The 144,179-nt window shown below is 36.9% G+C and overlaps 2 protein-coding genes across 5 annotated transcripts; both read left to right on the top strand.

The window, feature by feature from the left end:
* Positions 1-1,328: 1,328 nt before the first annotated feature.
* On the top strand, positions 1,329-1,856 carry LOC100590524 (60S ribosome subunit biogenesis protein NIP7 homolog). 2 transcript variants are annotated; one of them, XM_030816439.1, is made up of 2 exons: positions 1,329-1,594; positions 1,736-1,856. In XM_030816439.1, exons 1-2 carry the CDS (start codon positions 1,329-1,331, stop codon positions 1,854-1,856), a joined length of 387 nt encoding a protein of 128 aa, XP_030672299.1. The 2 variants fall into 2 exon arrangements, with proteins under 2 accessions (XP_030672299.1, XP_012363825.2); XM_012508371.2 differs by having other exon boundaries at positions 1,329-1,856.
* A 22,121-nt stretch (positions 1,857-23,977) lies between these two features.
* On the top strand, positions 23,978-143,395 carry DNAJC13 (DnaJ heat shock protein family (Hsp40) member C13). Of its 3 annotated transcripts, XR_004031282.1 has the most exons (58): positions 24,003-24,236; positions 40,972-41,052; positions 52,701-52,776; positions 53,538-53,687; positions 54,111-54,152; positions 56,848-57,048; positions 59,806-60,012; positions 60,107-60,202; positions 60,571-60,662; positions 62,741-62,907; positions 63,010-63,089; positions 63,172-63,341; positions 63,779-63,878; positions 66,741-66,848; positions 67,545-67,700; positions 68,952-69,008; positions 70,182-70,303; positions 72,486-72,561; positions 72,792-72,887; positions 73,658-73,801; positions 76,702-76,716; positions 77,294-77,376; positions 79,092-79,245; positions 81,905-82,008; positions 82,099-82,258; positions 83,329-83,391; positions 84,475-84,576; positions 86,336-86,440; positions 87,505-87,707; positions 88,719-88,803; positions 92,384-92,538; positions 93,059-93,104; positions 95,335-95,489; positions 96,858-97,059; positions 98,584-98,699; positions 99,535-99,613; positions 100,967-101,102; positions 104,009-104,193; positions 104,613-104,687; positions 105,674-105,793; positions 107,195-107,374; positions 108,103-108,270; positions 110,198-110,311; positions 112,448-112,564; positions 116,291-116,468; positions 118,226-118,317; positions 119,792-119,891; positions 121,643-121,717; positions 121,925-122,037; positions 127,320-127,489; positions 127,650-127,692; positions 128,035-128,208; positions 130,091-130,270; positions 130,621-130,761; positions 132,667-132,810; positions 135,421-135,520; positions 141,522-141,630; positions 142,541-142,626. XR_004031282.1 is itself a non-coding variant. In XM_030816826.1 (57 exons), exons 2-57 carry the CDS (start codon positions 40,985-40,987, stop codon positions 142,645-142,647), a joined length of 6,747 nt encoding a protein of 2,248 aa, XP_030672686.1. In that variant the 5' UTR covers positions 23,978-24,236; positions 40,972-40,984; the 3' UTR covers positions 142,648-143,395. The 3 variants fall into 3 exon arrangements, 2 of the variants coding, with proteins under 2 accessions (XP_030672686.1, XP_003265273.1); XM_030816826.1 differs by lacking the exon at positions 141,522-141,630 and having other exon boundaries at positions 23,978-24,236; positions 142,541-143,395; XM_003265225.2 differs by lacking the exons at positions 76,702-76,716; positions 141,522-141,630 and having other exon boundaries at positions 23,978-24,236; positions 142,541-143,395.
* The last annotated feature ends 784 nt before the right edge of the window (positions 143,396-144,179 follow it).

The following is a 144,179-nucleotide window of genomic DNA, read 5'->3' as shown; positions in this document are numbered from 1 at the left end:
AAAAGTAGATCAAGTCTTTGCAATTTTATTTCTCTTTTCCTGAAACCTTCTGCCACCCATTTGTTCACCAGATTCTTTTATTATCAAGATTCAGGCCTCAACTCAAATGTCACCTTCTAGAGAGGCTTTCTCTGACCAATTGGGTAAAGCGGCTACTCTGTCCTTCTCATCCCCATTACTTTCTAGCCCATTACCCTGATTTAATTTCTTCATATCACTTAGCACTAAACTGTCTGATTCAGTCATATTTCTATATATTTATTGTCTTTATTTCTTCCCCCTCACCCACTAGAGCAAGGGCCTTTTCTTGTTCACTACTACTACATCCCCAATACTTAGAACAGAGCCTGACCCATAATAAGTGCTTTAAAAACATTGGTTGAAAAAAAATTAATAGATACAATTATTTGGTGACACTAGCCATCTGGAGATTTGGTTTGGTCTGGTTAGAAAAGTCTACAACATCATGAATGCTCACCTCAAGCAAGTCCAAACTATGGGGAACTCCTAAAACCACAGCAGTGTACTGGGAAGAGTTTTCTGAGCAGCTCATCCTGGGAGTTTTGGAGAGCACTGTTTTAATTGCTGGAGGAAAATAGCTTTTAAAAGCAAATTTGAGATTGTGATCTGATTAAAAAAAATGTTTATGTAAGATTCAAAAACTTGGACTCTGATCCCTAGATTTAAGGGGAGCTCTAACAATAATTATCCCCAGAGTTCCAGTTTCACGTAAGAAGGAGTAAGCATGCTTGACACCTTTTCTCACACTGAATATAATTACAAACCCTGGACAGAAGGCAAGAACAAGTATTTGAAGACTCTGAAAAGTAAACAACAGCAGCCAAATTTTGTAGTACCATTAATCTAAATCCACACATATCAATCATAACATGAATGTAAATGATCCGAACATACTGATTTAAAAATAGGAATTTTCCCTAAGCTCATCAGGCAGTATACATTTTATATATACAAGTTATATGTAAAAACTTATTTTATATGTCACACCTCAAAAAAGTGAGATTTTTTTTTTTAAAAAGAAATTGTCAAAATGGATTTTTAAAAACTGTGACTCAACTCTATGCTATTTACAAGAAACACAACTCAAATATAATACACATTGATTAAAAGTATGGGTGTGTGCCTGTAGTCCCAGCTACTCGAGAGGCTGAGGCAGGAGGATCACTTGAGCCCAGGAGTTCGAGGGTGCAGTAGGCTATGATCACACTACTATACTCCAGCTTGGACAACAAGGAGAAATTCCATCTCTTAAAAATAAATAAATAAGACTGAGGCACGAGGATCTGGTGTTCCAACCCAGCAGGAAAATGCGGCCTTTGACTGAAGAGGAGACCCGTGTCATGTTTGAGAAGATTGTGAAATACATCAGGGAGAATCTTCAGCTGCTGCTGGACCGGCCCGACCGCACCTACTGTTTCTGGCTGCACGACGACCGGGTGTACTATGTGAGTGAGAAGATTGTGAAGCTGGATGCCAATATCTCTGGGGACAAGCTGGTGTCACTGGGGACCTGCTTCGGAAAAGTCACTAAGACCAACGTCCCAGCCCTGAATTACCTTGCACCTTATGCCAAGTATAAAGTGTGGATAAAGCATGGTGCAGAGCAGTCCTTCCTCTATGGGAACCATGTGTTGAAATATGGTCTGGGTCAAATCACCGAAAATACTTCTCAGTACCAGGGAGTGGTGGTGTACTCCATGGCAGACATCCCTTTGGGTTTTGGGGTGGCAGCAAAATCTACACAAGACTGCAGAAAAGTAGACCCCATGGCGATTGTGGTACTTCATCAAGCAGACATTGGGGAATATGCGTGGCATGAAGAGACATTGACTTAAAACGAAGTCATTGGCCGTGCGCGGTGGCTCACACCTATAATCCCAGCACTTTGGGAGGCTGAGGCGGGCGGATCACGAGGTCAGGAGATCGAGACCATCCTGGCTAACACAGTGAAACCCCGTCACTACTAAAAATACAAAAAATTAGCCGGGTGTGGTGGTGGGCGCCTGTAGTCCCAGCTACTCGGGAGGCTGAGGCAGGAGAATGGCGTGAACCCGGGAGGCGGAGCTTGCAGTGAGCCGAGATTGCGCCACTGCACTCCAGCCTGGGCGACAGAGCAAGACTCTGTCTCAAAAAAAAAAAAAAAAAAAAAAAAAAAAAAAAAAAAAAAACGAAGTCATTGCAAGGACAGCTGTGTGGAAGGGCCGAGTTTTGTTTCCTGTGTTCGTGTAGACTCCACCATCATGCTGAACTTTGTCAACACTATGGCCTCTTCAGGGACATCTTAGTTTACTGTACTCTCTATCACTGACAGATGCAGGCTGGATTCTTATTATATACAGAGATGGCTCAAAAATGGGGTTTCTGATCTTTGTGTTTGTGATAAATAGAATACTCCGTTTCAAAAAAAATTAAAATAAATAAATAAAGGATGGGAAAATATACATATTCTCAGTAGGAAAGCAAACATGTCTTCTATATGAAGCAAGTATTATACCATTCATTTGTGTATTCATTCATCAAATATTTATTGAAATATACTAGGTTCAAGACATGATGCTGAACATTTTTATATAACTCATAATCTTAAAAGCCATATTTAAGAGTGAATTATGTCAGTCAGGAGACCAGACGATAGTACCTGAATCAGAGTAGATAGGTAGAAATTGTAAAAATAAATAAATAAAATAAACAAAAAAACCTACAGTCCAATACTTGAGACAGCTTTTGATCTATAAAGGCAAAATTTCCACATGTGCATCAAGATTGTCAGGCAAATTCATCAAGTGGAAATAAAACTGAGAGAGCAAAATCAGTTGAATAAAAGAAATAATTATATTCTTTATTGAGTTATACATCTTTCTTTTAAATAAGCATGTTTAACAAAATTGAGGTAGCAAATACAGTAATCAGTCCACCACTGTCACATGGAAAATAGTATTACAATTAGAAGAGAAGTTAAGATAAGGTTAGGAATACTCATTGATGGGGAGTATTATGTGTATCTTCTATTCCGTTTTTGGTTAAATAGATAAACTTTTCTTTAAAGTAGGGGGTTTTTTTGTTTGTTAGCTTTTTTTTTTTTTTTCCATTTCTAACCCTCCCAGTCTGATCCAGTTACCATCATCTGGGCTTCTGACTAATGCACTCTTAAATATGTCTTTTAAGATTATGAGTTACTATCTAAAAATGTGAAGAACATAACATTGTACCTTAAACTTAGTAGATTTTCAATAAATATTTGATGAACAAATGCATAAATGACATGATACTTGTTTGATATGAGATACATGTTTGCTTTCCTATTGGGACTTAGAGATTCCAGAAACATTAAGTTGGATATTCCTACAGTCCTAAGAGAATAATGGGAAACTTTCAAAGCACTTAGCATGTGTCAGAGACTATTCTAAGTGCTTCATAAATATTTACTGCTCTAGTCTTAACAAACATTTAAAAGCTATTATTCCTAGCCCCATTTTTAGATGAGGAAACTGAGACACAAAGGGTTTTAATAACTTGCTTAAATTTTGCTTTCTTGAAGAACTACTACTAAATGATAGACATGGGATTCAATGTCATGTAGTCTGGTTCCAAAGTTCCCACTCTAAACTGCTACTGAATTTGTATTCTAGTAGGTCTGTAAGTTGAATGTGCATCAGAATCACATCCAACTTGTTAAAATAGATTTATGGGCCCTATCCACAGAGACTCTGATTCAGTTGGTCTAGGGTAAATTCTGAGAATTTGCTGATCTAACAAGTTTCCAGGTGATGCTGATTCTTTTGGTCCTAGGTGCAGAAGTATACTTGAGAAGAAATCAAATTGCCACTGTGGACATTTCTTCTGTCTAATCCACTCTGGCTGAAGATAGAGGTTTCTGATCTTGACTGGACATTACTCAAACTTCATATGCACACTGAGATGTGAGAGCCTACTATATTTGGGTAAACTAAAGTATGATTCCGTATTTTTTCTCCCTACTATTTGATCTTACAAGGTATTTTCTTCCTTGTGATAACAAAGTCATGCCTAGATTCTGATCCTTACCCCCAAATAAAATAAGACTATTGATATGGTTTGGCTGCGTCCCCACCCAAACTCTCATGTTGAATTGTAATACCCATAATCTCCATAATCCCCACATGTCAAGGGAGTGACCAGGTAGAGGTAATTGAATTATGGGGACGATTTCCTCCATGTTGTTCTCATGATAGTGAGTGAGCTGTCATGAGATCTGATGGTTTTATACGCATTTGGTAGCTCCTTCTGTGTTCATTCTCCTTCCTGCTGCCTTGTGAAGAAGGTGCCTTGCTTCCCCTTCGCCTTCTGCCATGACTGTAAGTTTCCTGAGGCCAGCCATGCTAAACTGTGAATCAATTAAACCACTTTCCTTTTTAAATTACCCAGTTTTGGGCAGTTCTTTATAGCAGTGTGAAAATGGACTAATACAACTATGAAATGACCACTGAGACTTTCTGTTGATTTATTACTCACCCATTCAATTTTACCTAAGCTATGCAGCAATTAGAAAATGGTAAGATTCTGAAAAATATTTCTTACTGTTTTATTTTGTTCGAGATAAAAAATTTGGGTACTATAGAAAAGCACAGTGAAATTAAGAAACAGTTTTTTGTAATGCCACCACAAAATGTTAATTGTGGTAGATTCCAATATAGTGCTTCTCATCAGTTTTTGATTTATGCTTTTTTGTAAAAAAAAACTGGACAAGTTATATTAAAGGACCTCAGCAAATAGTGTTTGAAAAGACTCACTGGAGATAAGGGTGAGCTTGCCTGAAGCTTCCCTGTGTTAGACTAAGACCCCTTTACAAATTGCGTCATTCAGGATATGACTGCTCCAAGAGGCCTGTTTCCAGAAGACACTGATCAACAAAAGCCCAAGCTTCCTTAATGTGACATTATTAATTTGCTGCTTGTTAAGGAGGTAAGAATTATGCTGATTGTAACGAGTTATGCTTTCAGCCATGAAAAATTTCTCCTCTTCTCAGTGCTCAGATTATCATTAGTCTGATCAAAAATTTTGGAGATATGCAGGTTCATACTAAGATGTGTCTAATGCCTGGATTGTTTTATTAATATAAGCACCCGAAGTGGGCTCTTGCTTTACCTAATTTAGGATCTATAGTGATTAACTTTATCATCAAAATTCCATTTTGTGCAATGACAAGTAGAAAGTACTGTACAAATTCTTCTGACATGCTGGTCAATATCAGCTTTGAACTATAAACCAGGACACTGCTCATGGCAGCATGAAGGTTACAAACCAGTGAATATTTTCCTTTCTAAATAGCCTGCTTTATAAAGAGAATAATTGTACTGAGCAGATAGCAATGTAGAACAGAGTAGGAAGAGAAGAGGGTCATCAGTGTAGGAAGTGAAGGGCTGGGAGAAAGACAATTATCTACTTTACTTATTTATGTATTTTTATGAATTTTGGTTTTAAACCTTTACTATCAGAGAATTAATCAATTCTCATTCTGGCTACTTAAGACTTTCTGATGCCAGAAAGGTGTGGAATAGGGAGAAACCCCCTCCTTCTTTTGTTTAGAAATAGAAATGTCTTATTGGTTTGTTTTCTTTGTTCTTTTTATCAGCAGAGCCAGTGTGCTGCTATTGTTTGCTGGCCTAACAAAAATGAAATCAAGGCTTTCACGGAACAGTCTGCCAAATGTTGAATCAACAGCCCAGCTTCTGCAACAGCTTGCTTTAATGACCCTAGACAGCTTCTATTTGAATCATATACTGGGTCACAAGGAGGAAATAGGGATAACAGAAAGCAGGATGGGACAGAAACTAAATTAGCGCTTTGAAGGCTATTTGGGCTGCTGTCAAATCAGTTCCTCAGGGAAGCAGAATTATTTATTAGCTTCCTACTACATGCGTTTTGTAGCTATTTCATGTGCTATGGTAAAAATTGATGTTTTGTAAAAACTCCATCCTTCTAATTAAACAGAGTATATTCAACTAGTCTAAACAAATCCTTTTATGATCTTCATAATTTATCTGGGAATTTTGATTTATTGATTCTTAAAACTATGATGACCCTGTCTGACTAGTGCAGTCAAAGTTTTTATGCAAATCAGATAAGCAGCTTCTCTTCAGAGGCTTGTTTGAGTCTCGGGAATTACATGGTTCACTCCGGCCCCTCAACAGACAGAACTGAAATTTACCACTCACAGTCTGAGTTGCTAGAGACCTGAGTGAGATCTCAGGACTATGAGTTAACGGGAATGATCTGTAATAATGATTGTGGTATTTCTAGCTGGCCACTGGTGAACCAAGCAGAGGCAGTCAGACTTTCTTTTGGACAGCCAACTCACTACTCCATTCCACCTGCTTTGCCGTACTGGATTCACCATTTCCAGCAAACCTTCAGTGGAAGAAATATTCAAGAGCATATCCTGAAGGGAGGGCAACAAGGAATGTTTGGTTCCCCTTCTCAATGAGAACCACTCTAATAACCTAAAATTGTGTAATCGAAATGCCACTGAAGTCAGCAGACTCTTAAGAATGACATTAATTGGGTTGTTGTTGTAATAAATGTTGGCTGAGAGATGGCCTGACTACGTAGAAGGCCTCTTTAGCTGTTGATGGCTGAATGCCTTTGGTCATTTTCTGTACAAAAGTCCGTTTTAGTAAAGTTGGGTAGGGTGATAAAAGTGAGGCAAAACAACAAAAAAAAACTAAAGCTGAAGACAAAAAATAAAGACAAGTATATTAAACATTTTTGGAGATAAAACTAGAAATCCCTGCCCATATTTTGTGTAGGTCACCACCACTGCTAACTGCCCAGGTAGTAATAAATCCACCTGCTCCCTTCTTAAAATATTGAGAGAGTGTTCCCATTGTTGAGCTAGGTTTTTCCTTTTCTTAAGACATCTTTTACCAAATGGAAGAGGAAGTACGTGAGTTAAGGCGTAAAGCTAAGGGAAACAAAGGAAAGAGCCAATGGCTTCTAGGACCTGATTTCTTAATCTACCTGCTGTCATGTAGACTTGGACCTTGTGTTCATGTCAACTGGTTATGTAATAAGTTAACTCAAACACTAAGATACAGCCATTTTACTTAAAAAAAAAAACTATGAAAATCCCCTCTTTAATCCACCAACTTCAATGCTACACAGTTTAATTTCAGTTGATTTTAGATTATTTTGCAGTTTTACTTCCCCTTTGTCATTTATTTGCTTTCACTGGAAATAGACTATTTTATTTCCATTTCTTTTACTCCTAATTTAGCCTACAGATGGGCTAGAACTGAGGAAAGCTACAGATGTGGGCAAGTCGTATTTTATGTTATTTAAAATTTTGTGCTCCTAGACATGATGTTTTTGAGGAGATAGTTTATCTGTAGGACAGATTTTAATAAAAAGATAATATAGTACTATAAAATTATATTTATAAGAATAAAACACAAGTTGTAAGCCATGTTATTCTGAGAAAATGCTCTATGAACCAAGTGTGAAAGAGTTGCACTGTCTTTCCTTCATTTGAAAATCTCTAACATAAGTTTTTAGTAGAATGATAACCAGAAGTGACTCCTGGGGGGTGGAGCCAAGATGGCCGAATAGGAACAGCTCCGGTCTCCAGCTCCCAGCCCCAGCGACACAGAAGATGGGTGATTTCTGCATTTCTGCTTGAGGTACCGGTTTCATCTCACTAGGGAGTGCCTAACAGTGGGTGCAGGACAGTCGGTGAAGCGCACTGTGCCCGAGCCGAAGCAGGGCGAGGCATTGCCTCACTCGGGAAGCGCAAGGGGTCAGGGAGTTCCCTTTCCTAGTCAAAGAAAGGGGAAGCAGACAGCACCTGGAATATCGGGTCAGTCCCATCCTAATACTGCGCTTTTCCAACAGGCCTGGAAAACGGCACACTAGGAGATTGTGTCCCGCACCTGGCTCGGAGGGTCCTATGCCCATGGAGTCTCGCTAATTGCTAGCACAGCAGTCTGAGATCAAGCTGCGAGGCGGCAGCGAGGCTGGGGGAGGGGCGCCCGCCATTGCCCAGGCTTGCTTAGGTAAACAAAGCAGCCAGGAAGCTCGAACTGGGTGGAGCCCACCACAGCTCAAGGAGGCCTGCCTGCCTCTGTAGGCTCCACCTCTGGGGGCAGGGCACAGACAAACAAAAACTCTGCAAGAACTTCCACAGACTTAAATGTCCCTGTCTGACTGACAGCTTTGAAGAGAGTAGTGGTTCTCCCAGCACACAGCTGGAGATCTGAGAACGGTCAGACTGCCTCCTAAAGTGGGTCCCTCACCCCTGAGCAGCCTAACTGGGAGGCACCCCCCCAGTAGGGACAGACTGACACCTCATTCAACCCGGTACTTCTCTGAGACAAAACTTTCAGAGGAACTATCAGACAGCTGAATTTGTGGTCTCACGAAAATCCGCTGTTCTGCAGCCACCGCTGCTGACACCCAGCCAAACAGGGTCTGGAGTGCACCTCTAGTAAACTCCAACAGACCTGCAGCTGAGGGTCCTGTCTGGTAGAAGGAAAACTAACAAACAGAAAGGACATCCACACCAAAAACCCAACTGTACATCACCATCATCAAAGACAAAAAGTAGATAAAACCACAAAGATGGGGAAAAAACAGACCAAAAAAACTGGAAACTCTAAAAAACAGAGCACCTCTCCTCCTCCAAAGGAACGCAGTTCCTCACCAGCAACGGAACAAAGCTGGATGGAGGATGACTTTGATGAGTTGAGAGAAGAAGGCTTCAGACGATCAAACTACTCTGAGCTACGAGAGGAAATTCAAAACAACAGCAAAGAAGTTAAAAACTTTGAAAAAAAATTAGAAGAATGGATAACTAGAATAACCAATGGAGAGAAGGGCTTCAAGGAGCTGATGGAGCTGAAAGCCAAGTTTCGAGAACTACGCGAAGATTGCAGAAGCCTCAGTAGCAGATGCGATCAACTGGAAGAAAGGGTATCGCTGATGGAAGATGAAATGAATGAAATGAAGAGAGAAGGGAAGTTTAGAGAAAAAAGGATAAAAAGAAATGAACAAAGCCTCCAAGAAATTTGGGACTATGTGAAAAGACCAAACCTACGTCTGATTGGTGTACCTGAAAATGATGGGGAGAATGGAACCAAGTTGGAAAACACTCCGCAAGATATTATCCAGGAGAACTTCCCCAATCTAGCAAGGCAGGCCAGCATTCAGATTCAGGAAATACAGAGAACGCCACAAAGATACTCCTCGAGAAGGGCAACTCCAAGACACATTATTGTCAGATTCACCAAAGTTGAAATGAAAGAAAAAATGTTAAGGGCAGCCAGAGAGAAAGGTCGGGTTACCCACAAAGGGAAGCCCATCAGACTAACAGCTGATCTCTCAGCAGAAACTCTACAAGCCAGAAGAGAGTGGGGGCCGATATTCAACATTCTTAAAGAAAAGAATTTTCAACCCAGAATCTCCTATCCCGCCAAACTAAGCTTCATAAGTGAAGGAGAAATAAAACACTTTACAGACAAGCAAACGCTGAGTGATTTTGTCACCACCAGGCCTGCCCTAAAAGAGCTCCTGAAGGAAGCACTAAACATGGAAAGGAACAACCGGTACCAGCCACTGCAAAAACATGCCAAATTGTAAAGACCATCGAGACTAGGAAGAAACTATAGCAACTAACGAGCAAAATAACCAACTAACATCATAATGACAGGATCAGATTCACACATAACAATATTAACGTTAAATGTAAATGGGCTAAATGCTCCAATCAAAAGACACAGACTGGCAAACTGGATAAGGAGTCAGGACCCATCAGTGTGCTGTATTCAGGAAACCCATCTCACGTGCAGAGACACACATAGACTCAAAATAAAGGGATGGAGGAAGATCTATCAAGCAACTGGAAAACAAAAAAAGGCAGGGGTTGCAATCCTAGTCTCTGATAAAATAGACTTTAAACCAACAAAGATCAAAAGAGACAAAGAAGGCCATTACATAATGGTAAAGGGATCAATTCAACAAGAAGAGCTAACTATCCTAAATATATATGCACCCAACACAGGAGCACCCAGATTCATAAAGCAAGTCCTGAGTGACCTACAAAGGGACTTAAACTCCCACATAATAATAATGGGAGATTTTAACACCCCACTGTCAGCATTAGACAGATCAACGAGACAGAAAGTTAACAAGGATATCCAGGAATTGAACTCAGCTCTACATAAAGTGGACCTAATAGACATCTACAGAACTCTCCACCCCAAGTCAACAGAATATACATTTTTTCAGCACCACACCACACCTATTCCAAAATTGACCACATAGTTGGAAGTAAAGCTCTCCTCAGCAAATGTAAAAGAACAGAAATTATAACAAACTGTCTCTCAGACCACAGTGCAATCAAACTAGAACTCAGGATTAAGAAACTCACTCAAAACCGCTCTACTACATGGAAACTGAACAACCTGCTCCTGAATGACTATTGGGTACATAATGAAATGAAGGCAGAAATAAAGATGTTCTTTGAAACCAACGAGAACAAAGACACAACATACCAGAATCTCTGGGACACATTCAAAGCAGTGTGTAGAGGGAAATTTATAGCACTAAATGCCCACAAGAGAAAGCAGGAAAGATCCAAAATTGACTCCCTGACATCACAATTAAAAGAACTAGAAAAGCAAGAGCAAACACATTCAAAAGCTAGCAGAAGGCTAGAAATAACTAAAATCAGAGCAGAACTGAAGGAAATAGAGACACAAAAAACCCTTCAAAAAATTAATGAATCCAGGAGCTGGTTTTTTGAAAAGATCAACAAAATTGATGGACCGCTAGCAAGACTAATAAAGAAGAAAAGAGAGAAGAATCAAATAGATGCAATAAAAAACGAAAAAGGGGATATCACCACCGATCCCACAGAAATACAATCTACCATCAGAGAATACTACAAACACCTCTATGCAAATAAACTAGAAAATCTAGAAGAAATGGATAAATTCCTCGACAAATACACCCTCCCAAGACTAAACCAGGAAGAAGTTGAATCTCTGAATAGACCAATAACAGGTTCTGAAATTGTGGCAATAATCAATAGCTTACCAACCAAAAAGAGTCCAGGACCTGATGGATTCACAGTCGAATTCTACCAGAGGTACAAGGAGGAACTGGTACCATTCCTTCTGAAACTATTCCAATCGATAGAAAAAGAGGGAATCCTCCCTAACACATTTTATGAAGCCAGCATCGCCCTGATACCAAAACCTGGCAGAGACATAACCAAAAAAGAGAATTTCAGACCAATATCCTTGATGAACATTGATGCAAAAATCCTCAATAAAATACTGGCAAACCGAATCCAGCAGCACATCAAAAAGCTTATCCACCATGATCAAGTGGGCTTCATCCCTGGATGCAAGGCTGGTTCAACATATGCAAATCAATAAATGTAATCCAGCATATAAACAGAACCAAAGACAAAAACCACATGATTATCTCAATAGATGCAGAAAAGGCCTTTGACAAAATTCAACAACCCTTCATGCTAAAAACTCTCAATAAATTAGGTATTGATGGGACGTATCTCAAAATAATAAGAGCTATCTACGACAAACCCACAGCCAATATCATACTGAATGGGCAAAAACTGGAAGCATTCCCTCTGAAAACTGGCACAAGACAGGGATGCCCTCTCTCACCCTCCTATTCAACATAGTGCTGGAAGTTCTGGCCAGAGCAATCAGGCAGGAGAAGGAAATAAAAGGTATTCAATTAGGAAAAGAGGAAGTCAAATTGTCCCTGTTTGCAGATGACATGATTGTATATCTAGAAAACCCCATTGTCTCAGCCCAAAATCTCCTTAAGCTGATTAGCAACTTCAGCAAAGTCTCAGGATACAAAATTAATGTACAAAAATCACAAGCATTCTTGTACACCAATAACAGACAAACAGAGAGCCAAATCATGAGTGAACTCCCATTCACAATTGCTTCAAAGAGAATAAAATACCTAGGAATCCAACTTACAAGGGATGTGAAGGACCTCTTCAAGGAGAACTACAAACCACTGCTCAATGAAATAAAAGAGGATACAAACAAATGGAAGAACATTCCATGCTCATGGGTTGGAAGAATCAATATCGTGAAAATGGCCATACTGCCCAAGGTAATTTATAGATTCAATGCCATCCCCATCAAGCTACCAATGACTTTCTTCACAGAATTGGAAAAAACTACTTTAAAGTTCATATGGAACCAAAAAAGAGCCCGCATCGCCAAGTCAATCCTAAGCCAAAAGAACAAAGCTGGAGGCATCACGCTACCTGACTTTAAACTATACTACAAGGCTACAGTAACCAAAACAGCATGGTACTGGTACCACAACAGAGACATAGATCAATGGAACAGAACAGAGCCCTCAGAAATGATGCCGCATAGCTACAACTATCTGATCTTTGACAAACCTGACAAAAACAAGAAATGGGGAAAGGATTCCCTATTTAATAAATGGTGCTGGGAAAACTGGCTAGCCATATGTAGAAAGCTGCAACTGGATCCCTTCCTTACACCTTATACAAAAATTAATTCAAGATGGATTAAAGACTTATATGTTAGACCTAAAACCATTAAAATCCTACAAGAAAACCTAGGCAATACCATTCAGGACATAGGCGTGGGCAAGGACTTCATGTCTAAAACACCAAAAGCAATGGCAACAAAAGCCAAAATCGACAAATGGGATCTCATTAAACTAAAGAGCTTCTGCACAGCAAAAGAAACTATCATCAGAATGAACAGGCAACCTACAGAATGGGAGAAAATTTTTGCAACCTACTCATCTGACAAAGGGCTAATATCCAGAATCTACAATGAACTGAAACAAATTTACAAGAAAAAAACAAACAACCCCATCAAAAAGTGGGCAGAGGACATGAACAGACACTTCTCAAAAGAAGACATTTATGCAGCCAGAAAACACATGAAGAAATGCTCATCATCACTGGCCATCAGAGAAATGCAAATCAAAACCACAGTGAGATACCATCTCACACCAGTTAGAATGGCCATCATTAAAAAATCAGGAAACAACAGGTGCTGGAGAGGATGTGGAGAAATAGGAACACTTTTACACTGTTGGTGGGACTGTAAACTAGTTCAACCATTGTGGAAGTCAGTGTGGCGATTCCTCAAGGATCTCGAACTAGAAATACCATTTGACCCAGCCATCCCATTACTGGGTATATACCCAAAGGACTATAAATCATGCTGCTATAAAGACACATGCACACGTATGTTTATTGCGGCACTATTCACAATAGCAAAGAGTTGGAACCAACCCAAATGTCCAACAACGATAGACTGGATTAAGAAAATGTGGCACATATACACCATGGAATACTATGCAGCCATAAAAAATGATGAGTTCGTGTCCTTTGTAGGGACATGGATGAAACTGGAAAACATCATTCTCAGTAAACTATCGCAAGGACAAAAAACCAAACACCGCATGTTCTCTCTCATAGGTGGGAATTGAACAATGAGAACTCATGGACACAGGAAGGGGAACATCACACTCCGGGGACTGTTGTGGGGTGGGGGGAGGGGGGAGGGACAGCATTAGGAGATACACCTAATGCTAAATGACGAGTTAATGGGTGCAGGAAATCAACATGGCACATGGATACATATGTAACAAACCTGCACATTGTGCACATGTACCCTAAAACCCTAAAGTATAATAAAAAAAAAAAAAAAAAAAGAAGTGACTCCTGAATGACTAAGGAAAGAGGAAGTCATGGCTACTAGAGCGTATGTACTAAATGAAATGTAGTGATTTGCAGCATGGACTTTGAAATCCAACAGACCTGGTTTGAAAAGCACTACTGCTTTCTAGTGATATGACGTGGGAAAACTCAACAACCTCTCTAAAGTATTGGGTTCATCATCTGTAAAATGGGGATAATAACAGTGTCTTCCTGTGTGTTATGAAAATAAAATGAGGTGATGCATTAAAGTCCTTAGTAGAGTGCCCAGCACAAAGTAGCTGTTCAATAAATGATATATATGAGATAGGATGATATGTGACATATGACATTTCTTAAAAAATTGGCCCCAAATTAACCAGAACTTTGGATTAACTAGGATATCTTTTCCTTAATTATATGAGATAGTATGAAAACCTTAATAAGAAATAGTGTATTTTCTTGGAAAGTGTTCAATAAAAAGAATTTTCCAGTTTCACTTGTTTCACAGCTAAGGCACCGTGAAACCATTGTCTATTTGAATTTCTCACTGTGTCAAGGACATTTTTGCTAAACCTGGGTTTATGTTTTAGAATCAATTTGGTTGCTGACAGAGATTTAAATTCAAAAATAAATGCTATTTCATGTTCATATTTGGAAACAATCTTAAATTATATGTTTAACATATATAAATACAGAAATATCTTATGGCAAACATAGTTTTCTAATAGTTACATATTGCTATAGCCTGAGTGTTTGCAACCCCCCAAAATTTGTATGTTGAAATCCTACCCTGCAAGGTGATGGTATTAGGAGGTTGGGCCTTTGGGAAGATTAATGCCTTTGTAAAAGAGGCCTGAGAGAAATCCCTTACCCCTTCCATGATATGAGGACACTGCTATACACCGTCTACAGAAAGAGAGTTCACACCAAACACCAAATCTGCTAGCACCTTGGACTTCCCAGGCTCCAGAACTGGGAGAAATACATTCTGGGCTTTATTATTATTATTGTTATTATTATTGAGACAGGGTCTCACTCTGTCACTCAGACTGGAGTGCAGTGGCACAGTCACAGCCCACTGCAGTGTCAATACCCCAGGCTCAAGTGATCCTCCTATCTCAGCTTCCTGAGTAGCTGGAACCACAGGTTTTTGTTTTTTTTTTCCATGCCCACTTTTTTTTTTTTTTTTGGTAGAGACAGAGTCTCACTATGTTGCCCAGGCTGGTCTCAAACTCCTTGACTCAAGTGATCTACTTGCCTCAGCCTCCCAAAGTGTTGGGATTATAGGCATGAGCCACCACACCCAATCGCCCAGCAAATTCTGTTGTTTATAAGTTGTAAGTTTATGGTATTTTGTTACAGCAGCCCAAGTGAACTAACACATGGTTTTCCAGTAATCAATATTTACACACCAACACATAGGTTAAAGAAATCCATATTAAAGAATGTATATGTCTTCTCCGATTATACAGAAAAAAAAAGGATAAGAAGGCAATTACATTTAATGATCTGGTATATTTTAAAAGAGTTCCTTAATCCAATCTATTCATATAATTTTTGAAAGACTGCTTTCAGATCATAAAGGGGAAGCTGATACAACTAAGCCTATAAATAAGACTACATGTTGGAAAATCCTTAGAGTGGAAATGATAATGAATCTCAGGAAAAATATAACTACAACATTTCTAAATAACTATTAACATACATTTTTTCTGCAGTGGAAATTCTATTTATCACCTTTGTAATCCCCCTAAGACTATCTGTGACCTCCATATGTACATATCTTTTCCCCCACCTACTGACAGTAATAATAACCACTACACAGTTTATGTTCTAGTCATGACATAAAATCTTAAAATTCCCAGAGGAAGGACCAAAAGAAGATCTCAGTCAGTTTATTCCATTTACTCACAGTGTACCATTTGACTTATAAATAAAAACAGCAGTCAGTGATTGCTCTTAGAGAATGCTGGGCCATGGAACCAAGTGGATTTGGGTTCAAATTCTAACTCTGGCACTTACTTGACTATGAGGCTTTGGACAAATCCTATTAGCTCTCTGAACTTTAGGGAGCATCTTCAACTGTACAGATGGGGTTAGCAACAGGTAACAACAGGCTGTTCTAACAGAGCAGGGTGCGTGGTAAACTTTCAATGTCCAGCAAAGCCTTCTCTTATAGCTCTCCTTTGATCTCTCAGGCCTATCTTCATTTCCTGTTTTCATCATAGTTATATAAAGCCTCTTGTTCCATATTTTCACAGATTTTTTTTTTAAATCTCTCGAATTCAGAGCTGGTTTTATATCGCTAGAGGTCCTCAATTCTATACTCATGAAATTAGTGAAGGAAACACAACAAAGTTCTAATTTCTCCACTGTGATTATAATTTTGATGCTTTTTATAAAACATTAATTAGCAAATCCTTTTCAAGTTTATTTCATCTTGATGGTCCTTGCTTTCCTGGTGCCCTAAATACTTACTTAATACAGTACTGCTCCAAATATTGCATTATCTGCTTCAAGAATTACACAGGAAGAAAACAAAAGGCATATAAGGAAGGGAGAAAGTTAACACTTATGGAGAATGAGTGGTGCTTACTAAATGATCCATAAACGTTATTTTCCTTCTGCCCTTCATTCTTGGTTTTTAAAATCTGGGGAAGTATTAATTCACTCCCTGTTATTAAATAAAGAATTGGCACATTTAGACTATCTCCCTCTCCCTTATCCCATTTTTTAGAGTTTATGAGTTTTATTTTTCTATTATATACACTTATAATATTAAATAATATTGGTTCATCAATATTAGATAGCATAGCATATCTTGATCCTTATATAATATCAAAACAACTGTTGTTGACATGCATTATTACCTTCATCTCATTGATAAAGAAATTGAGGCTCAAAAGTTAAGTGTCTAATAATGTAGAACTGGGATTTGAACACTTGTAAGGTAGAGCAAAGAGAGAAAAAAATATGTCCCCTAGTAAGTAAATACATTGTCAGAAGACAGTTATAAACAAGAAAAAAAGTAATACCTTACTTGCTGTAACTAAACCTCTGTTTCTTTCTAGTATAGTACACTATTTTCTTTTTGCTCTACTTTACTTATTATTTAGGTAGTATTTAGAGATTCCAGTTGTGCTGTACTCTGGTGAAGAGTTTCAAAGGAATACCAAACAAAATTGCACTTTGTTCTGTGAAGCCCATTAATGTGGCTATTTTTACTGGTAGCCTCTTACTATATTGTGCTGAAATAGTAATACTCTATTAATTTCTTTTTATTTGCATGACACTCAATAGCCCAGCCCTTAGAAAATATAACATCATCGAGTAATGAATTCAGAAATGAAGCAGATGCCCAGAGACACGCAGCTCTAGCCATCACAACTATGCTCTGGGCACAAAAAAACATAAAGGGTGGGGAAAAAAGGACACCTACTAGCTGAATCTGGTAGCCCACACCAACAATGTCTGCTTATGTTTCATCGGCCAGACTTATGTCATCTCTGATATGGTCAGCCCATCTGACAGGAGGTTGACAATGTAGTACTTGTAGGTGGCACATTGCCACCTTCAACTTGTAGGGAAGAAGAGGAAAATGATATTGGGTAGGCAATAGTATTTACTCTGGAAATATACAGGGTTTCTAAAACTTAACATGTTCAAACCATACTTTTTTTAAAATTTTACTTTAAGTTCTGGGATACATGCGCTGATGGTTATAGAGACTTTTTTTAAAAAAGCCTTTTTTAAACAAAATTTTAGTTTAAGTTCTGGGATACATGTGCTGAACATTCAGGTTTGTTGCATAGGTATACATGTGCCATGGTGATTTGCTGCACCTATCAACCTGTCATCTAGGTTTTAAGCTCCGCATGCATTAGGTATTTGTCTTAATGCTCTCCCTCTCCTTTCTCCCCACCCCCCAATAGGCCCCAGTGGGTGATGTTCCCCTCCCTGTGTCTATGTGTTCTCACTTTTCAACTCATGAATGAGAACATGCGGTGTTTGGTTTTCTGTTCCTGTGTTAGTTTTCTGAGGATGATGGTTTCCAGCTTCATCCATGTCCCTGCAAAGGACACGAACTCATTCTTTGTTATGGCTGCATAGTATTCCATGGTATATATGTGCCACATTTTCTTTATCCAGTCTATCATTGATGGGCATTTGGGTTGGTTCCAGGTCTTTGCTATTGTAAATAGTGCTGCAATAAACATATGTGTGCAAGTGTCTCTATAGTAGTATGATGTATAATCCTTCAAATCTCAAAGTTTGTCTGACAGGCAGATTAGGAATAGACCCAAAGTAACTTTAACATTTGCAGTGACTAGTATATGTGAGTTTCTTTGATATTAGTAAGACTTTTTTTCAAATTGGCTGTTAGTATGTACTTTTTATTTTGGTTTACATTGATTTACTCTTTTTTTTTTTTCTCAGAATTCACAGTATAGATTTGAGAACCAGTAACTTTAAAAGGTAATTAGTTGAGCTCGAAATACTACTTCTTTTACGTTTTATTTTCCTTTACACTAAGTAGGTGGCTGCCACCTCATTTACTGTTGCTCACAAGAAGAAAAAAAATCATCTTTTCATTGACAAAATTTTTACATGGAAATAACAGTCATATCATCTTTATATGCTCAAAGCCAGCAATAATTTGGGTAATGAAGTTTTATGTTCTCAGATAAGCATAATATGAATAAATTATCCAAGATTAATGAATAGATATCCTTTCTTTCTATGTGGTTGCAATGATCTTTAACGAAATTAGTGGGAAAAAAAGCTTTTGTTGCACCTGATTAACTCACCTTGATTTAGGTATGAATGAGTCATTGTCATTCTAAGAACTTCCTCATGGTCAAGTTTTGGATGACCATTTTTAAAATATATTGTGACTGTCGAAATTCCATGCATCTAAGTCTTTTTTGCATTGTTAACATTCACAGATGAATTGAACAAGTCAACTCTGTTCTCTATAATAAATAAAATGAACTATTTAATGATTTTTCATGATAGGAGTATTCAAATATGGTTGTCAAGAATGAACACTTGAACTTTCCCCGTTCTGCTAATAATACAGAATATCTGCTTAACTGACATTCTATATTATTAGCATCTAGTTAGTCCTCTGGTGATAAGAACTACAGCAAACCTGTTTCATTTAAAAACGCAAGGACAAGGATTACATAAAGAAGCTGGAGACCCTGATATTAACTATAGTGTGTGCTCAGTAATGAACTGCTCTATATAAGTTATTATCTGTATTATCTGCATCTGGTTAGTCCTCTGATGATAAGAACTACAGCAAACCTGTTTCATTTAAAAACGCAAGGACAAGTATTACATAAACAAGCTGGAGACCCTGATATTAACTATAGTGTGTGCTCAGTAATGAAGTGCTCTACATAAGTTATTTAACTCCTGCAAATGTCTCTCAAGGTAGGTATCAATATCCAAAGTTTACAGAAGACAGAACTAAGACTCAAAGAGGATAATGAACTTGCCTGTGAGTTTTTTAAACTACATTATATTTCCTTCAAGTGCTGATGACTGAAAATGTCTGAATATAATAATTTCATAGCAGATTGGAAATCTTGTTCACTTCAAAACCCTTTATGGAAAAAACCACATAAGGTTCTTGAGTTTTCTCAAATCTGATAATACAAGAAGTATTTGAATTAATTAGTAAGAACACCTGAATTAGAAAACCCTCAGCAGTGTATATATTGTAAAAGAGCAGCTGTGGTTAAATTTAATAAGGAAAAAGAACACAGGCCTTTTTCTTAACCAGTTAAAATTTCAATAATAGTTTAAAATTGTTAGACCACAGAATAAGTATTTTCTTTTCCCTCCTCATCCATCTTTGAAAATATAATCAAATTAGATAATTTCCTGTAATTAAATGAAAGCATGTTTTTGTTAATAAAATATTATAAATTCAAAATCCTTTATATATGAACTTCATTATACTATTTAAAAAGATATTCTCATTCACATTAATAATAAAACTAGAGTTTCTGGGGTAGGATTAAGTGAGCTGGGGAAGCCAGGCTATCATTTACAAAAAAAAATTGTGGAACCTATATATATATATGCAGATACATAAGTATATATGTCAAGAAATTCTCATGTCATAATTTGTCATATGTTGTAAATAATTTCAAGTCTATACAATTACAGTAAAGTATAGAGAAACACAGAAAATTAAATACGTGTGGCCAGGTAAATCTTGAGAAAAACCACTAAAGACAAACAACCAACCAATCACATAACAAATTAAAATGAAGTCCAGTAGAAGATTCTGTGGAGGCTTCAAGCTCACCAGCTCGACGTAGTTGTTTTCTGACACTTACTGTTCGCTTGCACAAGATTTTCTAATAGCAGTATTGTCCAAGAGAAATACAATGGGAGCCATAGAATTAATTTTACATTTACTAGTAGCTACATTTCTTAAAAGAAACAAGTGAAATTAATTTTAATAACATTTTATTTAACTGGATATACAGCCATAATATTATCATTTCCACATGTGACAAAGAGTCTTTGCTCAGCCAAATTTTAATCAGGCTTCTGAACCTTTCCTTAGGCCCCTCTGTGTGCTTCCTTGAAAAGTCTAGTCTGCAAAAGAACCTGGCTAAGTCAGTTGAGCAACATTCCCTTGATATGTGATCAAATTCCTCATCCTTCACCTTCCCCCAGAAGATGTCTAATCACTCTGGCCTGTCTTTAGCAAGAATCCTGTTACATAGGTTTAGCCAGGATCCCTGCTCACCCCTGATGTTTTCTCTTAGTAATTTTCCATCCACTGACCCCCACACACTGTTCCTTGGAGATAAATGCATACTTGCCCGTGTTGTTTTCTGACTTGAGCCCAGTCTCTCTCCCTTACTGCAAGCCCCCTGTTGCAGTGGCTCCTGTACCTATTGTGATGGTCATAAATAAACTGAATAAAATCCTTTTTGTGGGGAGCAGGGGGTACAGGGTCTTGCTCTGTTGCCCAGGCAGGAGTGCAGTGGCACAATTATAGATCGCTGTAACCTTGAACTCCTGGGCTCAAGAGATCCTCTCACCTCAGCCTCCTGAGTAACTAGCACTACAGGGGCATGCCCCCATGCCCAGATAATTCTTTTATTTTTATTATTTTGTAGCAATGGGGTCCCACTACATTGCATAGGCTGGTCTCAAACTCCTGGCCTCAAGTGATCCTTCTGACTTGGCCTCCCAAAGCCTTGGGATTACAGGTGTCAGCCATCATGCTCAGCCTATTACCAATGATTACAAGTATCATTAAATAATACTTTTTTTTTTTTTTTTGAGATGGAGTTTCACTCTTGTTGCCCAGGCTGGAGTGCAGTGGCACCATCTTGGCTCACTGCAACCTCTGCCTCCCAGGTTCAAGTGATTCTCCTGCCTCAGCATCCCGAGTAGCTGGGATTACAGGCATGCACCATCAGGCCCGCCTAATTTTTGTATATTTAGTAGAGACGGGGTTTCATCATGTTGGCCAGGCTGGTCTCGAACTCCTGACCTCAGGTGATCCACCCGCCTCAGCCTCCCAAAGTGCTGGGATTACAGGCGTGAGCCACCATGCCCGGCCTAAATATTTTTTTTCTTTAACACGTGTAATCAATATAAAAATTGCTAATGCAACATTTTACATTTTTTCGTAACAATTTTAATTTTTATTCTGTGTTCAGTAGCCACATGGGGCTAGTGGCTACTGTATTGAAAACATAGTTCAAGCATTGTTGAGTGGTATGAGTTCTTGTTCTTAAGGATTTATTTTGGATCTGGGCATTGATATAATTCAGAAGGTCAATTTAGCAGCAATGGGAATTAGATAAGCAAGTGTTTGACATTCTTGTGGGCTCTCTAAAGTCTTAGATCACTCCAACCTTGTATGCTAACTTTGGAGACTGATAAAGGCTATTATTGCCTAAAAGGCTGTGAAATGTATTTTTTAAAAAGCTGTGAAATATTTTAAGTGTACATCACATAATTTAGATTGTAAATTTGATACATCTGCACTATGAAAGTGTCAGAAACGCTAGTGCAAACTTCAATTTTGAATAAAAAGACAAATCCAGAAAAATAAGTGTGCATTTGTCACTCTTTTAAAAAAGAGTTGGGTGAGGAAAGGATCAAACTGATTTAACGTAATAGGGAAAGAAGAGACAGGTCCTACTCTCTCTGACTCTTGTATTTTGTTGTGGCATTTTAAGAAAGATCCAATTGTATGGATCCAATTAATAGCAACCAGTGGTTGTGAAAAGGCTTGAAACTACATCTTGTGAACAATGGTTGAAAGTACTTTGAATATGGTTTCTTAAAATGAGTATCTGTAGCACGGGTAGTTAGAAGGATATGCACGGGAGAGGGAGTGGGAAAGGGTGATAAGCTGTACTGGTAAGTCGTTAAATGAATGTCACATACAAGAAGAAAAGAGCAAGAAACAAAGACAAAATAACTACTCATAGAAGAGAGTGCAAGTTGGCTGAATACAAGGAAAATGGCTTATAAAAATGCAATGGAAAAAGATGTCTTGTGAGGCAATTTTCCACTACAGAGGATGGGGACAGTTCGTGATGCCTAAGGCTCCTCTCAACACTGAGAATTGATTTTATTGGTCTCAAATATTGAACAGAGAGGCAGTGTGGAGGTTTAATAGTTCACTGACCTTGATGTTACAGGCAGGCCCTGTGTCTTAATCTTGGCTCAACCTTTAGGAGTTAGGTCACCTGTAGCAAGTCTCCTGGACTCTCTGGGTCTGCTGCTTCTATAAAATCGAAATAGTATACCCCACATTTACTTTTGGGATTATTAGAAGGCTTTGTAACCACATAAACACGTTTCTGTTTCAATGGGACAAGCCAATAAGGCCCCTTAACAGAGCCCTCCTGTTTCTTTTTCCTCCTCCTCCCTTCCTACTCTATTTCGGGTTCTGTCTTCCCACACCCAGCTATTCCTGGTACCTTCCCTTACATGCACCTTATCTTACTGCTGCATTACAGAAAAGTCTAAGGATAAATACAAATAGTCTTTTTCCGCCCTAAGGTAGGGCAAAGGGTTAATAGAGTCAAGAGGTAGTCTGTAAAAACCATTTTTCCACATTTTTTCATCCTGCAATCGCTGTCTATAAAATGAGCCAACTGCTGAAGGGGACGCCAAGAAATCACAATTTCAGGACTACCATGAAGAATGAGTATTCAACTCCTTATCAGAGACCTTTAACCCTTATACAATAATGTATCCATGCAGGTCACCCTACACTTCCTCTACTTTGAAGTCTGCAGCAGAATCACTTTTTTTTTAATCACTAATTTTTAAACTGTGGTCTTTACGGCTCAGATCTGGGAGTGGACATTGACCTTTCTTATTTAAACCATTGCCCACAGATAACACATAATTTCTAGCTGAATCCTTTAGTCCCAATATCCCCTCTTTTCACTACCCTGACTCCCCCTCTCAGGTGAGGTTCAGGAAGATGGTTATCTAGAGGGCACAGGTTCTAGGTTCAAATTACTTGGGTGCAAACATCAAATCCACTACTCTGAGGCTGGGCCTCAACTTATCTGCAAAACGAGGATGATTCCTATCTCAAAGAGTTGAAGATTAAGTAGCTTTAAGTAAGCTTCTAAATACTTGACCCGGACACAATAAATGGGGCTACCAGAACTATCTTTCCAGCATTCCCACCTGCAAATGCCTTAGGCGTCTCTGAGAATTTGGTCTCCGAGACCTTCCAGAGCATTTATAACTTAAACCCCGCTCTGCTGTCGTTCAGGGCGTCTCAATAGTAAATGAACCTGCTGGCTCCCAATCAAGCCAAACCAGGAGAGGCTGAGGCTTCAGACTGCCTCGCAGATGCTCCATGGCACTTGACGGCAAGAGCTAAAAACAGGTGATTTAAAACAAGATTTCCTAGGGCTTAAAGCTTAAGTACCGGGTTGCGACCCTACTCTTCGCAGGACACAAGCGGAGGGGCGCGGCCCTAAGGCACACGCCGGCGGGGCGTGTCCTTTTCAGCACCCACCGAGGCGCCGGCCCCCTCACGCGCTGCGTGGAATCCAAATCCCACGGCCGGCGTCGTTACTCTGCGCATGTGTAGCTGCTAGGGGGCTGGCCGGGGGAACGCAGAATTTCAGGGAAAGAGCGATATGGACGGGGAGGGCGGGGCAGAAGACGCAAGAGTTGAAATCAGCTGACTGGGTCTCGTGACAGCCTGGGCGGCGGCGACGCAGGCGTATTAGAGCGCGGTCGCTGAAAGCCTGAGCGAAGATGGCGGCCTCCAGAGTGAAACTCTGAGAGGCAGAGGGAGGAGGCGGAGGGGGCGGGGAGGCAGCGCCGCGGCGGCACCAGGAACCCGCGGCAGCGGAGCTGCAGGGCCCCGGCGGGGGAAAGGGGAAGTGGTGAGGGTGAGGAGGCCGGAGGGCGCCTCATCCCACTCTGGAAGCTGAGCCGGCGGCGGGAGGAGCTAGGGCTGGAGCCTCTCCAGCCTCCCGCGAAGGTAAAGCCGACTCCGGGCACTGGACTCTGGGGCTCTGCCTTACTCCCTTCCCACGCCGTGGGGACTTTCTGGGGCTCAGGGCAGGGAAAACGGGGTGGTCTTGGCTGCTGCAGCCTGCAGCTGCTAAGGAAACAGATTACCCTTCCCCCAGGCTGCTGGTCTGGTTCCTTCCGTTGGACCCCCCCCCCCCGCCCCGGCTTTGAGTGACATTAGCTCAGGGCGCTGCCCTGTCCAGCCCCACCCCTCTTTTTGCCTGTTTTATACCTAGTACGCTCCTCCACTCGCCTTAACATATCCTTACCCCACAGGCTGTTCATTCCCTTGTGGGCTCCGCCCTCGGGATTCCCTTCCAGTCTCCTAGTCTGAGCACCCTTCCTGCTGGATGCCGGCAACTATCCTTGGGTCAGCGACCCTCCTTCCGCACAAGTCCTGCAGACTGACTTTCTTTGCTTTGTTTCGTTTTGTTAGGAAATGAGCATCCGCGTCGTCTGTTCTCCAGTACTTTTTCTAAAATCATTTTCTCCCCCAAGGCTTTTCCTTCCTGCAAGGCAGCTTATTCACGTGGCCTTTCCTCCGCTGCTGTGATTTTACCTTTGAATGTGGCCTATGGAGTGGGTGAAGTAGGACTTAGACGCTTAGTCAAGTGTCTGTTAATCGCTTATTTGATACTTAACTATACTTAAGAGTGCCTTCCCTTAAATTTTCTCCTTTTGTAGAGTGTTCCGTTAACCACTTTTGTCTTGAGATTATTTCCTGTGTCCGTTGCTTAGAGGGGGGAAAAATAAAGATTTCACCCTAATGTGGCGGTGGTCTCCCAAAGTAATTATTTCTCATTTTCCCTTTGCTTTTCCCTTTTACGTTATTCTGATTTCCCTCAAAAAGGACGTTCTCAACCTGATGCTGTTGCGTCCTCTATGAAGGGCTTTATAGTGTACAGTTATGTTGAACCTTTTGTAATATAGTGTCTTGAGAAAAAAGTAGAAGTTCAGGACCTGCCCCCAGTAATTCTTTCTTACTATATTTTCTTTCTCGGTTTATGGACTTGATAGGTTTCTAGGTTTGAAACTACTGCCTGCAGGGAAAATTACAGTGATCAGGTTTTGTAATATATTACCACTACTTTGAGTTTATGGGAGTATGAAACAGAATTTGCCTTAAAAAAATAAACTTATAGAAACCACTTGTCAGAAATTCGGTATCCAGAACACAATTCTTTGATTTTTGGAAAGTACTTTAGTGACTTATCTATCATATAACATAAAACCTTGTTCACATTTTGTGTAATGTGAAACGCTTTTTAAGCTACTATATCTCAAACTTGGCTTGTGCTATTAATATCACAATGCATTCAGGCAACAAACGTCCTTGTGTAGAAATTATTACATTATACTCCTTGTTTGAAAACAGGAAGTAGAACATATTAAGGGAGGAAAAGAGGAGTCAGAGGATCATTAAGAAATAAGAATGTAAATAACCTTAAGGCTAGAGTTCAGTTCATGGAAAATATCAGCATTTGTATTCCACTGAGAGGCAATGAATATTCCTCTTTTTCTAAAGTGGTAGTAATAAATAGTCTGAAATATATTAATGATATATATTGTTAACAAGCTTAGTTGTAAACAAAATACTTAAGCTAAAAAATAAAATATTATCAATAAATTAATGAATTATTTGGAATAATTTAACTTTATCCACAAATAAATAGAAGATGGTTGCCTTGCCCAGGTGGACTGTAACGATACTGGCTTTATTAAATTTGTTAAAAGGTTGATAGTGGAGTCTGGTTCTCAATAGGTCCTAAATTAGGGTTGAAATTGAAAAGATGTGTTTTAACTAATTTGGCTTCATTCCTCAACCAGTTCTGTTGACACAGGTGAATTTGAGGTTTCTGCTACACATACCTTTCCCCTGCTTCTGATTAAGGTACTTTAAATTAGTAATTGAAACAAGGCTGTGCAGATAAACTGCAGCATAAATTTGGTTGCTACAAATAGGTTTTGGCCTAAATGTTCACTGTAATGTTTGGCAGTAGTTAAAGGGGAGTTATTAATATTTTGAAAGAGTTCCTTGTCTCAACTTTATTAGACCCAATAAAGGCTCCCTTTTTATAAAAAATAATTAGTAACACCTTCTTTGCTATCTTTAGTTTATAAATAATGTAACTACCTCTGGCTTTGGCCCTAAGACTAAAAAGAAGCTTTGCTCTCACTTCTGCAACAAAAAAAGACCTACACTACAAATTCATGACTTTTTTGAAATCTATTAAAGAGCTGAGTCCACAGAGCAAAACCACTGGTTGAAAATTTGAGAGACAGTGCTTACAAAGAGTAGATGTCAATTTCTATACCGTTTTCAGACACAACTGGACAAAAAGCATGATGAAAGCTGAATGCACAGTCTTGCAAACTCTTATCCACAAACCTCCCTGGTTCTGCTAGAAAAGATTGGAAAGAACCCTGGGTGAGTCTGTTGCGCAGGTTGAGAGGGAGAGGAACAGCAACAGAACTTCTAAGAGGGTCAAGAAACTGCTGTGATTCTTCCCCTCTGCCTCTTCACTGGAAAAAAGCTTTAATCTCTGGGGAGAAGGGCATCTCTGTTGGCCCCATTGGTGAACATTCAGGGAGTAGATGAGAAGTGGGAGAGAATCTTATGCCTGGAGGAGGGGCCCTGAGCCCAAAACTGCAGCCGGGAGTGGTCAACAGAACCAAGAATGCTGCCTTCCTGAGATTCAGGAACACAGGGTCTGACTTAGACTTAATCAGAACACCAGACTGTATCCCCCACCCCCCACCCCTGCCACCAAGCTAAGAAGCTTTCAGTAACAAGTAACCCACAAAATACTACTAGGAAAGGAACAAGATTATGCAGAGAGGCACAACACAAAGAATCAAACAGGCATTGCTCTAGTAAACCATCGCCCACCAGAGAGACAAACTGTTCTGCATATTCATGAAGGCTGTAATATACTGAGGATAACTATGGCAAAAACAAATCACAAACTAAGTCCAACTCCTAACCAGATTAACACAAACCCTTCACCAAAGGCCTCACAAAAAACAGGCATGCTCATTTCCAGTCATAAAAATTACCTCAATCTCTACTCCTACACAACATGTCCAGCTTTTAACCAAAAATTATGAGGCCCGCGAAAAAGCAAAAACTCCCAAGAGAAAGAGCAGTCATTATACATTTTTGAAAAAGATAGCTTAAAAACTGTTTTGTACATGTTAAATACTATAATAATTATGACATTTTGCCTTGAAAAAGTTTGAGCAAACAATGCAGTGAGCATTGGATGGAGTTACAGTTTCTGAATTACTGTGAAGTAGTAGAAGGAAAAAAAGTTATAAGATGGAGTGGAAAATTAGTAACATATATGTGAATGTGTGTGGTTCATTGACCACCTGAAGAGTGTGTGTGTGTGTATTTTGTGAATTCCTGCATGGCTCAGTTGAGTTGGGTACAATTTTCTGCGTTCACTTAGTGTTGGGACAGAATCACTATAAGCAAATGTGACATTTGCATCATGCTCAAATTGTTCAGTAATACACCAATCCTATTAAAATTCACATGATCAAAAAAGCACTATAGCAGAATTGACTGTATGCATTTCAATATGTAAATAGTTATTATGATTATACCAAAATACACAAAGGACGTGTCAGAGGCTTGTACCTTTACATGGAATCATTTGAGATTTTTTTTTTTTTGTGAGACAATCTCGTTCTGTCACCCAGGCTGGAGTGCAGTGGTGCAATCTCGGCTCACTGCAACCTCTCCCTCAGCCTCCTGAGTAGCTGGGACTACAGGCGCTTGCCACCACGCCGGGCTGATTTTTTTTTTTTTTTTTTTTTTTCTGTATTTTTAGTAGAGACAGGGTTTCACTATGTTGCCCAGGCTGGTCTCGAACTCCTGACCTCAAGTGATCCGCCCTCCCAGGCCTCCCGAAGTGCTGGGATTACAGGTGTGAGCCACCATGCCTGGCCCATTTTGATTTTTGACAGAAATGTTGATGGCTACAGATTTGTCACATTGGTGACTCAAATACCACAACTGGGATTATTAGCAGTGTCAGAAAAGAACAGGGTTAATAAAGTATAATCTCTTAATTTACATTGTAGCCACATTCCTGGAAAAACCTCTGTATATTAAACCCTGCAAAATGTACTTGGTGAGTTATATATAAAACAATTAGATTCTGGGATTCATTCATTATAAATAGGTTTTTGCCTACATGACTAACCATTTGGACTTTTGGACTTTCTTTTTTTTTTTTTTTTTTTTTTTTTTTTGAGACCTCACTCTGTTGCCCAGGCTGCAGTGCAGTGACCTGATCATAGCTCACTGTAGCCCCGATCTCCTGGGCTCAAGCAATCCTCCCACCTTAGCCTCCTTAGTATCTCGAGCCATAGGCACGCCATGCCCAGCTAACTTTTTATTATTATTTTTAGTAGAGACGAGGTCTCACTGTGTTGCCCAGGCTAGTCTCGAACTCCTGAGCTCAAGCAATCCTCCCACCTCAGCCTCTCAGAATGCTGGGATTACAGGTGTGAGCCACCACACTTGGCTCAGTTGGACACTTGAAAGTCGTATGGTATGGACTGTACTTATCTTTGGGACTGTAATATATGTTGAATATCTAGTCTCATCCACTAAATGCTAGTAGTGCTCCCAGTCATAGTGCCTCAGATGGGATGGCATCCTAGAAATTTTAATCAGTGGTTTTCAACATATTTTTTTCTGTTTCAGCAGTGTTCACATACTCAGCACATGCCAATTTGTAACACTTCTTGTTATGTGGAGTGATTCTTAATCATAGGAACTTCTTTGAGAGTAACTGAGTTAGATTTCTTTGTAACAAATAGTTTAAGCCAACATGGTTATGATCATCTTTGCTAATTTAAGATAGTTACCTGTGCAAAGGTACATTTAGGTGTGGTTCAGTCAATAAAACCATATAACTTCCTAGTAATTCTTTTCAGATGGTCTTTATTCAATAGTCGATATATAGGAGTTTTACTTGTACTTTTATGGACTACTTGTGAAAAAGAGTGAGCTTTAAAGTCAGTGGAATTTTTCAGTTTAAGCACTCAGGTTGTCCTTAGAAGAACACTGCCTAGTCACATATTTAGCACATGCCCAGTGGTAATATCTCATTGCAATAGATTAATAAGAGTTTGATATTTTGATTATCAGAAAACGAAACCCCTAAAGCAATGCAGAATTATTTTAGCTGGGTGCACAATAATCACACGTGTAATCCCAGCACTTGGAAGGCTGAGGCGGGAGGATCACTTGAGGCCAGGAGTTCCAACCTAGCTTGAGCAATCCTGTCTCACCAAAAAATGAAATAACTAGCTGGCTGTGGTGACATGTGCTTGGGAGGCTGAGGCAGGAGGATTGCTTGAACCCAGGAGACCGAGATTACAGTGAGCTGTGATTGTGCTGCTGCGCTTCAGCCTGGGTGACAAAGGAAGACCCTGTCTCTTAAAATTATTTTGATGCTTTGATTTTTGCCAGCTCTAGTTGCGACAACTTAATGGAAGGATTGGTACGGTTATGAATGGAGGAGGCGTTCTCCAATATTTCATGTATTCTATAATACATTTAAACGCTTATACATGGGGTTCTCACTTTTATTGTATTCCTTAGTCATCTAAGGCTATGGGGTTTCTCTCCTCAAACTTCTAGTCAAGCTACAGAATGTATTTTGAATGTTTATCAAATCTTAGAACAGAGAAGCCATTTTCCCCCCCAAACCTTAGAGCTAATGGGCTTAATTTTAAAAGTGAAACTTTGCTTTTTTAAGATAATTTGTTTACAGTTCTATAAACTGTAAAGCACTACAGAAGGGGTAGGAATAATAGGGATATTTCAGAACTAAACTAGAAATGTATGTTATTGCTATTTTGTATTGAGTGAGGGGGAAATTGTAGCAACTTTTGGCTTTTATTAGTATAAAAAGAACAGTGTTTGGGTTTTCGGGATGCTTTCTGTAAAACTGTCTTCAAGTTGTATTTGTTAAAAGCTTAGGAAATTTAGTCCCACATTATGCATTTACTGTAATGATAGGAAAAACAGCAACAAGTTAAAATATGGCTGCTAAAAATTTCTTTTGCCTATTTCAGGGCCTGTTTACCATAGTAGAGCATGATTATTAAGTGCCTTAATAAGCTGATAAGCTTAATAAGTTGATAAGCTGAAGAGCTTACAGAAATAGTATACTTTGTTCTTGCATAAGCCAGGTTATGCTTCAAAGATACAATGAAATAGAAATTTGGTCTATAAAGTTACAATAATGTGTATTAACTAAAAATATGTAAATGATCAATAGCAATGATTTCAAAGCATTGCTTAAGTGAACATGTTTCTGGAAAAAAGCTTTCAGGTGAGTATTTTAAGGCATTTTTAAGCTTTGGAAAGGGAAGGGTCATAGTAATACATCTTTCACAGAAAATTTGAATTTTTTTACAACAGATAAACTTCTGTTTTGTCAGAAGTACAAATTATTCCCCTCAGATGAAATGAGCATATGTGTGATAGAAATAGAAGAGACAGATCTCTTTTCAATACTTGATTTATACTGTTGAATAGAAGAGGTCAAAAAAATTAACTGCTACGGTAGGTATGCTTGTCCCCTCCTCTCATCAAGTGTTTCTTCGGATTTAGGGATTGCTTTTGAATTTTTCTTGCCCTGTATTTCATTAATATATACTCAGTTTGTAATTAAAAGGAATCAAGTTTTTAAAAACAATGGGGGAGATCTCATATTATTTCAGCTACCCTATGGTAGTTAAACTAGTTAAAAGTTGATTATGATGTGACAGTACAATCACTTCACTTTAAAATATCTGGGCAATTATTTGAAGATACGATTATCAGATGAAATTTAATATTACCACTGGCTTTTTTATTCTTTAACAACATCTATCTCTGGAGGTATCAGGTTCTTCAATAAGTTAAGGAAGGCTAAGATGGTAGGTACTAAAATCTTACTTTGTGATTTATTTATGGTTTGTTTTAAGATTCCTGTTGGTATCATACATATTACACATACTGATTTGTTGTTCATTAGAAGAAAATGCTTTTACCTGTACTTGAGTTATATATTAAAATGAAGCTAAAATTTAAAAATAGGGTTAAAGTTCATATGGCAGTTTCCCCCATACACAGCACATTCTATCTAAACAGTTTAGTTGTAGCTATCTAATCTGGGTAAAAATTAACATTCTGTTAGCCATTTATATTTTTTACCATTTGTTTGAAACCAAACTAATCTAGTGCTACGATTTACTCAGATTTTGAATCCAGTTACAAACAAAACTAGATCCTCAAGAAGCCAATATAAGACATTCTCTCTATTACTCTCATTATTTTTTCAAAGGGTTAGTCTTTCCATGATTCTCCTTACTACCCCTCCCTTTTTGGTAAGATATAGCTGTAGGAAGTATTATGTTCATAAATTAGTTCCTATGGTGTGAATGTCTACTACATTTTAAGTGTGGTTTTGGAATGTAGCATTGTTTCTGTTGTAGGAGAGTTTGATCAGAGAAGGCAAACTCCATAATTTTCATCTAACATATTGTAAACATTTTCACCTACAGCCAGGTTGAAAGAACTTTACATTAGATACCCACATGCCCACCTAAAGGTTTTTACATTAACATTTTACTGTACCTGCTTTATCACAGATCTGTCCATCTTTCCATCAATCCATCTTATTTTTTATGCATTTCAAAACAAATTCACATTTTTAATTAATTACTTGAGGGCAGAGCTAATGATGAAAGTAAGTTCTGTTCTTGCATTTTACAGACTCAAAATGGGAAAATTAGTAGCTTACCTGTTCTCTGCAAGTTGTCATGTTTGTGTAAAAATTACTTCCAGTTGATCATGCTAAATACATGCTTTAAACAGGTGACTAGCCTGATTAATGCCAATCTTTCTTTCACTAGTGTATTTTTTTCTAAGTGTCTTCATTCATCCCTAGTTAAGTGAGTGTTCTGTTTGCGTTTTTGCTTAACACAAGCCATATGTATATACTTAATTTTGCTGTGTGTGTAAATTCTTTTGCTTATAGCTTGACCGTAATTGGCTTGAGTATCTGTGATGTTGAGTCCCTTCATCCTGCTTTTGTTCTTAGTGTCAACTTGATGTAGGCTTCTTCTCACTGGACTCCCAAATCCTGTGGTTTTCTGTCAAAATTATGTATCTTCTAAAAGATCATTCTCATTTTAACCATAAATGATCTTAAATGGTTTGCCAGTATTACTGCCAGTAATAAATTAGAGAATGCAAGAATATTGTGTTGTTTGAAAGCATGATGCAGTAGTATTCATTGAGAGAGGTGAATCTAGCCAAAATGCCTGTGTTGCCCTGAATTTGACTTTTTAACCCATAGGACAGTTCTATAAAAAGAACAAACAGAAGTTTCTTTGGTGGTGTAATTTAGGATATAGCATGAAAACAAGTGAAGCTGACTTGCAAAAATTGGAGATGCTTTCAATGCAATTTAATTACAAAAGGCATGTAAATTTGATTTTTCCTCATCAGAAAGAATTATGGGCCTTTGAGAATTTGAAATACGGAACACAATTGCAGGAATGAAGGAGATGAAATTTAAGTGACGTTAGTTTGAGCAGATAAATTCTTGCTATTTTGAATAGTCTCTAAACTGGCAGAATGGCAAATGCTAGTGATAGAGCTGCTACCAAGATCTCATTCAAGATCCCATTTAACTGTTTACATTTTTTAGATGGACAGTTTATGGTTGTTTATAGCATGTGCTTATACATGACTGTTACTGATATTACCTGCTTGATACTTGAGCTTCTGATACTAGAAATTTTACAGATTTTTTTCATCATAAATAGTGGAAATCAATGGTTGCTTAAGAGTTTTTGCCTGTAAGTGATGATTTTTTCGAATCACTTTTAGAGCTTATTAATGTACAGAGGAAATATTGACTGGAGATTAAATTTATTTTGTGAAGTTTTTTTTTTCTTGAAAGTTTCTCAAGCCATAGTTAATTTGTAGCCATCAAACATAAATTTAAAAATATTAGGTTGGATACATGTAAGGAAACAATTCTAACAATTGAAATTTCAAATACCTAAGTGGGGAATATTAAAAATGTAGTAAATAAGATTGACTTGTAATAGTATTTTGTACGAATAAAGTTGAAATAAAGACAAGCTTAAGTGTTGGGTTATAGTTGACAAGATGATTTTTAAAAATTTCATCTATCCTGATTATCTTGGTGTTTATACATATATATGTATGTGTGTGTATGTATGTGTGTGTGTGTGTGTGTGTGTGTGTGTATATATATTTTTTTTTTTTTTTTTTTGAGACAAGGTCTGACTCTTGTCACCCAGGCTGGAGTGCAGTGGCAAGATGAGGGCTCGCTCACTGCAGCCTCAGCCTCCCAGGCTCAAGCGGTCCTCCCACCTCAGCCCCCCAGGTAGCTGGGACTGTAGGCGTGTGCCATGACACCCAGCTAATTTTTTGTATTTTAGTAGAGACAGGGTTTTGCCACGTTGCCTGGGCTGGTCTTGAACTCCTGGACTCAAGCGATCTGCCTGCATTGGCCTCCCAAAGTGCTGGGACTACAGGCATGAGCCACTGCACCCAGCAATATTTTTTTCTTTTTAAAAACGTTTTATGGGAAACATAAATTGTAACAATAAAATAATAATGACAGTAACAATAATAAATGGCACCCTCATGTACATCATTCAGTTTAAGAAATATATATTGTTATAGTTATTTTTGAATGGTTAAGTAAAACTGAATGCTGATTAAATCAATAGAACACTGTACTTTTGAAGGTGAACATTCTAGGTTATACCTATTGCGTACTAGAAGGATTGAAATTAATAAAAGATTTAGAGAAAATCAAGTAATTTAATAGAATTTCCCCCCAAAATGTTGTATTAGGTACAAGAGCTGGTAAGTTCTTGAAAATAAGATATAATAGAAATACTCAAAATAACTTCTTTTTTTGGGTTATCTCATTTAGTCCTCACCATAGCCCTTCAGGACAGTTATTCCGATTTTATAGACGTACTGTAATTCAGATAAATTCAGAAACTTTTGTTCAAAGTTACGCAGCCAGTAAATGGCACTTATAAAAATTCTCCAGCCTTGGTAATATATAGATTATTAACATCACTTTAATGGAATGTTAATGTAGCTTGTTGTGCTAGTCTCTAGTTAACGTATAGCATGTGGAATGGGAGCTCTGTGATCAGTGCCTTAGTGAGGTATTCCAGGGTCTTCCCAGATTGAATGATACCTGACTACTGTACTTGGAGGACCTCTAGACTTGTCTTCACTCATTTGCCAATTATTATCTTGAAATTATTCTACCTTTCACTTTGAATGATACATAGTTGGTACATTTTCTGATCTTTGTGCATTGCCATTACCTTCATTAGTGAATTAACCTGCGTGTCTAAAAGTATCTTTATGGTCTAAAAGAGTTAATGCAGTTTCCAGACCACTTGCCATTCATTGGATGAAATGACTTTATCAAAGAGTAGTTAAGATTTTACTGAGAATGTAAAATAGATTTACCTGAAAATGTGGGTGGGCTAATATTACACTGCCAGGAAGTAGATCTCAGCCTCAGGTCTCATTTATCTGGTTAGCTTTTTTTTTCACCTAAAATTTATATTTAAATAGAGATGGGGGTCTTGCCATGTTGCCCAGGCTGGTCTCAAACTCCTGGACTCAAGTGATCCTCCCACGGTAGCCTCTCAAAGTGCTAGGATTACAGGCATGAGACACAGTGCCTAGCCAGTCTGGTTATTTTAAAAGCTCGATGTTGGTTAGAGTAATTGAACTCTCTTTAAAGAGTATCCTGAGATCATATATTGGTAACAAATTTTTGTCATTGTATGTTTGTTTTGAACACTTCGTTAAAAAATGTCCTACCCCCCCCCGCCCCCTCCCCAAGACGGAATCCTGCTCTGTCAGCCTGGATGGAGTGCAGTGGCGCCATCTCGGCTCACTGCAACCTCTGCCTCCTGGATTCAAACAATTCTCCTGGCTCAGCCTCCCAAGTAGCTGGGATTACAGGCATTCTCCACCACGCCTGGCTAATTTTTGTATTTTTAGTAGAGACAGGGTTTCACCATGTTAGCCAGGCTGGTCTCGAACTCCTGACCTTGTAATCTGTCCACCTCGGCCTCCCAAAGTGCCAGGATTACAGGCGTGAGCTACAGCACCCAGCCAAAAAATGTTTTTTAAGCTTATATAAAGGAAATATTTTGAAAGTTTATTTATAGATGATAGAATATTTCAGCTTTGGGGATTTTTTTCTTTTGACCTATGTTGCATATGGTAATTTATTTTACTGCTTAAAATTGTAGATTTCAAAGTTATTTCTAACAAGTGTCATCTATCCAGATGAAGATAATAACTGAAACTAGTTCTGAATTATTCCAAGAATTTAGAGTCAAATGATACATCTGTAATTACATGGTCAGGGTGAAGTTTTTTTTTTTTTTCCTTAAAGTTGAGGGAAGGTATTAAAAGTTTAGGTTAAGAACCTAGGGTGTGGAAGTTAAGGAGGCTGGTCCAAAGTCTGGCCCAATCACTTACCAGCTGTGTTACCTTAGAAAAGTGATCTATTTATCAGTTTTCTTGTCAATAAAATGAGAGTCATACCTGTACTGCTGTGTTGTTATGGGGACAAAATGAAATAAATGCATGGTAAATGCATAGGCTGATCACTAATATGTGATGAGTATTCAATATAAGTTGTTTAATCATTTCAGGACATGTCATCGATTTTCAGATTAGAGTCACCTTGCTTCCCCAACTTTATTAAAGGCAGTCTTCAATGGAGTTTTAAAATGGAAAAGCATTATCCTGATTTCCATTTTGAGGTTAGGCAGACGGTAATATAGCGTTGAATTATTCCATTATTTCTGGGGTTGACTTGGCTAGTTAGTGGGGTGTCTCTTCCCTCCCTTACCTCTCAGATATACCCTTACATAAATATAGTTGACGGCAAGCTTTTCAAATAGAGGAGCAATTTTCTTCCATAAAAAGCCCATTTTACTAGCCTTTTATTGGATGCAGAGTAAAACATCACTTCTTGCTTTCTTAAATATTAGAGACAGAAAATTATCAGGTTTGCAAATATTGGACATAGGAACTTGTACTGATGATACATATGAACTTCCAGAGAATTGAAGTACTACATCTTTCCTCCTACACTAGTTTTCTGTCAGCATTCTAATCTGCATCAGGAATACAATATTTATTCTAATAGGACAGGTCGTTGGTAGTTTACTTTTATCTTAATGTGTTATATCTTCTCATGCTCCTTTTATCTATCCCAATCTAAGGACTCTCTGGAGTCTGGTGCTTTCATCATCTCCAGGTTTATAGACCTTCAAAACCTTCTTGATGTAAAGTTATTTAATTCACGTGCCAAAAGGTCTGTTGGAGTTCTATAACCCCGAATCAGTGATACCTATGAGGTCATTCTTTAGGTGTTTATTTTTTAAATTATTTTAAAAAATTATTTAATAATTCTTATATTTCTTTTGTTATTGTGAGATTATTTTGTTCTTATTCCCCCCTATAGGTTTATTAGGGATCTTTATTCCTTCTGGGTCATGCCCTGTGTTTTTTATGGTTGTCATTTTAAAATCTTTATTTTTCTCTGCCTTTCATTTTAATTTTTAGATCCTTAATTTTATCAACCAATCTCCACTCAACACATTTTCTTGTTTCTCAGTTTTCCCAAGATAGGCCCTTGGTACAGAGTCAGTTATTCCAATATCTTAAGTTATAGACTAGGAATACAAACCCCATTCTTCAGTATCAGCCATTCACCTTTTCTATCTGCCTTTCTCTTCCATTGTTCCACTCTTCAGTTATATAGGGGAAAAATATCTGTACACCTATATATATCTCTCTCTCCCTTTTTTGGTGAGTCTTCAGAGATACTGCCCAGGTTTCTTTTCAGCAATATCATTTACTGCAAAAGATTCAGAAGGCAGGGATAATGCTTACTGGGTTTAATAAATCTTAGTTGGGTGCCTTTGTCATCCCAGGTATGAAATCCAGAAACAGACAAACAAAACACCACACCAACTGTCAGGACTATATTTAGCTGTCCCTATACTTACTAGTAGGAAGATGTTAGTTGACTGTAAGAAATTTCTTCTTTCTGGTAACAATAAAAGCTTCTTTAAACTTGGTGTTACTTGTGGTTCCTTTTGTTATTTTTCAAAGCATGAATTGCTGATGCCTTTCCAGAAGGTGTGACAAAACCCTATTTGGGAGTCCCTGTTAGAGCATCATGTTTGAAGTAGATACCAGAATTGCCCATGTATTTGCTGAATTTTATTCCTTCACTCAAATACTTATTTTTGAGCACCTGTTTTGTATCGGGCACTCTTGTGGCCTCTGTAGAAACAATAGTGAGCTGAACAGACAAAACTGCCTCTCTCTGGATATTCCAGTAGAATTAGGTGAATAATAAATTGCACATTAGAATGTGAAAAGTGCTATGGGGGAAAAACAGGAGTAAGAGGGAATAGGGTAGAATGAGGAGGAGGGTGGTTACAATTTAAGTAGAATGAGGAGGAGGGTGGTTACAATTTAAAACAAGATGTTTAGTGTCGGTATCCTTGGAAAAGTGACATTTGAACACAGATTTGAAGGAGATAGAGGTATAAGCCATATAAATATCCAGGGGGCGAGCGTTCTATGTAGAGTACAAAGGCTCTCGATAATTGGTAATACAAAAACAAGTAGGACGAATGAAGACAGCAATTTCAAAATAAGCGTATCTTTAAAAAAATGTTTTTACCACTCAGGTATATATCTAAGAGAAATGAATATGTATGTTCACACAAAAACTCGTATATGCTTGTTCATAGTTATATTATTCATAATAGCCAAAAGGTAGAAACAACACCCGTGTCCATCAGTTGATGAATGGATAAAATAGGTATATCCATATACCAGAATATTATTTGGCAGTATGGACCAGCATAAGCAAACCCATAGTGACAAAGTAGATTAGTGGCTGCTAGGTGCTGAGGCTGAGGTATAATGGGGGGTGACCGCTAACAGAGTTTCTTATTGGGGTGATGAAAGTGTTCCGAAAATAGTGGTGATGGTTGCAGAACTCTACATTTACTAAAAATCACCAAATTGTACACTTTTTAAAAGAGTGAATTTGTGGTATGTGAATTATGTCTCAAGCCGTTATAAAAATGTTTTTTTCTGAAAAGTTTTTTCTAATCATGTAAAAAATACTTGCTGACTTAGTATGCACAGTATAAAAAGGTATAAAGCAAGCTTAAATAAAGAATCCCAACTATTCAGTTTGTATTATTAGCACTTTGGTGTATTTTCTACAATTTTTTTGTTTTTGTTTTTGTTTTTTTTTGGTTGGGGGGGACAGAGTCTTGCTCTGTCACCCAGGCTGGAGCGCGGTGGTGCGATCTCGGCTCACTGCAACCTCCACCTCCCAGGTTCAAGAGATTCCCCTGCCTCAGCCCCCCAGGTAGCTGGGATTACAGGCGTCTGCCACCACGCCTGGCTGATTTTTGAGTATTTTTAGTAGAAATGGGGTTTCACCATGTTGGCCAGGCTGGTCTCTAACTCCTGACCTCAGGTGATACACCCGCCTCAGCTTCCCAAAATGCTAGGATTACAGGCATGAGCCGCCGCTCCCGGCCTCTACAATATTTTTTAGAGTGCGTTTCGAACTATTAAGGCAAGGGAGAAATAGCTAAGTCACAAAAGAAATAACCATATTTAACTTTTATTCAAGATGAAGTAAGTGATACAGTATTTTCAAAACCTATCAGTCTTTCATTAGCAGCCAGTTCCAACAATTTATCCTGTAAAATTAGCTAAGTTTACCTTTTTTAAATGAAATAAATGGATTCTGGATTTTATATACTGGGTTACAGTCAATGAATATTGTACATAATGTGGTTTCATTGCATGTGACTGTTAGGAGGCTGATTCCACGTGTGAGTCATCACATAGATTCAACAATCTTGATCTGTTCTATATCCTGTTCAACCAGAGGAGTCCATTAATCAAACCGCCATAGAAGTTTCTAAACACTTAATCTCAATTTCTTTACTTTCCTTGATGTGGCTTGGAAACAAACCATTTGCAACTATGCTTTGAGTAGCACTGTTCTGGAATATTCATAAAGTGGAATACCATATAGCCTTAAAAATAATTTTCTTATAGAATAATTACATGGGGAAAGGTTAACATTCTTTGAAAACAGGTTAAGCAGTACAAATGGCAATCTTGTTTAAAAAAGGATTTTTCTAAATATAAAAAGGAAGGCTAAAATGATTATCTTCAGATGCAAGGACGAATGATGATTTGCTTTCTGAACATTTTAGATTTCTTACTATGGACCTATATCACTTTTATAATGAGAAAATTGTTTTATTTTTAGAAATAGAATCTCACTCTGTCACTCAGGCTGGAGTACAGTGGCACAATCGTAGCTCAGTGTAGCCTCACACTCCTGGGTTCAAGTGATCCTCCCACCTCAGCCTCAGAATAATACCACACTACTCAATAGTGCTATTCAGCCCTTCTCTTCTGGAAAGTGTAGGAGTGTAGGCATATGCTACCATGCCCTGTTAACTTTTATTTTTTGAGAGATAACGTCTCACTATGTTGTCTAGGCTGGTCTCAAACTCCTGGTCTCAAGTGATCCTCCCACCTCAGCCTCAGAATGGCTGGGGTTATAGGAATGAGCCACTCTGCCAGTGAGAAAATTATTTTTAAATTGCCTTATTTGTAGTAGGTCCCCTTTGAAGTGGTAGTGTCAGCAAAATGGCCAGCACTTAGTAGCTCACCAAAAACCTTTTGGCATTGGTTTGAGTCTTGGAAAATGTGTTTAGGTATCCATTGTGTGCCATGGCATTATTTGGCAATGTCAGATTTAAAGCTTTATTTATTTGACATTTTAAAAATTCTATACACTGGGGATGTTGATAGAGGTCATTTCTGGTCCTCAAGAAACACAGTCCAGTGTGGGAGAGAGTTGGACAATCACAATATGATGCTAAAGGTTATGATAAAGAGTTGAATAGACCAGTCCCTGTCTTTAAAAACCTTATGGTCTTGACCAGGCGCTGTGGCTCATGCCTGTAATCCCAGCACTTTGGGAGGCCACGGCGGGAGGATCATGAGGTCAGGAGATCGAGACCATCCTCGCTATGGTGAGACCCCGTCTCTACTAAAAATACAAACAATTAGCTGGGCGTGGTGGCGGGCGTCTGTAGTCCCAGCTACTCTGGAGGTTGAGGAAGGAGAATGGCGTGAACCCGGGAGGCGGAGCTTGCAGTGAGCCGAGATCGCGCCACTGCACTCCAGCCTGGGCAACAGTGCAAGACTCCATCTCAAAAAAAAAAAAAAAAAAAAAATTAGCTGGGGGTGGTGGTGGGTGCCTGTAGTCCCAGCTACTTGGGAGGCTGAGGCAGGAGAATGGCGTGAACCCAGGAGGCGGAGCTTGCAGTGAGCAGAGCTCATGCCACTGCACTCCAGCCTGGGCGACAGAGCGAGACTCCATCTCAAAAAAAAAAAAAAAAACCCTTATGGTCTTGTAAAGGATATACGGCAGGCTGTGAAAGTGAGAGAGATCATACTACCTTTCTTAGGGGAATCTTGGGAAGGTTAAAGATATATAACATGCACTAAGTGCCCTCATATTTTTATCTTCCAGGTTTGAGCACAAAATGAACATAATTAGGGAAAATAAGGATCTGGCATGTTTCTACACAACAAAACATTCATGGAGGGGGAAGTAAGTATTCCTGTTGGTTTTTTTTTTTCTGTGCTTCTATAAAACATTTTAAACATTACTCTGTTTCATAATCTTGAATAATACTGCACAACTCAGGCTATACAGCCCTTCTCTTCTGAAAAACATGCATATTATAAATGTAAACGCTACATTTATTTTTTTTTCTTTTGACATTTCCAGTTTTCAGTATCTTTCTTGGGAGGGAGTTTGGTAAGAATTAAAAGTGACAGTCGAAAGGAAAGTAAACCAGTTAATCCACCCTCTTGTATGCTATCAATTAATGATGAGGTTATATAGTAGGAGCAGAGTGTTAACCCTACATCTTTGTTACCCAGAGACTAACCTGTCTGTAGCCAACATTTTCATATCCGTTTGACTCTCAGAGAAAATATGCCATTCTAGTGAAGTCTAACCTTTTTTTAGGCCTGTAATGAAATTTAAAAATTGGGTTTAATATATTTTCTTTGGGAGGGAGTGATGGCATTTTTTAGTAGCTTCCTAGTCAGACTAAAATGTAAGTGCTTCTGTTTCCTGTCTGTAAGATGGATGGTAATTCCTACCCTTCAGATTTTTGTAAGGATTAAATGAGGTGATACACTTTAACAAATCAGTGACCACATTATTCTGAGTCGTGCCACAAGGTAAAATGTGACACATGCACAAAGCCAGTTAAGTGTTTCTTCTCTCAACTTTTCGGTTTTTAGTTACTGGAGTGGTAACTTCTTAGGATGTGGTATACATCTGAGCTGTCTAGTATTTCTGGTTTGCATTAGCAAACTGACTATAATTTTGGAAGATTTGAGTATTTGATTTTGTTGTCTAATAGCTCAATTGTATGAACTCCTAAATTAGAACAATTGTTACCCTTTAGAATACTTGTCTCTCTTTTTTTTTTACCCCCTAGTTAGTTTCAATGAGTGAAGTCAGGGAGAAAAGTGGCATATCCAGGGTAGTATGAGTCATTTTAGTTCTTTGAATCAGCCTTAGAAAAGTATATCTTTAAATAATCCTTATTTTTTCCTCAAGTGGTAGATTACTTTGGTCATCATAATATAACTTCCGTTTTTAATATGGTTATAACATACTGATACATTCAGAACAAACTTAACTGCAATGCTTTTTGCTTTGTGAGCTTGTAAGTAACTGTGATCATCAAAAGTTTTGTTAATGTTCTTAGAGTAGTGACTAAGATTTAACAATCCTCTTTTTTCCTCCTTGTAATAATTCGGAGTACGACTGTTTGTGTGCTCTTAGCGTAATTCTTTTAGGCCTTGAGACTTGGTTTTGTTTTTATAACAGCTTTAAGGCATAACTTACATACCATAAAATTCACCCTTTTAAAGTATACAATTCAGCGGATTTTAGTGTATTCATAAAGTTGTAAACCATCACCACTGTTTTGAGAACAATTTTCATCACCTCAACTTCCCTGGAAAAAACTTCCTCTAAACACTGCGTTAGAAATCAGCAGTTAACTCCCTTTTTCCCCCTCTTTTGGCAGATGTTAATCTACTTCCTGTCTCTGGATTTGTCTATTTGGAACATCTTATATAAATAGAATGATACAAAATGCTGTATTTTCTGACTGACTTCTTCCATTAAGCATAATGTTTTCAAGGTCGTCTATATTATAGCATGTCACTACTTCATTTCATTAATGTCATATAATCTGTTGTATGGATATACTACATTTTGTTCATTCATCAACTGATGGACATTTGTGTTGTTCTTACTTTTACTATTATGAGTAATGCCACTGTGAATGTTTCCATATTTCCAGTTCTTTTGTGTATATACCTAAGAGTGGAATTGGTGGGTTATGTGGTAACTCTGTTTAACTTTTTGATGAACAGCCAAACTGTTTTCCAAAGTAGCTGCAGCATTTTACATTTCCACCTTTAATGTCTGAGTACCAAATGCTCCACATCCTTATCAACACTTACCGTCTTTTTTATTTTAGCCATCCTAGTGCAGGTACGAAGTAGCTTCTCATTGTAGTTTTGATTTCATTTCCCCAGTGATTCATGATGTTGGGTATCTTCTTGTATTTGTAGGTCATTTGTGTATCTTCTTTGATGAAATAATCTATTGAAATCATTTATTCACTGTAACTAAAAAAATTTTTATTTTACTTTTTTTTTTTTTTTTCTTTTTGAGACAGAGTCTCACCCTTAACCAGGCTGGAGTGCTGATCTCGGCTCACTGCAACCTCTGCCTCATGGGTTCAAGCAATTCTCCTGCCTCAGTCTTCCGAGTAGCTGGGATTACAGGCACATGCCACCACGCCTAGCTAATTTTTGTATTTTTAGTAGAGACAGGGTTTCACCGTGTTGGCCAGGCTGGTCTCAAACTCCTGACCTCAAGTAATCCGCCTGCCTCAGCCTCCCAAAGTGCTGTGATTGCAGGTGTGAGCCACTGCGCCCAGCCAAGTCATTTATTCACTTTTAAATTAGGTTGTCTTATTACTGAATTGTGAGAGTTCTTTATATATTCTGAATAAAAGTTCCGTGTATATGATTTGCAAATATTTTCTCCAATTCTTCAGATTTTTTTACTTTCTTGATGGTATTGTTTGGAGCACAAAGCTTTTAATTTGATGAAATCCAATTTATCAATTGTTTCTTCTGCCATTTTTGCTTTTGGTAATCTAAAAAGCCATTACCTAACCCAAACTAACAAAGATTTACTTCTTTGTTTTCTTCTAAGAGCTGTATAGCTTTAATTGCGTTAATTTTTGTATTTGGTGTGAAGTAGGGTTCTAAATTCATTCCTTTGCATGTGAATATCCAGTTGTGCCAGCATCATTTGTTGAAAAAACCATTCTTTCCACTTGAATTGTTTCGACACCCTTGTCAAAAATCAATTTACCATGACTGTTTAGTTTATTCCTGGACTCATAATTCTGTTCCGTTGATCCTGTATGCCTAACCTTATCCCAGTACCATATTGTCTTGATTATTATAGCTTCGTGCTGTTTTGAAACTTAGAAATACGAGTCTCTGAATTTTATTTTTCAGTATTATTTTGGGTATTCCTGGTCTCTTGCATTTCTATATGAATTTTAGAGTCAGTTGTTAATTTTTTTAAAAAGACAGCTGCCCGGCCTGACCAACATGATGAAATCCTGTCTCTACCAAAAAGTACGAAAATTAGCTGGGCATGGCAGCGCTCCCCTTTAGTCCTACCTACTTGGGAAGCTGCGGTGGGAGAATTGCTTGAAACCTGGAGGCAGAGACTGCAGTGAACAGAGATCATGCCACTGTACTCCAGCCTGGGTGACAGAGTGAGACCCTCTCTCAAAAAAAAAAAAAAAAAGGCAGTTGACAGTTTGGTAGGCATTACATTGAATCTGTAGATCCATTAGTGGAGTATTGCCATCTTAACAGCATTGTCTTCTGATTCATGAACATGTGGTGTTTTCATTTATTTACATCTTTTAAAATTTCTTTCAACAGTGTTCTGTTGATTTCAGTGTATACACCTTGAATCTTAACTTCTCCCTGAAAGAGTTTACATTTTCCAGATGGTGATAGTTATCATTTCATTGGGTTATATACATTATTAAATGGCACTGAGACTTTTTATTATACTTACCTATTTTATATGGCCAGTTCTAATCTAGGTTTAAAGTACTCCTCAGCAGTGTTAATGTAAAAAATAAATGGCCAACATTAAAATTTTCTGTTGTTTCAGAATAGTTAATTGAACCTTGTCTCTAGAAACATGTCTACGTACAACAAATTTTTTGTGATTTTTGGGATTTAGGGCCTCAGTTTTAAGAGACTCCATGCCTATTTCCGTGTTGCTAACCTAGCCCCAGCATTTCAGAAAGATGTTATTGATTGTGGAAGTAAAGATGAATAAATATTTTTTCTTCTCTTCATATGCCAAAATTAAAGATAACCTGTCCAGGTATTCCCCTTGAAGATATTTGTGTGACCCATTTCTGTTACCTTTGTAGTAGTTTTCATTATACCTCACTTTATAGCTGCTGAATGCCTTCATTTAGGGTCTGTGCATCATCGCTATGGATGCCTTAGCTAGCAAAGTAGCTTCTGTGCTTTTCATTTTTCCAACTTGTATAGACATAATTTAATTATATGTTTATTCTGGGAGGAGCAAGAAAAGGAGAGTAGATTCAGGGGGGAAAAGGCACTTTTCTTTCATGAAGGAGAAAAATTTCTGTTTTGGCCTAAGTAAGCCATTTCAGAGAGGAAGGAAAGTTCAGATGTTTCAGTTAAAGCAGAAGTGCAGATTCACTATGGAAAAACTTCAGAGTGATATTCAAGGTACAGGTTCTCAATTTTTTCTGGATAAAAATTTATAAGTAAAATCTACCTGTGGATCACCTTAATATTGCATACATTAATTGTAGCAAATGCTCTGAATTTAGAGTATCATTTTGATATCTAAACAGGATTTTCACCTCAATGCATTAGGATATATAATGATCAGTCTATGAAATTCAATAACAGAAGCTCACTACATTCATAGTCTCTGTAATAACTGGATACAAGAAATTGAGAGAAGTGCTGAGACAAAGGGAAGCTAGTGAATTTCTAATACCTTTCTTCTATGTAGGAATGGAGTTCTACAAGAGAAAAGATATCTTTTGCTGCCTGGCATTTACACACCTCACCAATCTTCATAACCTCCAGGAATCCTGAGGGGTTTTTTGTTTTTTTTTTTTTTTCCCTTTGCTCTTGACCCTGCCAGTCTTTAAAACTCAGATGAGCTGTCCTTAATTCTTTTGTGTTTTCTTTGTCTAATTTTTTGTGACTATCAGGCAACCTGGGACTTGAACGTCTCTTACCTAGAATTGCAAATTGGATCATATCTCCTTCATCAGAATCTTATGTTTTACACATAATGTTGTGTTCAAAGCTAGCTCCATCTGAGCTGGAAAAGATATGGACATTGCATCATGGAATTTAAGGCCTTAAAATACTACATTTCATGGAATGCCCTTTTATTTCTTCTAAAGCTCTTACTGAGCTTTTAGGACAGAAATTTGTGGAGTATGTCCTATCCATTTCTTCTTTTTCTTTTCTGAGGAGTACAACTTTGTATCTGAATGAGCCCTCCTTGGTGAAACTGATGTTTCAACTGAACTTTTCACTACAGAGTATCCTGGCAATACAACCAGATGAATGATCAGTTTGCCCATTAATTTTGTTCTTTGTTTTGAATATGAATACACTAAAGCAGTCATGGGCCGGGCGCAGTGGCTCACGACTGTTCCCAGCACTTTGGGAGGCCAAGGCTGGAGGATCACTTGAGGTCAGGAGTTCAAAATCAGCCTGGCCAACATTGTGAAATCCCATCTCTACTAAAAACACAAAAATTATCTGGTGTGGTGGCACACGCCTGTAGTCCCAGCTACTCAGGAGGCTGAGATGGGAGAATCGCTTGAACCCAGGAGGCGGAGGTTGCAGTGAGCTGAGATTACGCCACTACATTCCATCCTGGGCAACGGAGCTAGATTCCATCTCAAAAAAAGCAGTTATGGCTACTTTAAAACATAAATATACTAATTATAATTTGTTCAGTTATTCTACTGGAGTTTTGGGATTCCCCACTCTCTTAGTCAACTAGTGGAATAATAACAATAGGAATAGCTAACATATATTGGCTGTTACACTCATTAGCCAGGCACATAAGTGCCAAGTACTTTACATGGATTATTTCTTTTCTCACATTATGAAGTAGATATATAGTCATGTACTACATAACATTTCCGTCAATGATGGACTGCATATATGATGATCCCATATGTTTAGATACACAGATATTTACCATTGTGTTACAGCTGCTTACAGCATTAAGTACAGTAATGTTGTATACTAGGAGCGATAAGCTATACCATGTAGCCTAGGAGTTTAGTAGGCTATACTATCTAGGTTTGTGTAAGTACAAAACTAGTAATTTACATACAGAATTTTGGGAAGAAATCTGTGATAGTCACATAATGGTGAAGTCACCTAATGACGCATTATCAGAATCTATTCCCATTGTTAAGCAACGCATGACTGTATGTATTATCCATATCTTTCAGTCGGGGAAACCAAAGCTTAGAAAAGTTAAGGAAGTTATCAGATAAAATACAGCTAGTGAGGAGTCCAGGCAATGTGGCTGGCGTGCTTAACCATTAAGCTATAGTGCCTCCTTTACCAATGCTGACCATTAATCTCCTAAGAAATGTTGTAGGTCAGTTATCCTTAATTTCATTATTAGATGGACTCAAATTTTAGTTCAAGTTACTGGATTCTCAAGCTTTTAATGATAAAAGGAAAAATCCTGGGTTCCATGAGTATCCTAAAGGCTTCAAGAAATTGGTGGCCAAAACTTGTTTTAAAATGGCCAAGGGAACTAGGATATTCAGCCTAGGAAAAAGAATTCAGATGGAAGGTCTGACTGGCAGAAGAATTAGGTATGCTCCGTGTGCACCTGAAAGACAGAACTTGGGCCAGCAGGTGAAATTTGTGGGGAAGTAGATGTTGGCTTACTTCTAGGGAACAGTTGTCAATATCTACAATACTGGGACATGAATAGAATTGCTTTCAGTTAAGATATGTTAGTTCCCTTGCATCAGCCAGTGAACAATTATAACTAGCCAGCCTTGCCTACAGTATTATAAAGGTTTATGCTGTGTGTTATGAGATCTAGAGTGTGTAACATAAAAGCTGTCTTCTAACTTTGATTAGCTCTGTTTGGCTTCTTTGAAGCCTGTTGGCGTAGATTCTCCACTGAAGGGATTGAGGATCTTGAACTTTAAAAGTAATACATGTACACAAAAATTTTCCGATGTCAAGAATTTGAGAACCATTATTTTATAGTAAACATAAACTTTCTCAGTTTACAAAAATGTTGAATTTTCTCTATTATGATAATACTGAATTACATGGATTTTCTGTGCAGAAGAATATAATAGATGTTATGATGGTGACCAGTATTTTTGTAGTATCTCTGTTGACACTATTTTACATGCCTGATTGATACAAGCTAGTTAAATACTCGAGTCAGAAATTAACTTTGAGACAATGACAAGAATCTTAGCTCTTATTACTCTGAAGTTTATTTCAGATGTCTGAATTAGGTAACTAATAAAATGTTGGGAGGAAACTGAGTCTTTAAAGGACTCTTATTCACTGTCATATTATTGAACCCAGCACAGTGTCAGATACTCATTTAATACATTATAGTACCTAATACAGTATCTGACCTAACACATTGTTTTTTTTTTTATTTTGCCTAAAGAAAATATGTAAAAAAATCATGTTATAAAATACCTTATGTAAAAAAAAAAAAAATCATGCTATAAAATACCATAAAAAAAAAAAATGTTATAAAAATTTCTTGGTTTTTTTTTGTGTGTGTCTTTTTCAAGATGGGGTCTACCATCTTGCCCAGGCTGGTCTCGGGGCTAAAGGGGTCCTCCCGCCTCAGCCTCTCAATATGCTGAGATTACAGGCGTGAGCCACTGCACCCGGCCAAAAAAATTGTTTAAAAGAGGAAAGCAGTATTCATAAGAACTAGAAAACTTAAGAATGCTGTAACATTTTTATTTTCAGGAATTAAAATAATTTAGAAGTGTTTTAATATAAATTAATATAAGTTTAATCTGTCTGTTAAAAAAATATAAGCATCACCTTATCAAATCCAAAACTTGATTACATCCCCAGCTTTTGCCTGAGTGGTTTTCCTGTTCAGATGATCTTATCTCCACCAATACTATCATTAGCACTACATTTTTTTTTTCTTATTCTTTATCACCAATTTCAGGGGGAGTAAAATGCCCCATAGATAAAGCAGTTGCCTCAAACACTTGTATTTCTTTAAGCAGCATTTGTTTCCTGATTCTAAATAACATACCTAATGGTAACATAAATTATGTTTCTTAATAAGCTGTTGTATTACAATAAACTTGTGAGTTGTGATAACTTAAGAAATACCTACTTCTTGTAGGCATTTAATGATGTAAGTTTAGTGCCTGAATAAAAAGAAAACAGGTACAGTAGGTAAAGTCAATATGAATATTAATTTTTCAGTTAGGGGGCAAGGTCTTTTTTCTGATGTTATACTATGAATTTAAAAATTGGTGTAAAATTACTTGCTGTCTGACATTCTGCTTTAAAGGCAAGAGCAGGCTAATAGGTCATAGATTTGTATGTTGACATATTTTTGGATAGATTGTTTTATTTAGCTATTAAGCATTTATTGGAGTATCTACTGTAGTCAATGCTGGGTACTATGGTAGGAGTTAGCCTCAAAGATGAAGATTTGTGCCTCCCTGAATCCGTGGAGTCTTTGTCTCTTCTTTAACTTGGGACACTGTTGACTTAGTAAAAGATAAAAATCTTTTATTTATTTTTTTTGAGACGCAGTCTCATCTAGGCTGGAATACAGTGGTATGATCTTGGCTCACTGCAGCCTCCACCTCCCGGGTTCGAGTGATTCTCCTGCCTCAGCCTCCTGAGTAGCTGGGATTACAGGCACCCACCATCATGCCTGGCTAATTTTTGTATTTTTAGTAGAGATAGGTTTTCACTATGTTGGCCAGGCTGGTCTCAAATTCCTGACCTCAAGTGATTCTCCTGCCTCGGCCTCCCAAAGTACTGGGATTACAGGTGTGAGTCATTGTGCTTTGCTGATAAAAATCTTTTAGCTGTAAATGTTGACTAATATTCTACACATGCGAGACATTTTAGAGATTTTCATCTCTAAATCTGTTATCTAAGGGGGCTTTTTAGAAAATCATTGAAAGTTTAGTTTTGTTATCCAGGGAGGCTTTTTTGGTAATCTTTGGAAGTTCAAGCTTGCTTATAAAGATGTCTTAAATGACATAGAAATATTTGCCCCATCCTTAAGCGAAGTTCAACAGCCACTCTAAAAAGAGGAGCAGCATGGGGAGTACTTAAGGGAATGTGGAGGGGAAGGGAATTCTCTTAGGAATTTTTTTTATTAATAGCTTTCTTAGGATGGCTTTAGAGCTCAATATTTATCTGAAAGATAGCTCCGTGTTTACTAGTTGTGACAGTACTGTGCTGGGTCTAGCGTGCATACAACTCCAGGATCCTTTTGCTGAAGGATCCAGAATGTGATCTCTCCAATATGGTAGCCGCTAACTACATGTGGCTATTTATTTAACTTTAAATAAAATGTAAAATTCAGTTGCCTTAGCCACATTTCAAGTGCTCAATAGGTACACTTGGCTCATTGCTACCTTATTGCAGGGGCCCCCAAGCCCAGGTTTTTGGCCTCTTTAACAACTGGGCCCCACAGCAGGAGGTAGGCGGTGGGCAAGCGAGCAAGCATTACTGCCTGAGCTGCATCCACCTCCTGCACATGAGAGGGATCTAAGTTGTGTGCTCCTTATGAGAATCTAACTCATGGCTGACGATCTGAGGTGGAACAGTTTTATCCTGAAACCATCCCCCTGCCTTGTCCATGGAAAAGTTGTCTTCCACAAAGCCAGTCCCTGGTGCTAAAAAGGTTGGGGACTACTTCCTTATTGGACCGTGGAAATTTGCCATATCAGAAAGTCTTTCTTATTGGACAATGTAGGTCTAAAATATTGTCATCTCAAAGTTCTTTTGACAGTATGCTCTAGATGACAGAATTATATGAGAAAGATATTAGAAGAGGCTTAGGTGTGGTGGAGAAGATTGGTGTAGGATTGAAAAGGATGTTTTCTTAGCCAGTCCTCTAAGACTGTACATGACACCAGCAGTTACATTTGGAACATTTCAGGCATTCTTTCACTTTTTGCTCACAGAATAAAATAAACAAATTCTGTAGTTTTATTTCAGGATTATAAGGATTTTCATGTTTGACTTTCAAGGTGATTCTGAAAAATAGTTTGTGAATTCACATCTCTTATTGCACATTTGATTTCACTGTGCAGCTTTTAAGTCAAAGACTGAGCAAAATCTTATTTCTTTGTTCCTATTAATTGATTAAGCCTTTGAAGTTTTGAGCCTTTTAAGCTCTTGAGATAGCTTGTTTACTTCACCAGTCCCCTAACCCTCACTCCACTTTAAAAAGAAGCAAATGACTGCTTTTTTGTTAGAGGGAAGTGCTATAATTCTTTAGTTTCTCACTCCACTTTAGACATGTAGAGTTAGGAAAAAAAGCACTTACAATGTAGCAATACTTTTCTATATGGATATGTGGTAAAGATTAATAAAATCTATCATTTCCTTTTTACCTAAATGGAAATACCTTCTCATGTTTATAATATACTGATTTTAAAAAATAAGAGAAAAATGAAAATGTGAAAGATCTCTCTTGATCTTAATGGGAATACTTTTATTGTATTACCTTTGAGTCTGATCATGGCTGTTCGTTTAAGTTATTTATGTCTTTTTAGCATATTAATAGTTCAAAGGAAGAAAACATGATTCTCTCCGTAGATGTCAAAAAGGCATTTGATTTAACAAGCATTTTTGAAAATTAAAAAGATCTCGTATTAAAATACAAATAGATATTTCAATAAATATAACAAATGATGTTAATAGATTTTTCTAATATTGAAGTTTTACCTAATTGGTCACGGCGTATTACTATTTTAAAATGCAACTTGATTGTTACTGCTAATATTAGCTTTGAAAATAGATTGGTGGTTTTTTTTCTTATTGTATTGTCTTTTCAGATTTTAGTAGTAGTAAAAAAATTGAGAAGCTGTTTTTACTCAGTTTTCGGCAACAATTTAAGGAGCATGGGAATTACTTGGTCCTCTTAGGTTTCTTCTGTCTTGAAATCATTTAAGCCTGGTGCTTTTGGAGGATGTAATTCTTTGCAGCTTTCTTAAATTCTTCCATATAAGGGTTGATTTATTCTTAATTTTCAAATTTGTCAGCATAGAGTTATATACAGCATTTTAAAAAACTTTTGGTTGTGTGAATTCTTTGTTTTCCTTAATTTTGTTTTATATATACTAATGTTTTATCCATTTTAATATTTTATTTCCAAAGAACTAATTATTTTGCTTTAAATAAGTTTTTCTAATTCAATTTCCTTTTATGATTATGAATTCCTCTCTCTTCTGAAGGATTACTGATACCCAAATGTTTTTTCTCCTTCAGATATGTTACTTGAAAGGAAATGAAGTGAGAAGTGAAAACTGCTTGTTTGTGGTGTAGGCTTCCTACTTCTATAAAATTGCAACACTGAGATGTAATAGGTAGTTGCTTAAGTAGAAACTATTAAGATTCCAGGATATGGCTGTGACTGACCAGTTGCCCCAGGCCATAGCTTTTCCTTCCTTTCCATATGGCCTTGTTGTAAGGGTATTTTGAAAGGATTGGTATGCAGTGTTTTTTGTTTTTTGTTTTTTAATAAAACTTTCCCATTTAGGATCTTTCAGCATCCTCAGCTGATGCTTTGCCAGCTTGATTGCATATAAGTCATACTTTTCTACTTAGATATCTTAATAGTTCACAGTAAAATGAGTGGGTGGGTTTTAATAAAAATAACACTTTCGAACATTTAAAAAGGTGAGAATATATAACTAAGCTATATTTAGTCACCATTAATCAACTAACACATTTCTATGTATTGAAATGTTTGTTTTGTGTTATATATATTTTCTTATAAAATATCTTTTTGTTTGTTTAAAACTAAATTTAAGTACTTGTTTTCCTTTGTAGGTATAAGCGTGTCTTTTCAGTTGGAACTCATGCGATTACTACATATAATCCCAATACCTTAGAAGTAACAAATCAGGTAATCCTGTTAGGTGTTTGTATGAACTCCCTTTGAATTTTAAAAGCCAGGCTGTGACCATTACCCTCCCTTAAATCAGTACTTGAAGATAGAAATGTCAAATCTGAAAGAGATTGATGTGCTTACGTAATACTCTGATTTGGGGACCAAAAATAAATAATAAATAAAGGGGAGGGGGAGAATACGCTTATTTCTAGGCTCTCAAGGGTATAACTTGATGTTACTATTAGTTGTGGCCACCTCCTTTATGTAAAATTAGTAATTTAGTTCTCTATAATTTATAAAGGCTTACACTTTTTACTGTAATAAAAGCATATATAAGTCATGAGTCCAGTTAGTATAAAATACTTGTCATGGGAGTAGGATTATGTGTTTATAAAGGCAAGAGTAACCTGAACATTTATAAGTAAACATATTCAAAGATATTCTGGCCTATTTTAATTCCAAATTAGGCGTGTTTCACAAACTTTTTAACAAATTTTTAAGTAATCATAAAATTTCACTTCCCAGTTCTTGTCACTTTTTAATTTTAATTTCTTTGGATTAATGTCATCATTAAAATAGGAATACATATTGGATTTTTCTGACTTAAAAGCCTTTTAAAGAATTTCTTTTACAGAATTACTGTAAGACACAATTTCTAGACTCTATTTTGTAAAATTTTGCTGATTTAATCAGTGATTATGAAATTAAAGTGACAAAAATAAGCATTACATTTTAGTGTATTATAGTAGCACTAGTCAAAAATTTTTTTTTTTAAGTGGCCTTATGGAGACATTTGCAGCATCAGCCCTGTTGGAAAAGGACAAGGAATGGAGTTCAACCTCACATTTCGTAAAGGCAGTGGAAAAAAGTCAGAAACTTTAAAATTTTCTACAGAGCACAGAACAGAACTTCTTACAGAAGCATTGGTAAGAAGATTTCATGTTCATAAACGAAATTTCTTTCTTCTCTTTTTAAAACGAAGTAGTTACATAGAAGTAGAGAAATTAATGTTCTCTGCCCCTGTACCCACTATGATTATTTTTTCTTACCTTTAACTTGACACTGTGAAACGTTCACTTTTCTCTAACAGGCTGGAAAATCTTTTATATTTGAAAGTTGATTAGTTTTTTTTTTATTGCATATGCAGGAGAAAGCATTATATGTTTATCTTGTTCTTCAATAAGATTTCATACTCTTTTTATTGAATATTCTTAAACTGTAACTTGAATAACAGTTTTTAGTGTCCAGGTTACCAAGTCAGGATTTTACTTGCTTTGAGTAGAAGGGACTGAGCCAAGTTTTCCTTACCAGTCTGTTGTCATAAACTGTGGTTATGTTTTCTCTTTCAGAGATTTAGAACTGATTTTTCAGAGGGAAAAATCACAGGAAGGGTAAATATTTAACATTTATTATGTATTTTGTTCAAATGTTGCCCTTCATTGTAGAAATCATTTCATAATCTGTGTGTTCCATTTGTAGCAAAGCTAAAGGGAAAAGAAACAAAATTGTAATGTCTTCTGATATCATATGATGTAGTTTAACAGGAAACTCAAATATGAACAGTTAGATTTAAGAATGTTGATACTGGTAGATGGGGGAAAAAAGGCAAAAAATCCTTTGGAGCATTAAAAGCAACACTGTAAGCATTCAGGTAGTCCTTATACAGTATTCCAAACAGTAATACCAGAGAACGTCATACTGCTGATAGTGCTTGTTGGAACATTCATTCGTTGTTTGGTGTAGGAGTTTCTTATTTCAGAAGTATTCAAGTTTTAAGATTTGGGCATATTGAAACTGTCTTCTTACATGTTCTTGGACTGGATCTGGCCTGTACTGAAGCTTGGCATGGTGCACTGACAGCTTTGGAGGAAGCTGTGGTAGCATATCAGAGTCGTCTTAACTTTCCCAGGCCTTTTCCAGTAACGTAACAGCAGCATTTAAACTAAATCAGAGACTTCTGGGAAAGAGGAACAAGAGTGTAACCTTTTTTCACTCTCTTGAAATATTAAATTTCTTCCCATTAGCAGGTATTACTTTTATAATGGAGAAAAATAATGCTTAAATTTATAGAACTGTCCAGAACCCTAGCTTCTGGCAAAAGGCAGGAACTAAATTCTGATATGCGGGCAGCACCATTCTCCTGTCTGTCTTAAGCCCTCATCCTTTCTATGAATATTCTGCTGCTTGTTTTAGCATCCCAGAAACCTCACTAATTTCAACTCTAGCAATTGGCTGGTTGCCCAGCAGCCTTTTAAAATAGTTTAATGGCAACTGGCGAGCTGCTTATTTCTTGTTCCTGATGAGCCATGGTCAAATTTTTATAAATCATAACTTGATGTGCTTATTTTAATTATTCTATATTGGCAGGTGACGTACCTCATCTGTTTGGGAAACAACTGCTTTCAAAAGCATTCTTAGAGTTTTTATATAAGCTGTCTTTTGTACCAGTTAACTTCAGCCACTTAATACTTTTCAAAATCTTGTGGTAGAAACAGTACCTCTAGAAGATTGCCCAAAGGATAGTTTACCTGATTTTACATCAGGAGTAAGGGGCTCAAAGTGACACCTGTATCGTCCTAAAAACAAGTTTACATTCCACTCCAAATGCTGTGCTGGCTAAAAGGCACTCTTCTTACCTAAGCTGAATTTGGCTCTTAAGACCTCCATTTGCCCTAGATATACTTCTGAGTCAGGGTTTCTCAAAGTCCTTCTTGGTTGGCCCCTGCAATCCTGAGGGATAATGATGTTTCCATCAGCACATCTCATTAATGGCAGTTGTTTATGAGCTGGGGGGAATGGAGAATATCCTGTATAGTGGTCTTGAGACATATAAACAAGTATAGTTTGGAAAGCTCCACGATTTTTGTGCCCTGCCTTCTACTCCCATTCCTGCAGGAGAGGTGTGGCATTGATTGATCTTTTAGTTCAGAATCAAGGTTCTGTATTCTTGGATTAGTGCAGGCCCTTTGTCTGTCTGCATAATTACTTTTATGGAACTATGTGTGTGTTTGATGCATAGTTCAGTAATATTGAGGAGACTCGATGTCCTGTGAAGGTCATTGCTGACTTCAGTGTTGGGATATTAGTGGAGGTGTTCATTACTTAGTGCTTAACTCTCTTTTCTGAAAACCTAGAAGATAATTTCTTATTTCAGTATCAGAAATAGTTGTACTCTAGAGCAACCAATTGATTTTTACGTTAAAAATTGTAATTGACCATGTATCCCACTTTATATTGATGGGTAGAAAACTTTACGGTGTTTGGGTGGGGGAGAGGATACTCATTTCACATCTGAAACTTTGTTATCCTTATTTTCTCTCTGCTTCAATTTTCTTTTATTTTAAATTTATTTTCTTCTTCTGTATCGCATCATTTTGCTTAGCAGCCTTGATTAAACCTTTTTTCTTTTTAAAGACTAAAACTGGATAGTAAATGGATATTGATTATTCCAATAATTTCTGACACTCAGCTACTTTAATTTGTGAAGGAATATTATCTAAATGGAATTTTACTTGCTAATATGATCAAACATCTTGAAGATAACTTTCCAATTGTGTGATTACAAAAGCCTAAGGTCAAATGTAGGCCTCAGCTTTTTTTTTTTGTATGTGGAAATAAAATATACATTAATATACTGAGCTGGTTCAGGTTGTTTAAATTGAATATTGCAACTTCCCTGAAATGTGACTTAGCTCTTTTCGGTATTGAACTTGGATTAAAAGAATCCATCAAAGAAAGTAGATCTTTTTTTCCAGTAAAACTCTTTCAGAATACATTTCTATGTAGGATGTCCTCTTTTTTCTTTTTATAAATTTACATAGAGTGGCTTAAAATAGCTTCACAAAATATTGTAACCCAAACCTGTTGCTAATTAAAAAAGAATGTACTGTCTTCAGTTAATGTGAACATTCTTAAACACCTCCAAATAGCTAAAATTAATCATATTTTTAACACTTTGGATAGTAGCTCTAAATATTTATGATGACAATTAGATTTTTGGTTGTTTCAATAGTGACTGATACATTAAATTTTATTTTATATAATTTTATTTTATGAACCTAAAAGTAATACTGATTCTGTCTCTAGAGATACAACTGCTATAAGCATCACTGGAGTGACTCAAGAAAACCTGTAATTTTGGAAGTAACTCCAGGAGGCTTTGACCAAATTAATCCTGCAACCAACAGAGTACTCTGTTCCTATGACTATAGAAATATTGAAGGATTTGTAGATCTCTCAGATTATCAAGGAGGATTTTGTATACTTTATGGAGGATTTAGTAGATTGGTAAGTACTATTTAAAAAAGAAAAAACACTTTAAAAGGGACACGACCATTTGAAGGAAAGCAAAGCTTTTTATACTTCATTTTGAAATTTCACGTGAGTCCTCAGGAAGGAAGTATAAGAGTGCAGGTTTTAGTATCAAAGATACCTGAGCTTGAATCCCAATTTGCTGCTTTCCAAAATGAGGAGAGTGAGGATCTGGTGAGATAATTTATGTAAAATGCTTTACACACAATGGATGGCTTAGTACGGTAAACAGTGACTACAGTTGTTATTTTCATTGGTATTACTGTCATACCAAAAAGTTTCTAAGCTTTCTTTGAAAAAGTAATTTAGGCCGGGCGCGGTGGCTCATGCTTGTAATCCCAGCACTTTGGGAGGCCGAGGCGGGCAGATCACGAGGTCAGGAGATCGAGACCACGGTGAAACCCCGTCTCTACTAAAAATACAAAAAATTAGCCTGGCGTGGTGGCGGGCGCCTGTAGTCCCAGCTACTCGGAGAGGCTGAGGCAGGAGAATGGCATGAACCCGGGAGGCGGAGCTTGCAGTGAGCCGAGATTGCACCACTGCACTCCAGCCTGGGTGACAGAGCGAGACTCCCTCTCAAAAAAGTAAAAATAAAAATAAAATAAAAAAAGAAAAAGTTATTTAAGCCTGGCATGGCAGCTCACACCTGTAATCCCAGCACTTAGGGAGGCAGAGTTAGGAGGATAGCTTGAGCCCAGGAGTTTGAGACCTGCCTGGGCAACATAGTGAGACCTTGTTCTGCACAAAAAGGAAAAAAGAAATGGAAAAAGTAATTTAAAATCACTTACTTTTTGAGAGTCTTTCACCCTTTGCCTAGCTGTTTATAATCTGAAATCTGAGCATGCATTGAAACTTCAATTTGGAATTCATTGCATGTTTTCGTTCTGAAATTCAGAATTATATATAAGTAAATTATGGGGTATAACAGAAGCTACTTAAGATGCTGAGACCCTGTTAATCAATAATGGAAGCTGAAGTATAGATAACTTTTTTTTTTAAGATATATCCTGCCTTTCTGTCTCAAAGATGTGCAGTAGAGAAAGTCTCCAAATGGAGAGACTCATTTGAACTTAATTGCAAAATTCCTTTCTCTTGAAAATTTTAATTCTTGTAGCTACCTTAGTGTTCCGGGAATGCTGCTTCAATTTTTAGTGTTTTGTAGATAAAATATCCTTCTGTTGGTAGCAGAGCCAAAGCAAGCATTGAACTTTTACATATATAAGATAGTAGATGTTAGCAAAAGGGAAATAAACAATGATGGGGGCTAGATAATCTGATGTAGAAATATAGTTTGTTCTTCATAGTTACAGGCCCGTTTTCCATCTTAGATTTTACTCTTTCCCCACTTGATGGGTACCATCCTAGTTTCCCTCATCTAGGAACATATACAGGTAAACCTCTGTGGGTTACCTCTGAGCAAAAGATGAAGGCCCTTCTCCCAGCCCAAAGCGTGCTGTCTTAGTGCTATCCATAGACTGTCTCTTCCCTGGTCAGTGGTAATTTGGAATGCTTAACATCTTGTTGGTAAACACCTGATTACAAGAATATGGCCTGTCAGGCCTTAATAGGATAACTGTATCACAGTAATTCAACCAAGCGATAAAATGGAATAATAAGGTAAACATTAAGGATGAAAATTTTTTAATACTCTTCTTATTGCCAACATTTTGTATTACTTGGTGGCAGCAAGAAGTTTTCATTTGAATTAATCCACTTTCTCACTGTAAGACACTAGCTAAAATGAATCAATTCACTATAAATATGGTACTATACCAGATTTATTCAACAAACCTTTATCTAATACCTTTTGCATCTATGGTGACTATAAAAAGCTGCTAGGAATAAAACCAGGTTCTTAAACACGATGTGATCCAGTGTTTCTCAGCAGGGGAGCTGTTGGCATTCTGAGGAGGACAATTCTTTCTTGTGTGGGACACTCCTACTCTGCCCTTTACAGGACATTTAGCATTTCTGGCCTCTAGGCACCAAATGCATGTTCAGGTTGAGCATACCAAATCTGGAAGTTCAAAATGTTCCAAAATCGGAAATTTTTTGAGTGCCAACATGATGCTTAAAGGAAATGCTTATTGGGGCATTTCAGATTTGGGATTTTCAGATTTGGGATGCTCAACTGGTAAGTGTAATGAAAATATTCCAAATGCTGAAAAACTCTGAAGTCTGAAATACTTCTGATCCCAAGCATTTCAAATAACAGATACTCATCCTGTAGCCTGTTTCCTTACCTTTGTAAATAGAGCCCAGGAAGTTGGTTTGTAACATCAGTAGGCCAATGACTTGTAAACATTTAAACATTCTTCAGCATCATCTTGCAAAGAAGCCTACTGTGTAAAACAGACTAAATCAGAGCTGCGTTGTTTGAAACTGGGAATCCTGCCCACACAGTACCCATCACCCCCAGTGGCTTGGCTGGGGTTCCTTGAAGGCCCTTCTCGGAAGACCCAGCATGCTGTTTTGCACAAGGTGATGAGAACCAGAACCTGAGAAATTTTGAGATAATTGCCATTCAGTGAGTTAGTTGCAAAGCTCTGTATCCAAGACTTTATTATTTTAATTTAGTAATAGTCTTTTCATTGAAACAACTGCTTATTTGCCTCTGATACCTACCTCTTTTTTCTCTAGAATTGCTACTTTAATACCTTTCCTATGAGTTGATTAGCTATAGACACATTTCAGTTGTTTCAACTCTGACTTTAAATTTCTAAATTTGTGCAGCATTTATTTGCATCAGAGCAAAGAGAAGAGATTATTAAAAGTGCAATAGACCATGCTGGTAACTACATAGGTATTTCATTGCGGATCAGGAAAGAGCCTTTAGAATTCGAGCAATATTTGAATCTTCGTTTTGGAAAATACAGCACTGATGAATCCATCACATCTTTAGCAGAGTTTGTAGTCCAAAAAATATCACCTAGACATTCGGTAAGACCCATATGTTAAAAATGAAAATTTGTTTATCTGATTTTGACATTTTAAAAAATAACTTTTTAATATGTCTCAATTTTATTTTTTGAAGGAGCCTGTTAAAAGAGTTCTAGCACTTACAGAAACATGTTTAGTAGAACGTGATCCAGCAACCTATAATATTGCAACATTGAAGCCTTTAGGAGAAGTAAGTTTCAGCATTGTTAGCTTAAATGAGATTTCTTTCTATTGATAAATTAGGATAATTTTCTTTCTATTTTAATGTTTACTCATGGCTAAAGAATATGAAATGGACAGAATCTGTATTTAACTCAACATTTATATTAATTGATCATAGAACAATGATTATTACAAAAGTTATTTTCCAAGTATATAAAGAATGGAACTTATTAATAACTGAAAATTTGAGATTTTAAACAGTTTTAAACTCTTAAATTGTAAACAAGTCACATCTTAAAATACTGACTTTTGTAGGCTAAGCGATGCATTTTATAATGAAATACTATAAAACTATAAACTTTTTTTTGTTGAAGCTATTTTTTGTTTTTTCATTAGGTGTTTGCATTGGTCTGTGACTCAGAAAATCCACAACTTTTTACCATTGAATTTATAAAAGGGCAAGTACGGAAATATTCTTCAACAGAAAGGTATTTTTTTTTAAGTTTTTGAAATCCTAGTATGTGCAAGGCAAAGTGCTTGGTCAACAAGGAAAACCAAAGATTTGTAGTCTAGAAATTTAAAATTATTTAACTTGGGAAAAGACATTTTCTTGCATATTTAAAATGACCATCCCATTTTCAAATTTTTTTTTTTTTTTTTTTTTTTTTGAGACAGAGTCTCACTCTGTCACTCAGGCTGGAGTGCTATGGCGTGATCTTGGCTCACTGCAACCTCCATCTACCGGGTTCAAGCGATTCTCCTGCCACAGCCTCACAAGTAGCTGGGATTACAGGTGTGCGCCACCATGCCCAGCTAATTTTTTTTTTTCTTTTTTTTTTTGTATTTTTAGTAGAGATGGGGTTTCGCCGTCTTGGCCAGGCTGGTCTCAAACTCCTGACCTCAAGTGATCCACCTGCCTTGACCTCCCAAAATGCTGGGATTATAGGCATGAGCCACCACACCCGGCCTGTAACTAGTGTTTTGGTAGTATTTCCAGTAGTATAGTATGACCAATAGTGGTTTCTTGCCTTACAAAGCTTTCAATCTAAGGTCAACAAGACTGAAATGTTAAGCAATGGTTATGTTTTTTTCCTGTCCTGAATTCAAGGAAAAAGAACACCTTAAAAAAAAAAATAGTATGGATGTTCTAATCAGAGGAAGGATCTTAACACTGTGTTTGTCAGATGCTTTATGTACATTATCTTGCTTAGTCCTGACAGTAGCTGTAGGAAGAAGGTCCTCTTATTCCCAGTAACACTTATATGCAGAAAGTAAAGCAACTTCTTTGTGACTTGGGGTTAGGAAAAGATTTCTCAGATGTAATACCAAAAACGCAATCTAGAAAAGAAGAAAAAATGTTGTTAGTTAGACTTCATTAAAATTTAGAACTTTGACACCATTTAGAAAAAGAAAAGACAGATCACAGGGAGAAAATCTTTGCAAAGCATATAGCTAATAAAGGATTTCTATCCAGAATATATAAAGAACTCTTACAACTCAATACTGAAGAAAACCAAGTGACCCAATAGTAAATGGGCAAAAGATTCAAATAGACACCTCACAGGAGAATTATGAATGTTAATACATGAAAAGATCATGAATCTTTAGGAAATGAAAATGCAAACTACTGTATATTCACTAACATGACTAACATCAAAAAGACTGCCAGTGCCAGGTGTTGGCGAGGATATGGAGAAAAGAACTCTCATACATTGCTGGTAAGAAGGTAAAATGATAAAACCAGTTTGAGAAACAGTTTGTTAATTCCTTAAAAGATTAAACACTTACTTATATGGTCCAGCAGTTCCGCTTTTAGGTATCTATCCAAGAGAGATGAAAAGATGCCCACAGAGAGACTTGCACATGGCTGTTCATAATACCATTACTCATAGCCAAAAAACAGAAGCAATCCATATCGAGATCAGCCAGTGAATGAACAGACAAAATGTTGTCTGTTCACACAATGGAATACTACTCAGCAATAAAAAAAGGACTGACCTAATACATGCAACAACTTGGATAAATCTCAAAAGCCTATGTATGATAAGTAAGATAAGCCAGACACCTAAGACTACATATTTTGTAATTCTGTTTTTATGAAGTTTCTTTAAAAAGCAAAACTATAGAGATAGATCGGTGGTTTCCTGGGGCTGGGGAGTGTTCTTTTGCAAATCAGCACAAGGAAATTTTTTGGAGTGATGAAAATATATCAGAACTGGATGATGATGATTATGCAATTGTATAAATTAAAAATTATCAAACTATGTTTTAATTGGATAACTTGTGATTTGTCAGTCAGAACTGAGTAAAGCTGTTAAAAATAATTTTAAAGGGAGAGAAAGAGATGTTAAAGTTAGTGTTTAAGTAACCTGTACAAGGTCATGTAGCAGCATGGTGAAGAGCTAGTATTAGAGCTCTTCCTAAAGGCCCACTGTTTGTGTTTCCCATTGTAACTGTAGTGTGTCCCTGAGCAGATTACCTGCTAAAGGGCCTATGCTTCATGCTAGATCAAAATTCCCCTAAATCATCAATGCTAAAACCTTTTTTTACTTTTAATTTTACTTAGAGATTCCTTATTAGCAAGTTTGCTGGATGGAGTAAGAGCCTCTGGTAATAGAGATGTTTGTGTAAAAATGACACCAACCCATAAAGGTCAGCGATGGGGGTTACTCAGCATGCCTGTTGATGAGGAAGTAGAGAGCCTTCACCTCAGGTTCTTAGCTACGCCTCCAAGTAAGTATTGATTTAAATGTAATTACATTTCCACTCATCTACTTAATAATTTAAGAATTAGGAATTCGTATCTTCTTTTTGAACCTCTTAATCTCTTTACAGATGGCAACTTTGCAGATTCTGTATTCAGGTTCAATGCTAATATTTCATACAGTGGAGTCTTGCATGCAGTAACACAAGATGTAAGCTAAGTTTTATCATAATTGTTCATTGTTACTAACTTTTGGTATGGAAACTTTTTTGAAATACTCTTTCTTCACCTAGGGTCTCTTCTCAGAAAACAAAGAAAAACTGATCAATAATGCCATAACAGCATTATTGTCCCAAGAAGGGGATGTCGTTGCTTCAAATGCGGAACTTGAGAGTCAGTTCCAGGCCGTGAGGAGGCTTGTGGCATCCAAAGCTGGTTTCCTAGCTTTCACTCAGCTTCCAAAGTGAGTTGTCTTCTGAAACTTAACTTCTCTTAGAGAATTTGAACTACTCAAAATGGCAAATAATGAACGATTCACCTCCTTTTCCTTAACTAAACCAGTATACCTTGTCTAGGGTGATATGGTACTTTATTCATGAGAAATGAAAAAGGAAGGTGAGGGCAGCAGAAGCGGAATATTGGTCTCATACTCACCAGTAATATTACTGACTCTTGAATTTGAATGGGAAATTACATGCCTTTTAGTTTTAGTTAACCCTAAAAAATATTTTCCCTCTCAAAGAAAAAACTATTATGAAGACTGATAAATTTCAGAGGTGGAATTTAAAATACATCATTGTTCCAGTAATGCAATGGAAAGTTAATATGACCTATTTCAATAATATAACAATTTAAAATGTTCTGGTATTGCTAGTAGATGCTTGTTTTTTGTTCCAAAAGGTTTCGCGAACGTCTAGGGGTGAAGGTAGTAAAAGCACTCAAAAGGAGCAACAACGGAGTAATCCATGCAGCAGTTGATATGCTTTGTGCCCTTATGTGTGTAAGTAGTAGTTTTCTTAAGGAAACTGGTTTTTCTTAAGTTGACTGGTGGTTTTGATTTCCACAATCCCAGATTTTCATTGTACCAATAAGTTCTTGTTTCTGTTTCTTAAATTGTTCTCATAGTTACTCAAACCTTTGTTTAGCATATCCTAAATACCAGGCAATGTGCTGTGTGCCAGAAATTCAAAGATCTTAAGACAGAAGTTCTTTTCTTCCTTCACTTTGTTGACAGTCTGGTAAGGTAGGCATATCTGTACAAGGTAAGGTCGTAGGGGCCATAGGACCTTGAAAAACAGCACTTTATTTTTGTTTGGCGATGAGGGGAAGATGAAAGATTCTCACCCAGTGTTTCTGGAAGATGTTACATTTGATCTGAATCTTGAAGGACAGGCAGGAATTTTCTAGCTCTGGAAAGGCCTTCCTGGGTGGGGAATAGCATATAAAAAGGCATGTTTGGAAAGCAACAAATAATTAAATATGGTTGGGTTATAAAGTATGGATGGGGGTTTATTAGGAGTTGCAGCTAGAGATGTATGCAGACAGTAATAAAAAACCTTCTGTATCAGGAGGGAGGAGCTAGATTTGTATCTTTTTGTAAGGAACACCTGAAGGATTTTTTTTAGCGAGAGAGCAGTAATGTGATCAGGTTTGAGTTTTTAAAAACCCACACTGGTAGTATGTGGAGAATAGAAGTAAAATTAGAGGCAGGTAGACCAAATTGTCATGTAAGAGATAAGTTGCTGAGCTAGGGTAGTCACAGGGCTAAAGAAGAAGCACACCTGAAAGCTGTTTGCGCAGTAAAGATCTAACTTAGTGGCAGCTTGTACAGAGGGAGAAACAATTGTTTAGTATAGTTTTGAAGTTTCTGATTATCTCAATTTTGTGTGTAGTACCTGGGACTTTTCCTTATATAAAGTGTTTTAGGCAAGCTTAGTCGTACATAAACATAAGTAAACACTTCTATAAAACCTTGCATTCCCAAAAGTGAATTAATTTTATTTACTGTTCCAAACAAGTAGTGAGATAACTAGAACTTAGCAATGATACGGAGAGTTGCTATATTAGAACAAAAGACGTTCCTATCACCCAGGAAATTCTAAGGGTAGAGAGCTTTGTGTCAGGCTCCCCTATCAGGAAATTGCAAAGGCCTTAGGAGCTTTGTGTCAGGAACTGGGGTAAAAGACTGTTGCAACAAAAGATTCTGCTAGTGTCCCTGTCTGCAAGGGTTTTAGATGCTCTATGTCAGGAGCCAAGGATGGAGACCAATATATATATTTTTTAATATTTCATATATTCTCTCTGCTCAGAATTCTTTCCCTGCTTATTCATTAAGAGCTCAAGTCAGCTTTTAAATGAAGCTTACCAAATATACACACCGCAGTTAAAATAAAATTTTAAAAATAAATGGAGCTTTCCTATTCCTGAAGGTGGTAGTGATTTATCCCTCCCTGAAGTGAGATTACCCTTCATAAATATTACACTTACCTTTCTTAGCAATTTCTTCTTTGAATTATTGCTATTTCTAAACATGACGTATTTTTCTCAATCTGTCAGCTTCCTGAGGATAATATTCATGTTTAATTTTAATTTTTATCCTTAACAGGCCTCGTCAAGCTGTTTAATAAACAATAATTAATTTTTTCTGTGTTTCAGGTACTATTCTATGAATTTTTCATATATTATTCAGTCTTCCAATGAACTTTAGAAGTTACTACTGTTATATCTATTTTGTAGAGAAGGACTTAAGGCCCAATTTGTTCAAGGTCATGTAGCTAGTAAATGGCAGAGGCTTCAAGCCCACTTTCTGGCTCCAAAGTTTATACAATTAACCATAGTAACATACAGTATTCGCTAAATGAGCAGAAACCAAAAGGAAGGAAATTCTGACACGTGTTGCAACATGGATGAACGTAGAGAACGTGATGCTAGTGAAAGAAGTCAGTCACAAAAGGATAAATACTGTATGATTTTGTTTATATGAGGTCAAATTCACAGACAGAAAGTAGAATGGTGGTTGCCAGGGGCTGGGAGGAAGGCAGAATGGGGAATTATTGTTTAATGATTACAGAGTTTCAGTTTGGGAAAATGAAAAAAGTTCTAGCAATGGGTGGTGGTGATGGTTGCCCAACAATGTGAATGCTTAATGCCACTGAACAGTGTAATTTAAAATGGTTAAGATGGTAACTTTTGTTATATGTAGTTTACCACAATAAAGTAAAAAACAATGCTATGAAACAAACATTGGGCCCTCATTACATATTAGGTGTTGGCTTTGTATCTTACATGAATTATCTCATCTAAGCATCATACTAATGTTACATAAATACTATTACTCCTACTTTACAGCTGAGGAAAATGAAACTTGGAGAGTTATGTAAAGTAACTTACCTTGTGTAATGTCTCCCAGTTATTGTCAGTAATAAAATTAGGATTGGAGCTCTACTCCTAACCATCATGCTGGAATGTTTTATACACTCAAAAGAAAAGCACCCTGAGACCAGTATTTGTTGTTAATTTTAGTACATACTTTTAAATGCTAAATTTTATTTCAAATTTTAGTTACAAAATTCTGGGTGGGCAAATGTTTGCCTTTTAATAAGATCTGTGACTTTTGAGAGAGTACCTTGTGTATATGTTGAGTTAGTTGTTGGGCAAATTATCTGTGAAGTCTGATCAAAATCATGGTAAATCATCACTTCTGCCTGCTTATCACGAGTTTCCTTTTTGCCTTACACTTTAAAGGCAATGGTTTTTAATTCTTTCAATGTGTAACGAATACTGTTTATAAATGACTTTTGCGTGATGCTAGCATGTTGGACTGCTTATGAATTATCACTGTTTTTTTTTTTTTCATCAATAGCCCATGCATGATGACTATGACTTAAGACAAGAACAGTTGAACAAAGCTTCTCTTCTCTCGTCAAAGAAGTTTCTGGAAAACTTACTGGATAAATTTAATTCCCATGTGGTAAGTTATAATTAAATTTGTCTTCATGGTAGATACCATACCATTATTGAAAGATATTCTAGAAGTGCCACGTGGATGGTTTTGTTTATTTTTATTGTAGCCCCCAGCTTTGGTCAGTACTGGTCACAGTTCAGCTTGGTCACTGATAATAAAATATTTTGTCTTAGGACTGTATCCATTCATCTGGGAAGGATAGATGTCAAAGCCTTTAGATTTTCACAGTGATACTCCAAATTTTTATTTTTTCTTTCTTTAAAAATGTCATTATGAAATAAACTGCTCTAAAAAAAAAATTAAACCAAATCTTTGTTCCTCAGTCCCTGATAACAATTTTGGAGATGGGCATTCTATAGCATCTTGAAGGAACATAAGCAGCTTGCCAGAGTTTTGCAAATATTGTCAAAGATTCTTTTTTGCAAATAAACATTAACCCTTGTTACACACATTTGAGAAGTCTTGGTTATACTCTTGAAATTTGAATTTTAATTGTTCCTTTTGAGGTATGATGGATAATGGTTTCACTATATGAGCAAAGCAAGTACTAAAGAATCATCCAACTTCGAACCTCATGTTGAGAAATTAAAGTCGATGTTTATGTCTGACATACAGAATAACAGAAAGGAACACATTATTATTACTATTTAACTGAAGGTCCCCATCTCTAAGTCTTTAAGAGAATCTGTTGCTTTGTTTCAGGATCATGGGACTGGTGCCCTAGTTATTAGTTCACTCTTGGACTTCCTTACCTTTGCCCTCTGTGCTCCATATAGTGAGACAACTGAAGGGCAGCAGTTTGATATGCTCTTAGAGATGGTAGCATCCAATGGAAGAACCCTTTTTAAACTTTTTCAGGTGAGAGCTTTTATTTTTCTTGTCAGATAACAGTGAATTTAAGGGAACCACTTTTAGGGTCACTGTTTCAAAACATACTTCTATAGCAGAGGTGTCCAGTCTTTTGGCTTTCCTGGGCCACACTGGAAGAAGAAGAGTTGTCTTGGGCCACACATAAAATACACTAACACTAACAATACCTGATGACCTAAAAGAAAAAAAAAATCGCAAAAATGTTTTAAGAAAGTTTAAGATTTGTGTTGGGCTACACTCAAAGCCATCCTGGATTAGCTTTGAATAAATATAAGCATCCATGTAGGCTGCGGGTTGGACAAGCTTGATCTATAATATTGACAAATAAATGCACCTAGTACATTATCATATTGGTACATTTTGAGCGTACAGATTTCTTGGTGTTTCATGTAGAGTCCCGTTGATGGGTGTTGACTGCTGTTTTGACGCTCTGCCCATTTTCTATATCTTGCTTTTTTATTTTATTTTACTTATTTTTCGAGGTGAAGGTCTTGTTCTGTTGCTCAGACTGGAGTGCGGTGATGGAATCACAGCTCACTGCAGCCTCAGCCTCCCAGGCTCAAGTGATCTTCCCACCTCAGTTGCTGAGTAGCTGGGACCACAGGCACATGCTGCCAAACCCGGCTAATTTATTTATTTATTTATTTGTTTTGTAGAGACGGGGTCTCCCTTTGTTGCCCAGGCTGTTCTCATGCCCCTGAGCTTAAGCGATCCTCCTGCCTCAGCCTCCCAAAATGCTGGGATTACAAACATGACCCACCACACCTGGCCTCCACTTTAGTAGTGAAAAGCTCATTTTTCTCTGGTGGGCCCAAAGTTCCCTTTTCTTTACAAATTCCCAAATAATAAAATGAGCTTTAGCAGGGCTCTTCATAAACACTGGAAAACATTTGTTATTTTATACAGTACTATAGTACTTGTTAGATACATGTATGTATATATGATATTTATATTTTATTAGTATCATTGATACGTATCATTCAAATAATTATAATTATTCAAATAAATGTCTTCTGTTTCCTACTAATGTAAATTCTTTGTTTATGTGTCTATCTCTAAGGCTATGTTGTGAAAATACCTAAAATATTTAACCAAACTGACTTTGAGATGTATCCTTTACTAATTTTATGGCTCATACCTTGTGTAAAAATGTATATCCTTCTTAAGAGTTGAACAGCTAAATGTGTTGGAATAAAATTCTTTTTTATTTTTTGACACTTTTTTCCCCTCACTTTAAAGCATCCTTCCATGGCAATAATAAAAGGAGCTGGGTTGGTTATGAAGGCAATAATAGAGGTGAGAGAACAATTTTGAAATTTTAACCTTACTTGAATGTTGATAGGCTGTTTTAATTGAAGTTGACAATATTGCCTTTCAGTCTTTTTGGGAAATAAACATTTCTCTGGGTAAGAAAAGTAATTTTAAATCTTTATTATAAATTAGTTTTAAACTTGTTACAGAAACAATCCTCAATAATAAAAGTTTTAATTTCATAGTAAGTGAAGTTGTAGAGCAGATAAATCTGTTACTGCATTATTTGTTCATTTTACTTAATTAAAAGCTAGCATTCTATCAGTTGCTCTTTTTTGGAAGGATAATGTTGACAGTGTTGAAGTCTTGAGATACTGAGATTGTATAGAAATCTACTGATGGAGTTAGTTCATAGCAAAATGATATCAAGTAAGAAAGGCAACAAAAAGTTCTTGCTAAAGCATATTTGTAATTGAGCTCTAGAGATTGGAGCATGATCTTGTCGAAGATACTGCTTCTTTAAGATAGTTGCTTTATGCTTCTATATTTTTTAAAAGATTGTGGCTATGAATGTCTGTTGCATACTATGATGTTTACAATGACATCAGTCTAAATGGCTTTTGAATTCTTGTATTCTTTTGTTGTCATAGAAGCAATTTGAATACAATTGAAGGAGTCTCCTTTTACCAAAAAATTCATTTATTGTGCATAAGTATAGCACACAATCACAGAATTAGTATGCCCTTAAGTAGCTGTAAATATATATAGGCGTTGAACTGAATGGAACATCAAAGTTTATTTGCATTTTTAGTGTGCATATACAGCCAAAGGCTAATTTTCTCCCTTTAGCTAATGCGTTCTTTGCCCAATACTAGCTTCCAAAGTACCCATCTTTTACAGAGCTTGCGGTAGCCAAGCCTTTCCTTTTTGTTAGCAGCTATACACAGAGGGAGTGAACCTAGTTTTAATATTCAGTTTAGCAAAGCATAGTTTATGAGGTAAATTTGTCTGGAAACATCTCAACCTTATTCCAAAGGTTTAAAAATTACCTGTGCGACTACTCACCTGTGTTTTTTTTGGGTGATTAGAAGATGCATTTTAAACTTTTATTACATACTGAATGGTTTTTTCATTTAAAGATGTAAAATTAGTTTTTTAAAGTTTGGATAGCTTGTCCTGGATTGCCACCTTAGGGATCATCTTACCCTTTTTCCAAAGGAAGGTGATAAAGAAATTGCTACAAAAATGCAGGAGCTTGCCCTAAGTGAAGGTGCCTTACCTCGACACTTGCATACTGCGATGTTTACAATAAGCTCAGATCAAAGGATGCTTACAAATAGGTAGGTGATTTAATTCAATCTGCTGTAAATTAACTTCCTGTCTAGAGAATTGATTCAGATGTTACATAAAACTAAATGTGTTTGTATTACACAAATATTACATTTTCTTTTGATCCACCTAGTTCTTTTCCTTTCCTTACAGAAGGATTTTGCCCAAATGATCACTGTCCCTGCCTGTGGAAAACCTGGAGGGAAACACTGTTTACTTTTTTCCCCCACTAACCTATTATCAGGCTTTGACACCATAGTCATGGGGCCAATATGGAAAAGGGTACTTAAAAGCTTATGGAACTAGAACCACATGCTCAGGCCTTTTCTCCTTATATTCCTGTGACCATCTTTCATGCACATGACCCCATGGGAAAACCTCACATAGTTGATTTTTAAATATCTTTGGTCAAATACTCTACTTTAAAAACCACAGAAAACCTTACATATCCAGCCTAAGCTAGACTTAACCTAAATCTTTTATAATTAAATGATTCCCTTTTTCCTAATAGTCATTCAAATATAAACACATGAATTTATTCATTTATTCCACACTACATGAATTCCAGCCCTTTTAACCCTCTGTGGTTTCTAACATGTGACCCTTTCAGCTATGTTAAGCATACTATAGTATGACTCATATTAGTAAAAACAGTGAGTATCATAAATATTTTTATTTTTTGACTTTTTAAATAATAGCATAAGTTGCTGAGTTAAACGTTTAGTTTGTTACAATACTGTACATTTTCTTTGTCATCTATGTGCAGTTGTTATACATCATGGTATATGCTGCCTTGCCAGGGATTTTTTTTTTTTACTGTTTATACTATTAGAAGAAACTACCTCCCTCACGTGTGTTAAGAACAAAAGTAGTCTTAGAGGATACAGATAAGAAGGATGTTTTCCTAGTATTGTCTTGTTAGCAGCGCTAGACACCATCTTTCATTAAAGTAGAGACTATTGATAGCTTATTCCATTAACCACCCCCCCACCATGTTAAATGCTTGCTTGTTGTGTTTCTCTTCAGTATAGTTAACCAGTTAAATTCCTTACTATGATCAATTAGTGTATTAGGGAAGCATTTTAATTTGGAGAAAATTCCAAAAGGTTAGTAATATTTGAATTACACTGTTAAAGATCTGTCAACGTATAATAGAAATATCACTCTATTTGCATTGCTTTATCTTTTACATATTGCTGTTATAAAATGTTATCTCTTTTGTCCCTAACTAAAGCCTTTTTAGGAGTCACTGATATGATAACGTACCAAATGCCAGTGAAGGAAATTACAAGTTTAATTACTTCAATATGTTAGCTTTCAAATTGACACAGGAATGAACAGTTTTAGTGGCGTTCACTTCCTGGTGACAAAGTATATTTTGGGTTTTGCAGTTAAATTTTGTTCTTCGGTAATGTAACATATATAAAACATATGTTTGTAGGTGGTTATTTGGTTATTTCCCTCATAGGTTTCATGACCATTCTTATAGCTATGGTAATTGAATCCCCACCAAAGCACAGAAGGGTCACTGGTAGGTAAAATAGGGTTTCTACTTATGAGGAGCTTTCAGTTAAGGAGACAGGTGTTGAATGGGGATTAAAGTTAGTAAATGACTAAACCATAGATTGAACTTGGATCTTAGATTTTTACTTTGAATTAAAATATACTTGTATAGCTTTTAAGTGAGATGAGTCAAATAATTTGCTATAAGTGGTTAGGTCTTTGCCCAAACTCTAGAAGTGAAAATAATTTTCTCTCTGATCTTGCCAAAACGGTTATATTAGAACATAGTTGTTGACTTCTGCTTGTTCAGAATTCCAAAAAATGCCAGGATGCCATTGTCACTATATTAGTAGGACTCGTTATGCAAATTAATTGTGTCATCAAGTCTAATTGTTTTTGTTATTTTTTTCTTCCTTTAAGTGGGATAAAAACCTACTTTTTTCATGTTCAGGTTTATTGAAAATGAGTGTATATTAGGAAAACATTTTAATTTTTAGAAAATTCCAAAATATTAGTAATATTTGAATTATAACCCCACATTAAATTTTTTAATAACTATTTTTAACATCAGAATGATTTTTTTACTGTAGCCATATTTTTTATAATTATGTGATATTTTGTTTTTAAAAATTCCTTTCTGTTCTAGCTGAGATAAAGCAGCAAACCTTTCTCAACGTCTGCTTTTTTCAGACAGCTAAGTAGACATTTAGTGGGACTCTGGACAGCTGATAATGCAACTGCAACAAACTTGTTGAAACGCATTTTGGTAAGTCAGTTGAGAAATTAGGTTTATATACTGCCTAATAAAATTTAATTGAACAAGTTATCTGTACTGTTAAAAGGGGATGGTTTTTTATTGAAAAGGTATTTATCATAGGAGTTACTGTAAAGTTTTACCCTCAGTAGCTAAGCCACAGTATTAATTTATTTGGGTTTTTAAGGCTAAATTTTCTTTTTCACGTTGTTTTGAAAATGGATTTTGTGTTTTGTTTTTAGCCGCCAGGCTTGCTGGCATACTTGGACAGCTCAGATCTCGTACCTGAGAAGGATGCTGATCGGATGCATGTTAGAGACAATGTGAAAATAGCAATGGTAAATATGATTATCCCAAGTGTGTCTTCTTTAGGAGTAAGTGTACTTATATATATATGTCTTTTTTGAAACATGCTAAAAATTTTAGAAACAAAGAATTCATTGCATTGAATAGTAATACTTAACTATTGATATCTTTCTTGAGGTAAAATTTACATCCCATAATATTCATCTTTTTAAGGTATACAATTAAATAATTTATGGTATATTTACAGAGTTTTGCAACTATCACCACAAATTAATGTTATGAATAGTGGTCATTTTATTCTATGTTTTGTTTCTCTAATTCAACTTATTGGTACGTTCTGGAGTACCAGTAAGTGTGGTATTTTGCACATATGAGATTGATAAATGTTGTTGGTAAAAACGGCCAACCATGAAAAAAGTTATAGGTAGGGTTTTTTTCCTTACAAGATCTTTGTTAATTATAAGGGTTGGGCCATCCATGGAAAAATTAAACATCTTTATGATACACTACTATAATAATTTCTTACGTGTATTCTTTTTCTGTCATCACTCCTTCTCTGTCTGCACCCAGCTCCCACTTGCATCTTGCCACCCCTCATAAAAGAATCATCTTGAAACCTAAGTAGAAAAGTTAAAGTTTCTTGGATAAAAAGTATAATTGTAGAAGTTTTCAGTTTGTTTCTTCACTGAACCATAACATCCAGCATTTACCTTATAAAATAGATAGAATAACTCAGCTTTACATAGAGTTTTAAAATAAATTTGCAAACAGGCATGTAATGGATTTCAACATTATTTTACAGGATCAGTATGGAAAATTTAATAAAGTTCCAGAGTGGCAAAGACTAGCTGGAAAAGCCGCTAAAGAAGTTGAAAAATTTGCCAAAGAAAAAGTGGATCTTGTATTGATGCACTGGAGGGATAGGATGGGCATTGCTCAAAAAGAGGTAAAAATAAAATTTGCTTCCAAATTCCTAGCACTTCTGTGTGTCCTAGTCTACTTTAGTTCCTGCTGTTCACAGAGATGGTATTGATGTTTCTTGCTGAATACCTGAAGCTTAAAAATGAATGGTACCTAATTTCTTCCTTTTTTTTTTTTTTTTTTTGAGACGGAGTCTTGCTCTGTCCCCCAGGCTGGAGTGCAGTGGCGCAATCTCGGCTCACTGCAAGCTCCGCCTCCCGGGTTCACGCCATTCTCCTGCCTCAGCCTCCTGAGGCGCCCGCCACCATGCCCGGCTAATTTCTTGTATTTTTAGTAGAGATGGGGTTTCACCGTGTTAGCCAGGATGGTCTCGATCTCCTGACCTCGTGATCTGCCCGCCTCAGCCTCCCAAAGTGCTGGGATTACAGGCGTGAGCAACCGCACCTGGCTGAATGGTACCTAATTTCTAATTCATATTTTTATATACATTTTCCTTAGTTCATAGTTTTATGAGTTGATGATTAGGTTTTTATTTTGGTATTTAATATTAGAATTCCACTCTTAATTTTTCTTCCAGTTTTTGTTCTTCTTTATTCACATGTATTTATTTTCTTCCCTTCTTCTCTGGACTTTGTTCTGTACCTATAAAAATAAAGATGCTCTTCCTGTTAGCCTTTTTATTCAGAACTAGCCAGACAAGTGTTTTGGAGATTAAGATTCCCATTTTAAATTAAATGTATTGTGTGTACTTAAATTTTGTAATATTTGTTTCTCAAATCAAGGTTAGATCTAAAACAGTTTTAGTCGCATTCTTCAGCATGTAGTATGTTCTACAGAACCTGATACAGGAATGCATTCTTCTATCTATAATAGGTTTGGCAGTGGTTGAGTATGAATTAAGATGTCCTGTAGAAGCAGTCTTGATCTCAGTTTTTGTTGATCACACATACATTCTTTCTCTTTAACCTTCTTATTTATGGTAGCTATTGCCTTATTCAAGGAAAATAATTTTAATATCTTTCTAAAACAAGTGGGTTTCTTATGGATTACCAGAACACGTAAGCATAGCAGAACAAATATTATAGTCTTGTGTATCTATCTGAAATTGGGATCAATGTTAAATTCTTTAGAGCTCCAGAATAATAGATTACTGCTAATTTATATAAGTGATGTATTCAGTATAAAGAGTCATTAGACAGGCTTTCAAGTGACTCTGTAGTAAAGAGAATGCTGAGCTTTGAGTTGGTTAACTTCTGAGCCTGGTTTCATCACTTGTTAATCCAAGTTACGGTTTTTAGAACCTTACTTTCCTCTTTCATAAATCAGAATAACAATACCTCCCTTCTCTATCTTACAGGGTTTTTTTTTTTATATATACAAGCAAGATAATAGTAAAGGCACTATATACATATCTGGTCAGGATAATATTGGTATAGCATTTGAACAGTTGAAAAATCTACAGATATGAATGATTTTCACAGTTACTAAAAATTACAAGCTCCTGGCTTCAGGTAGTTAAACCGATTTCTAAAATAGCAGTTGTTTCAAGTTGTTGAATATAATTATCATACTGTAGGTAAGTTTTTGGCATCAGACTTCATATGTAACATTTATCCAGCATAAGCATGAACACAAAGCTCTAGTCTTAGCTAAAACTATGGATAATAATCTGCTATTTTAAAACAATTGAGAGGGAAAAGAATATTTTTAATATAAAAAATGTTTTACTGGTTTGTTGGTATCATTTACATGGGGTATTACTAAAGTTTTGAGCAAATAATGATGCCAGATAAATGTTGCTCAAGAAGATCTTTTGGTTAGCGTCAACGGCTTATCCCCTTTCTGCGTGGGTACTATTTTTAACATTAATTTCTTTAGGGAACAGCAAATAATCTTTATGACTATTTTATTGATAGAAACACTAACATCAAAGTTTGGAATGATCTTATGCTATAGTTAGAGTCTGAAAACTAATCATTGTCAAGATTAACTGGCGATTCTTGAAACAATCTGCATTTCTTATATAATCAATGTTTATGAAGTCAGTTCCATTTGCAGCTGATGCTCTGTGCTGGATTAGTAGTAACCTTTGGCTAATGTATAAGGTTGCTTTTTCTTTGTTATTTTCAGTTTAGGGATTTGTTTAGCTAGTTAGAGCTGTTAGCCTGAGTCTCCAATTCAGTCACTTAGTTTATGGAGAGTTTTTTGTCCTTTTTCTGTATAGCATTTACATTTTTATTACTCTAGACTGCCAGCCTTTTGTCCTGGCGGGGAGGAGGGATTGAAGAAAGTACTTCTTAATTAGAAAGTTGAAGAAAAGATTTGTCATTAAACCAAATTTTGAATTATTTATATACTTTATTCAAGCCACTTTGCATTAGTTTTCATGATAGTGCACAGAATTAAAATTTGTAGGAAACATTTTCTTATATAACTTATAGGGTTTATATTTCAAATAATATTTTTTAAAATTTATTTTACCTTTTTTCTTCCTATGTCATCTAGTCTGTGGGTTTTTTGCACTTTAATGAAATTACAGACTTCCATGTTTTAATCTATACCACTTTCTACTTTTTGTTTCTATCACAATGAGGATTAGAGTTTTCATATCTGATACATATATATATGGGTTTCATTCGGAGCAGAGATTCTTAACCTCTGGTCCATGTACAGATCTTCTCTTCCAGTTGCAACCTTAAGTATATGCCTATCTCTGAAAGAGGGACCATAGTTTTCTTTGAATTCTCAAAGGGTTTATGACTGCCTAAAATTTGAGTCATAGGCTTAGAGAGGCAGGTGCACCTGTTTTAGTCTTAAAGTGAAGATAATTTTATATTGATGTGTAATAGATACAATTTAGCAGATCTAGGCTCATTCTCTTTTTATTTTCTTTAATTTTTTTTTCCTTTTTACGATTAAATTCAGGACAAAAACAATATGGTGAGTGTAAGTTCCTGCTACGTGTGTGAAATGCATTAAGCTGCCTGGCATGTGGAGTCATCTTCGATATTCTCTGTTTAATAAATTCAAGTCTTACTTCACATGTGTTTGAATGTGTAGACACATTTCCTCTCCATTAGCTATTTCAATTTGTACTTGCTCCTCTTGGCTTTGGTTGGTAGCACTTTAACAACCTGTAATCTTTTGCATTTATTGTTGTCCCAAGGCTTTTGTGTTAACTGCATGTAAATGTTTGAAACAAGTCACTGTTTTTGACTAGTATAAATTTTATTAATCACTGTAAACTTTAACAAAATTTGGTGTTGAAACAGCTTTAGACTACATGGAAAATACTTGAGTAACACTATACAAATATATGCTGTCAAATTATATGTGCTATAATTTAATATCCTATATTTATATTCATGTTTTAGAGATTTTATTTATTCCGTTAACTTTTGTTTCTGTCACAATTTGATGAAAGAAATGTTTCTCATCACTTATAAATTGATGATCTTCTGACTAAGCCTATTTGGTAGCCCCAGATTGAGCACTATGAAGTTTTTTTCTATTCCAGAATATAAATCAGAAGCCGGTAGTTCTTCGGAAGAGAAGACAAAGAATAAAAATAGAAGCAAATTGGGATCTCTTCTATTATAGGTAAACTTTAGGTCTCTTTTCCAATAAAGATTAAATTTAATATTGCCATGAGAGGCATCATGACACGTTTTTCTTCCCTGAAACTGTTGCTTTATGCCACATGTATTTTTATGCCATCAAGTTCAGGAACTATAACTGTTAAGATTGGGATGACTAGAGATGCTTCTAAAATTAAGGCTTTTCATAGAGTGATAGTCTGAGGAACTAAAATTACATTAAAGACTTTATTAAGGCTTAGAGATGATTACTTTAAAAATACTGTATTACACGCTTAGAAATAATTGCATACGTCCTAGTTGGAAATGGAGTCTTAAAAGAGGCAGATGATAACATAAGACTTGTGAGAAATGAGTGTCCAAGTTAGCTGTTAGGAGGAGCTTCCCTCCTGTCAAATGTGGTAACCTCTTCCCTCTTCTTATCTACTAATCTCACCTTTACCCTGCACCCCCTTCCCGATCACACGCACGCACGCACACACACACACACACACACACGACAGGGAAACTCATTTTGGGGCGTTTGCAAAGCTTGTGTAAGATAACTCACAGTACTCACTCTGGAAACTGACATATCAATTATACCTTGGCCAATAAAGAAAAATATGTCCTTTGAAAACTCCCCCACACTGCTTTTAAAGTATACAGTATGTATATAGTATATCCTTAAGTATATGCCTTGGATTTCTCTCTCAGTTGTGTTGCGCCCCATAGAACTTCCTTGGAACTCTGAAATGAGACTTTCTAGGAGGATTGCAGACTTCAAAGTAAGCATATGTGAAGCCCATTCATCCCCAGTTAGACTTGTGCCCAAATGTTTTACAACAGTTACTCCAAGCATATGAGGAAGATACTTTGAAAATGCTCAGTCATAGCTTGGCAGTTTGCAGTATTCTTTCTTGGGTAGTCTGTAAAGTCCTAACATATATAGATTGTTGCTGATTCCACCTTACTCTTTACCCAGATTCCACCTGACTCTTTACCCAGAAGTCCAGCAATTCTTATCTCCCCAACCTAAAGTTTTGTATCTGACAAGAGAATTTTTTTTTTTTTTGAGATGGAGTGTCACCCTGTCGCCCAGGCTGGAGTGCAATGGCGCGATCTTGGCTCACTGCAACCTCTGCCTCCCGAGTTCAAGCGACTCTGCAGCCTCAGCCTCACAAGTAGCTGGGATTACAGGCGTGTGCCACCACACCCAGCTAATTTTTTGTATTTTTAGTAGAGACAGGGTTTCACCATTTTGGCCAGGGTGATCTCGAACTCCTAACCTCGTGATCCGCCTGCCTCAGTCTCCCAAAGTGCTGAGATTACAGGTGGGAGCCACCGTGCCTGGCCAATAGAATTGTTTTCTAACTGGAATTTGTATTAGCAATAAACATTGAAGTTGAAATATCAGGTTTTTTTTTTTTTTTAATTCACACAGATTTGTTTCATAGCTTAGGTTCCTTTTTTTCTCAACTTTTTATTACGAAAACTTTCAAACATACAAAAGGTAAAAGAATTTTGCAGTGAGTATCTGTATACGTACCACCAAGATTCTGTCATTAATGTTTTACTCTACTTCCTTTACACAGATTTTATTTTCTTTACTTACATTTGCTAAAGTCTATTCCCTTTTTTTTTTTTTTTTTTGCTTATTATAAGGTCAGTAAGGGATATTTATAGATTTTTTAAAATGCTTAGTGCATCCTGCTATTTCCTGATTATATGTATGTCTAGGTTTGGTCAAGACCATGCCAGGTCAAACCTTATTTGGAATTTCAAAACACGAGAAGAACTGAAAGATACTCTTGAATCTGAAATGAGAGCGTTTAATATTGACAGAGAACTTGGAAGTGCTAATGTGATCTCCTGGAACCACCATGAGTTTGAGGTAAAGTTTGATTTTTCCAGTATGTTAATCTTAAAAAATAAAGCATGTACTATTTGGGGAGTGATTTTTTTAAAAAAAATTTGTACTTACATATCTTGTCTTTACCTTTCCCCCTTTAATGTTATGTAGGCAATACTAGAAAACTTTAATCTTTGTATCAGACAAAAATAATTAGCTTTGTACCTGAGAATCATGTAAGAATTTTAATAAATTTGATTCTATGCATTCCAAATCTATTCTTTCCTTTTTTCTTTTTTTTCCATTTCTGGGACCTTCGAGTTCTTTTTTCATTGAAACATACCCTGTTTGCCTTGTTCCTTGTAACTTGTTTGATTTTTTTTGTGTTAATTGATTCTGAATGTGACCATATTTTGCTGTTCTATTAAAATACCGATGTGACGAGCAGGAAAAACAAGAAAGATGGTGGTAGTAGGTAATTTTATATGTGTGGGTGTATATATAATTGAAGTATATTATAAACATATACAATTTAAACTATTATAGCTTTAAATTTGAACATGTGAGTGATCCTGCGGGCTTTGATCTTTAACCCAGTTGCGTTTCCATATTCCATTTGGATATGCTCATTCTTTTCTTAGCAAAATGAAAAACTCATCTTTACTTTGTTTTGGGAGTCTGTATTCTGCTAGATTTTCTCCTTTTTCACTGTCTACTTCTCAAGTCTTCTTTACTCATTTTGCTTCATCTTGCTGACCACTAAATGTTGGCTGGCTCCCAAAGTTTCAGTTCTTTGACCTCGTTCATTTTTATTCGTTGCCTCACTGAAATCATTAAGTTTCATGACTTTAAATGTTTTTATTTTATTTTATTTTTTATTTTTCTGAGATATGACCTTGCTTTATTGCGTAGGCTAGACTGCAGTGGTGCCATCTTGGCTCACTGCAGCCTCTGCCTCATTGGCTCAAACAATCCTTCCACCTTAGCCTCCCTAGTAGGTGGGACCAGAGGCTTGCACCACCATGCCTAGCTAATTTTTGTATTTTTTATAGAGACGAGGTTTCACCATGTTGCCCAGTCCGGCTTTTTATTTGCTGATGGCTTCCAGATTCTTATCTCTTGCTTAGACTTTTAGCCCTAGACTTCATACTTCTGTCTCATAATTGGATATCTGATAAGTATCTAGAACTTTTCTCCAAAATTATACTCTTGTTCTTCCTCTGAGCCTACTTCTCTTACAGTCTTTATGATCTTAGATAATGACTACTCCGTATTTTCTAGTGAAAACCCTTGACATTATCTTTTATATCAAGTTTTTTAGCAAATTCCATACAGTGCACCTTCAAAATTTATTCAGACCTAGATTGCAACAATATCACTGCTTCTACTTTTGCCTCCCTGGAATCTGTTATCAACATAGCAGAGTTACCTTGTTAAATAGCAAGCACATCATTTCTGTGCTCAAACCCTTGGTGTTCTTGTGGTTTCCCATCTCAGTTAAAATCTGAGTCCTTAAAATGACTTACAAGCCAGCATCTGTGTAACAATGCTAAGCACTGTTTCTTTTATCTCATCTCATGCTCCTCTCCTTCTCTCACACTCTGTTCAGCCAAACAGGCTCCTTAGAAAATACCAAATTCACGTTCTTGCCTCAAGGTCATCTTATTTGGTGTTTCCTCTGCTTAGAATAAGGGTTTTCCCTGGATAGCCTCATAACCTGTTTTCTCATCTTCAGATCTTTTGAATGTCGTTATCTGAGTGGGTCTTCCCTGGATACCTTGTTTAAAAATGCAGCCCCTTTTATACATACACACAGATTTACATATACCTTCTCTCTCCCTATCTCTGTTTCCTGCTTTATTTTACTCTGTAGTACTTACTGTCACCCAACTATCAAATATATTTCACTTTTTTATGGGCTTCACCTGTGAGCGCAGAAACCTTTGTTCAACTGCTGCGTCTCCAGTGCCTAGAATAGTACATGGCACACAGTATATGCTTAATAGAAATTGAATGAATTGAATGCTTAGACTTTATATAGAAAGTGAAATGAAGATATATATTTGATTTTATATAATTTATATTTTTAGAAATCTAGACTTCAGAAAAAGAATTTTGATCTGGGAATTCCTTTTTATAATTGCCTGAAATCTTTCCTTGAGACACACAGCCTGAGTGCAAGCATAGTGGTGCTGCCACAACTCCTGGTCTTTGACTTTGCCTTCATTTATCACCTCAATTTAGTAGCATGGGGTGATTTGACATAGAAGGAATTCTTTACGAAAATGTAAAAGGTAGTTGATGTGTTGGTTTTAAGTCTTGGCACATCGCCAGGGATAGAGATGCGGGATAGAGGGAAGACCTGAAGTAGTGTATGTGTGTTGAGCAAATTATGTGTGATGCAGGACCATCTACTCCTTGCTTTTTTATAGCAAACCCAGTAGGGAATAAAGCAGATTTTGTTCCTCGTTTTTTAATTGACACCACATAGTGCTGTGATAGTTTTTATCAGCAAGTCTTACATTTATAAAATTGGTATGTAATTCTCAGCATTTAGCTAAAATAGTCATGTTAACAATATTGAATTAACAGGTATTTTAAGAAATAAGTTCTGAACAGAAAGAATTATAAGAAACGATTATTAGAAATTGCCAGAATCTATTGTAAACTAAAATAGTGTAATTTGCTTTTGTTTATGAAGGTTAAATATGAGTGCCTGGCAGAGGAAATTAAAATAGGAGACTATTACCTGAGATTACTATTGGAGGAAGATGAGAATGAAGAAAGTGGATCAATTAAGAGATCGTGAGCTACTCTGTATATCCTGTTGCATTTGTTTTCACTGTTGGTTTCATGGTTATTTCTATTGTGAACTTTTTTTTTTTTTAAATCTAGGTATGAATTTTTCAATGAGCTTTATCATCGCTTCTTGCTCACCCCAAAAGTAAACATGAAGTGTTTATGTTTACAAGCCCTTGCTATTGTTTATGGCAGATGTCACGAAGAAATAGGACCTTTTACAGATACCAGATATATCATTGGAATGTTAGAGAGGGTAAGGTTATCATTTAAGGAAATTACTATTTGGTAGTGTCACTAGGTAATGTGTTAAATTTTAAAAACTAAATTTAAATTCTGTTTGATCACATTATTACTGTAACTTTCTGCATTCATTTTTCTGTAATTTATACTTATTTAAATCTGAGTTAGATGAATAGGAAAATGAATAATGGGTTAGAATTTGTCCATGTCACTTTCAGTTACTGTTTTCAAATGACTTTAGTTGACCTACTTGTCAGTCTTCAAGTATGGATGAGTTGGACAGGTGTATAAAAGAAATGGTGACTTGTAGAGTTGAATGTACCTTTGATTTTCCATTTTGGAAAAATCTTAATTGATGGTAGCATACTAAATTTAGAAGTGTGAAGATAGTAAAAACCTTTTAAAAGTACAATGCTACCCCTCCAAAAAAGAAACCTTGAGTTAGCACTTTACAAAAAATTTTATACAGTTTGTCAAATAAAAAAATTAGCGGACATGGTGGCATGTACCTGGTGGTTCACCTGGAAGTGGGAGGATCACTTGAGCCCAGGAAGTTGAGGCTGCAGCGAGCTGTGATCACACTCCAGCCTGGATGACAGAGCAAGGCCTTGTCTCAAAAAAAAATTTTTTTCTTTTAAGAATTTGTCATTTAACACTCGAACATGGTGGAGGGGACAAATTAATCAATTCATCATGCAGCTCATTTGATTGCTGCCTGTTTGTTGCAGTGTATATATTTTATACTTTATTTTGTGTTTACATTCCTTTTACTTCAAGTATCATTTGGACCAATTATTTCACTTACTTCAATTTTTACGTATCTCCTTAAAGCTATATATTAATTTGTTTGTTGACTTTAAAATGTCTGCCTTTCCAGGGAGATTAGACAAGTTATATAAAGAATGTAATTTTCAGAATTCATTAAGGAATTGCAATAATTGACAGATTTCTATGATTTTTCTCCTTAATGTTTATAAGATGGCATTACTTCTTGTGGGCTGTTGGTTGATTTTGTCTAGTAATAGAAATACCTTAATTTTTGTTTCTATTCACTTCTGACCAGATTCTCATTTATTTCAATAGTGCACAGATAAACTTGAACGAGATAGGTTGATTCTCTTCCTTAACAAGTTGATCCTTAATAAGGTACAGTAGTTTCACATTACATACATTGTTATTTCCAAGTCATATAAGTATGTAAGATAAACTCACAGTTTGAGTTGATTATCCAGGGAGTGTTCTTTTCTGTCTTCTCCTTTTTAGACAGAAAGTTCTGTGTGCTCTAATCTCCTGGAGGGAAGGTTTTTGTCAATATTCCCTGTATAGTCTGTCTTAATATTATGGGTGCAGAATGAATTAATGATAATAAAATTCTGAATGACAAATAATGGATGACTGTTAATACGTTAAAATGATTTTTAATAATAAAAATTAGCTTATTTTTCTTTAGGGACTCTTTGGGGTTAAATTTTAAGTAAAATATATGCTTGACATAAAATGGAAAGTCTTTATCAGTATACATTTTGTTGATAAAAAGAAATTGGAAGTTAGAAGATAAGTCATTTTACTCTATTTTCTTTTTAAAGACATTTTAATAGATTCTTGCTCATTTCAAACAAGAGGAATTCATAGATGTAATATAGAACATTAATTCACAATTTATGTTGAAGTGTAAGCGGATTTTCATTTCTTAAAACTTTGATACTAATACCAATTTGCGTAGTTTTATTGTTATAGTAAGTAATGCAAATGTTTTAAAACTGAAGTGTAATTATAAGTACAAAGAAATTTTAATTGAAGTTATAGTCTCTTCTAAGAAATTACCAGTTATTTTAAGTTTATGAAAACAAACTGGAACATTAAAAGATTTTTTAATATAGCAGACTTTATTTCTGATATAGAATAATCTGTTTATTAAAAAGACCTTGACAGAATAATTGTAAAACCAGAGGTTGTTTTTTCCTCAGAATATATTTAAGTAAAAATTCTTAAGTGATCTCTTTGTAATATAGTTTTGCCCTTTTAATCAATTGGAATTCAGTTTCCTTGAACACAAAATGCTGAAAAGACCAAGTAATACCAGTCGTATCAATTATTTCCAAAGATTCCAAACATTCTCTTCTTCGAGGACCTTGTAGGTGGTAGTACCTATTGGGAAAGGTACTATTGGGATAGGTTTTAGATTATGAAAAATGTTTAGATTACAAAAAAAATGTTTTCCTCTTCCAGAAAAATGTTAAGGATCTCATGGATTCAAATGGAATAAGAATCCTTGTGGACTTGCTTACCCTTGCACATCTCCATGTAAGCCGAGCTACAGTACCACTGCAAGTATGTATCCTTGTTTATGTTTTACAAACTTAACATTCTTTGAGTATAATTTTAGAGTCAAAGGAATCATAGAAATCTGAAAATATGTGGTCACACACTTATTTCTCCAGTAATTACAGTAGTACTAGTTCTCAGAGATTTCACACAGAAGATGTGAAACCACTGTAAGAACAATCCAAAATGGACAGTAACGATTGAGTTTTATTTTGTCAATTAAAGTAACTGTATCTCTAATATGGCTTATCTTGAGGCAGTGTGACTTTTAGGATATAAACTGAATTCATTAGATATGTAACTAGTACTTTTAACATTGGCAAGCAGTAAAAATATGCTTTGCCTTAAAGGAGTCTGGACACCTTATTGATACCAGCCAAGAGGACTGATACTTACCTTATAGAAGAATCTATCCTTAGCTCATTTGATTTTTTTGGTGTGTTAATTTCCTGATGTAAGGAGATGTGTCATGTTAGATTTCATGTGAATTGTGACCGAAAGTGCTATTCGAGTATTTAGTATATGGCGTATTCTGTTATATACCATTACAACAGGTACTGTTCTGGTACACATACAATACATTAACTTTTTGAATCCCCCCAACAGCCCTTTGAGGTGGTTACTATCCGCATTTTACAGATGAGGAAACTAAGGAACACAGAGGCTATCTTGCCCAAGGTCACCTGATAAGTGGCAGAGCTAGAATTAAGACCCAGAGGTCTATATGCTTATAACAACTTTGCTGTATCTCTCTATGTGAGTCTAACTGAAAGCTGATAATTATGGCAGTATTTAAAAACATGTTATTTCATTCTCAAGGAAGGTGATTGTAAGAAAAAGAACAGGCCGGACACGGTGGCTCACACCAGTAATCCCAGCACTTTGGGAGGCTGAGGCGGGAGGATCGCTTGAACTCAGGAGTTCAAGACCAGCCTAAGCAAATTAGCAAAACCTGTCTTGACAAAAACAAAAAGCCAGATGTGGCACACACCTGTAGTCCCAGCTACTTGAGGAGCTAAGGCAGGAGGATTGCATGAGCCTGGGAAGTCAGGGCTGCAGTGAGGCATTTTTGTGCCATTGCACTCCAGGCTGGGTAACAAAGTAAGACCCTGTCTCAAAAAAGAAAGACAAAGAACATAACCATGTTGTGATAAAATAACCCAACTACATAAAAATTTTAACCTAGATTCTTGTAAAACATTGATAGAGAACATTGTAAGAATTATTTGTAGTAAGGGTAATAGATACTAAATTGAGACTAAGTATGTAAAACCACTGAAAACTAACTTTGCTGTTAGCATTTTAATGCTTTGATCTCAGATACTTATTGGAACTCTTAGTTGGAGTGAGTTTTTCCCCCAAAAGAACTTTAATATTTTGAGCGTTGTGGCTTAAGATTAATGATACGTATCTATTTACGTAACTATTTGCAATATTCTTTGCTACTAAAATGTTAGTGTCCTGGGTATTTATCAATGACCATGGGGAATGTAGGTGTCACTGAATTTAGCTTAGATTGCTGAGTGTGAACTTAGGAAACCATTTACTTCAAATATATATTAATAAGGAAATAGTTTTTTTGGACTGTTAGGTTAGGCATTTTGTCCTAAACTCTTAAATCTTAAAATAGGGTCACTTAAAATTTCAGGTTAACTTTTAAAGGGATAGAAACCCCTCCAAAGTACTGCTGTGCAGCTTTGTTTTATGACAACTGGTCTTTTAGATTTCTGCCTTGGAAAATAATTTAAATCTTTTTCAAACTTAGAGCAATGTAATTGAAGCTGCTCCAGATATGAAAAGAGAGAGTGAAAAGGAATGGTATTTTGGCAACGCAGACAAAGAAAGGAGTGGCCCGTATGGATTTCATGAGGTATGTATCTTGGAGATACTTTTTGTGAAGGTCTCAGCATTTCTTATGCCCTCCTGCTTAGCACTTACAGAGGTGTGGAATATTTTAAAGCTGTCATTTAAATTCCTGTTATTAGCTCCAAGGGCCCTGCAACTCAGTTTCCACATGAAAAATGGCGAACCAAACATACATATAAAACTATGCCTTTAAACCTTGTTTAAAAGCTGTTGTTATGGAGGTAGCACTCAGGTTTTTAGTTATTTTTATGTAATAATTTCTGGCTGGGTGTAGTGGCTCACACCTGTAATTCCATCACTGTGGGAGGATCGCTTGAAGCCAGGAGTTCAAGACCAGCCTGGGCAACATAGCAAGAGACTATCTCTATTAAAATAAAAAATAATTAGCTAAGCATGGTGGTGCATGCCTATAGTCTCAGCTACTTGAGAGACTGAGGTGGGAGGATCGCTTGAGCCCAGGAGGTTGAGACTGCAGTAAGCCATGATCACACACCACTGCACTCCAGCCTGGGCAATGAATAGTGAGACCCTATCTCCAAAAAAGAAAAAAAAAAAAGCTATCTTAGTACTTATGTCAAACTATAATGTTTCTATATGGTATGAGTAAATAAGTTTTAATGTGTAGTCTAAAATTCATTGAAAATTATTCAGTCCAAGAACTAAGGACAGTTTTCCTCTTTATCTTAATACTTGATCCTGCCTCTGATCTTCAGCCTCCCAGGCTCATTTCGAATTGGGCAAAGATAGTTTTATGGAGAACCAACCGTTCTGCTCTAGTATAATTTGATTATTTAGCACTCCACCTGTCATTTTTACTCTTTCCAGTATTCTTTATACTCTGCAGGTTGGCCAAGTGGTGGTGGGTGGGTGTGTGTGTGTGTGTGTGTGTGTGTGTGTGTGTACCAAATTTGGGTTCCCAAAGGCCCATCAACAAACTTGTTTTTTCTAAAATAGTGTACTTGCATGTTTGTTTCATAATTTAGTATGTATTTACTATAAAGTAGAAAACATTAGTGAGGTTTTTCATTTTATTTTGTCTGTTTGTAATAATGCCTTCCATCCATTAAGATGCAAGAATTGTGGACCAAAGGAATGTTAAATGCAAAAACCAGATGCTGGGCTCAAGGCATGGATGGATGGCGACCACTTCAGTCCATACCCCAGCTTAAGTGGTGTCTCTTAGCCAGTGGACAGGCTGTCCTGAATGAAACTGACCTTGCTACCCTTATATTGAACATGTTGATCACAATGTGTGGATATTTTCCAAGCAGGTAAAATGTAATTGAATGTTTCCATGGATAATTGATATGCTTCCTTAGTAACATCATAGAATCGGTCTGGTGTTTTAAAACAAAGATGTCCTATTTATGGCCTTGGAGGAATGCTGCTTTGACGTTTGGAATTTTTTGAAACAGATATAAAGAATTTGCAAATTATATTAATAAAGTAGCTAAAAAAGCACCTTTCTCTGGAGGTTTCAAATAATGTTACAAAACTGAGACTTACAATAGTAACAATTTTATAATTTATGTGAATTGGTGTGAATGTTTTGATTTACACATACTGCAGTCCATAGACAATGGTAAATGCCAGCTGTTGATCTGACAGGCTAGCTATTTCTGCTATAGAAGGCAAGTGTAGGCCCACATCTTGCCCCACTTGACCAGCGAAGGTGAGAATTTGTTCTCCAAGTCATAAGTATAACACTTGCATGTAACTTTTTAATCTTTATGAAATACTTACATATAAATCATTTTGATTCATTACTGTACTAAAGATAGCTTGTGATGGAAATTACTGAGAAAGTGTAACATTTTAAAATACTTGAAGTTTTCATGGTTCCAGTTGGACTCAAAATTATACAGTTAGTATTTAGAAATAAGGTAGCATTAAAATTAAAGCTATACTTGGAAAATACCAAACATAGTTAAATCAAGGTTTAAATTTATGTAACAAAGTTTAATACGCCCTTTGGGGGAAAATATCCACTGACAGTGTGTTGGACAACACCAAGTTTAATCAATTAAATAATAAATAAGAGTCTTTGGCTCTTCTAGGGTACTGTTTTTCAAGGAAATCTTATGGAAGGAAATGAAGTCATATTAAGCAGCCAAATAGATTTAAACCAAAATACCTAATCATGTTCCCAGCTGTATGAGAGCTTAGTCTTCATTAACAAAAAAGTAAGGTAACCTGCTTCATGCCTAGTAGAATGTCATATGCTCTGAACATACAAATTTTAATAAATATATTAAATGTTGACGTGAGAAACTGTTTTCTAGGGATCAAGACAATGCCATCATTCGGCCTCTACCCAAAGTGAAAAGACTGCTATCAGATAGCACTTGCCTTCCCCATATTATTCAGGTGAGTTATATAATCAAACTAGGAGCAATTTTAAGAATCATTTTCTCTTAATTTTATTATCAGTACCAGTCTTTGTTTTGTTGCAGTCTATTCCATTTTCAAAAAGCCTAAACAGGCCAGGTGTGGAGTCTCACACCTCCAATCCCAGCACTTTGGGAGGCTGAGGCGGGAGGGTTGCTTGAGTCAAGGAGTTCGAGACCACTTTGGTCAACATAGGAAGACCCCATCTCTACAAAAAATAAATAAATAAATAAAGTAAATGGCCACCAGGCATGATGGCACATGTCTGTAGTCCCTGCCCCTCGGGAGGCTGAGGGGGAGGATTGTTTGATCCCAAGAGTTTGAGGCTGCAGTGAGCTGTGATCATGCCACTGCACTCCAGCCTGGGCAACAGAGCAAGACCTTGTCTCAGAAAAGAAAAAAGCCTGAACTTTGAATTACATTCATTTCACTTAATTTTTTATTTTTTTGAGACAGTCTCGCTCTGTTGCCCAGGCTGAAGTGCAGTGGCAGGATCTTGACTCAATCCAACCTTTGCCTCCCATGTTCAGATGATTCTCTTGGCTCAGCCTCCCGAGTAGCTGGGATTACAGGCATGTGCCACCACACCCAGCTACTTTGTATTTTTAGTAGAGCAGGGGTTTCCTCATGTTGACCAGGCTGTTCTCAAACTCCTGGCCTCAAATGATCCATCCGTCTTGGCCTCCTCAAGTGCTGGGATTACAGGCGTGAGCCACTGCACCTGGCTATTTCACTTACTCTTGAGTTGCTGAATATGCTGTTGAAGATTGAGCCTAAACATGAGAAGTTTCTAGATTCCAGAATTGTGCTAAAAGAGTTTTATTTATTACCTATTTTTAAAATCACACCACTTTAATATCTGAAAAGTGATGTACTCCAGTTTGTGGTGTATGTTGATGTTAAGATTACTGGGAGGTGCACCAGCAGGCCACAGGGGTGGACTTGGTGGTTCATATCTTAAGAAGTAATCACAGCAGTCTCACTAGCTTCTGCCTTAGATTTTGACTATTCTTAGTTATGTTTTCATTGATACCAATGATTCAAAGCATTGAGTTGTAATCTAGGATACACCAAAGTATCTTTTTCTTTTGCGTTATTCTGCTTTTTTGGAATTCAGGTATTTAAACTTCACATTAACATTAAACCCAAATAAGTCAGGTCCTAGAGATTTCAGGCAAATGTTTCTATTAAGTTCTATGCCAGTAACTTGTGCCATTTGTACCTTTCAGTTGTACATTGATCTGCAATGGGAGAGAAGAGTTAACTCAGTTTATATATTTTTACATTAACTTATTTACTACCTAAATGCCTATGTAAGTCATTGATGCTGAAAAAGACTTCTAAATACAGTAATGCCCTATCCTTTTTTTTTTTTTTTGCCAATTTCTGTTATTTAAGCATACTCACATTTTAACATTTCTGTGCTTTTCTCTCGTGGACATGTCCATTCATATCCTTCAGTGAAAAAGCACTGCAGTTATTGAGGGCTCTAAACTATTACCACGTCCCCTTCCCTGTGGGGCCATGTGGCTGCATATGTGAGGTGACGCAAAGAGAGGAATTTTTTCTCCCTGATGGAACCTCTCAACATGTGGATAAAACACCACGTCCAGAAGATCAACCTCTCCCGTTTTTCTAAGTCTTACGAAACTGAAAGGAAAAAGTAAATACAAATGGCATTAAATTTCAGTCTAGGAAGGGATGATTAAAAAACTTTTAAGAAGTGTGCTCAGCATAACATGAAGCTTGGGGGAGGGAGGCTTTCTTTCAATTAACCAAAAATTTTCAGTAATATCTGAACAAAGTGATTAAAGATACTTGTATTGATATATCTAGCTTCTTTGAACAGTGTGTGACTCCTATTTTTTTATATTGAGTTCAAAAATTATTTTTAAGAAGTTATTTTTGTTTTTCTCAATTTTTTCTATTCTGGGAGACCTGAATCTTGCCAAAGCACAGTTAGATGGCTATAGTAGTTTCTGGGAACGTTACCTTCATTGGTTGGAAAGGGATATCTGTACTTCATTTGACTTTAAGAGCAGTCATCACTTTTACCGTCTGATAGAGCTTCAGAATTTTTAGAGTGGTCTGAGATACAGTGAGTAAACGTTCTAGGTTTTCTAGTATAGTGATAGTTTGAAATACTCTAGGTGTGAGTCTGTGTGTGTGCTGAATAAATGTTCTAGGTTTTCTAGTATAGTGACATATTGAAATACTGTAGGTGGTTGGGTGTGTGTGCGTGCTTGTGTGTGTGTTTGCCACTAATTCCTATAATGTCAAGTCTTGAACTACTGCCATTAACACTAGGGAAAATCCTATATGACTGTATGTTTCCTTTTTAAAATATGTAATAGTATGAAACGCTTAATCTAAATTCCTTGTGGAATAGATAAGACACCAAAGTACAGAGAAATTTAAGTTAAAAAGACACATAGCTGTTTAGTCTCACATATGAGTATAGAACTTTGGCCTCCTAATCTGAGCTACTTACTCTCTTTATTGTAAATTAATTAATTAGTTTTATTTATTTTTTGAGACGGAGTTTTACTCTGTCACCCAGGTTGGAGTGCAGTGGTTCAATCTCTGCTCACTGCAACCTCCACCTCCCGGGTTTAAGCAACTCTCCTGCCTCAGCCTCCTGAGTAGCTGGGATTACAGGCACCTGCCACCATGCCCGGCTAATTTTTTGTACTTTTAGTAGAGATGGGGTTTCACCATGTTGGCCAGGCTGGTCTTGAACTCCTGACCTCGTGATCCGCCCACCTCAGGCCCCCAAAGTGCTGGGATTACAGGCGTGAGCCACCATGCCTGGCTGTAGTTTTTTTCTTTCTTTTTTTTTTTACTGGGAGCATTTGACCCCGAATTGTGGATTCATTGGAAGCAAGTGTTATAGAAAATTGGAACAACACCTTTATTAAGCTTCGTAGATAAAACTTATTAAATGTTTATCAAAAGTTTATTCATAGCAATTCTGTGTGGTTTTTATAATTAGCCCAGATTTATAAGAGTAATCCCAGAAATTCCCTTCAGAATTTCTAGCTCAAATTTCTAGAGGCCACATCTTTTGGTACTTTCTGGTAGCAGATGTACTACCTGATACTTGTTTACCGTCTTGCCTTTTACCTGCACTTCTGGATCTACCTTTTAGGCTGTTTCATTCATCGTTATTTTCTGCTGTGCTCCTTGAGTTCTCAAGAAGCCTTCAGGGGATTCTTGTGTCAGCTCAGCTGAATTGAAACAAACCGAGAAGTCTTTTTAGGAAGATTCTTGCGCAAGAAGCAATGTTACCTGTAATGTTATGACAAAACTAGCTTCAGGCATGTTTGGGCTTTTCTGAATACATTTTGATCAATTCTCAATAGATTTTCTGCATTAAATGTCGTAGAATGAATTATTTTTCAAATCTGTTGTGGGTCTGTTAGATGAGCTTACTGACTCCCATGGGTTTTTATTTTATAATTTACATAAGGAGCTATAACCTCAGCATATGAAATAAAAAACGTAAAGTGATGATGCAGGTTTTTTACAACCCAATAAAAACATTTTAATTTTTTTTCAGCTACTACTGACCTTTGACCCTATCCTTGTTGAGAAGGTTGCTATTTTGTTACACCATATCATGCAAGATAACCCACAGTTACCCCGCCTTTATCTGAGTGGAGTATTTTTCTTTATCATGATGTACACAGGTTCCAATGTGCTTCCAGTTGCTCGGTAAGAACTTTAAGGGTAATCTATTTAAAAGTATTATTTGAATTTTATATGGACTGATTTAATTGAATTTTTTGTGAGTACATTATTGCTTTTATTAAAATTGTCATTGTAAAGGCTATTTAAGTACATGTCTAAAGACTTGGAAAGTAGAATTCCCCCCCAAAATTAGTCAGAATTGTACCACTATACCACATCTAGCATAAGAATGTATTATCTAGTATTTAAGTATGTATTTAATATAACTATATTCATATTGTACATGCAGTTTCACATTTTGCTTTCTTAAAGTTTAATAATTTTTTTTATATTGTCACATAGCGTTAATATGACTACACTTTAAAAATCTAGTTCATTTAAGTTCTTGCCTTATTCAGAAATTCAATAATTTGGGAATATGGATTTATGTGAGTTGCCATTTGTGAGTTTTATTTAGCTATAAAAGATCTAGTCTTTAGAAAACTAAGGTTACAAAAACTAAATCGGTTTCTATATCTGATAGATAATTCATTTTTCTTTCTAGATTTTTGAAATACACACATACCAAACAGGCTTTCAAGTCAGAAGAGGTAAGCCAGGTTAATCCTCTGAACACTTAACCCTGGGTAAGCTGTTTTGGCACCGTAAAGTCTCCTGAGCTGTGTATTATGTTTACTAGATTATAAGTACTTGAGGGCAGGTATTGTTTTATTCTGTTCTTACATTGTTTGTGATACCTTGCACATATAAAGTCTAAGCTAATATTTTTAAAGGAAAATAAATGTTGCTGACTCATTAGACTTAATATTGAAATTGCAGCTATGCATTATAGCCTGACATCTCCATGATTATAGCCTGACATCTCCATGAATATAAGTTGTTCTCTTTGTATAAAGTTTAGATTAGTGATTTTCGTAAATAATTCATTATATTCCATGAGTCTTACATCGTCAGCTAAGATTCAGGAAGACTTCAGCCTTTTTGTTCAGATTCCAAAGTGGCAGAAGTACTAGGTTTCTTTTTTGAAGCTGCTCAATGTTTCACATGCTCTCAAGTGTTCTTGTCATTTTACTGAGGGGTTAGGCTGGGAATTCAAAATAAAAAAAAAAGAGACTTATTTAGATAGTTTGGACAATCTAAACTTAATGCCTACATTTTACAAAGAGATATTTATTGTTAAAATGAAACTGGAAGGGTGTTTTGAAATATGTTCAGCTTTTCATGGAGCATAGACTTTTTTTGGATCATATCAAGCAGAATAAGAAACCAAAACCAGACCACTGTTTACAAGACTAACCAAGGAATGTTGCACCACCTTGACAATAGACACTAAATTGTATGTTTTATAGAGCAGCCAGTGAAGCCCTAGAAAGTGACCCATTTGTCTAATATTAAAGATGCCCGTGGCAGCATAATTTCCACAGCTTTATACAAATAGAAAATGAGAATATAAACAAGTTAAAAAAGTCTCTAATGATAGTACCTTAATGTAGTATAGACATTTGGGCATTCTTTTTCTTCCTTTATTTCTGTGCCATTATGCATAATGTAATTTTTTCCAATTTTATTAGAAATGATTTATATCATGTCAGCTAACAGTATTTTGAATAATTATAGCAAAACAGTGTTTATAGCACAAGTCTGGATGTGTGAATTACCAAATAATAGTATTCAAGAATACAACTAGCAATTCTTTTTTTTTTTTTTTTTTTTTTTTGTGAGACGGAGTCTCGCTCTGTCCCCCAGGCTGAGGTGCAGTGGCACAATCTCGGCTCACTGCAAGCCCCACCTCCCGGGTTCACGCCATTCTCCTGCCTCAGCCTCCCAAGTAGCTGGGACTACAGGCGCCTGCCACCACACCCGGCTAATTTTTTGTATTTTTAGTAGAGACGGGGTTTCACTGTGTTAGCCAGGATGGTCTCGATCTCCTGACCTCGTGATCCGCCTGCCTCTGCCTCCCAAAGTGCTGGGATTACAGGCATGAGCCACCGCGCCAGGCCACAACTAGCAATTCTTTACCCAAAAGTTTAACAGATAGTGAATTTGTTACTCTTATTAGAAAGCCTGAAAATATTCATCTTCTAATTTGTCTTTGCACCACATGATAAAACCATGTTTGGGTTTTTTCCCTTGTCTCTTTGTTTTATCCTAGAGAAGTAAAATGTCTTAAATTTGCCTAGAAGGAAATAAGAAAAGCATTTATTTGTATAAATCCTAGCTAGCCTTTGGGATTTTATTTCCATTGAGTAAAGAAATGAGTTTAAAATTTAGTATGATCATTATCCTGACTCCATTTGGCCTGCCAGAGGATATGGACTTCGCAAAGCAGTTAATTATAATTACTTTAACTAGAAATTCTCCATCTAAATCCTAGCTACATTTCATGAAGACAGGCTCTTAATGATCTTCTGAACTTATTTTTGAAAACAGAAGCAAGTACAGGTGGGACCTACAGCCAACAATATAATGCAGGATAATTGATGTAAATCTTCTTGGGATATTCCTTCTGTTATCCATTACTGTTACACATGGTCAAAGGCCAGTCGTCCTAAATAATATTGGCAGCTTGTGACACTTAAAGCTAAGACTGTTGCAGGGCCAGAGGCTGTTGGTTCTGCCTTAGAGCTCATGCCAAGCCAGTTTGTAACCAGATACCCTCCACTTCACATTTTGCTATGTTTCCATCTACATTCCCAAAGCATAAAAGCAATTTGTTCCAATTGTGTTCTTAAAGGGTTCTCTAACCATAAATCATTTATTAGAAAATTGAAAGTTAACTTTAGTGTTTTTGACTACCTTTTGTTTTGTTTTGTTTTGAAGACAAAAGGACAAGATATTTTTCAGAGAAGTATACTTGGGCACATTCTACCTGAAGCAATGGTTTGTTACTTAGAAAATTATGAACCTGAAAAGTTTTCTGAGATTTTTCTAGGAGAATTTGATACTCCAGAAGCAATCTGGAGCAGTGAAATGAGGTAAATAACCAGTTGATTGATTGATTTGTGTTTTATAATTAAGTCTTTGCTGCTCACCATCTGCTTTGACTTCTGTTAAAAGAAATGTTTTCACTAGGTTTATAATCTAAAATGACAGTAATCATTGATGCCAAATCAAATGATGGATTTTGATAAGGCCTTAAGGTTTTCTCTATTCTAATAAGATTTGACAAAATTGATATTACCTTAATAGAGCTTTATATCATGGTAGGGCCTACCAACCACTGGTACTACTTAGATCAGTTTATAGAACTCGTAAGGTTTTAGGTAATGAACTGATAATATATATGTAGGGAATTGGGATAAAATCAAGACATACCTCTGGGTATTTGGAAGTAGGACTATACTCCCACTAATTAAAAACTATTCCCACATAATTTGGATCAATGGATCAGAACAGAGATACCCAAAATTATTCTAGAATGTGGATTCCCTTACCAACACCTTTTGTCCTTAATCTGGAGGTTAGCATTCCTAAGGTATGTCTTTGTTGGGGGGTGGGGAATGCCATAGGAGAAACCTGTGGAAACACAGAAAAAGGAAAGGCTCAGAAGCAGATAACAATGCCCAGCCAGTTTCTGTTCAGAAAAGACTTGACACTTCATAGTTCCAGTGTCAAGGCTGTCTCTTTTTGGAGAACCCCTCAATTCCCTTAGCTAGATAGCATTAGATCTTCTATGTCAATTACTGATCCTCGTCAGACTGCACACACTCGATGCCACCTCCTTGTTATCGTTTGACTTCTTGATCTATGGGCTTGGCATGTGTTAGCCACCAATTTGAATACATTCTGTATGGCAGTCATATTTTTCCTTGGGAAAAAATATATAAGAATATTAATAAATTAGCAACACAGTTCTTCTGTGTAATACTTTTCTCCTGAGATTGGCTAATATAAGGCCCCATCTAAAAGACAGATTGCTCTATGTGCTGATAAGTTTCTGCTTAGCTGAGGCCAGATCCTAGACTACAGTAAGTTAATTGAAATAAATACCATCTAGTGAGCTTCTTTGGATAATAGCAAGTTTGAGTTTCCTAGCTACACCCTCATGCATTCAGATGCTATACCGTTTGCCCTTCTAATGGCTGATTTTTTAATAGGAAGGACTGGGAGTATCAGCCCTTTTCTCTATGATCTTCTTTACAGATAAGTATCATAGATAAGTTTTTTTTTCCATGTTTATACAATAAAATGCCCAAAGTACCATATTTAAAAGCTCTCATTTTAGGATAATAATTGAGTTATTCTATAGATGATTCATGTAACTGTCTTGCATGATTACGTATCTCAACCTTCTCTAAAATAATACCTTCATAAAGCTTGAATGGAGGTTTTTATGATTGTAGGCGCCTCATGATAGAGAAGATTGCTGCCCATCTCGCTGATTTCACACCTCGTCTTCAGAGTAACACAAGAGCACTTTATCAGTATTGTCCCATTCCTGTAATCAACTATCCACAACTAGAAAATGAACTATTTTGTAATATTTATTACCTCAAACAACTGTGTGATACACTCCGGTTTCCAGATTGGCCAATTAAAGACCCGGTAAGTCAGCAGTTTAATTTGTGCCGCCTTAAGCCATAAAAATAGCCTCTAAACACTTCTGGGTATTTTGTTCTCCTGCAGTAAGACAGATAATAGCTTTCTTAAGTATTCCTTCTTAAGCACTACGCACTGTGCAACTCTGAGTATAGTTCATTATATTTGGGTAGATCTCACACTGAAAGATAATTTTTTAAGGGAGTATTAAGAATATTGCAATCTTGATCTTTTGTGGCAAAGACAAAACAAACTTCATGCAGATAACATAATTATATGTATATAGTATTATATACTATAATAGCTTGGTGGAAGTTTGTCTTTATAGCAGGTTAATTAAGCTCACAGATGTTGGAGTTAGCCAGTCTGGGATTGAGTTTCAGCTGGGCCATTAATATTTAACAACTCTATTTAATATTCAGTACATTGCTCAATTTGTCTAAACTTCAGTTCTCATCTCTAAAATATTGGTACTAATAGCAGCCATCTGGTGGTGTTTGTGAAGATTATTAAGAATTCACGTAAGCATAATTCCTGACATGCCTAAGAGGCAATGAGTGCGACCTGCTCAGTTGTAAAACCGTATACGCTGTTGGCCTGTCCAGAGTGCCCTTGGGACCCCCCTCACCTGAGTCTTTGTTTGTCTGTGGGCACCTGTGCCCATGTTGTTCTGTTACTGTGGTGGAACTTATACTATTATTACCATCTAAAAGATTTCAGAATAATTGTCATTTGTACTGCAAGTCACTGCCTCTTTACAATGCAGTGACCAAAAAAAGGCAGGTAGACTCTGGTACTTACTCAGGATTCAACATGAGATACTAGATACAGGCTTTTTAGTCCGACCTAGGTTTTAATCCAGCTCTACCACTAAACCGGGAAGCATGCAGCTAGCTCTTAGAATCTCAGTGTTTTTATTTATTGATGAATTTTAGACAAGAATTAAATTTGATAGTCTGTAAAGTACCTAGCTCCTTGGCACATAGGCAGGCAATAAATAGAGCTTTTTTTCCCATTTGCTAACCAGATTCCCTTGTGTTCTCTATCCTTTACATTTGTTTGAATGCTAGCATACCCATAATTATATCACCTGGAGAAGCACACCACAATATACTGCTTGCTTTCTTACTACAGTGTATCATCTAATTTTGACATCTTTCATGATTTCTGGACACTTTAAAAATTAAAACTTGTAGGTTTTATCTGTCACGTGTAAAGATAACATGTAAAAAAATTAAATAAATCTTAATTCTTCCTGGGTTTAATTTGAAGCTTAATATATAACACAAATTGGCAGAGGATTTAAAAAATTTTTTTAAATAGAGGAATATTGCCTTGTAACAAATGCCTTGCTCTGCCCAACTATACAGCAGTGCTCAGGTGATTTTGGTTATTTGTATTTCAGAAAGCTGTTAATTGGACAGCTAAAAGTATCCGTTTAAATAAATACAGCACAATAATTCTATAACTTAAAAATTATACTCTGAAATAGTTTTACTTTGATATAAATTTTAATCTTTTGTCTTTAAGGTTAAGCTTCTAAAAGATACCCTTGATGCCTGGAAGAAAGAAGTAGAAAAGAAGCCACCTATGATGTCAATAGATGATGCCTATGAAGTGCTTAATCTGCCTCAAGGACAGGGACCGTGAGTTGTTTTCAGTACAATAGCAAATGTCTGTCCCACCGTAAAGTATCAGTATCAAAGACTAAGTTATATTTAAATCAATCATTTTAAAATCTTTTGCCTATACTTTGATATATACACCTTGGGAATAACCATATGGAACTATATCTGTGTGACTTTCATTTATTGCGAACTTATTAGCCAAATTGTATCCTCCTCTTCTTGCTGGTACATTCATTTCTCTATTAATTGGAAAAATGTATGCAGAGTATCTGGCACCATATCTGACACATGGTAGCCATTCACATATTCATTTTTCCCCCTCCTTTTGTAATTTGTGTTATGCATGTGGAAGAGATTTGATAGCAATATGCCTAGGACACCAAATGACAGATTATGAAAGCAGATTTATCTTGTTTATCAGTGAAGTTTCATAGTGGACTATGTTACAGAAAAATGGTTTGAAAACTTAAGTATAGATTAAAACTGTATATTTTGGCAAGACTGATATAATAACTTAGAATTATAGAATTTAAAATTGGCATTTTGGACATTTTGACAAGTTAGTGGATTTTTAAAAATATATTTTGTAGTTCTTCCAACTCAAATATAATTTTATAATTTAAAGTGAATGCGTAGGGAACTTTTAGATTTTAACTTTCACCCGTAAAGGTAACATGTTTAAAAAAAAAAAAAAAAAAACTTAATTCTTCCTGGGTTTAATTTGAAGCCTAATATATAATCATATACAATTCTTGATGTTAGTAAGATTCTTAAAATATCATCTTAGATGGTTTTGTAAATTATTTTTTCTTGTGCCTTACTATACTCATAAAACAATTTTCTTGTTTAACAGGCATGATGAGAGCAAGATTAGGAAAGCTTACTTCAGACTTGCACAAAAGTACCACCCTGATAAGAATCCAGAAGGGAGGGTATGTACTGCTGTTGGAATTCAGGCATTGGGCTTCCTCTTGCTCTTTTATTATGTAGTAGGAGAAAAGTATATTACCTTCTGTGCCAGTATCTGCCTCGTAATATATACTCAGTGTATGTTTAATAAACTTGTAGCCACATGCCCATAGTTTCTGCATGGATGATGCTCCTTCAGTTTACCAGACGAGTGGCCTTTATGACTAGTAACTTACAGGTTTTATCGTGTCTCCTTATCCATGTCTGAGAATTAACTCTAATGGGCAATCATAAGAATAATTGAAAATAAGGAATTCAGGGGAGCTTAATTCATTTGTAGGTTGTAGGTGATACCATTGCTATTCAGATTGCTTTGGGCAATTTATGTAATTTTTTCCAATGACATCCAATATCATATCACTGTAACTGAAGAAACAGAAAATTTGGTTCAGATTTTAAATCATCATTCCCTGATGCCGCCTCCTCCAATAATGTTTCATAAAAGATGAAATCACGTAAGAACCACCAAAACCAGGACTTATAGTCTGTTGCTAGAAACTTGGAATAATTTCCACTGATTTCTGTTTTCACTGGAAACAGAACAGAGACAGTGTTCCTGAATGAGAAGACGTGACATTGAAAAGATCTGACTTTTATATGTTTAAGGTATTTTTAATAAAAACCCTAGGGTTTTTTTTGAGAACCTGATATTAATTCAAATTCATCTAGGAGAAAAAATAAGAAGGAAGAAATTTTGAAATCTTTTAAATTGCTAGACTTATCAGATATTAAAACACTTCATAAAGCTACAATAGTAAAACAATATGATACTGACACAAGAATCTACATATAGATCAACCGAACATACAGTGTAACAGTTTAAGAGCATGGAGTTAGGAGTACTTCTTAGCTCTGCCACCAATTGATTTTGTGTCCTTAACCAAGTTACTATCTCTTAAGTTGTAGCATCCTCATGTAAAAAATGATGATAATGGTACACACTTTACATGGCTGTTTGAGGATTAAATGAGATTATGGCATTTAGCACAGTGCTTAATAAACAGTAGCTCATAATTTTTGTTATATAGACGCAAACCCTCTAGTATGTATGAGTTTAACGTGATGTATTTAAGGATACATTTAATATTCTTATTTGAAGAATTTTTTAGTAAATGGTATTGAGATCATTAGACAACTATTTGAAAAAAAATTTCACCTTAACAGTATACCAGCTAGATTACAGTTGGAATGAATTCCTTAATATAAATAATAAAATAATAGCTAAAGTTATTGATAAAATGCAAACCATATGTGTTGTTTAAGTTGAATTTTGCGACATTCCAAATTAACATTAAATTATCTTCTGTTACATACAGGACATGTTTGAAAAAGTAAATAAAGCATATGAATTTTTATGTACCAAATCAGCAAAAATAGTGGATGGACCAGATCCAGAGAATATAATTTTAATTCTGAAAACACAGAGCATCCTCTTCAACCGTCATAAAGAAGGTAAGACGTCTGTTCTCAGGTTTTAATTTATCATCCAGCTAACCTTATCACAGCTAACCCTATACCATATTACCTGTTTCTACAGTATATTTAATAGATTTAGAATTATTGTTGCAAAAGACTCTTGGAATTATGTTTTAAATAAAGGAAAATGTAGTTTTCTAAAGAAAGGCCCAAATATTTGTTTTATATTTTTCCCTTCATACCTATGTTTTTCAGTATTTTGCATTTCTGACATCTTCGCTCTGTGGAGTTACTTGGTTAGTTTTTGTGTTTAGCCATTTAGCAACAAACGTGTTAAATGAGACATAGAATGGAATCTGGAATTTAAAGATATTTCATGTTTTCTTAAATGGCATATGAAAGCCTATTATAACTTTAAAAGCCTCTGAAGGTTAAAAACACCAAGAGCATTCAGATTTTTTAAAAGCAGTAGAAACTTTTCAAATGATGATATACTTCTCATACGTTCTATTTCCTAATGTAGCTCTCAGGACCCTCTAGTCCTGTCGGACAGTTTGAAGAACACTGGTATAGATGAAATAGGTATAATTTCAGATTACAGGATTATCCAGTGTTTGTGGGGCCATTTGCAGTAGCTCTAACAGTAGCAGTCAGAAAGCCAGGAGTATGTTCAAAACGTCCCCCTTTGTTGGGGATGAGGGGTTAGGTTTAATATGGCAGATGCCCATTGGCTTGGGAACTGCACTTGACTTACAGCACAAAGTGGGAGAGCCATTTGCTATGGTATGTTGGGAGAGAAGGAAGAGGACTTTCGGGATTTGAGATAAGCATGGAGAGTGTTGGGTAACTAAAGACAAGAGATGGGGTTGCAGTTTAAGTATTGGAGGGGACAGCCTGAGGATCTAGCAGTTGGATTATTAAAGAGCGCAGTGATTAGTTGATTTACATGAGTTTAACAGAAGACGTTTATAATACATTTTAGTTATATGGCATTTACTAATCAGAATGAATTTGGAAACCTTTTTCAAAACCCTTGGTTGTCTTTTAATGCTGATAACTAAATTATTAGCCACAAGATACAGTTATGGCCCATCCTGGTTTCTCTGTTATCAAGGTCATCTTTAACTTTTCCCAAGGGGGGTATACCCAAGAAGCTCTGAGGTGGAGGTCCTGATCTGACAGGACTTAGTTATTCACTGTTCTTTCTTACCATGTATGTGTCACTTTTTTTAAAGGAAAATTAGGACCTGTTCCAGGGGACCTTTTTTTAAAAGCCAGTTTAGAAATGAGTTTTAAGGCAGATTATTGGTCAGCCTCAAAAGTCAAAAAGATTTATGCTGATTTCAATTGGAATTACGGAGATACTTTTAAAGTCACAGCCAATTAATTTGCATCTCTTTGCCTAATAGGTTAGATTGAAAAAAGAAGATGGAAAGAACAGAGTAATTAGGCATGTAGGTTTACTAGCTTTCACTTTTAAATTTGGTTATTAAAACATGGAATTAACTAAATGTAGTTTAAAAGTTAACTTTCTGTTTTGTACTTCTAGTAAGAAATTGTATTCAATATTTTCAAATTTAAGAAAATACTGGTAAAACTTTAAGATAACTGGTAAAATAGAAAAGGGCACTTGTTATCCAGAAAACTTAAATATTCACTGTCATGTAAATGTCTCCTCAGTCTTTTTTCTTTATAAAGATGTGCATATAATTGATATTAATAGAATTTCTGGTGCATTTGCTGTACCTTGCAGTCTATGATGAGGTGAAAAGTTACAAAGATCAGCATAGAAAGTAGGTATTCTGCAAAGGATCAAAACTATACACCAAGTGCAGTTAATTTACCAGAAAATGTTATTTTTCTAGTGGAAACATTTTAGAAAAATCAAGTTTACTAGAAAGGAAGGTTCCAAGGGATTTTATAGTAGGTTTAATTTCTTTTTTATCAACGGGAATTAGGAGGCATTTAAGATGTTAAGATAAAATATTTTATCTTTTTTTATTTTTATTATTTATTTTATTTATTTATTTATTTTTTGAGACGGAGGCTCGCCCTATCACCCAGGCTAGAGTGCAGTGGTGCGATCTCCACTCACTGCCAAGCTCTGCCTCCTGGGTTCACGCCTTTCTCCTGCCTCAGCCTGCCAAGTAGCTGGGACTACAGGTGCCCGCCACCACACCCGGCTAACTTTTTTGCATTTTTAGTAGAGAAAGAGTTTCACTGTGTTAGCCAGGATGGTCTCAATCTCCTGACCTCGTGATCCACCCACCTCGGCCTCCCAAAGTGTGGGATTACAGGCATGAGCCACCATGCCTGGCCCCATTTTTATTTTTTTAAGGCAACATAATTGAATGTAGGGGTGGCCTGCCCCTCCACACCTGTGGGTGCTTCTCGTTAGGTGGGACGAAAGACTTGAGAAAAGGAATAAGACACAGAGACAAAATGTAGAGAAGGAAAAGCGGGGCCCAGGGGACCGATGCTGTTCTTACAGAGGACCCACACCGGCACCGGCCTCTGAGTTCCCTTAGTATTTATTCATAATTATCTTTACCATCACAGGTGCTGTGCTTTGAGATGTATACGCGAACATCTCCATAAACCTTTCAGCAGTATTGCTCCAGCAAGCCCCACCTTATTCCTAAAGGCGGTTTTCTCCTTACTCAGTAAACAAAGCACATTCTGCACCGCCCAAAACCCTTTTAACCTTAAGTCACCACAGCACATGTCTCTTGCAAGGACAAGTTTGGGGGTAGGGTCACAGATTAACAGCATCTCAAATACAGAACTAAATGGAGTCTCTTATGTCTACTTCCTTCTATATAGACACAGTAACAGGCTGATCCCTCTTTCTTTTCCCCACAATTGAACATGGTATCAAAATTGAAACCACAACATAATCAATTTTGTTTTGTTTTTCTAACACTAACCATTGGTTATTTCAGATTTACAGCCTTATAAATATGCAGGATACCCCATGCTTATTCGGACTATAACAATGGAAACTTCAGATGACCTCCTTTTCTCAAAAGAATCACCATTGTTGCCTGCGGCTACAGAGCTAGCTTTCCATACTGTCAACTGTTCAGCCCTCAATGCTGAAGAGCTCAGAAGAGAGAATGGACTAGAGGTAATACGGAGTGACCTTTGTGCTTTTTAAGCCAGTTTACACACATTATACGACTCTTGGCAGTGAAGAATTTAGCAAGTACAAATGCAGATTCTTTATTTCAGCAGATAACACAATATTTTCCATATTCTCATACCAAATTAAAGGTAGAAATGGAGCTTTATTTCATAATGTGAGTTGGGAAGTATTGAGTTCAAAACTGATAATGGTAATATTGTTTACAAAGTAGCTTATTAGAAATGCTTAAAAAGAAACTTCTAGGAGTCCTTTGTTTACTATTTATTTAACAAATGTTGATCAAACATTTTTGTATCAAATATTTAACATTAAAGGGTTATTTATATTTTATTACTGCTAGAAAAGGCCTTTCAGACTTGAAGTCAAAATGGAGAGTTAATAGCTGACTTCTTCCCCTGCAGGTGTTACAAGAGGCATTTAGTCGCTGTGTGGCTGTCTTGACTCGTTCTAGTAAACCAACTGACATGTCAGTACAGGTGAGGCTAAAACCTGTGGTTCCAAGAAAATTGCACTAGATCAATGGTTCAGACTTTAACATATCTGAGAATCAACTGGAGGGCTCATTAAACTGTAGGTTGCTGAGCTCCACCCCACCCCAAGTCTGATTCAGTGGGTCTGGGGTGGTGGCCTGAGAGTATGTTTTTATAACAAGTTTCCAAGTGTCATTGATGCTGCTGGTCTGTGTATCACACTTTAAGAAACACTGCACTAAAGCACTTGTGATCTGTTGGCTTACGTTTTCTTTCTTAGAGAATAGTTTATTGAACCCGTATGTTTCCATTACCCAGCTTAATGCCATTCTTGTTTCACATATCTTCCATCCCTCACTCTCCTATCTCTAGTATTTTAATTGGCTTAACATTTAAGGTTATAAGATAGGAAATTCATCAGGAGTTCATTAAGAGCTTTGTAGAGTGTGTCTTTCTAGTTGGCCTTTTGCTTATGCCAGCAAAATTCAGAATATAAAACGAGTACTGACTGTTGAGTTCCATCCTCTATTTTGAAGTCCGTTGTGTAAATAGAATTGTGATATTCTGCTATGTTAATAAACTATACAAAAATACCTTAATCCAGAGGCCAGCAAACTTTTAAAATAAAGGTCCAGGGAGTAAATATATGAGACTTTCAGGCTTCATACAGTCTCTGTTACATTTTCTTTTGTGACTTTTTTACAGCCCTTGAAAAATCTAAAAACCATTCTTAGCTCTTTGGCAGTACAAAGACCATGGTCAGTTTGGTCCATGGGTTGTAGTAGCTGTGGTTTGCCAACTACCCCAGCATTTATAGGAAATCTTAATGAGAAAGACTAGTGATCTAGTAAGGACGTTCTGTTTAATTTTGGAGCATTGTATATACCATTAAGCATTATTCACAAGTCTCTGCTGGTTTGATTTCTAATGTGTTAAATAAGGAATGCCTGTGTGACTCTACTGGTTTTTTTGCTTTGTTGTGTTGTCTGCAGGTGTGTGGATACATAAGTAAATGCTATAGTGTGGCTGCTCAGTTTGAGGAATGCCGAGAGAAGATCACGGAAATGCCTGGCATCATCAAGGATCTCTGTCGGGTACTATACTTTGGCAAGGTAGAGTTAATCTTTAATGCTTTCTAGATACAGACGGCAAAGTGTCTTTTTGTCAACTAGCCAGTTCCTAATTTATAAGCACATTGTTTTCCCAAAGTTATTTGTAAGTAAAATTATTTGGATTTCTAAAAGTATTTTTCACAGAAGCCTTGCTGTAAATGAAGGCTTTGCTTCTAGGCTGGCCTACAAAGAATAAGACTAAAGTGATACATCTAAAGGGAAGTGGGTTCCATCTGAACATTAGAATGAGTGGCAGGGAGAAAAGAGAAGCCTGCAATAAATAAGTCTATTAAAAGCAAAAGGCCAGCCCGGTGTGGTGGCTCACGTCTGTAATCCTAGCATTTTGGCAGGCCGAGGTTGGCAGATCACTTGAGGTCAGGAGTTCGAGACCAGCCTGGCCAACACTACAAAACCCTGTCTACAAAAAAATACAAAAATTAGCTGGGTATGATGGCATGCGCCTGTAATCCCAGGTATTCGGGAGGCTGAGTGTTTGGCTGAAGAACAAGCAACTCCAGAAAATTCAACCATAAGGAAACGTTTAGCTGGCATGCTGACACCCTATGTTGCTGTGGCTAGTGTGAAAACTTGCTGTGGCTAGTGTGACTGAGGTATGTGCTTCAGAGGCAGCCTGTGCCACTACACTCCAACCTGGGCAAGAGAGTGAGACTCTGTCTCAAAAAAAAAAAAAAAAAAAAAAAAACAGGGCCATGTAAAACCTGAAAACTAGGGAGTTCAGGCACTGCTTGGTGGGAAAGGCTTTAGAGATCTGAGAACTTACTATTTTCTCCCAATCCAGACCTGCTGAGGAAGGTTGACTGTGGGTAGATGTGATAGATGACTGGGAGGGAGAGAGAGATGTCTTAGATAACTGGGCAGAGTGAGAATTGTCTTGAATAAAACAGGATCGAGAGGCTGATCAGGTACTAAAGTATCAAGAAGTGAGGGAATTGATGAAAATATCTTCTCTACTATATCTACTTGATGTCCTTAGAAGTATTTGCTTACAGAATAGAAACTGACATAAATAAATCTTTAACAACTGCACAAAATATATTGTTATATTTAAGATCACTAGCATGTAAGTTCCTATTGATGCCATGTCACTATTTTTAAAAACTAAAAATACAAGAAGTGAAACAGGAAGCTATTCCCAAGTCTTCTGACACTAGCCTTAAAGGTAGTAATTCTGGTATCTCGTCATGGGGTCACTTTTAATTCTAGGCTTTCAAGCATATAGGATTCAGATTTAAATTGGAATTGAAAATGGAAGAAGAGGTAAACATTTTACAAAATAACGTGGTTGGCTTGACATACATGCCTAACCAGTTCCTCTTGGGAGCTTTTTTTTTTTAATTTTAAACTCTGTAACAACTAATTCTCTCATTCTTATTCTCTCAGAGTATTCCCCGCGTAGCTGCTCTTGGGGTAGAATGCGTCAGTTCTTTTGCTGTGGATTTCTGGCTACAAACACACCTATTTCAGGCTGGAATTTTGTGGTATCTCCTTGGTTTTCTGTTTAATTATGACTACACACTAGAAGAGAGTGGCATTCAGAAAAGTGAAGAAACAAACCAGCAGGTAACTTTAACATTGCTTTAATATTGAATTTGAACGCAAACCATAGGTTGGTGTTAAACTAATGCAAAGCAAAGCTGCTATCCAGAGTCCCCAGAGATAAATTGTTTTTCAGGAAAATTAGGTTTTTTGCTTTTTAAGACCCAAAATTTTAGTTGTAATTGCTTATGCTTAAAGGATTCAAGGCAAGGGAATTTGCAATAGCATATACTGGACATAATTTAATACTTAATTACTCAGAGTCAACTTTATGATTGCAAAATTATGGTTATGTAACACAGGACAATATAATGTTACCATCAGGCAGTTGAGGCTAGCTCCCCTAAACACTTGAGTACTTGTCTGATTTTTATAGATATTTTTCTGTCTCTTCTGTGTGCTCTCATTTATTGCTTATATTGTAAATGTGTGCTTCTAGCAGGCAGAGCTGCCTACCTATCCCCTGCTCCGCACATTACCACCAAATGTGCTTCTTCCAGTTGTCTGTGAGATGTACTGCATTGGGTATAAGTTAGTACATAGATTCTCATGGTCCTCCTTATAAATAAAAAACAAGCCCCAACACATAAACTTTCTGATGTTTACCTCAATGGTAAGTACTCTTGTACCCTTTTGTTTGGTTGACTTTTTACTCCTTAAATATGTTCCATATAGTGTGATTCTGTAAAATTATAGTATTACCTATGTAAGATAACAGATCTACTTTAACAACTTAATTTTTTTTATAACAGGAGGTAGCCAACAGCCTTGCCAAACTGAGTGTCCATGCTCTGAGTCGCCTTGGAGGGTATTTGGCTGAAGAACAAGCAACTCCAGAAAATCCAACCATAAGGAAAAGCTTAGCTGGCATGCTGACACCCTATGTTGCTAGAAAACTCGCTGTGGCTAGTGTGACTGAGGTATGTGCTTCACAGGTAGCCTGGATTTTAATCAATAGTGCAAGATCCTTTAAGCAGTAAAGTAATACAATTAATATTGATCTAGAAAACCTAAAAATTAAGAACGTTCACATGTTTGTTCTCTCAAGCAAGAAATTCACTTTATAATGGATTGATGGTAATGATGTCAGTTCTACAAGTCCAGTTTTTGCAAGGGCAAATTAACTTTGTTTCTCAGCTGTGGAGCCCATCATAATTCTTACCAACCTTGAGTCACAAAGGGACAGGACAAAAGAGTGAAGTTGGAATGGTGTTTCACAATGGCAGACTACTGGGAGACAGGAGACCCAGAGTCTATTTCAAGCTATTTATTGTAAGCCATAGCTTATTCAGACACAGAGTTAAAATCCTGAAAGTAAATACATACATACACATATATACATGTATATGTATCTATGTACATACATAGATGCATTACAGAAATCAGTATGACATGATAGATCTCCCAACCTCTTTAACTTCTTTTGCAAGGATTATTGAGAAATAATCTAAGAATATAGCATTAAAGAATTAGATAAACTATAGAAATCAGTTAAACAGGTTACTATTATCCTTTAATTGTAAAAAAAAAAAAAAAAAGTACTGAAAGACATTAAAATAAATGAAGACACTAGATCCTATTTTTGGTATAACAAAATAAATGGATTGATAGATTTGTACCTATATGTTAACTGTAATTATTCCTGAACAGCATAATTATAGGCAGTTTTTCTTTTGTTTTCGCAAATGATGAACTGTTACTTTTGTAAGTGAAAAAATCCTCAGGTTTCCAAAGTATTTTTACAACTTTTAAACAGGTTATTTGTTTTTAATCCAATGTGATTGAGTCCAGTTTTCAGTGCTTGCCATGCTTTTCAGTTCCCATGTGTGAAAGGCAAGAGCTCTAAATGCCACTGGTTTTTTTTTTTTTTTTAAATTTTGTTTTTGTTTTTACTATTTTTCCTAAAACATTAGACGACCAGGGACCACTCTTGTGTGTTAGTTATTTTCCTGGACTTTTCGCTCACTAATGTGATACATTTTGCTGACTGAAAGCATTCTCTCCAGAAATGCCAACAAGTTTGGGATTAACTTCTATAGCCACCCCCACTAAAATTTTTTATAGCATTTCGAAATTAAATGTTGGCATGAGCTCCATCTGGATTTAATAAAATGCTTAACTAGAAGTTAGCCTTTTGAAAACAAGGCTTGCATGTCTTTGTATAAGATGGAGGTCATACTCCTCTGTTTTCCTGTTAGCAGTAGACCTCCGTAAAAATAAAAGATTTTTATTCAGACATTTAAGGAATTGTGAAATATCTGTGTTTACATTTAAAATTGAGGAGAGCTCAACAATAGGAAAGCACACCAGATGTCTAAGCAGTCATAATCTATGCCTGCAGAACGACTGCACAGCCTTCAATATCAGGGTGTGGTCAAGAAAATCTGACTTTCTCCCCATAAATTTTATTTTCCTTCATACAAGTATGCTTCTTAAAGACTTAGGTTTTGTTTTCAAATACATGTACATAAAGGTATTATGTTGTGATTCTTTTCAAGCTTATAGTCACAGTGTGTTTATTAAGTACTTTAAAAATACTGAATTTCACCATGGCACAGCAGATTTTGAGAATGTTGAAGTCAGACTCAATTTCAAATCCCAGTTTCACCAGTTACCAGTTGTAAGATCTGGGACAAATAATTTAATGATTTGCAGCCTTAGTTTTTCTCAGCTGTAAAATGGATCATATCAATAAACTTGTTAGAATTATTGAGATACTTATTATTGAGGTCTATTATACTATAGGCAACTATTACAGTGTTTGGCCTATAATAGACATTTTTAATAAGTGATAATGTCAGTAATTTTTTTCACTAAATGTTATAAGACAGTAATATTGTCTCCTAGATTTTGAAGATGCTTAACAGCAACACAGAAAGTCCGTATTTGATATGGAACAATTCTACAAGAGCAGAATTACTTGAATTTCTTGAATCTCAACAAGAAAACATGATTAAAAAAGTATGTTATTGTTTTATAAATTTCTTGGGTAATTTATTCTGATGGAATCTCTGGAAATACAGCAGTATTGATTAGAACAGAAATCCACTATTTCTCACTTTAGTGTCAGTCAGCGTGGCTTTCTGCCACCTGATATTTGGCCCATTTAAGAACAGCGTTGTGTTGTATGTAGTAATACATTAGGAATTTTTATTGGTTTTTTTGTTTGTTTTTGTTTTTGTTTTTTTTGTTTTTTGAGACGGAGTCTCGCTCTGTCACCCAGGCTGGAGTGCAGTGGCGCAATCTCGGCTCACTGCAAGCTCCGCCTCCCGGGTTCACACCATTCTCCTGCTTCAGCCTCTCCGAGTAGCTGGGACTACAGGCGCCCGCCACCACGCCCGGCTAATTTTTTGTATTTTTAGTAGAGACGGGGATTCACCGTGATCTCGATCTCCTGACCTTGTGATCCGCTCGCCTTGGCCTCCCAAAGTGCTGGGATTACAAGCATGATCCACCGGGCCCGGCCCCGGAATTTTTATTGTTGTTACCGCTTATATATAGCTGTCTTCTATTTTAACCAGTTTTTGAACCCAGAAACCTTATTTTAGTTTTTCACTTCAGCCTCTTTTCCCTAGTAAGTGAAAGTTGCTTTCCAGTCTCAAGACTGAACATTTTTTCTACCCTGCCACCTTTTAGTGGAGAAACTATTACTAAGCCGTGAAAAAAAAAAACAAAAGGCAGTAGGATGGGCAATAAGGAGAAGACCTGGATAATCCATACACTAGATGGTTGAATCTTGATGATTTTGAAGATAATTATGTGTGTGGCTTTGGAAATTAGAGTAACTATTACTGTAACATCTCAGTTATTTAGTGTTTTTGAGCTCATTCCATGTTAATCACCTAGAACTCTTTATAGATAAAATTTTTGAGAATTGCAGAGCTAGGGAGAACAGGTCTCACATGTCTGTACATTATCTTTTTTTTTTTTTTTTTTTTTTTTTAGACGGAATTTTGCTCTTATTGACTCAGGCTGGAGTGCAATGGCGCGATCTCAGCTCTTCGCCTATCTCCACTTCCTGGGTTCAAATGATTCTCCTGCCTCAGCCTCCCGAGTAGCTGGGATTACAGACATGTGCCACCATGCCTGGCTGATTTTGTATTTTTAGTAGAGATGGGGTTCCTCCATGTTGGTCAGGCTGGTCTCGAACTCCTGACCTCAGGTGATCTGCCCACCTCTGCCTCCCAAAGTTCTGGGATTACAGGCGTGAGTCACCACGCCCGGCCTTCTGTACATTATCTTTTACCAGAATAGACATAATAACATCTTCTCTTTGTTTAACATTTTATAATTTATTGTATACTTTTACATGTTATTTTAGTCCAATCTAAATTCCTTTTGGTTTCAGTCTTAATCTTCATTGGAACTGTTTTTCTCCCATTCCTCTTTTATTTTTCAGCACTTTTGTTCAGTGTATTCCTTTTTTTTTGAGACAGAGTCTCGCTCTGTCGCCAGGCTGGAATGCAGTGGCGTGATCTCGGCCCACTGCAGCCTCTGCCTCCCGGGTTCAAGTGATTCTTCTGCCTCAGCCTCCCAAGTAGCTGGGACTACAGGCGTGTATCACCACTCCCAGCCACTTTTTGTATTTTTAGTAGAAACAGGGTTTCACTATGTTGGCCAGGATGGTCTCAATCTCTTGACCTCATGATCCACCCGCCTCGGCCTCCCTAAGTGCTGGGATTACAGGCATGAGCCACCGTGCCCGGCCTAGTGTATTACTTTTTAAAACCCAGTCCAAATATGCTCATTTCTCAGCTCTGTCATCCTACATCTTACTAGGTCTGATGTCTGCTGAGTTGATTGAGAAGAATAAAGCGTCATACTTGCTTTATAAACTCTGGCTCTGAGACCTTTGTTAGCTGACCTCTGATCCTTTGAAATTTTAAAATGAGTTAATAATAGTAATATTTGGAATAAAAAATTATAATGTAATTGTATGCCTACTCCAAAGTCATTTTAAGTGCTATGACATGTTATCACACCACATTTTTTCTCTAGAAAATGCATAGATCTCTCAAGTTATTTATCTGTTAAGTTATTAGATTGAACATGGATAGATTTACATCTAACAGTCTATTTTTTTCATCTTTTAAAAAGGGTGATTGTGACAAAACTTATGGATCAGAATTTGTCTACAGTGATCATGCTAAAGAACTTATTGTAGGGGAGATTTTTGTTAGGGTGTATAATGAAGTTCCTACTTTCCAGCTGGAGGTAAGCTCTCTGCTTTTAATTTTACCTGATACCTTTGATCATTTGTTACTGAAAGTTACTATTTATTCATACTTTGTAGAGGCACACTTCATTTTATTACACTTTCTTTACTGTGCTTTTTTTTTTTTTTTAAACCAAAGGTTTGTGGCAATCCTGTGCCAAGCAAGCCTGTTGGCACCATTTTTCCAATAGCATGTGTTCACTTCATGTCTCTGTGTCACATTTTGGTAATTCTCTCAATATTTCACACTTTTTCATTATCACATCTATTACGGTGATCTGTGATCAGTGATGTTGCTCTTGCTGATTGTTTACATAAGATCGTGAAGTTCATCAATAGTGAACTTCATCAATAAATGTATGTGTTCCGATTGTTCCACCAACCAGTCATTCCCCAGTCTCCCTCTCCTCCAGCCTCCCTATTCCCTGAGTCAACAATATTGGAATTAGGCCAGTTAATAACCCTACAGCGGCCTCTAGGTTTTCAAGTGAAAGGAGGAGTCACAGGTCTCTCACTTTAAATTAAAAGCTAGAAATGATTAAGCTTCATGAGGAAGGCTTGTCAGAAGGTTAAATAGGCTGAAAGCTGTGCCTCTTGTGCCACACAGCCAAGTTGTGAATGCAAAGGAAAAGTTCTTGAAGGAAATTAAAAGTGCTCGTCCAATGAATACATGAATGATAAGAAATTGAAACAGCCTTATTGCTGATATATGGAAAGTTTTAATGATTAGGATAGAAGATCAGACCAGCCACAACATTCCCATAAGACAAAGGCTAACTGAGAGCAAGGCCGTAACTCTCTTCAATTCTGTGAAGGCTGAGATAGAGGGTAAGGAAGCTGCAGAAGAAAAGTTTGAAGCTAGGGGAGTTGGCTTACGAGGTTTAAGGAAAAAAGCTGTCTCCATAACATAAAAGTGCAAGGTGAAGCAGCAAGTGCTGATGGAGAAGCTGCAGCAAATTACCCAGAAACTTAGCTAAGATGACTGAAGGTCACTACACTAAACAAGTTTCTAATGCCTTCTATTGGGAGAGCATGCCATCTAGGATTTAGCTAGAGAGGAGCAATGTCTGGCTTCAAAGCTTCGAAGGACAAGTTGACTGTCTTGGTAGAGGCTAATGCAGCTGCTGACTTTTAAGTTGAAGCCAGTGTTCATTTACCCTTCTGAAAATCCTAGGAACTTTAAGAATGATAAATCTGTTCTCACTTATAGGTAGAGGCTAAATAGTGGGTACTTATGGACATAAAAGTGGCTATAATAGACACTGGAGACTACTGGAGGGAAGAGGGGGTGGTCAAGGTTGAAAAACTATTGGGTACTGTACTCAGTACCTGGGTGACAGTCATACCCCAAACTTGAGTATTCCAGGTAACAAGCCTGTACATGTACCCCCGAATCTAAAACAAAAGTTGAAATTATTTTTTAAAAATTATGCTAAATCTGCTCTGCCTGTGCTCTATCAATGGAAAAACAAAGCCTGTATGACAACACATCTGTTTATGGCATGTTTTACCAAATATTTTAAGCCCCCTTTGGAGACGTACTGCTCAGGAAAAAAAGAGCTTTCAAAATACTACTGCTCATTGACAATGCACCTGGTCACCCAAGAGCTCTGATGGAGATGTACAAGGAGATGAATGTTTTCATGCCTGCTAGTACAACATCCATTTTGCAGCCCATGGATCAAGGAGTAATTTCAACTTTTACATCTTGTTATTTAAGACATACATTTCAAACAGCTATAGCTGCCATAGATAGTGATTCCTCTAATGGATGTGGGCAAAGCAAATTGAAAACCTTCTGGAAAGGATTCACCTTTCTAGATGCATAAGAGCATTTGTGATTCATCGGAGGAGGTAAAAATATCAACATTAACAGGAGCTTGGAAGAAATTGTTTCCGGCTCTCATGGATGACTTTGAGAAGTTCAAGATTCCAGTGGAGGAAGTCACTGCAGATGGGCTGGAACTAGCAAGAGAACTAGAATTAGAAGTAGATCCTGAATATGTGACTCAATTGCTGTAATCTCGTTATAAAACTTGAACAGATAAGGAGTTGCTTCTTGTGGATAAGCAAAGAAAGTGGTTCTTGAGATGAAATCTTGTGAAGATGCTGTGAACGTTGTTAAAATGACAAAAGATTTAATATATTACATAAACTGAGTTGATAAAGCAGCAGCAGGGTTTGGGAAGATTGACTTCCATTTTGAAAGAAGTTCTCCTGTGGATAAAATGTTGTCAAACAGATCACATGCTACAAAGAAATCTTTCATGAAAGGAAGAGTCAGTTGGTAGAGCAGACTTCATTGTTTTACTTTGGGAAGCCACCCCAGCCTTCAGCAACCACCACCCTGATTAGTCAGCAGCTATCAACGTCAAGGTGACATTCCTACCAGCAAAAAGATTGACTTGCTGAAGGCTCAGATGATTGTTAGCATTTTTTAGTTAAGGTATGCACGTCGTTTTTTTAGACATAATACTACTGTACGCTTAATAGACCACAGTATAATATAAAAATAACTTTTATATGCACTGGGAAACCAAAAAATTTGCTTTATTTTGGTGATCCGGAACTGAACCCACACTATCTCTGAGGTGTGCCTCTACACTGAAATACTACCAAATGCTTGTGATGGGGTGACCACTGACAGCTTATGAGCCTCTTCATCTTGATTGTTGAAGAATTGAATTTTGTGACGTTTATTCATAAGAAGTTGTTCCTTGCCCAGCTTTTTCTTATATTTTATGCCTACTGCTATCCCACTGGGCCATGTTTATATGCCTTTAACTCACTAGTCCTTCATGGACGTACAAGGCCAGTTACATGCTCATTTCATCACAAGGTATATCAGACCACCAGACACGAGGCTTCCTCTGGCCAATATTAGGAGAAAATATGGGTTGAAAATAAAGATTTTTTTTAGAAGATGACTGGAGTCACATCAGATCATCTTTTGTGATGATTCCTAATCACTTCCAGAAGCAACTGAGGAGCTTCTTCTGAGTGCTTGGGGATCATATAGGGAGTTTTTGCTCCCATTTTTTGTTTTTTCTATTTAAAGACAGGGGTCTCACTACCTTGCCCAGGCTGGTCTCAAACTCCTGGCCTCAAGCAGTCCTCCTGTCTCAGCCTCCCAAGTAACTGGGATTACAGGTTCAAGCCGCTGCACCTGGCTTGTAGGAGGTGGCAAAGAGGATTTGGTGGTTGATTTGTTTGTAAAAAGGAAAGAAGTGAGGCTTTGTTTTAGAGTTTACTCTTAGAAGAAAAATGTACTAAGCCATAATGTATATCACTTATCACAGAGTAATATATATATGTAAATAACTATTAAGCAGAATGAGTTAAGTGACTTGTGACGTCCCTTTGAAAATTGTCCTTTGAATTTATGTTCTAAATTTTATATAATTTTTAATTATAAAAATATAACCACATTTTAGAAGTTCTATATCATATTATCTGTTACTTCGATTGATAAAGGGAGGAGGTATTCTAATCTCAGAATTGTTACACTAGGATACTAATGGGAGTATATCAGATCTCTGGAAGTTGAGAAATACTTTATAATGTTTCCTGCCCTCTACATCCCCCCTGTAATGCATAGGTGTATTCATATGTATGTATAATTTAATCATGTTTTATTCACTTTCATAGCTTAAAGTTCTTTCTTTTGCTATGGAGTTATTTCTTAGGGCACCCATGTTTTTTAAATACTTGTCTGCATTGATTAGGTTCCAAAAGCATTTGCTGCAAGTCTCTTGGATTATATAGGCTCCCAGGCCCAGTACCTGCACACATTCATGGCCATCACACATGCTGCAAAAGTGGAGTCAGAGCAACACGGAGATCGCTTACCAAGAGTAGAAATGGCTTTGGAGGCTCTGAGAAATGTCATAAAATATAATCCAGGTATGTGACTACACCTTTGATCAATAAGACCCATATAATACAGGAGCACTAAAAATTCCAATAATCAATTTTATCAGGGAAACTCAGGGAAAATTATACTTGGTTATAATGTATTAATATAACATTACAGGGAATTGACCCTGTAATATTTTTACAATAAAAAGCTGGGGAGAGAGGTCAAGGCACTATGTTTAGAAAAATTCATGTCTTTATGAGAACATGTGTCTAAATGAGTTGAAAAGGCAGAATAGTTTGATAGTATAAAATTTCACATTGATGTCGTACGTTAACATATCAAGTTTAAGTGCTTGAGTTAGATTCGTTTAATAAGAAGTGATCTAATTTTTGCCTCCTTTCTGGTCCCTAACCAGTGCCATGTGCATATGGGCACTGATATTTTTGAAAAATTGCCCGAAGTTTTTGGTGTATAAAAATTGAAATAAAGATGTGAGAGTTCCTATTCTTAATCATCTTTAAGAGGACATTTCCAAACAACATTACTCTAGCCTGACTCCAGGGAGATGGATGAGTGAAAATGTAACAGCTTCTCTCAACTCTAACTTAGATAATAAATATAGAATATAAACCTAAAATAATACAAATTCAATTTAAATTATTTGATCTTTTTAAATAACATTGACCATTACCTTTCAGGTACATTTTTACTCTTCTTAGTATGTATTAAAGTACTATTAAAATTCTTAGTTTTGGATTATTGCCAAAAAGTTATTTAAATAAAATAACAGTAATTAAATATTGGGAAAATTACGCATTTACAAGATGTACATTGGAATGTTATTAAAGACAGTGTTATAAAATCTGAAGAAAACTTGCCTTTTATTTGGAGTCGTCAAAGTGTAGAATATTACTGGTGGTATGTTAGGTACAAAGAAATTGTAGCAGAGCAGACTATTGATTTGGAACTTGTAAAAAGTTGAAGAAAGGCCTGTGCAGAAATCCTTCTGATAATATCCATCAAGTTTATTAGAATTAACTCTCTCTTGTAATTTAGAAGTGTGGTTTGTGTGTTATTGATGTATTTGACAGTTATTCCTTATCAAGAAGTGGTTTGAAAATGAATTTAAAAGCAACATATTTATAGAATATTCTCAGACTCTTTTAAGTTGAAGGAGTCTTACTGAGTTATCTTAAGAATCCTCAAAAAATAAGAAATTACACTGTATGTTTTACTACCATATAGAAGAGGAAGAATATGCTGAACAAAACGGTAGTAAATATATGGGTTTAGGATTTGAGGTGGGTAGGAATGGAAATACCATTTCATTTTATGTATTTTCAGAAGGAGTGCTTTGTATATTCATACCAGTTTGTTTGTATTATAGTTAAGTGGCAGAGTTCTAACCTAGTCTTATTTAAAAGCCAAATCATGTCAGAGTCTCCCAAAATATAATTAGGTTGAGGAGGGTAACCCTAAGGTCTAGAGGTAAAGAGTGAAATTACTACCTTACACTTTAGATTTTTGAGCCATATTTGGATTGTTTATTTGATAAAGGTCTTAGCCTGAGGGTTAGGGGTGGGGATGGGAATAAAAACAAAGTAAACCTAAAAAGCTCTAATACCTTATATTTTGCCTTTTAAGAGTTATTGCTCCTTAGAGGTCCTCCACTTACTTCATGTCACGTTTAGAACCAGTTATCAGAGACTTAAAATTGACAGTAAACAACAGTGTATATCAGTTTTCTGAAGTTAATTTCAAACATCTCTTGGAAATAAACGATTTTATTCTTATTCTCTAGGTTCTGAGAGTGAATGCATTGGGCACTTTAAGTTGATATTTTCTCTTCTCCGAGTTCATGGAGCTGGTCAAGTGCAGCAGTTGGCTTTAGAGGTAAAAACGTTTTGTACTAAACTGTGTTACCTTTCCTACCACTTACCATGTGTAATGAGTCTTGGTCAGTCATTGTCTGAAGTTGAAGTGGGCTTTTTTGTTTCATCATTTTGCCTATTAAGACACATCAGTATTTTTTGAAATTTGAATTAACATGCTCAGTTTGAAGAGTGAACATTGCACAATTGCACAATGTCGTTCAAAGCGGTTCTCTTTCTGTTATGCGTTAGGGCTTGGAATAGTGTTGCACAGTGTCAGGTATGGGTTAAGGAATGGGCTTTACTGGGAAAGCTTAGAAGCCACACATCAGCAAGATGATACAGGGTTTCCGATTGCTGTGTTCCCGTGGAGACATACTGAGGCCATATCTGTTGGCTACATACTGTGAGTTTGCATTCCAGAGGAGTGATCCTTGTCCCTCCCCCTCAGTTAAAACTCCCTTCTTACAAATCTAGTACAAAAGCTACCTTTTCTGTGAGGGTTACAGACAGACACCTGGGTGTGCTGCTGTTATAGGAGTTGCCTAAAAAAGCCAACTGCCAGAACCCATGGGTCTTATTAAGAGTCCAAGAGAAGTTGGAGTCCCCTTGTTCAGGATATTGAAGCCACTGGTTGCATAGCATGCTGTTTCGATGTAGCCTTTTCTTCTGAGAGAAGCAAGAAGTCCCTAGTCACAAGCAGTTCTTTGCCCAGGCAACCCACACTTCCCAGGATTATTTCTGAGATCTTGCTCTTTGTAACACACACAGTTTATTGCAAAGAAGACCAAATGCAACCCTGCAGTAACAGGTATATAGATGATTTATGAATAATTTGTGTAACATGTTCTTAGATAACATTTTGGCTTAAAACAGATTTTTAATAGAATAAAAAACTTTAAATTGGTCAAAAAGCTTAACAAGCCAAGTTATTTAAATTGAAAAACATGTTTTCCTACTTAATTCCTTCAAGCATCTTGTAACTTTTTATATAAACGTCATTAAATCTAGGATATGTTGCACTGAGATGCTGACCAATGATGTTTAGATGTATACTCTGAAAGATTTGAGTGGTCATCCTTTCTGAAAGAAAAACATACCTATTTCTTTATAATAGAAAAATAACCCCAATCTGTTGTGCTGGGTACTGAAGACATTTGCTTTTTTCCTCTAAAAGTAAAAGAAAATCCCAGTAGTGAGAATCATTATTTTCCTAATCACCAGCCCCTACCCAAACTCTGTAATTGGAAAACACTGTAGTATATACCTTAGTTCTGGAGCATGTATGTGTATAGGATTGAAGGCTTCTTAGAAACCTCAAGATATTATTTCCAAAGAGATTAATAAAGGCAGTCTTTTAAAATTAAACTCTTATCTAAAAACTAAATGTTTCATCCCCCAAACATTTGTCTCACTTGTACAGTCTATGTGACTTAATTTGATTTAGGTTCAAAATTATTTCTGAAACTTTTACTATCCTGTTGATTAATTTTCAGGTTGTGAATATAGTGACATCTAACCAAGACTGTGTCAACAATATTGCTGAATCAATGGTTTTGTCCAGTTTATTGGCTCTTCTACATTCATTGCCATCAAGTATGTATACAGATGGAATTTTGGAAACCATAGCAAGATTAGCCCATGGAAGGGATTTGTTGCATATTTGATACAAAACCTCAAACAAATGTCATCTATGTTTAGTTTTAAAGTGTTCTTTACACTAGATTTGTCTTCCTAATAATGTTTTACATAGGTTACTGTCTTGAATTTCCCATGTCAAAAGTTAAAAATTGGGGGTGAGAGAGGTCCAAAACCAATGGAAAATAACCTGGGATTTTCAGTTTGTTGAGATCTACACATGGGTAATTGAGAATTAACTAATATTTCATGGTTTACTAAACATAAGTAATTTTGGATGATAGAAAACATGCTTAAGATACAGATGGCCTTGTATTCAGCTTAGTGTTCGAGTCTGTGTACTTTGTCTTTTGCTGATTTGATATTAATAAGATAAAATACCAAGGTGGTTTAAAAAATATACCAACCTTATTTCCTGAACACAGTCTGCCCTAATCTATACAATTACCTAGTCTAATAGTTTGTAGTTGTGCTAAAACCGACCCCAAGATTGCTTTTCAAAGGCAGGAATATTGAGTTTGTAGGCAATTACAATATAACTCCAAACTCACCAGTAACCAGAATACATTGCTTAGTTGGCTTTGCCAATCCCTTTGAAGTCATGTTAATCTTGAATTCATGTCTGTCCACCTCCTTAAGAGAAGGAACCATGTCATTCATCTTATATACCAGTGGCTTGCTTATGTTTGGTGTTTATGTTTGGTAAATTGAGTTGAATTTCCATGGAAATTTTTTTTCTTCAATACATGATATGCTTGAAACAGGTCTTTAAAATGGCAGCTTTGTAAAGTCATTTGCAGATTGTTTTTTATCATACCTGCAACCTTAGTTGGTTTTCCTTTTTTCTTGGTTTTCAGTAGCTTTGTGAGACTTCAAACAATGTAAAACTAAACTGGTTGGTGAAGTAAAGGATGTTATGGAACTCATAATTTTTGAAAGTATAACTTTATACTTATATAGTCCAGTCAATATTTTAATCTTACAGGGAAAATAGCTGGCATTCAGATATTTTAGCCTACTCTCTATCATTCAGATTTCAGACTAAATTATCTTACACTGTTTGCTAAGGTACATTGTTACTGTTCTTGTTGTTTTCATCTCAGCCTAATACTTTGCAGCCTCTACCTTATTTGCCAACACTTTATTCCTTTGGCAACCTGTCATTCCCATTTGACTCTAGAAGAGTTAAGTCCAGTAACCTATACTTGCATATAGTATGGTAGTGACTGGGTGAGAGGCACACAGGCTTTGTCCAGAAGGATGGAATTATGTCTTAGAATGCAACCCGGTCTTACAACTGCTGCTTCCTACTTTTTCCCTCAAGACAGTGGCACCAGGTAAAAATCTTAGATGCCTGATCAGAGTGTCCTCTGGGTGTCAGGAAATTAGAAGATTTTTGGATGTGCAGTGCACAATGAGGTAGGAAGACAGGGTTTTATAGTGGTTATGAGTATGGACTTTGGAGTCAGACCTGCATTCAAAACTCAACTATACCACTTATTAGCTGTGAGACCTTGGGCAGGTTAAACTGGGTGTCAGCTTCCTCACTCAAAACATGGCCATGAAAATACCTGTCTCACTGGTTATTATGAAGATTAAATATGACATCCTGTGTAGAACATCTAGTTAAGTGCCTGGCACAGAGCTGGTGCCAAGTAAATATGAGCTAACCTGATGATGCATTCCTTGAAATGTCTTTTACTCTGCAGGTCGTCAGCTTGTTCTGGAAACTCTTTATGCTTTGACATCGAGTACAAAAATAATCAAAGAAGCAATGGCAAAGGGTAATGTATAGAGTGCTTTCTTAGCTAGTCATGCGCAATATAATGAAGCTTATTTTGAGCTGCATTTTACAGCCTGGTAAACTAGAAGAATGCTTTGGAATGTTTACAGTTTTTAAAAACTACATTGAGTTGAAATATGGTTGAAAATGCATTCTGATTAGAAAAGTCAAATTCTTTATAAGCACTAATTCTCTTTTTCCTTCATAGGTGCTTTGATCTATTTACTGGATATGTTCTGCAATTCAACACATCCACAGGTTCGAGCCCAAACAGCAGAACTTTTTGCCAAAATGACAGCAGATAAACTAATAGGTCCAAAGGTAGGCACAAAATAAGTTCTTGAAAGGAAATTAATTATTAAAGCATTGTTACTTTGATACTGATTTCAAGAAGTTTACTGAAATCTGAGATGGTGAGGATAAGGAAATGATGTGATGTGAAAGTTGGAAAATTGACATTCTGGGAATTGTTCCTATATATTACTGTTTGAGAAACACGAGTCAGGGCAGGCTGTACTGGAATTGAAAAGTCTTAAGAGAATGTTTGGATTATGATGATAAACTGTTCATCTCCCTCGAAGACAGAACAAAAAGTATATCAAGACTATGACAGAAGATAGGTTAGACTTTGACACTACAAGGATTGGCCTTTGGAAATAGCTAGTGAAGGAGATGGTGGTTTGTGTCTTTTACATTCCACACCTGAATTATTAAGGACATGCCACCCTCAGCAGTGAATTCATATATAGGGACGTGAGTGTAACACCACCTCTGGCTTCCAACTCTGCAGGGAGATCTTTTATTCCAAATCTGGAGATAACCGGATGATCTCTGTATCCATGGTCCAGTTTGGAGAGCAGGAACCTGTTAAAACAATAGTTCTGAATAGAATTTCATTCAGGTGCAAGTGGTATCAATATCCCTTTATTTTGTTACTAAGTCAGTTTCACAAGTAGTACTCACTGAAGAATCCTCTGTGTCTGCCCACAAAGCAGCACCTTAGTCATAGGGAGAACCATGACATAGGAAGAAACATTCAGTCATAGGGAGAACTGAATCAGAGTTTGATTCAGTAGATCTAGGGTGGGGCCAAGGAGTCTCCATTCTTAACATGCTTCCAAAGTGATTCTTTTGAAGCCTATTAGGACTGATATTTAGGGATCATTATTCAAGCAAGTCCACAAAGGCACTTTGGGTAAGGAGGAGGCTAAGGTCCCCTACCTCTATCTAAAGCCAGGGTGGCTTCCTTTGTACACATTGTGTCTCCATGTAAAGTTCAGTTTGGAAAAAAGAAGTCCAAGGCTAATTAAACACTTTTACATTAATAAAACAAATTGGATTCAGTTGTTTTCTTGCTCGATCTCTCAGTCTAGGTATTGAGAATCTGTCATAGGACCTGAAACAGTTGTACTTTAGTAATAAGTTAATAGTCTTCAGCAGGGTTGATGAGACAAGCAAGATTACATTTGGAAGCCTACAGGAGGGTCTATAAAATAGTTAATATTGAATTTTCTTAAAGCTAGAGCTAGGTAGCACATAACTGTAATATCTAATATTAGTTATTTTTTTATTATTATTATTTTTTAAATTCAGAGTCTTGCTCTGTCGCCCAGGCTGCAGTGCAGTGGCACAATCTCGGCTCACTGCAAGCTCCGCCTCCCAGGTTCACGCCATTCTCCTGCCTCAGCCTCCCGAGTAGCTGGGACTACAGGCGCCCACCACCATGCCCAGCTAATTTTTTGTATTTTTAGTAGAGACGGGGTTTCACCGTGTTAGCCAGGATAGTCTCGATCTCCTGACCTCATGATCCACCCGCCTCTGCCTCCCAAAGTGCTGGGATTACAGGCGTGAGCCACTGCGCCCGGCCGACATGTGTTTTTATTAGGAGTGGAATTTCTGGGTCATATGGTAACATTATATTAAACCTTTTGAGGAATCGTCAGATTGTTTTCCAAAGTGGCTCTACCATTTTACATTCCCCTAGCAATGTATTTATCATCTTCTCTAACACCTGTTGTATCTTTTATTACAACCATCCTAGTAGGTATGATGTGTTATATCATGGTTTCAATCTGCATTTCCCTGGTGGCTAATGTTTTCATGTGCTTATTGGCCATTTGTACAACTTTTTAAGAGAAATGTTTATTTACATCCTTCACTAGTTTTTAAATTGAGATTATTTATATTATCACTGAGTTGTAATTGTTATGTTTTAGATACTAGTCCCTTATTATAGATGTGATTTTCAAGTATTTTTTCACATTTCCCTGATTGTTTCTCCACTTCCTTGGTGGTGCCCTTTGAAGCACAAAAATTTTTAATTTTGAGGAGATCCAGTTTATTTTTTGTTTGGCTTGTTCTTTTGATGTCATATCTAAGAAACCATTGCCTAATCCAAGGTTACAAAGATTTATGGCTATGTTTTCTCCTCAGTTTTATAGTATTAGCTCTTAGGTTTATGTTTTTGATCCAGTTGAGTTAATTTTTATCCATGGTGTGAGATAGGGGTGGGCCAGTAAACTTTTTCTATAAAGGGCTTCATGCTGCCGACGAAGACATACCCGACACTGGGCAATTTACAAAAGAAAGAGGTTTATTGGACTTACATCTCCACGTGGCTGGGGAGGCCTCACAATCATGGTGGAAGGTGAAAGGCATGTCTCACATGGCAGCAGATGAGAGAAGAGAGACTGTGTAGGGAAACCTCCCTTTTTAAAACCATCAGATCCCTTGAGACTTACTATCACGAGAACAGAACAGCACGAGAAAGACCTGCCCCTGTGATTCAGTTACCTCTCACCGCGTCCCTCCCACAACATGTGGAAATTCAAGATGACATTTGGGTGGTGACACAGCCAAACCATATCAAAGGACCATATAGTCAATATTCTATCCTTTGTGGTGCATGTGATCTCTTACAAATATTGAGTTCTTCTGTTGTGACAGGAAAATAGCCATGGACAGTAAATGAACAAATGGATGTGGCTGTGTTCAAACAAAACTTTATATCAAAAATAGATGGCAGGCCAGATGTGACCCCTTGTTTGCCAGCCCCTGTTCTAGAATAGCTGAGTAGCCTGAACATAACTGAAGATTTATGGTCACAGTATTTGCCTTATGTAAGTTTTTTGCTCAAATGTTTAATAGTATACACACCAGTGAGTAATAAACTTATGTAGTTCTTAGCATTTGAAATGCTTTAAACATCCTGGTAAACTTTGCTTTAATACTGTTTTTTACAGATGATAGACTTGGGTCATTCATTAAATTGAATTAAATTAGAATACTAAACAAGCATTCTCAGAAATCCGATAGGAAGAGACTTTTGCTTTTGTACAGCTGGTCAAATAATGTGCCTTTTTTAAAAGTACCAGATGACAGGTTAGATTAAATAAATTTAGAAATGAAAGGACTCAAGACAGTTATCCTAAATACAATTAAAGTTTGCTTTCGTATCAATTTGATAAGACTCATAAATATAGCTCTTAAATAAGACATTTGAAATTCACCCAACTGGTCAATAGATGATTTCTGTAGCAGTCACTTACAAATGCAGCTTATTACAAGCATATAGTTCACTTCTAAAAAGGTTATTACTTCAAATTTAGTTTGCTTGCCATAAAAATTTCAATTTTTGTTTCAAGCTGCAAAATATTTTAAAATAGGTTATTAGGAGTTCTTTTAAATACTGGTCTATAATGAAATCTGTTAAGACATATCAGATATTTCTGCCCTAAAATTTATGTGGAATGATTACAACAGTGATTCTTATTAGACAGCTAAGTATATTTCAGAAGACAATTTTGTTAAAAACCTTAAACACAACAGTCAGGTACAGTGACTCATGCCTGTAATCCCAGCTATTCAGGAGGCTGAGGCAGGAGGATTGCTTAAGGCCAGGAGTTCAAGACCAACCTGGGTGAGGTAGAGAGACCCCATCTCTTCAAAACAAACAAACAAACAAAAAAAAAAGGTTAGAAGTTAGCCAAGCATGGTAGTGCACCTGTAATCTTAGCTACTCAGGAGGCTAAGTAGGGAGGATTACTTAAGCCCAGGTGTTCGAGGTTGCAGTGAGCTATGATCACACCACTGGACACCAGCCTGGTGACAGAGTGAGACCCTGTCCAAAAAAAAAAAAAAAGATAAAAAACAACAATAAGCAGTTGTATTAAAGGTGAAGTAATTGGCCAGATATAGCAAGATGGCAGCATAACATTCTGAGCAAAACTCTTGCTTTATGAATCACAGATCACTGACTTAATGACTCTGAGTAACTTGTCTGTCTTTAGCTCCACAGTGAAAAAATTGAAATAAATGGCCTTTAAATCCCACTCTGACTTTTAGGTGCTTCTTTGACATGTACTTCTCTGGTCTTTGTGAGAATGAACTACTAGGGGCAGATATACCACAGTGAGCAGGTCAAGCATTGTTCTTATACTCAGGGAGCTCATGACCAAGAAGAAGGACATACTTAATCACTTTGTCTACCTTCTCTTGTCCTCTGTAGAGTTTAATTATATTTCAGCACAATACTCTCATCATATTTAGGGAGTATAGAAAGAAATAAGCCTGTGAAACTTCTTGTTGAGTTTACCTTGATGGTATTACTTAATATATAACAAATGCCCTTCCATGGGAACCCCAGGAGAAATTGCTTTTTTCCTCCAGAAACAGTTGGGTGTCTCTGAAGCAACTGACATGATTTTATTTTGTGGGTGTTCTGTTATGTAACTGAAATTTAGTTCATTGGCTGCTAGGAAATTCAGAGCTAAATTTGTAGTATATCTCTGGCAGTTATGGAGCTTTTTATGTTTCTTTCGTGTACTGACTTCATGTTAGTCTTCATTTATTCAAGTATTTAAGCATCTGTTATGTGCCAGGGGCTGAGAATACAAGCAGTGAGTAAGAAAGATTGGGCCTAGAGGGTTTCCGTAAGATAAGATTTGAGCCCAGAATTTGACACGGAGAAGAGATAAACGTGATGATCTGAAGGAAAAACACTTTCCCAACCCTCATTTTTCCCTTTGAAACAAGCCTCACATGAATTTTCATTTTGTCTGTATGTATATGCTAGATGTATTTTTTAAAAGCTGCTTTTTAAATCCTTTCTGGAAAAAGACACAGTATAACATAAAACATGCAGCAAAATAAATGTGCTAGAAAATACTTGTAAGACAGAGGTAGAATGAGAAAAATTAGTTTGCGCGGGCAGGGGCTGTAAGAGAGAGTTGGAAGGGACAGGCCTGGCTAAGGGCATTCTGCATATGTAAGGCAAGACCTACAAGGTGTGCTCTGGGAACTTTACCATACTAGTGATACTGAGGCAGGGGGTGAAAATGAAACTTTTTTTGGTCACCATGGCAGAACAGAAAAAATGAAATTTGATAGGTAAGTAGGATCAGGTCATACCGAGTCTTATTTAAAGGTACCTTTGCATAAACCGAGGATTATCTTTTTCACTCCAGAACTTTTAGGTAATGGTTATGGCCCACATAAGTCATAACACAGATTATACTGATATTCTATCTTATTAGCAAAATACAAACAAAATATTGAGGTGTTTCCAATAGGTGTCTTTTTCATTCTCAAACCTCCTCCTACAGGTTCGAATTACGTTAATGAAATTTCTACCAAGCGTTTTCATGGATGCTATGAGAGACAATCCTGAAGCTGCTGTACATATTTTTGAAGGAACTCATGAAAATCCTGAGTTAATTTGGAATGATAATTCCAGAGATAAAGTGTCCACAACAGTTAGGGAAATGATGCTAGAGTAAGTAAAAACAAAGGTAATAATTTATAGCCTTTAAATAAAATCACTGGGAAGGGCAAACATTTCTTTCTATGCCCATCACCTCTAAAACTTATGCTAAAGGTTAATGAAAATGTATTTTGTGACTGAAGTTTGGTATCCATCCCTTTTTTTCCCCCAGGCACTTTAAAAATCAGCAGGACAACCCTGAGGCAAACTGGAAGGTAAAATATACTTTTATTTTACATCTTATTTTCTGTTGATTTTAGTTGTTTTCACTTTCTACCGAGTCAGTTTAATGCTGACCTGTAACTACTTTGTCATCAAGACTCTTGGGTATTCCCCTGGAAAATAAGGCTTCAAACATAAAAATTGGAATACTTACTTTCGAAGTTAGTAAGAGCACCCTTTCTGAACTTTATTAAGAAAAAATAAAACTCATAATTTGATTATATTAATGGCTATTTGTGGACTGGTTAACATTATAAACAATTCTTTAATATGGTGTGCATTTCTAGCTTCAAGATTATTAAGTGACTTGACTGTGGTTCTTTCTCTATTTAAAGTTGCCTGAAGATTTTGCTGTGGTGTTTGGAGAAGCAGAGGGTGAACTTGCTGTTGGAGGAGTCTTCTTGAGGATCTTTATTGCACAGCCAGCCTGGGTTCTAAGAAAGCCTAGAGAATTTCTTATTGCACTGTTAGAAAAATTAACTGAGCTCCTAGAGAAGAACAATCCTCATGTAAGCTTCAGTCAAAAGCAAAACATTTCAAAGACTTGGCTAACTAGACTGATGGTGTTTCTCTTACAACCTTATTCACAAAGACCATGAATTAGGAATTGGCCAGCTCTTTCAATATAGCAGCCACATTTAAACTCACATATGCCCCTCGATCATTTTTTTGCCATGTTCAAAAGTGAAGCTCTTTAGTATGTTTATGAACCAAAGTTAGAGATACCTATATTGAGAGGATGCTATTTCTAACAATTACAGAAGCCCTAAAAGAAGGTTTTTACTGTCCATCTCTAATGAATATGTAATTTTAAGGAGAAACCTGTGTGTTCGGTGTTCCTCTGAGAGTGTGTTCTGCTTGGGCATGTGCTGCACTCTACTTTGTGTATATGGCAGAGATAACCCTAGTCAAAGAAATTGACAGAAGAGTAGTAACTATGTGGTTGAATCCTGTCTCTGTGGCTGAGGCTGCCAGGGAAGCAGGAGTGAGTGAAGATGTAGCTTTAGTCTTGGGTTTGGCAAGCCAAATACCCCGATAGTATATAAGATTTTGTCTTTCAAAGTCTTTGTTTTCAGAAGTTTTAAGATTGTGTTGAGATTGAAGACAACTGACCTATATGATTGTTGTTTAAACAGGCTGGCTACAGAATAAGGTGATTAAGAGCCTGAGTGGTGTTATTTGATGGTCCCAGCCATACCACTGACCAGGTCTGTGACCTTGGGCAGTACCTCATGACTCTGCCTCAGTTGCTGCGTTTATAGAATAGTCATGGCACCTGCCTCTGAGGCAGAGGTTCTAATGAGTTAATATATATATATAGAATGCTTAACATAATGTCTGGCACATTTCAAGTGCTTAGAAATTATTAGTTACTATCATTAGCTTAGTAAAACATGATTAGCTTGCCGAGTATTTACCAGTGCTACTTTCTATAGTCATATTCCTCTAATAGGATTTCTACTACATACATAGTTTGCTTGGAAAATGCAGTCCTCAAAAGCTAAAACTTAGGGAAAGCACATAGCAGTTTCCTCCTATATCACCTTTCTTTTTGGACACATTCCAATTTTAATGTTAATTTAAGATGCATTTTATTATGGTTCTGGATGTGTGCATCTGGTGGTATGAGCTGAAGGTCTTTCCAATCCGTTATCCACAATAGAAAGTGCTTTGTGGGAGCCAGACGTGTTAAATAGTGGGATTTTTAATGAAACTGGGAAAAACATTTCACTAGTTCTGCATTCTCCTGGATTATTGTTCTGACACTAACATACCTGCAACATGGTCTAAAAATTTCTAGTAATATCATTTGGGACATGATCTCTTAAACTTGCAATAGAGGCCGGGCGCGGTCGCTCACGCCTGTAATCCCAGCACTTTGGGAGGCCAAGGCGGGCAGGTCACCTGAGGTCAGGAGTTCGAGACCAGCCTCAACATGGAGAAACCCCGTCTCTACTAAAAAAATACAAAATTAGCCGGGCATGGTGTTGCATACCTGTAATCCCAGCTACTCGGGAGGCTGAGGCAGGAGAATTGCTTGAACCTGGGAGGCAGAGGTTGCAGTGAGCTGAGATTATGCCATTGCACTCCAGCCTGGGCAACAAGAGCGAAACTCCGTCTCAAAAAAAACCTGCAATAGAAATTAGGTATACCTAACCGAGTGAAATCCTGCTTAGATTAAAATAGCACATTCTTAAAGTCCTTTAGATTCATGCCTTTTATGAAAGAAAATGGGAAGTTTGTTGTTCTCTTAGGATTCGTGAATCTGTGTTCAAGTATCAGCACTTAGAACTTTTGAATCCCTAGTTTTGAACACCAAATACATTACCTTGGATATTTAGGACTGTATGAGTATTTTATAGTTGATTTATTTTTGTTTTACACCTGCAGGGAGAAACTCTGGAAACATTGACAATGGCAACAGTGTGTCTCTTCAGCGCACAACCTCAGCTGGCAGATCAGGTCCCACCATTGGGCCATCTTCCCAAAGTTATCCAGGCGATGAATCATAGGAACAATGCCATTCCTAAGAGTGCCATTCGGGTTATCCATGCCTTGTCTGAAAATGAGGTATTGATGAAAACACTTAGTAGCTTATAAGCTCCAGAATTTATCTATGCTCCCTTCTTGACGGATATAAGTTGTAGTATTATATAAATCCCCTTTCTGCCATGTGTCTTTTTGCATACGAACCACATGGTATTTTATTAGTTTTGGGTTTATCAGAACTGGTATTTATCAAATCAGTTTTGATAAATACCAGTTTGGATGCTATAATTAATAGATTAAATTTGGTTCAGTTCATTGTTAAACTGAAAGTAAGGGATTCTTTTTTACTTATTTACTTATTTTGTTATGGTATTTACCATGTTATATAAATATTGCCAGTCTACAAGTAACCTTCTCTTTTGGGCACTTAGCTGTGTGTTCGAGCCATGGCATCTTTAGAGACCATTGGCCCACTGATGAATGGAATGAAAAAGCGAGCAGATACTGTTGGTCTAGCCTGTGAAGCAATTAATCGAATGTTTCAGAAGGAGCAGAGTGAATTAGTAGCACAAGTAAGTGACTTTCTAGATTTAGCACTATTTTAGGAAAGCAAACATACTAAATAGATTTTTACCTATTTGGTACTGATTTGGTTTCCTTGACTTAAGGTTGGTGAGAGTTAACTTGTGAGTTTGTGTATACACAATTTTATATTTTATATATACATACACATACAGTAGTGTGTATAATACGTGTGTATATGTGTATGTATATGTACATGTATGTTTGTGTATATACACACAGAAAAATGGGGCCAGCTGCCAACAGTCTTACCAACTTGAGAGTACTTTTATGGTGTATAAAATTTAAATTTTGGCTATCCATTGTACAATTAGCTTAGTAGCTTGCTTAGCTTGATTTGTAAAATGTGCTTCATCCTCTTTGGAAAAATTCATTCTGTTTATTTATTCCTTTGTTTCTTAAGTCATGTTTAAGAAACATGCCAAGATACTGCCTTTTTCAAAGAGACTATCCACCTAATGAAAACTGGACTTGGTGAATATCCATGTAGACAGATGTTGAAGGAACAAAAAAGATGCAATAAATTTAAAAACTTACAAAAGCGATCTTTCTAAAATGTAACTCAAAGAACAAATACCACATTATCTGACTTGTAAATCGAGTCTAAAACAATCAAACTCATAGAAGCAGAGAGTAGAATGGTGATTACTAGAGGCTGGGGTTGGGGAGAATGGGAAAATGCTGGTCAAAAAGTACAAAGTTTCTGTTAGGAAGAATAAGGCTTTTAAGATCTATTGTGCATTATGTTGACTATAGTTAATAATACATTGTATATTTCAAAATTGTTAAGAGTAAATTTTAAATGTTTCCACAAAAAAATAAGTATTTGTAATGGTAGATATGCTGATTAGTTTGCTTTAATTATTCTGCATTGTATGCATGTGTCATAACATCACTTTATTTCCCATAAATACATACATTAAAAAAAGTATATAAATAGAATTCTGAAATATAACTGAGCCATTCTTCATCTTAAAAACCATTCAGTGGTTTCTCATTACCTGCCAGATGACTAAGTGACATCTGGAATCCTTAGCCAGAATACAAGGCCCTGCATCTTTATTATCTGGGCTTCCCAGTCTCCTAGCCCCTCAGCCTTACCCACTGGACCCTCATTGAGGCAAGTAGAGCTGTTGGGTACATCTCAAGGAGATATTGGATGCTCTGAGGTTCAGACTTATGATTGGCATGAGGAGTTTGATGTGTAGGAAAGAACATGAGCTGGTACTACCACTTGTTGGCTCTCTGACCTTAGACATGATATTTAACCTTAAAATGCTCAGATTTCTCATCTGTAAAATAAGATTATGACTATCTCACAAGGTTGTTATGAGAACAGTACCTCAAAAACGAGGCGCATTCACTAAATGTCTTTTATTTCTTCCTATTCCCTCTGAGTTTCAAGATGGATAGTAAAAATTGTGATATTAGATTATTATTCAGCTTTTATTAGGCTGATATGAAATGTACGATGACCACAAAGATTGATGTTTGAAGAAAATATGAAAAAATACTAATGTATTTCAGAGGTTATTGCCTATTAATATAGTGTTAGTAGGGCAGGCAGCCCAGTATAGGGGCTAAAAGCTCAGGTTCTATGTTTTCTGGCTCCAGATACATATTTTAGTACTGCCCAGCTCTGTGATTATGAACATATTGTTTTACCCTCTGTGCATTAATTGAATAAAATAATTGATGTATAGCATTTAGAATGGTTAATGGACAGAATAAAGTCTCATTAAATAAAAATGTCATTAGATACTTAAGCCTGTGTATGGCATTAAAATACGGTGCAACAGGCTGCCTTCCAGGTAGGTCCTGGAGGTAAAATTATTTCTTCAGTGGATGATTTGCATTTTTTCTGTGTGTTTATATATGCTTAATATTTCTTCTAGGCCCTGAAAGCAGATTTGGTTCCATACCTCTTAAAATTACTCGAAGGCATTGGCCTTGAAAACCTGGACAGCCCAGCAGCCACTAAGGCTCAGATTGTTAAAGCTCTCAAGGCAATGACTCGAAGTTTGCAGTATGGAGAACAGGTGAGTCTGCATAGAGGCAACTTTTGATATTCTGAAAGCCAGGGTCTTGGCCATGGATGGTCCACGTACCTGTGTTCAAGTTCCACTTACAGGTATGGTTCTGTTGGCTGTAACTGGAGAAGATCCAGAGCCCAAGGATGGACTTGCATACCTGCCTCATAACTGATGAAAAAGCATAAACCATATACTCAGTATTCAGGAGAATTCTTCTGGATAGTGATGGCATGTTGTCATTTCAGGAAGAAAAATGCTGGAAACCTTTAGCATGGAATATGCAGCATTTAGTGCTGCTTAAGATTAACTTTCAGCTCTAGGAGTTATTCATGGGTAGTGATAACCAAATTCATTAACCATCCCATAATGCTATTTTAAAAGATGTAGAACATCATTTTTGTTTTCATTTCTTTACTTGCTGGTGCTTAAAAAGTGTTGGGTTTTTTTTTCTTTGGTCATGACTTTGTTTTTTCTATGTGTGTTAATGTATTTCAGCTGCACGTATTTGCTGACTTCAGGCCTGTTGAGTAATTTTCCTCATTGGTTTTATTTTTATTATTTCCTCTAAGGAGTTCCTCATTCAGTGTTACTATATAGCCCCATCTACTAATGCTCATTTTTTTTATTGACATGAAATTTACATAGCATAAAATTAACCATTTTATGGTGAATAGTTAAGTGGCATTTAGGACATTAACAGTGTTGTGCAAACACCACCGTATCTAGTTCCAAAACATTTTCATCACCTCTGTACCCACTCAGCAGCTACTCTCCCTTTCTTCCTTCCCCCAACATTTGGCACCCACCAATCTGTTTTCTGTCTCTGGATTTACCTCTTCTGCGTATTTCATGTAAATATAATCATACATGTGTCTGTCTTGTCACTTAGCATGTTTTTAAGCATCATCCATGTTACCAATGCTTCATTTTTATGTCTAAATATGTCATTGTATGTAAATGCTCCAATTTGTTCATTAATCTATTGATGGACATTTGGGTTATTTCACCCTACTAATGTTCTGTAGGTTTTAATTGACTTCAGCTACAGCTTTCCTGTAGTGAATTTACTGGATTTGTATGTTTCAAGTAAAGAAACATTTTTCATGCCATTGTCATTCTATTGATATGATCATTTAAATGATTTAAAATGATATTAGGCTGGGCGTGGTGGCTCACGCCTGTAATCCCAGCACTTTGGGAGGCTGAGGCGGGCGGATCACGAGGTCAGGAGATCAAGACCATCTTGGCTAACACGGTGAAACCCCGTCTCTACTAAAAATACAAAAAATTAGCCAGGTGCGGTGGCAGGCGCCTGTAGTCTCAGCTACTCAGGAGGCTGAGGCAGGAGAATGGCATGAACCCGGGAGGCGGAGCTTGCAGTGAGCCAAGATAGCGCCACTGCAGTCCAGCCTCGGTGAAAGAGCGAGAGACTCTGTCTCCAACAAAAAAAAAGGAAAGATACTAAAGAAGAGAGGCAGCATGTATTGGCTGCAGTCATTTACTGATGTGTTTTTAAAGGTATTTTCTTGGTTTTTGCCTATGAGTGTTCTAAACGCCAAGCAAAGGCTCTCCTGCGTACCACTTGCAGCAGTTGTCTTGTCTTTGACTTGCCTCAGGATTCCTGGTAATGAAATTAGCAAAGTAATCCTGACATCCACTTTCTACACCCAAGGGAGGGAAGGAAAGAGGTAGAGTAGTTTCTAAATAGGAACACCCCTACCAGCTTTACAACTAATCACTTCCACTACTGCTTCTTTCTAGGGTTGGAGTAGGTGCCCCCCTCCCTTGGACTCACATGGTCCCCTTGTATAACCCTACTTTAATTCTTACCCCAAAATTATTTGACGCAGTCTCCCCTACTAGATTGTAAGCACTTCAGAGACAGTCTGTCTTTCTCATCTTTGTGTTCACTGTGCCTACCACATAAGAGGTGCTCAGTAAATACTTGATATGAACATTGATGTGCAAAAGATATTCACTAAGTTGGTATTTCCTGAATGTTTTGTCACACAGAAATGTCTTCCATCTTAGTTTAGTGCATATTCCCACATATGTATTATTTATACTCATATATGTGTATTTCAAGTATATACAAGTACCCATTTTACTTCTGATACTCTGATGCTTTCTATATTGACCAATTTTGTTTTTTCAACAGCCCTCCTGATTGTTTCATAAACCTCTTTAGGTCACAGCTCATAATTTGAAAGACTGCTTTAAGTTTTAGCTCAATTTGGCAGTATCTTCTCCCCAAACTCCTTCCTCGGGAATAGCTCATCAGCCCATACACTGTCAGCCATCTGTTACTGTCACAAGAAAATACTCTGCATAGGTATCTTCCTCCTTGAATTACATATAAGTCAGTAATTGTAGGTTCAAATAAGAGTCCAGCTTTAGAGGGACGACTGACTTGAGGACTTCTTTGGGTCTGCCTTAATGAGATGTATCTGGCATAGTGCCTGCTATGGAGTGGTTGATGAATGCTAGTTCTTGCTCCATATTTGGGTCTTTCCTCACTGGCCTTCTTCCTTGTTGCTTTGGAAGTTGGTTTTTCTTTTTGTCTTCCAACATCCAGTCCTTGATTTTATGTTCAAAGGGCTTGTTTTACTTTCCTAGGTGAATGAAATCCTGTGTCGTTCTTCAGTCTGGAGTGCCTTCAAAGATCAGAAACATGATTTGTTCATTTCTGAGTCACAAACAGCAGGATACCTCACAGGTAAGCCATACCTAATTGGTTATCGTAAGACACCTGGCAGAAGCCACTTGGACCTTCCTTTTTCCCTAAATAGACTTAAAATTGTGTTCAGAGTGTTTCTTAGGCTACCAGCTGACCTTTCTTGGAGGTGCTATGAGCATGTAGTAGACCTCTGGTTTTAGCTTTAGATAGCATGCAAACTGTTGTTGTGTTGAATGGGTACTGACTAAAGCATGTATTCTGTTCAGTTTTGATCCAGTTAATTGGGTCATAGAATATATTTGGAACATGTCTGTATTAAAGTATTTATCTTGTAAAGAGAATGAATAAGTATCTGCTGAGGAATATCAGTATCAGAAACATGATATCATCATTCCATATCTGTCAGAATAACAGATTAAAACTCCAAATATGTATAATTGTATGTAAAAGATATTCTTGGCTGGGCGTGGTTGCTCACGCCTATAATCCCAGCATTTTGGGAAGCCGAGGCGGGCAAATCACGAGGTCAGGAGATCGAGACCATCCTGTCTAACACAGTGAAACCCCGTCTCTACTAAAGATACAAAAAATTAGCCAGGCATGGTGGTGGGTGCCTGTAGTCCCAGCTACTCGGGAGGCTGAGGCAGGAGAATGGTGTGAACCCGGAGGCAGAGCATGCAGTGAGCCAAGATCGTGCCACTGCACTGCAGCCTGGGCGACAGAACAAGACTCCGCCTCAAAAAAAAAAAAAAAAAAAGATATTCTCCTAAGTTTCCAGTGATTCGTTTATGGTTTTGCTAAATATTTAGGGTGTGTCGTTTTATGGGGGTGGAATACATAGGTATCATGAATGAAAGGATGTTTTACTGCTTTGGTTTCAAAAGATGTTATGTTTAAAACTCAGAACATTTGTTTGAAACACTAATTGCATAATTTTAGAATAGTCATTTTCATAAAGGCTTCAACATAAGAAAGTCAGACTGTTGCTGAATGCTAAAGAGGCAATATCTAGTCTGGTATAAAAGTTCTTAATTTGAAATTAACCTTAGGAATATGAGGCGGTTCTTGCTGTCTGCCTGAAATTGTAGTATATAAAAAGATGTCAGCCCTGTATTCTCTCCTAACCAAAGATGATAGAGATAAACTAAGAGAAAAAATTATCACCCAGGGTTTCTAAGCCATTGTAATTGTTTTAATCTTGATTGCTAGTATAGAAGTTTATAAAATCATAAAGACTCAATCTTGAATATTCAAAAGTAGAGGCTTTGGAGGAAATTTTACCTGGTTTTAATTTTAAACTTGGTGTGACACTTTTTTTTCTTCACCATAACCACTTTAATATTGACACTCCTAAAGTTGGAGCAGAGTCCTAAAATTTATAAACATGCAGTGCTTTGGCTGCAGGTTCAGAACAGTGTCATAGGTTTTTATTTAACTTTTCCATCTCCTATCCCTCATATCTATGGAGGAAAAATACCTAGACTGTGTTCTCAGTCTATCATATCTCTCTTCAGATTTGGTGTTAAAATTATAGCTTCTAAGTAGGAGTTTGTTCTTATAGGCACTATAAAAACTTTACCTCTTTAGCCTATGTCCAAAAGTTGACATACCACATTTTCATGGCATTACATTCATTACTTTGTGTATAAGGATGGTATGATTGGAAAAAAAAAAAAAAAACTGCCTTATTTTTATTTTATTATTTATTTTTTTGAGACAGTCTCACCCTCTCACCCAGGCTGGAGTGCAGTGGTGCAACCTCAGCTCACTGCAACCTCTGCTCCCCGGATTCAAGTGATTCTCCTGCCTCAGCTTCCCAAGTAGCTGGGATTACAGGCTTGTACCACCACACCCAGCTAATTTTTGTAATTATTATTATTTTTTTTTTTTTTTTTTTTTTTTACTAGAGATGGAATTTTGCCATGTTAGCTATGCTGGTCTCGAACTCCTGACCTCAGGTGATCCACCTACCTCGGCCTCCCAAAGTGCTGGGATTACAGGCATGAGCCACCACACCACACCTGGCCTCTTTTTTTTTTTTTTTGGCGACGGAGTCTGGCTCTGTCACCCAGGCTGGAGTGCAATGGAGCAATCTTGGTTCACTGCAACCTCTGCCTCCCAGGTTCAAGCCATTCTCCTGCCTCAGCTTCCCAAGTACTTGGGATGATAGGCATGCACCACCATGCCAGGCTGATTTTTGTATTTTTAGTAGAGGCTGGTCTCAAACTCCTGACCTCAGGTGGGAAGGCCCACTTCGGCCTCCCAAAGCGTTGGAATTACAGGCGTGAGCCAGCATGCCCGCCTTTTTTTTTTCGAGACGGAGTCTTGGTCTGTTGCCTAGGCTGGAGTGCTACAGCATGATCTCAGCTCACTGCAGCCTTTGCCTCCTGGGTTCAAACGATTCTCCTGCCTCAGCCTCCCAAGTAGCTGGGATTACAGGTGTGCACCACCATTCCCGGCTAATTTTTGTATTTTTAGTAGAGATGGGGTTTTGCCATGTTGGCCAGGCTGGTCTCAGACTCCTGACCTGAAATGATCCATCTGCCTCGTACTCCCAAAGTCCTGGGATTACAGGCGTGAGCCACTGCACCTGGTCAGCCTTATTTTTCTTAACTAAGAGTAAATTGGCCCTGAAGAACAGTAATGTGTATATTAGAAGCTTCTCTACAGAAAAGCCTCTTCTAATTTTTTTGTTCTGTCTTATCTATCATTCTTTGACTTAACTTGATGAAATAAAAAACGTGTGTCCTTGACTTACAGAGTGTGAACCAAAAGGTCTGTGGTTAGAATCCAGAAGAAATAGGGGTTTATCTTCAGAAACCTGGACTTCATTTGGTCCTCACCCCCATCCACATGCTTTAGTAACTATAGGGAAAAGGTATAGGCAGTAAAACACTTCTTGTCTATGCCTTGCCTTTTACTTGGATCCGTGGGGTGGCTTCTGAATGAGATATGAAAAGTGGCTGTGAAGGGGTTAGAAGAAGGTTAGGGAAAAAAAGTTGGGGTATACAAATTTCTTCCCATCCCTGAGCTGGCTTAAGGGGCAGCAAGTTCTCTACAGGCCTGGCCAAGTGGGGAGATGGTATAAAACCCAACCAGGAAGGGGCTTGGAGATAATGAGTCTTCCAGAAGGCCATTACTGAAGCCTGCCGACGTGTCCATGTAGAACAGTCTGGACAAGCTGTAAGCATTGTTGGCCCCAGAATTGTGAAATTCTGAGCACGTTATCAATCTGGGATGCTCTTTTGTAGCGATGTCGTTGCTTGAGATTTTTTCATCAGCTCTAGTCTGTCCTATTTGAAAGGACCAACTTGCCGGGTGCAGTGGCTCATGTCTGTAATCCCAGCAATTTTGGAGGCCAAGGTGGGCGGACTGCTTTAGTCCAGGAGTTCCAGACCAGCGTGGGCAACACGGCAAGACCCCATCTCTATAAAAAAATACAAAAATTCAGCCAGGCATGTTGGTGCATGCCTGTAGTCCCACCTACTTGGGAGGCTCTCTTGAGCCTAGGAGGCGGAGGTCGCAGGTGAGCTGAGCTCGCACCACCACACTCCAGCCTGGGCAATAGAGCAAGACCTTGTCTCCAAAAAAATTAAATTACATTAAAAAGGAAAGAACTGTTTCAAGAATTAGAGCTCCTAACTCTTGCTGTCTGCCTGAAATTGTAGTAAGATGTCAGCCCTACATCCTCTAACTGCAGATGATGTAGGCAAATTAAGAGATAAATTAGATAAATTTACTGCCAGTTGGATTGATGTGTGCTCATTGCTTGAGTTGCCAAATGTTTTTTGTGTTTGAGCTTTTCATTGATGTATTGTGTATCATGTGTTTGATAAAAGGGGCATGTAGTTCTAATAATGATAAAATCCCATGATGTGGAGCTCCAGGAATTTATAGTGTTGTGTTGAATTGGAATTTCATTTAGTTAAAATGTGCCCCGTGCTACTCCCAAACTTCAGAAGATACAGATTGTACCCAGCCCCTATGTAATCATTGAAATCAAGGTTGCTGTGACAACACACATCACCAACCCTTTCTTCTAACTGATACTTTAGGTGAGTTTGGCAGGTTAGGTGGATTTTGTTTAGGACATGGGGAAAGATAAAGGAGTTAATTACTACTTCAAAGTAAGATAAAAATGACCAAAACTACATTTTCTTCTCTCTGGCTGCTGAGTAAATGTCATTCAGTCACATGCCCAAGATTTGGGGTAAAAATTTTAAAGTCCTAGGTAGGATTACTCAATGTTGATAAATTGAAATGAGACTGCCTATTTCCATAGGTTCTCTAGCCTGGCAATATTTTGTTTTATGATAAATGCTTATTTAAAGTTGCCTCAGTGGAATTTTTCCTGTGATGCAGATAAATTGTGGTTACTCATTATCCAGGGCCCTTGATCACTTACCCATTTATTAAGTTCTAGAACAGCTTGGTGTGGATGGTCTCAGAGCCTCATAAAAAATAATTTCAGCGTGAAAATCCTCAAATTACCTAACCTAGAAAATCAAACCTAGCAAAAGAAGGAACAACAGGAAAAGGAACAGAGGCTAGGGTGAAGATGCTTCTAGGAGCCAGAATTGGAGATGAACTTTTCACATATATACTTCATCATGGTAGCCAATTCAGTTTTGTGGGATTCTCTGTAAATTTTCCATCTTCTCATTTCTCTGAAGTCCAGCAGCCTTGTGCAATCTTGCCACATGCCCATTCCTGGCAGCCCCTGCTCTTCCCATCTTTCGCTGGAGAACACAACTGCTCTATTCCATGCAAATGGCCAGGCAGCACCTTTTAGCCCCAAGAAACCAGACACATTCTCAAGGAGAGGCCAGGGTCCTGGGGAGAGCATCTCGGATTTCATTTGTAGAACTATCTGGGAATTGATTTTGATTTGCCTTTCCTAAAGAGGCAAATGATGGTACTAAAATTTGGTTTCTTCCTTCTAAGCCCATCATTTCACCATTTAGTTTTTAGCTCAGAGGTTCCCACATTTTCTCAGTTCACAGTGCCCTTAATAGTTCAGTAATTTTTTCATCCATCCCCAAGCCAAAAGAAATACCCAATAATTTAATTTATGAAGCAGTTGCAAGACAACTTGAAAGTAGTTGTTTGTATAGTGGTCAGCAGATGGCGCTGTGTTTCAAATTTAAAATACCCAGCAGTTAGCTGGATGATGTGGCAGGCAACTGTAGTCCACATGGACAGGCCGAATCCACTACTCAGTAGGCTGGGGTGGGAAGATCACTTGAGCCCAGGAGTTCAAGGCAACATAGTGAGACTCCCATCTGTTAAACACACACACACACAGAGGGGCGAAAGGAATAAATAAATATCCAGCAATGCCCCAGGGTGCCTCAGCACACAGTTTGAGAACTGCGTCATTAATCCGCTTTCTAGATGTAGCATTCATGGTTTGGTCTCATAATCTACTATTTTGATGGGAACCAAGTTGAGCCCACAAGAAACTACACAGTCTGGAGTGTTTGAGATCTTACTGTTAAGGGTTACATCTTTGATGACACCTACTGGATGGTTTTGCAGTAATCATGCTGCAGCCTAAAGTTCAGAGAATGATAGGGTGGTGGGAAATGATCACAGGGTGCTGCTGTAGCTCTGAACTGTGTTGTCAGAAGGGTTTGTTGACCTGGTGGCCTTTTTCCTGAGCAGACTGTGAAAGGCCTGGCATCCTGATTGGCTCAAGGCAGGAGTTGATAGATGCAGGCTCCCACAGTACCTTAAAAAGGGGAAATATTTTTTCTAAGTTCTACAAGTACAAGATTTTTATAAGTACAGCGTTCCAAGTACCTGGGCACTCTGGTTGGCTTCAGTTACAGCTCACACAGGCTGAGTCATCTCTGCCCATGTATCTGTGCAAGCCATTTCACATCCATAGTACTAATACTCTTAAGGTCAAAAACAAGATGAATCTGAATGGTGGCCTTTTGTCCTCCACCAATCCCTGTTTCTGCCTTCATCAAACTACTCTGCTGTTTGCACTTCCTCACAACTTCCCTTGCTGCTTATATTTCTTTTTTCCCCTCAGGTGTCTCTCCTTCCCTTCTAACTGGCAGCAGCCCCCTTCACCTCAGGAGCGGGCTTTAGATCCGCTCTGCCAGGCAGCTTGCTAACTTCTGTGTAGCTCTCTGAAGCAGGTAGAGAAATGTTTTGCTAAATGCATGCCGCCCCCACTGCCTTTCTAGTCCTAACCCTCAATGTTCCTTAGTTGTTTGCCTTGTTTCTTACAATTTCAGCTAAAACTATTGCTCAGTATGCAGTATTATGCTACAGTGTCCCTTGCAAGTACTTGTTAGTTTGTGCAGTGCTTCTGAGATGTAATTAAATGTTTATGCAATGTTTAAAATAAACTCAAGAGCTAAAGCCATTAATATGCCCATAGGACACATCTCGATAAATGCTGGCATATATGGCATTTTCATGCAACAGAAACTGTTAGAATCAAGGGAGAAATATAAGACTAAAATATCAATACCCTTTCACAAAGCATTCTTGTTTTAACCTATGACAGATGGATGTCCAGAGCGTTTTCTTTTTCAGAGTCCTTGGTGTAGCAGCCCTTGTTCATTTGGTGTTACTTGTTATGATACCATTTCTTTGCACCAAATGAAAATAGGTTAGTTTGAGTGTTGACAGAAGTGTTTATGTTGAATTTTGTCACATATGACTTTTGGATGGGCTGAGTGTAGAGTTTCTTTTGTCTGTCTGTTTCCATTTTTTCCATTCGACATAGTTCTTTTCAGTGCTCGGAATTTTTTGAAAGATTGAATTTCCCAAATGTAAGAAAGAAAATTTTATCCATATTACCCCACCAGTGTTACTGTCCAGCATACATTTTGAAATGATTTCTAGTCTATAGTATAGGCAAACATGAAAATGGTACTATGTAGCTGTTCATTAAGGTATAGATATACCTTTAGGTAATTGAAATAGATGATTAGTTTTGTGTGATGGAGTGCCTGAGCAGGTTCTGACGTTTTTATAAAGGTCAGTGTTTTCACTTGACTCTGCTTTCTAGAGGTGTGTGTTTACCTTTCTCTCTTGCAGGACCTGGAGTTGCTGGCTACCTTACTGCAGGTACATCTACATCAGTCATGTCTAACCTGCCACCTCCCGTAGACCATGAGGCAGGCGACCTTGGCTATCAGACTTGAAATATTCACGAGAGACAATAAACGCTGAAAGGCCAGTGCCAAGTCCACATTCCTCCAGCTGATACGTTGAAGCAAACTCTTACTGCCTTTCTCCTGGTTTCATGACAGTGTTATTCCTTTTTCTATAAATATATTTTTAGGAAAAAAGTCAGTGATCCTAATTGTATCACATTATAAGAAAACACTCTGTGGATCAACCTAAGTGGGTACACAAGAATTTTTTTTTCTTGGTGTATGTAAGCACATTTGTTCCTTTCTATCTGTTTACAAAACTGTGAATCAAAAAGACAAAACTTCCTTCCTAGTTTTCGTAATTTTTTTTTTGAATTAGCATGACTGTAGGGTTGAGCTACAGTCAATAAAAACTGGGCCAAGTCATTTTCCCCAGGAAAGAATATTTCCCACTCCTGCATCAAGTCTGTGTGGCCACCCTCCCCCCTACCATCCAAGACTATTAGGTTTTGTCCCTGCACCCTTCACTGGCATCCTCAATCATTAACCTTCTGAAAGCTCACAGTACACATTAGTATGTATAACTGGCTTTACCAAATTGAATGAAAAGGAGCTTGTGCAAAAAAATTTAAAAATGGATGTCAAGATGTTATGTAAGAGATGAGTGTAATTGTGAAATGTTCTATACACTATCAAATATATAAAGCTTTCTATATTGAATGTACATTATACAGATCATTCATATGTGTACATAAAATTTTAAAAATAAAGGGAATTGACTGCTTTGTTAATGAGATATATTTGTTCTAGTTTAATCTTTCCCTTTGAAGACCTCATATATCTTTATTTCTAAGACAGATGAAGTATTAAACAGACTTTATCTTACATTTGTAACTCTTCATATAGATGGCTGCATTAACATAATCTAATCATTCCTAACTTTAATATTTCAGCCACATCTAAGTTTCCAGACACAGCATCTCATTTATTTTTATACAACATTCAGGAATGGGTCAGGCTGTTAATAATATGTGACATTAATACTACTGTTTTTAAGAAGAGAAAATTAAATAGCCAGAAGATTTTTCAAATAACAAATCTCAGCACATAGATTTTCTAGTGTGACCACAAACTACAAGAAAATATAAACGTGGAGAATATAAACAAACAGTTCTTAAAGAATGGGGAAATACCCACACTTCCCAGTTTCCTTTCAAAGCAAGAACCAAGTTTATTCCACAGTTGATGTGTAAGAACAGCCAAAATGGAAACTTACTCCTATTCCAAATAACTAATTCAAACTTCTGCATCAAGTTTATCATCTCTCACAGATTATAGAGTAATATGTTAATGGAAGTATTTTAATATGTAACTAGGGTTTTAGTTTCTAGACAATAGTTGGCCATAAAAATATGTTCACTAAAAGAAATTATAACAGCTAAATTGGGATTAGGTATTTAGGAGAGCATAAATCAACATAGCAATGTTTTCTTTTAAATACTAAGAATATAAGTATTGTGAATAGTTAAAGGCCCGTTAAACTAGTCTACAATCATTGATGTTTAAATGCCAACAATAGT

This window comes from Nomascus leucogenys, chromosome 8 (assembly GCF_006542625.1).
Source record: "Nomascus leucogenys isolate Asia chromosome 8, Asia_NLE_v1, whole genome shotgun sequence".
Lineage (NCBI taxonomy): Eukaryota > Metazoa > Chordata > Mammalia > Primates > Hylobatidae > Nomascus > Nomascus leucogenys.
Note: the sequence above shows the minus strand (reverse complement) of the source record. Positions and strands in the feature narration are given on the sequence as shown.

Excerpts from the sequence above, each read along its gene's own strand:
- LOC100590524 (XM_012508371.2), top strand. The coding sequence starts at position 1,329 with ATGCGGCCTTTGACTGAAGAGGAGACCCGTGTCATGTTTGAGAAGATT.
- DNAJC13 (XM_030816826.1), top strand. The coding sequence starts at position 40,985 with ATGAACATAATTAGGGAAAATAAGGATCTGGCATGTTTCTACACAACA. Across the intron at positions 66,849-67,544 it reads ATAAATTTAATTCCCATGTG|GATCATGGGACTGGTGCCCT; the intron begins GTAAGTTATAAT and ends GCTTTGTTTCAG. Across the intron at positions 82,259-83,328 it reads TCATTGGAATGTTAGAGAGG|TGCACAGATAAACTTGAACG; the intron begins GTAAGGTTATCA and ends TTATTTCAATAG.